The 131,862-nt window shown below is 43.4% G+C and overlaps 3 protein-coding genes across 3 annotated transcripts in view; 1 reads left to right on the top strand and 2 right to left on the bottom strand.

Annotated features, from left to right (window-relative positions):
• LOC121626564 (dachshund homolog 2-like) overlaps positions 1-11,609 on the top strand; it is an 80,763-nt gene extending 69,154 nt beyond the window's left edge. Inside the window, exons 8-12 of the mRNA XM_041965144.1 lie at positions 1,693-1,793; positions 2,450-2,597; positions 2,784-2,954; positions 4,969-5,034; positions 10,001-11,609. Of these exons, the coding sequence (XP_041821078.1) occupies positions 1,693-1,793; positions 2,450-2,597; positions 2,784-2,954; positions 4,969-5,034; positions 10,001-10,038 (524 nt within the window). The 3' untranslated portion in view covers positions 10,039-11,609. The remainder of the gene's footprint in view (positions 1-1,692; positions 1,794-2,449; positions 2,598-2,783; positions 2,955-4,968; positions 5,035-10,000) is intronic.
• Positions 11,610-31,280: 19,671 nt separating this feature from the next.
• cnpy3 (canopy FGF signaling regulator 3) lies at positions 31,281-36,500 on the bottom strand. The gene is made up of 6 exons (XM_041965228.1): positions 36,267-36,500; positions 35,360-35,486; positions 34,405-34,501; positions 33,405-33,527; positions 32,917-33,034; positions 31,281-32,812 (listed from the first exon to the last, which is right to left on the bottom strand). Exons 1-6 carry the CDS (start codon positions 36,370-36,372, stop codon positions 32,511-32,513), a joined length of 873 nt encoding a protein of 290 aa, XP_041821162.1. The 5' UTR covers positions 36,373-36,500; the 3' UTR covers positions 31,281-32,510.
• Positions 36,501-48,043: 11,543 nt separating this feature from the next.
• trpc5a (transient receptor potential cation channel, subfamily C, member 5a) lies at positions 48,044-116,741 on the bottom strand. The gene is made up of 17 exons (XM_041965734.1): positions 116,709-116,741; positions 115,612-115,714; positions 115,058-115,308; positions 110,487-110,603; positions 110,326-110,388; positions 110,066-110,203; positions 109,257-109,463; positions 81,505-81,642; positions 78,315-78,513; positions 75,729-75,868; positions 72,360-72,560; positions 71,278-71,399; positions 62,788-62,983; positions 61,003-61,212; positions 55,079-55,120; positions 52,409-52,498; positions 48,044-49,072 (listed from the first exon to the last, which is right to left on the bottom strand). Exons 1-17 carry the CDS (start codon positions 116,739-116,741, stop codon positions 48,044-48,046), a joined length of 3,279 nt encoding a protein of 1,092 aa, XP_041821668.1.
• Positions 116,742-131,862: the final 15,121 nt, after the last annotated feature.

Raw genomic sequence — 131,862 nt, forward strand, 5'->3', positions numbered from 1 at the left:
CAAACATGCTGCACTTAAACAATTTGACGGCTGAGTAAAAACATGCAGGTTTTGAAGCTGATAACTAGAAAACTTTAAAAAAAAGAGTTTGCTTCTCGTCTCAGGGGGGAATAACAGCCTTCCTCCATCTGGAAGGTGGAGCAATTACTGCAGCTGAATGACACAATAAACCAGACCTGTGTTTGTGATAGAACGTGAGCTTCCTGTCGGTCACATCCGTCATCAGTTTATGTGTTGCTTCCTTTAAGCGACCGACTGTTTCCACATTGTGTTGTGTTCACAGACTGTAAGCTTCCAAAGTTAATCACATATTGAGGTTTTTTAGTGATTGGTGTGAACTACAATAAGAAATTCAGTAGTTTTTTTTTTTTTTTTTAAATACTGACTCATTAAACTGATTAATTAGTGCGAAGCACAAACACACTAAACGTCTGCCGAGTTTGTGAGTGTGATTTGTTTCAGCGTACGATGTATTGAAGTTACTGTAAAACTTGATTAACGCAGGGCCAGTGCTTTTCCCCTCTGCTCCTCTTTCAAAATAAAAGCACCTGCTTAATGAAAGATTGCTATGACACTGAACCCTTTCAGAATAGTGAGAAGCTGAAGACCTTTTACATACATTTTCTGATTTTGGGCGAGAAAAACAAAACTGACTTTAAGAAAAAGCATTCCTTCTCCTCCTCTTCTTCTTCTTTTAGGTAAATTCAGCTGTGAATTAGCAGAAAAATAGGGAAAGGAAGTAATGAAGAAGAAGGGGAAAAGAAAAAGGGACTTGGGAAGGAGAAAGAAGGAAAAGAATGAGTGACAGAGAACGAAGAAGATGAAGATGAGGGAGAAACATGTGTGGAAGTGGAGAGTAGGTGATGAAGAAAGATATGAGAGAGTAAGAGAGGAAAGGTAGAGTAAAAGGATGTAAGGATGAAGTTGCCGATAGGGGATAGCGTGTGTGTGTGTGTGTGTGTGTGTGTGTGTGAGAGAGAGTTAGAGTGCATCTTAATCTGCGTTAATTTCACAGCAGAGTTAACCCAGTTGTCAGTGTGTTAGGCATTAAGGGCTGATCAGACACTGTGACGCACTCGCAATGAACACACACACACACACACACACACACAAATCAAGACTGTCTTTAATCCTTGCCAATTAGTACCCCACATGATTGTCTGAATACTAACGACCCCTGTGTGTGTGTGTGTGTGTGTGTAATTGATTTCTCTGATGCTGCTTCGCTGCCTTTTATACCTTCGTAAACATCAACATTTCATAAACTTCACTCCAAACTCGCGACATTGTACCGCTGATGGAAAACACTTTTTCACGCTTCTTCTTCATGAGAAAATTGACGCCACTCTCTCTTCTGGTCAGCGTAGCTTAGCATAAAGACTGGAAATAGGTGGATTTCTTTTTTTAATGCTAAGCTAACCTTTGATGCACAAGTTCATGAATGACTGAGCAGTAATAAAAACTTTCATTTGTAGATCACTTTCAGTAAAGACTTGCAGAAGCATTTAATTATTACCATGAAATATTCTGTTTCTCATTAACCAACTCGTTAACTTTCTTTAACCAATTAGCGACAGTGAAGAAGGTTCTGCTTTAATAAGCTGTAGATAATTTAAAAAGAGAAAGGATTTATGATATAAAAAGATGAGGCTGAGGACTGTGAGTATTTAAAGCGTCTGTTCTTCCTCACAGAAGAGTCTTCGCTGGGACAAGCCCTGCCCCCTGGCTTCCCTGCTCCGTTCCTATTCGCTGACGGCCTGTCGTCAGTGGAGACCCTGCTCACCAACATACAGGTCAGACCCTGATTTTATTGTTTCTATTTCTAAAAACTGTTAATTTCAGGCTGGAAAAGGATCGATGGGTATCTGTGACGTATTACATTATTGATAAGGATTACAGAAGAGACAATAAAGATATTAAAAGACATTCTTTATTGATTTAATTTGATTATATTGGTGATATGATAGCATTACGAATTGAAAAATTTGTATGTTTAAGGATGAGAAGTCATGCAAAAAAAACCCAGCAAAACATGAAAAGTTATGGAAAAAAATTGCATTTGATATTAATTCAAACAATAAAAAGTACACACAGAATTATACTTTATATTTATAGCATATACATTACTTTACAAAGTAATCCACTGTTCTTAAATTAGCTAAATGTTATTAAATAACTATATTACTACAAGCAACTGCAGACGTGCAGCTAATTCCAGTAAATCTCTTTCAGTTGTTTAACTGTGGAATAAAAATCATTATTGACTGTTGTTACTGGGCTCCAGAAGACCGGAAACTTTTAAACAGATGTTTAATCCCTGATTTAAGAAAATAAAATCTCAGCTTTAGTTCAAACACTGAAAATCAACATCTTCATATTGTTTAAAATGCTGGACCTGATGAGGGATATTTTTCTGTAACGAGTCTTCCGACCAAACGTCTCGTCTCAGGGCCTGCTGAAGGTGGCGGTGGAGAACGCCCGGGTGCAGGACAAACAGATCCAGGCGGAGAAGCGAGAGCTGAAGATGGAGCTCTATCGAGAAAGAGAGATGAGAGAGAGTCTGGAACGACAGCTCACCTCCGAACTACAGAGCAGAGGTCTGCCGAACACGCACACAGCCTTTTCACACGCTCTTTAAACAATGATACAGGGAGAAATCTGATGCTTTACAGTCTGTACAAGTTGTTGAAAGGCATTCTGGGTAACGTAGGAACTAGAAGTAGCTGAAGCAGGTCAACAGAATGTTAACCCTTCATGTGGTCCTCCTCGTCTTTCTCCCTCAGCCTCCATCCAGAAGCGTCTGAAGAAGGAGAAGAAGGCCAAGAGGAAGCTGCAGGAGGCGCTGGAGTTTGAGTCGAAGAGGAGGGAGCGAGTGGAGGACGCTCTGAAACACTCGTCTTCGTCCTCCCCCTCTCCTGAGCCGCTGCACGCCGCCAACAACAACACCAAGAACGGTACGGCGGGATGTTTGCTGCTCTGCTCTCTGTCTGCTGCCTTGGATGTTACAGCCGATCTGTTCTCTTTAAAGCTGTTTCATTGCTCGCTTGCTTGCCTTCTTCAATTTTCGTTGTTCAGAGTCTTTCTAAAAAGTTTTTCTTCTTCTTGTTTTCGTTGTTTCAGCTTGAATTCAAATTTTTGCTCATCTGTGATTCTGGTTCTCCTTTTTCTGTCTGTGTTTAATTTTCTCGGAGACTTTAGCTTCTTTGTTTGATGACATGTCTCTTATCTTGGTCCTTTTTGTCTCGATCTTGCTCTTTCTGACTGTCTTTAATTTGAGTGCTGTGGGTAGTTTTCTCCCTCTGTCTTTCTGATGCGATTCTCCACGCTTGTGTTTATCTTTCCATAGAAAGTGAGTGTAATCACCAGCAGCAGTAAATCTGTCTGTGTAGCTTCACTGCAACATTTGCAGCGGTGGTAAATGGAGTATTTCCATTTCATGCTACTTTATGCTACTCTACAATTCACGCTAATGTTGTACTTTTTACCTTAACAGCTTTAGTTAGCAGTGACTTTATGGGAAAAGGGGGAAAAGTATATATTCATAAGTAGTTAATTTAAACACAAGATACTTGTGCTCAAAAAGAGGATTCATTGTCAGTGAAGAACCTTGGAGCTCTAATCTGCCTCTATACCTGCCAAAGAGCAGTGATTCCTAACACGTCTCTGGGGGTCATCAGGTGGAAACCTCCCTTCAATGGTGTTTCGCCTACTTAGTCCCACTACACCTCCAGGAGACTAGGCAGTGAGTCACCCCCCCCCCCCCCACACACACACTGGCCACTACCCAGAGATGCTCCAGGTAGTGGCCAGTACCGATGCTACCATTTAACTATTGCTAATGCTAACCACTAAGAAGAACAGAAGAAGACAATACAGTTCCGATGCTACCATTTAGCTAATGTTACGTGCTAACCGCTACCTGCTAGGAGGAACAGAAGAAGACAATAAAGCTAGATTCACCTATACTGTTAATGTTAACTGCTAACTAACTGCTAAGATACTATCATACTCTCACCGCTTTAGCTATTGTTAGCTGCCACAATGCTACCACAGGCCTAGATGCCACATGTAACTGCCGATTGCCACACTACCATCATCTACCCCTGCCTCTCACCAACTGCACCAATAAAAGCGGGGTGGGAATACAGACCCTTGTTCGGGTAGGGGGTAGAAAATTTAGAGGGTGCTGAAGGTGGAGGCCTAAACCACAGACTAGGTTTAACAGCCTCTTCTAACATTTCCTTCAAGAAGCAAACAAAGCAGGAAAACAAACCCTAACATAAGTAAAACAAATCCAAACTGATCAAAGTCTGAAATGATCAGATGATTATAAAAATTGTCGACCACTCACTTTCTAATTTTTGATTAATTTATTCATCATTTAACTAATTTATCAGACCAAAAGAGCCAATTATTTGCTCCTCGGATGTAAGGATTGAATGCTAATGCTAGTAAATTGACAATATTTGTGTTTTGGACAGAACGAGCAGTTTGAGGACGTGATCTCGCCTCTGGGAAAGTGCTGTTGGCAGATTGAGCCGAATGAAAATAATAAGCTGCATCTAGAAAAATACAAACATTTTAAAGCCTTTGTTCAAAGCTGCAGAGATCAGCGTCACGCCGTGTGTTTTTAAATCTTATCAGTCTGTACTGGTAACTGATAGCAAGTGCAGCAATAATAACAGCCCTTATGTGTCCACACAGCTCTCTGGCACAGTGACGGATCTGAAGCAGCCAAATGTTTATTCTTCTCTAATATCAAAACATTGTTTGGAGAGCAGCTGCTTTGACAATTAAAATCAAGAGAGGAAAATGAAATAACATCCAAAAATATAACTCTCTGGACAAACGGTCGTGTTTGTGGCTCGGTTTTCTTTGTTGTTGACCTGCACGCAGTTACAACGCGCTGCTTGTGTTTTTATTGGCCGACCCACTGAGACTCTGTCTTGTCTTTGTGTTTCATACCAGACGCTGCTGTAGCCGAGGATAAACCTGAACTTAATGGAAACCAGCAAGACAACGGCGCTGTACAAGGTACCTGAACAAACACACACACACACAGACACACACACACAAACAATAAAAAAAATCATAAAACACACACAGGCACGCAGTCGGATACACACTCGTGCATGCAGAGTCATGCTGATACGCACACACATGCCACATATTAACAGGTATGACACTGTACACAAGCGTGTTCAAAGGCAGACACACACACACACACACACACACACACACACGTGGTAGGCACATGTGTGTGTTGGGGCCCAGGCTAGATTAGTGGAGACATTAAGCAGACACAGAGACACTGCGGCCTCCCTTTGATGTGCACCTTATCAGACACACATGTGAGTGTGTGTGTTTGGAGCGTACGTCAGTGTGTTTGAGTGTGGATGTTTGTGTGTCAACATGTTTTTTTAAGCGTTTGTGCTGAGGACCTCGAGGGTGAAGACGTTTGTTAAAAACAGGACATTTTTGGCTCCAGGATCTTTTTAAGAGCGAGGACAGTTTATGGAAAGCGAGGACACTTTGGAAAAACACTGTGTGGGGACTCAGGAGTGCAGTTCAGAATACAGTCACATTTTGAATAGTGGGAAAATTTTGGGGCATTTTTGGAGAATGAGGACATGTTCTGGAAAGTGCAGAAATTTTGTAAAGCAAGGTCATATTTGCAAAGTGAGGACGGTTTGAAAACGTTATTTTAGGAAAGTGGGGACGTCGTGGAGAATGAGGACATTCTTGGAAAGTGAAGACATGTCTGGTCCCCACTTCCTGAAAAGCCCGTTAGAGGGTTAAGACTCAGAATTAGCCTTATGCTAGAGTTATGAACTGGGGAATGCATTATGCCAATGAGGGTCCTCACAAGTACTGTACCGACGTGTGTGTGTTAGTATGCATGTGTCGTCCTCTTTCCACCAGCTGTGCTCAGTCCTCCCTGACATTGAAAACCTTCACTTGAAACTCTGCGTGTGTATAAATGAATATCTACAGGCACACACTCACACACTCCTTGTGTGTGTGTGTGTGTGTGTGCACTCTGTACCTGTAGTTGTGCATTTTAGTGTGTGTGTGTGTTTGATCCACACTCTGGTGAGACAGGGAACTCTAATTAGCTCTCTCTCCTCTTTAGACCCCTTTTAGATCCCCTCTCTTCTGCAAGCCAAGCAGTCCAACACACACACACACACAGACCCACCTGATTTCATTAATGTTGATTGGCCCAGTAGGACCCCTTTTGCTGCCTTGCTCACACACACGCACACATTGACAAACACACTCATCCCTCCTGCCATAAAAGCATTTTGCACCTACAGTGGTTTACTTACACACACGCACACACACACACACACACCTCTCCCCTGCCTCTCTCACCTTCCACACTCTTAATTAACGAGTGAGGAGAAAACTGCTGAATACAAAGAAAGACATCGCATTACAATCAGAAAGAGAGGGAGAGAGGAAAAAAATGAGAAGCAAGGGAGAGAGTGAGAGACAGAGCGAGAGGAAGGAGAAGAAAAGGAGAGGGTGGTGGGGGGGTTAAAAAAAAAGAAAGAAAAGGAGTAAGGTCGGTTTCCCTCAGTTGTTTAAAGCCGACCAAACTAATTGGCCATACAAAATACAGAAGAGATGGAGGAAGATGAGGGGAGAGGGAAGAAAGTGAGCAGGAAGAGAGGGCAGAGGAGATGAGGAGTAGGTCAGGCTGGAGGAAGGGGAGGTGGAGAAAGGATGGAGGATAGACCAAGTGACTGAAACTGGAGGTAGGATAAGGAGGAGCAGAAGGAGAAAAGAGGAGAAAATAAGGAGGAGTATGGATAATCAGGAGAGAGAGAGGGAGCAGAGGAGGCCAGAAATGTATGGAGAAAAAGATGGAGAGGTTATGAGAGGAAAGAACAGGTGGATGGCAGGAAGGATGGAAGTGGGGAAGAAAGGAATGTGGAAACGTGAAAGAAATAATGAGGAGGGAAGAAGAAAGGAGAGAAAAGGGAAGTGAGATGAAGTTGGAGGAGAACAGGTGGAGGAGAGGAAAGATGGAGAGCAGGTGGAAAAGATGGGATGAAACGAGAGAGGGGGAAAGAGGAGGAGATGAGAAGGAAGGGAAGTGGGTGAATGAAGAGGGGAAGAGGAACTGTGGGGTGTCACAGAGTGATGCTATGAGGAGAAGAAGAAAATGGGAAGGAGGAGATCTTGAGAAAAAGATGACGAGAAAAGAGAGAAAGAAAACTAAAAAGGGAAAGAGGAAAGAATAAAATGGTTTGAAAGGGATGTAAGTGGGGGAAGGAAGAACAGGTGGAGGAAAGATAAGATGGAAGAGGAGCAAGTGGGAATGGGGAGAGCACAAGAGACTGCAAAGGGAGAAGAAAGGGATGAGGAGGAAATATGAGAGGAAAAAGAAGAGGAAGAGAATAATGGTGGGGAAGAAAGGGAGAAATGAGGAGGAGAGAGGATAGAAGAGGAGAGAAAGACCAGAGGAAAGGAAGAGGAAAGGATAAAGAGGATGTATGGGATAAGAGGAGGGAAAGGAGGACAGGAGAAAGAGGGAGGAGGAGGAGGAGTGTGCAGATTCCTCCAGAGGAAGTTGAAAAATGTGACCTTGTTCCAAGACCTGGTGACATTTCCTCCACCCAGCTGATAGACTTTTAACAAGGCAGGTCAGTGTCATTTTTAACCAGGACACACACACACACACACACACACACACACAGGAGGAGTGTTTTATAGTGACAGATAAAGGTGAGAGCAGTAGGAAACAGGGTTGCCGGGTCAAAATAATGAAAAGGTAAAGAAAAGGTAGAGAAGAAGAAAACAGGAAAGATGAGCAGAATCAAAGCATTAAATTAAAAAGAAAATAAAGCTAATGAGCTAATTTTTTCCAGCTTTTCTTGATGTTAAACGTAACAGGGCTGTAACAAAACATTTTTTAAATTCAAGGTTTTTTCTTAATCATTTTTTTCAATGTCTCTTCATATTTCACGACACCATCACCTTTAAAACATAAATAAATAAATAAAATCCTTGAACAAAATATTCAGTTTTGGATCTGGATCACACGAGTGGAAAACAATCCTGCGCAACAACATCTAATTCTACAAACAGTATGATGCTAATAATACGAGTGGAGCCTGATCTTCACCTGCAGCTGTGCACAAATACAGACTGAACAGACATTAGACAATAAAAACATCATGAATGAACCCTAAAATTTACTGTTTTTGACTGCCGGTCAGCCAGAACAAGATAGTTAATACATCAACTGAATGAATCCAGCCACAGACAACGTACGACGTCCACCATGACGTGAAATTGCGAAGCTACAGATTGAAGTTTAAAGGACGGTGGTGGGGCCATCAAAGCCGCAAGTTTTTAAGTTGCAGGACAGTTTTTAAAACACCGGGCCAAACCTGCTGCCTAAAGGAGAAAAAGAAAGGACAGGAGAGGACAGAGAGAAGAATGGGTCGGGATAAAAATAATATGAGAGTAACAGATAGAGGACAGGAGGGAGCAGAGGGGAGGTGAGGAGGAGGAGGGGATGCATGTAGAATAGAGGGATGAAAGAGGAGGAGAGGAGGGGGTTTGAGTGGATCGTGGAGTGATAAAAATAGGGAAGGGCAGGAGATGAGAGGGATGAAAAGGAGGGAAGTCAGGGAATATGAAGGAGGAAACGAGGGGCGAGCGCAAGATGAAAGAGAAAATTTAAGAAAGTTTTTTTTTTATTATTCCAACACGGAGACCTCGAACCTGTTTCATAGCTTAAAAAAACAAAGAATGATGAATAGAGGACAAAACGAGAGGGTGAGATGACGACAAAGAGCCGAGGAAGACGAGCAAAGAAGCGGTGGAGGGCAGGAGAAAGGTGCAGGATGGAAAGAGGAGAGAGAAGAGGGAGGGCAGGTTTATGGTTGCTGTTATGCAGAAATGTAAACACTTTGCAACGTTCGCAGAAAACAATGACACCGCAGGGAGAGGAAGGCGTGCATGTGAGTGTGTTTGTTATATGCATGTGTGTGTGCGCACGTGTGGGTGGGTGCAGCAACAGCACTACGGGGAGCGGAAGGAGAACGACGGAGGTGAAATGAGAGTGAAAGAAAGAGAGGGAGAGCCGACACCGGCAAAATTGGAGATATGAGATTTGTATCATAAATGGATGCTGCATCAAGACGCAAACCAGCGTCCTGCTTCAGCCATCGCGAGCCCGGCGCGAAGCTCCGGCACAAATACGGCTTGTTAGACTTACACTTAGCAGAGTCTGCGGGCTGGTAGCAACAAGAGTGTGAAATGTGGTGATTTCGGCAGTGATTTCTTACAGCGGGGACGAGCTGACGATGTCGGTGTGAGGCCTCTAGCTTCGCGGTGCTGTAGTACAGCAGCACATGCGGGTGAAAACGCCGGTGACCGTGCGTGCAAAGCTGAAGGTAACGAGGCTAAAAACGTGGGGCTAATTTAAAATAGCGAGCAGCAGCATTATATAACGAGCCTGATCTCACTTTAACAGAACTTTGAGATGCGTAAAATTTCACAACACCACCGGGAACAAACAAGCCGCAGACAAACAGACGTTTACCTACAGCTCCGGACTGAAATCTGACGAGAAAGATGAGGAAATCCTCCTTCCTCTTCACTTTCATACCCCTCTTCTTCTCTTTCTTCCACATATTTTCTCTCTGTACATTAACAGTTACCATGAGAACCACCTGCTGCTGACAGAAATCTGTCAAATCCTAAAACTGGTTTGATGCATCAGTTGATCAACAGCAATTTTACCTGCAAAAAATCTAATAATTGACAAATTCTCTTTAGTTTTTTTCCAAAAACAAACTTGTTTGAGCTTCTCAAATGTGAATATTTGCCTGTTTCTGTAGATGTTTATGCCAACTTTTATCCTAATTGATAAAGAAAATAACTGCTATTAGCAGCCAGAGTTAGCTACAATCCCCCAGAGATTTTATTATCACTTTGTTGATTGACTGATTCCTTTGTGTGTCTCATTTTTTTTACCCAGAATCCCGGCCGTTTCTGAAGACCCCCATGATGTTCTAGGATGAAGGACTCCGCCTCCAGGAACCCCGCCCATTCCCACCTTCCCCCCTCCCCCTGCACAGAAGAACTCCACCATCCCAGTCAAGCGACCTCCCCAGGCGGGAGTCCATCTTTGCTTCACGCAAACGTTTTGATGTTGCTATGAAACAGTGAGACTACTATGAGGCGCGGCCCTGATCTGGACTCACGGGGGCCGCCTCTACTTCTTTCTTCTCTCTCTCTCTTTTTAGACAAACTTCACTCCATTCATTCCTCGTTTCCCCTCCCTGCACCGGGACTGCTCTCATCCCTCGTTTGTTTCAGAAACTGAAAAATAAAAATCATTCCTGAGCAAAGTCACCACGAAGCGACCGGAGTGACAACAACGAGTCGTCACGAATCGAGTTACGTCGGCCATCATGTGGGAACAGCGGGGGTCATTTTGACTGGACAATTCAAAAGACTTCAAGTCAACGTGTTTCTGGCTGCTGCCGACAGGAACGCTGTGATGAAAGGACGAAACTTTCTAATTTACAAAATAAAATAGGAGTTTAAAACCCCCTCTGGATTTGACGTGACTTCGGTCAGCCTCACTGGCTGGCTGTCAACACCCTCTGATTGGATGGTAATCAGCCAATCGGAGGAGCTCAGGACCGGAGGAAGAGGGGTTAAGAAAAAGAAGTGGAAAAAATATTGGAAAGGGGAAAAAAACAGAAGAAAAAAGGAGGAAAACAGCTTGGGAGGCTATTTCTGTCTCTCATGTTTCATTCATTTTTGTTTTCCGTACAGGGACTGAAAAAAATGCATGGGAACTTTTATTACGTTGTCATTTGGCTTATTTTATCCTCCGAACACTCCAAGTCTTCTTCTCCCTCTTACACTCCTCTTTTATTCTTCATTCCTCTCTATAGTTTCTCTTCTCTATAAGTCGGCGCCTCTTCCTCTTATATCTCCTCACTTTTTGCTCGACTCCTCCCCTTTTCCTCGCTTCTTCTAGACCTCTTTTCCTTTATTTTCTCTTTCTCTCGCTCTGTAAGGAGGCAGTACTCTGAACATGTTGGATGCAGCTTTTCAATGTATGAAGTATTTTCTATCACCCTTAACCTGTGAAATCAGTTTCTCGACTGATGCAGAAGTTAAACAAGAAAAACCCTTTTTTTATTACAATGGAGTGATTTTTAGGCACGATATTATATCCTAAAGGTACGTTGAATTCTCTTCCTCGTCTTTGGACCTTTTCACCTTTTGACCCCCATTCCCTGCGACCAGGAAGTAGTAGTGAAGTTTCTGGAGTTTGTCAAAATAAAGATGAGGAGCGCTTGATTTAAATGTTTTTCTATAATAACTTTAACTTAAATTCAATTTTATTCATTTTTAGTTGAATTTAAGAATTTATCCCTGATCGCCCCCCTTGAAGTGACAAAGAGCGTTTCAGGTGTAGAAATCAAGCGCTCCTCAGCAACAACAAACACCAGAAGCTTTTTATTCCCCTGACTTTCTGACCTACTAAGAGTGCAGACTGTTGTGTTGCAGTTTTGTTTATTCCACTGCGTGTTTTATTTGTTTGTTTATTTGTTGATTACTATTTGAAATGTGTACGGGAGGGATGAGGGAGGGTGGGGCTGGGGTGGGTGGGGTTAAAGGGATATTCCGTGTAGATAGAAACAACATTCAGCGTTTTCTTGTTTTTTTTTTAGTTATTTTTTTCTCCTGATGATCTCTCAGTCTGTCACTGTTCTCTGGGTTTGAGCTGACTGCAAATATACAGTATTATAATGACTGCTGTCTAGTGGTGTTTTACACACACACGAACACGCACACACACACCCCATTTGAGTCTTTCACATTATTCTGATGGAATATACGGTTTTGCTTGTAGAAAAAAAATCACGCTGAAAATTGCGTTCAATTCCTAAAAAACCCATTGCTAGCATCTTATCAGGTCAGAAATACAAACTGTTGATGCTCAAAGCAGTTTGTCAAAGCCATTTTAAAAAAAACAGCACTGCATGCTGACACACCTCAGAGATCTTAATCAAGGACTCTCATAGCCCTTTCTGACCAGCTCCATAATCTATGAAACCAACTCAGTTACAACTCAGTGAAGACCGAGCTGATTAGACTGAAGATATTAATCAAAAAAACTTTTTTTTTACAGGAAGAAACAACAACAACTCAGTGATTCAGCTGAGGCTGATGGGAATGTCACTGTTTTGCAGGTATTAAGTCATAAAGGTGCTGCACGAAGAGTCGGGATCACCAAAATTTTGACTATTCATCCTGGGTGTGTTCTGCTGAGTAACTGCTGAGACATTTCACGCAAAACCACAAAGTCAGCCTGACGTGGTGCTAGCTGAAAAGTCGATAGGTCACCAAAGTCAGAGCATCCTCTCTGGATCAGGGTTTGTAGATAATTTCATGACACCCCACTTATAAATTGTTGAGGTATGTCAGTCTGAACCAAAGCAGTGTGCAGACAGATCGACACTACACTCATGAAAGCCACGCCCCTAACATGGCGATACACACCAATGAGTCACACTGTTGCCCTGGTGACATGTTCCTTCATTACCATGAACTCACACACACACTGTAGTTTACTCTGGTTCACCCCCACAAACACTCACTGGAGCACCAAATCTGTATTAGTCCGCCTCTTAAAATAGTCCCAACAACAAACGACAGAGGCCAGTTGTTTTAGGAAATTACTGAGATTTAAAAAATAAATAAAAAAGCCGACAGCCACCAAACAGTCACAGGGAAGATTTACATTAGAAATAAGAAAGATGTAGAAAAACATGCCGTCAAACTCACAGAAGTTAAGGTTTGTCATATGTATTCAACTGAGCTGATAGCACAATTCTTTCTCCATGATGTTGAATTATTTCCTGGGATTGTAATACGCTCACACACGTACGCACTGTGGTATTTCAGAAGATATTCTCACACACACACACAATACAAATAGAGATAGGCACTCGGGTATTCTGGTAGTGTATTTTGTGGACACACACACTCACACAGAAGCCTGGGAGTAAACACACACACACGGCGTCTATGTTCCATTTAGACTGTATATTTACTCTGCATTACGAGGTTAATGAGGTGAAGCCTTTCCCTCTTTCTCACTCTCTCTCTCTTTAATGGATCTCTACCTCTCTCGCCCCCTCTTCCTCATACTTCTGCCTTTAATTCTCTCACCTCTGTCACTCTCGTCTTCCTCTTCTCTTGTTTTCCTTTTCTCTCTTTCACAATCAGTCCTAATGTCACTCTTTTGATCTTTGCTTTCCATTTTTCTATCCTCTGCTTCATCCTCTCTGTCATTCCCTCTCTCTCTCCATCTCTCTCCGTTTACCAAATAGCTGATGTCACTTTTTCCATTTCCCCCTAATGGAGGCAGAAACACAGAGCGATGGACGGAGAGGAAAAATAGCCAGAGATGAAGAAGGATGGATGGAAGGCGAAGGAGGCAACGAGGAAGGATGAAAAGGTGACAGCGCGGGGAAAAGAGATTGAAGGATCCGAGAGGCGACGTGGGAGAAAATGAAAGCACAAGGAAGGTGGAGAGGAGGAGTGAAAAGGGAGGTGGTGGAGATGATGGGGGAGAAAGAGGTGTAACATGATGAAATGATGTGCGTTTAAAGAAGGAAGATGGAGAGAGGGGCAGAGGATGATGGGTAATGAAAAGATAAAAAGTGAGAAACATGTCTGGGACAAACAGTGACCCGTCATGAAAAAGGTTTATTATTGATTTTTAAAGGGGAAACCCACCAGAAAACACCGTTATTGGTCCAAATTCAAGACAAAAAAAAAGCATCATGTCCTGCGTTCCAGGTTTTTTTTTTTTTTTTTTTTTTTTACAGTGGAGAAACGCAGTAAAGCAGATAAGAGGAAAAAAAAACTCATAGCGCTTCGTGTAGCTTGACGGGTACGTTGGTGCATGCAGTGTTTGTGAGTTATTGTTGTTTAGGATGGTTACAGCTAATTACACGGTCGGCAACAGTCGTGATGGTAATCTCCCTCAGCTCGACCCAGTAACACCTCGCATATCTGAACTGGATGCTGCAGCAGCTCAGGGTTAAATACGAACAGTGAGAGATCACGCTTTGTTCGCTCTATTAACCCTTTCAGTCCCGGGCCGAGAATTGGTCATTTCCTTCGTCCTGTTTCGTGTCTCTCAAAAGTTTCTCATTAGCTTCAAATGTTTTTAGAATAACTTGGACCATACAGTACACATGAAAGTCAAGCTATCAGAATTGTGAAGATGTCACACACTGTATGATAGCTCGTTAAAAAACGCAACACAACTAATCAGTGAGGCCTGATGATCAGTAGGAGATATAAGGGGAAAGCTATACCCCTTCTTTAAGCTGCCATGTGGTCTAGTGGACTCTCAGTCTGGTCTTCCTGACTCATTGATCCTTTATCTAACTGAGGTTTGTGCAGGTTAGACTCTATGAGCCCGACCACGGCTCTGAAATATTAGTAGTCTAACTGTGCTGCGTATTGATAAATCCATGGTGCTGTCCGTGGTGCTGAAGCAGCAGACTATAGTCAAAGTAGCAAAATGTCTCACAGAGGAGTGACAGGATCATAGAGACACACTGTTGCGGCAACAGTGTGTCTCTATGATCTTGTGTGTCTCTATGACAGTGTTGCCTGTAGTATTTCTACAATATTCCTTTTAGATATTTCTATGATCATTCAGTAGCTGAAAATACACCTGGGACCAAACATTCTAGAGGAGACATGTCTGCAGATAGAGCTGAAATAACAGGGTTAGTATTAAGTTGGATTCAGGTTTGGGTCATCCCCCTATATTAAAAACCAATAAATCACACAACAACATATAAGCAATATTTACTCTAACTGAAGTTTTAGTCCAATCAAATCATTTCACTGATCTTTCTGCCTTGAATGTGAGTAGTTCACTAAAACTAAAGCGTCATAACCAACAAACGACTCGGATCCCTACAATAACATGGAAAGACGAGTTACAACCAAGTGTGACATTCTGTTCATAACTACCAGGGCGACTGATATGTTGAATACAAGAAGACAAAAACAGAGAGAAAAAAGAACAAATAGGTTGAAAAGATGAAGGGCAAAAACAGGAAACATGAAAGGGAAGACAGAGGAAATAAAAGAGGGAGGAAACAAAAAAGGGTGATGGAAATAAAGAGCTGAATGAAATGATGGAGGGAAGAAGAGACGAGGAGAGAACAGAGACATTCCCAGACAGAACACACACACACACACACACACACACACACACACACACACACACACACACCTCGCTCTGTCATTAGTCTTCATTAGAGTCTTTATGAGGAAAATTAGAAAGGGAGTTTCCTCCCAAACTGAGCCCTGGGGTCCAACCTGCTGGTGTGTGTGTGTGTGTGTGTGTGTGTGTGTGTGTGTGTGTGTGTGTGGTTAATTTCTACATGGTGTTCAAGGGATGTGTGTGTATGTGTGGGAAGTTGTGGTCTAAAAACTATGACACATACATGCACACAATCAGGATGAACCTGAGGAGAAAAGGGTGGACGGTGATTAGAAATTAAGAATAACTGGCAGAGAGTGAAAGGAAGAGGGAGAACCACAGAACATCAGAGCTCCTCTCTATATCTCCACCCAATCGTGTGGCAGGAGCCCCGCTCCTCTCGAAGCCTCTCGCAGCTGGCGGGTGGAGGTGCTCGAGGAAATGGAGATTGTCCAGCAAAGTTAGCCAAAGACCGAAGATGGAAAGATGCTGGACCAAAGAAGAGGTGAGAGAGAAATGACACAAATCAGAGAGGAAGAAGAAGGTCCATTATTGGACGACATGGCACAGAAAACTTCAGTGCTACATTCTGCAAAGCTGTTCCTGTCACTGCACGAGTAAAAAACAGACCACAGCTGAAAGTTTACAGCTTGCTCTCTCATGTAGGCCAGCAGGTGTAGTCGGCTGGGACCCACAGAGGTTACGATGGATCCTGATGCTGAGCGAGTTAAAACACCTGGGGCCAGATGCATGAGCATTGTGTGCGCACAGAAACTCTGCGTACGCCTTTTCCCACACACGAAGTGACGTTTAACTGGAAAATATCACTTTAAGAACTTCATTGCTGATCACTTTTTACTGACTTCCAGCCATCATCTCCCTGTTTATGAGGTTTTCATTTGATCCTGAACTGCTAAGCACTGTGTAAAGCCTGTTTCAATATGATCTCTTTGGATTAATCACTGATCATCCTTCTGATGTTTAATAATGATGACTGAGAAATTACTGATGGCGGTTTTATAATGCATTTGACAAATTAGTGGCACGGGCGCTATAAATAGCCACAGGCGTGCGCAATGACAGCTGTTCTAGTGCTGCTGGAGAACCTTGCCGGTGCAACACAATTCATTTAAATTGCACTTTTCCTTCCCTGCCATTCTTCTCATTCACAGGTCTAATCAGTGGTCGGGCAGGCACAAGTATCGACATGCAAACAGGTGTTTAAGGACGTTTCTACATCCACTCATGGTAAACGAAGCTGGTGCACGTGTGGCCTGTTCCACAACGACAACCTCTGCTCAAGAGCTTCTCACACCAGCTCATGATGTTCCAAGCCTCTGATCTGATGTTCAGTAGGAAGGAAGCAGCAGTATGAGATAGAAGTAGCAGAACACCTGAGCGTTTGGGACAACCTGAACATACAGTGAGACAGAGGACTGTTCTCTGCTCTCAGGGACTCACAGTCCTTCACAATCCTGCTGCCTGCTGGTCCTTATGCTGTCCGTTTAACTGAGGACTCCCACTGATGATGTGCTCATGTAAATCAGATGTCACAGGCTGCTTCTGACAGACTGGAACACCGAACAACCGAGTCTCCACAAACAGCTTCATCCTCGGACTTTCCAGGACTCGACATCTGAGGCAGAAACAAGTTCACAAAACCTCTGTGATGTGGGACAGGGGGAGCAGGACAGACTGTGTGTGTGTGTGTGTGTGTGTGCACATGCATTAGTCTTACACAGTGTGTGTGTGTTTCTCCTAGTGTGCAAATGTCATGTGCATTTGTTTGTGTAACCGTGATGTGTGTCCTGTAATCGTGCTGCTGACAGCTTCTCATTATCCACCGACAGCTGGAGGAGGTCATCACTACCCGTCACCGCACACACACACGCACACGCACGCACACGCACACACACACACACGCACACACACACTTATGAGGACCCTTGCTGACATAAGGCATTCTTCCTAACTTCCTAACCTGTCCTCACTTTCACAAATTAGCTTACAAAAAAATGTGCACTGACTTCACTCTTTCCACAAAGTCCTCGTCTTCAAAATTCTTGTTTTGTCTGACCAACAGTCTAAAACCCCGAAGATATTTATTTTACAATCATAGAAGACTCAAACGCAGCAAATACACACATCTGAGAAGCTGCAACAAGATAATTTGGGCATCTTTTCTTTTAAAAAATGACTTGAAACGATTAATTGATTATCAAAATTGATCAAATACTAACTAGTCATTGTTGCTCTGTAGTCATAACAACAGTGAAGGGAGGTCTGAGAAGAATCTGCTGCTTTTCCTGACATGATCGTAGCATTAATGGCAGCGCTGGGACAAAATATCAATATGGGGATATATCATATTACTTCCTCTTACAATACGTTACGCAGTCTGTGTGTGTGTGTGTTTCATGGAAGTTCTTCTTCGAGGGTATTTTTTGCTCTTCAGTTACACAGACATTGCAGCACCGTGATAAAATATTTTGGCCATATGATCCACGGTATCTTGCGTGACGTACTGAGTGATTTCCATAAATAATCGTAAGAGTAACCTCTTTCAGCGTTGCCAAGTTAGAGTTTAGTTTGTGTAAAATCTGAAGTTGTCAGAGCAGATATTCTGGTGCCAGACATCTAGTGGATATACCTTTTATCCTCCAGGACAGCTGGTAAAAACCAAGTATATCATGAGGCTAATGAGGATTGAGTGGTTGAGTTGGTCATCTTGGAAATATTTACATTGCATGCTCACTGAGCGGGATAATAAGGGTGTGTGTGTGTGTGTGTGTGTGTGTGTGTGTGTCCGCCTACTGAACTGGTAAAACAATAAACACCACCCGATTCTCCATCTCTCACACACTCATTTGCTTTGTCCTTCTCTCTCACCCACACACACTCCCAAACACATACATACAGGCAAAAATGCATACACAAAAGCACACATACACATATACCTCCATCTCCTTCTCTCGCACGTGCACGCACACAGCGAAACACACACACACACACACACACACACACACACACACAATAAACACTTGTCATTGGTCGGCATCAGTCGTTTATTCTTGCCAGAGCGAGGGATTTGTTTTTGTTCTTCCTGTCATTCGCCCATTTGATTTGATGGATGGTGGGTGGTGACGCAAAACACCTGCCACACACACACACACACACTAAAGCATAACATACAACAAGTAATGTTTTTGCATATGTGCAAATACCTCATCTGAAAAAAAATAAGCAAACATGAACAACATTTAAGGTCATACAAGCAAACGTATTTACATGTGGACACAAAGCATGTGTGTACACACACACACACACACACACACACACACACACACACACACACACACACACACAGTTTCAGTTAGCAATATTCATTCCTTAACACTAACCTAACTCTCAACTAATTTCTTGGAAAAATGACAAGCAGCAAAATCAAATTAGGTTTTTCTTTTTTCTATTCTTGTGAGGACCAAATGAAGAAACACACACACACACACACACATACACACACACACGCAGTTCACACCATCAGGGTGCACAGACAGATTCCTCTTGCTATGGTTGACTTCCTATGTGGCCTGCAGTGTAAACAACAGTTTATCTCCATAGAGGACAAATGGACAGCAGCAGCACAGAGAACATGAGGAGCAGAGGAGGATGTGACCCTCAGGCCGCGGTTCAAATCCCGCCAAGAGCTGGGAAATGTGAGCACTACTCTCCTCAACAGCTACCAACCAAAAAACCCTTGAGCAAGTAACTGACGAGCAGCTAGCCAGCAAAATGTTTCTTCTCATGAGCTGGTGGAGACCAGACCAGAGCTTAAAACGAACATTCAAATAACACAAACCCAAATTAATGATAATGCTGTTCTGTGTCTGCTGTAGGGTTCGCTACACACGTCAGTCTTACTCAGCTAACGGCTTTGTTTAGCCTGGAGCTAACAGCTCACTTAGCCTGGAGCTAAGAGCAGTGCGAAAAGGTGAAAAATGAGGCACGCTAAACGAAGCTCGGTGTGGAAACATTTCCTCCAGAAAGGCGGACAAGTCACTGGCACTGTGATGCACCATATTAAGAACAAGCACCCGGCTGCTGTGTCAGAGGATGGCTCGCAGTCAAAGTCAACATCACCGCTAGCTGGGGGGGAGAAAGTGTGATGCGTGCCAGTCCGAGGCCAATCACCCAGCTGGTGTGCCGAATGATTAAGGCCGATATGCTGCCAGTCAGTGTGGCAGAGGGCGAGGGATTCAAGAGCTAGGCCGGTACCTCGAGCCCGAGTACATCATGTCATCGAGAGCTACTGTGACCAGACGCACTGAAAAACATTCAAGCTGGCCAGGGCAGACGAGCTCTGAGCACTGACGACACAAACGACAGCTACCAGTCACTTCATCAGATGCAGTCCAGTGGGCCCCCCAGCTCATTTTGATCCACCAGTGGCCTAAATATGAATCACTCCAAGAAAAGGAGCACCCTTTCTGCATAGTCCAGTGACACTGGACACACAAGACATCTATGGCCGCAACAAACGATTGTACTCATTGCTGATTAATCTGCTGATAACTGTTTTGATTAATCAATTAACTGTTTCGCTAAGTGTGAAAAATACAGAAGCTCATATATTTAAATGACTCATTTTGTCTGATCAAAACATCACTAACTGAATATTTTTATTACAAAATGCATCAAAAAACAGGAAAAAGCTACAATTTACTATTAATTTACTTCGGCACAATGTGTCTTTGAGCTAAATGCTAATGTCAGCATGCTAACAGACTCAACAATCATAACATGCTGATGTTCAGCAGGCGTAATGTTCACCATCTTTAGTTTAGCAGGTTAACCTTTGCAAACTTTCATGGCAATGAATCCAGTATTTGTTGAGATATTTCAGTCTAAACCAGAGAGGTGGGCCAACTGATATAGCCATCCATAGAGCCAAGAGTTAAGCATGGATAGAAATTAATTAAACACATAATCTGCTATCAAAACTCTTATTTCAAAGCAGCCTAAGGAATCCTGAAAATGACAAAAGGTTTGCAGACTTTAGTCTTTAGATAAATGGAGTTAAAACTGAAGCATTAATGCAGGTTTTAGTCCAACATCAAGGCTTTTTTCTGTCAATTTACAATGTTTAAGTGCAATTAAATAATTTTGGCGATGGATGGATAAATAACGATGGTGCAGATCATTTTTAAACCATCACAGAGAGAGAAGAGACAGATAAGCACTGACACTGATGTAAACACGGACAACAGGATGTGAATATCATCAGCCAAAACGTCGGAACAACTATTTCTGTCAGTTGAGATTCTAGGGGTGGGAACATGGTGTGTGTGTGTGTGTGTGTGTGTGGCCTAAATGGTATCATGGGAATAAAATGAGAAAGCCACACACACATTCTCACACAGGGTAATGACAAAACTGGACTCTTCAGATTGATACCAAATTAGAAACAGGTTTTTTTTTTTTTGTTGCTGTTGTTTTTTTCAGGCCGAGAGGAGCTTGGCAGGCGGGATGAGCACTTGACGAGGGGAGAGAGAGGTAGAGAGAGGTAGAGGCAAAGAGAGAGGGATGGGCGGAGGGGGGGTAGAGAGAGGTGGAGAGAGAGAGAACGTGAGAAAGAGAAAGAGAAAGGATGGATGGAGGAATTAAAATAACTGTAAAACTGGAATGAGGGCGGGTGAGGTGGAAATGGATCCATGGGGACCCGGAGTGTGTGTGTGTGTGTGTGTGTGTGTGTGTGTGTGTGTGTGTGTGTGTGTTGTTTTAGCTGGGCGGCCTTGGATTCCTTGTTGACCTTTACAAAGATAGCAGCTGGTCGTCTCGCAGTTTCAAGTTTGGTTTGTGTTCTGGTTCGACCACAACGATGTGAAAAGCAGATGGAGGGAGACGGAGAGCCGAGACGGAGAAGAAACTCTCCTGTCGTCTGTCGACCTCTCTGGACGGAAAGGGACCGAGAGGAAGACCGAAACGGCTCGACTGAACTGAGAGAAACCAATCTGGCAAATATTTGTTTTTTGTTCCGATAGTCTTTCGTCCAAATAAAGCTTTCACTTCGACTGAGGAAGAAAGAGAAAAGTAAACGGAGTTTGGCTGAGCTGCTTTCTTTCAACTTCCGTGCCAAGAAAAAACACTTTGAATTCAGTTGAAAGGAAGAGTTTTCACAGAAAGTTAAAGCTGGTCGACTCTGGACAAAAACTTCTTGCACATGTCTAATTATTTCGGGTAGATCTCATCAAGTGGCTGCCATCATGGCCACAAGCTGAAGCCTTAAAGAGCGACTGAGTAACCCATTTCAGCTTGAGCGTGCTGTTTTTACATAACATGATGGTGGATATTAGGCGGATCAGGGGGAACGCAACACCACCTTGTAGTTCAGGGATGTGAGGTAAAAGGCAACATCACAGATCCTTGACTGTACAGACCTCGTTTATTTACTGAAGCCAAGAATCAACAGATGAGCGTCTGTGTCTGGAGTCCATGAACCTGTGCAACACAGTCTATTAAATATCCAAATACAGAGGCCTGGAGGTGCCAAAATAATTACATTGTGCAAACAGTTTAATAATTTGTGCTCTCAAATTAATAATTAGTGCACTAGCATTGCTAATTCATGCTCTCATATCATGTGTTTTGCCTACTACACCGCAGAAGAACATACAAGATGGCAAATGCCTCCGGTGCTGCGCTTTCATTCAGTCAGTCATTTGAAGAGGTCGGCGAGGAAGACTTTCTTCAGGGTTGCCATGTTTGTCAAAATGAGGGAAAGTCACAGAGCCAGTCCTCCATGAAAAATATACAACAGCTGTGCAGGTCAACAAGGCTTCCTCCACGCGCGTTCCCGGTATGCGAGGAATCAGTACGACAAACTAAAGCAAAACGGCCTGACGTTGATTTCAATCCAAGATGTCATTAATGCTGCTTTTCACGGAATGATTAAAGAATATAGAGCTGCAGCTAATTATAATGTCTGCTGTAAGATTATCTGTAGGTTATATACCAACCATTTTTTTAACGTCTAAAGTAATGAGCTAATGTTTTCAGTACTAATGAATTACTTTGGTTCCTATGGTAATACACTGCATGGAACATTTTTAAAAGACAGTTGTTGAAAGGTTAAAGGCTGCTGCTTTCTTATGACCAAACTGCTCAACAGACGACAGTGACGCAAGACTAACAAACAGACATGAACGTCTCCGCAGGGAGGGAACGATGGACAAATAGATGATGGAGGGATGAGTCAGAGAGAGACGGAGGGGTGAAGCAACGGGACATGGAGGAGAGTGTGATATGCCGTCCTCAGGTCTGCTTTACTATCATTTCACAGCCTAAACGTGCAAAGGTCAGCTGTTATTAATGGCAGGCCCTGAGGAGTGTGTGAGCGTGTGTGTGTGTGTATGCAAATGTGCGTGAGGCAGACAGACAGTGAGTGTGAAGGCTTGCATGTCACACCTTTCTGCTCTAAATGCCATGTAGCCTGCCATTAGTGTCGTTGCTGCATCATCCCCATGGGGCTGGGGGCTCAGGGTGCGTCTGGAAATCCGACCTGACGCTCTCTTTACTGCTTCCATCTACAGCCTGAGCGCTTTTATCTTTCTGTTAGGAGCTCCAACCTGCTCCGGAGGAACCGTATGTTGTCTGATTTCCACCTGACATGTTTATCTTCTGCTTTTCTACAAAGTTTAAAATCATTCTTATCAGAGTTATATCATCCACTTTAATCAAAACACATCATAACACAAATAAAATGTTCTGTAATAATAATAATAAATTTAATTTCTAGTGCACTTTTCATCAGCAGGATCTCAAAGTGCTACAAAGTTAAAAAGTAAAAAAAAAAAATTAAAGCAATCCTCAATGAAAACAATAAACTAATCAACATTCATTGGCCTTTCTGAATAAAAAAGTTTTCAGGCCTGATTTAAAAGAGTCTAGGCTCTGAATAGCCCTCAGCTGTTCCAGAGGCGTGGTGTGGCCGAGCAAAAGGCTCGGTGTCCCTCGGTGGAGAGCCTGGTGCTCGGGGTGTTAGTGGATCTGAGAGTGCGGGTGGTGGACTGTAGGGTCATGAGTTCTTGGAGGTGTGTGGGTGCAAGTCCATGGATGCATTTATAGGTGAGCAGCAAGATTTCATAATTGATCCGGGATGAAACAGGGAGCCAGTGCAGTGATTTAAGGATGGGGGTGATGTGCTCGTATTTACGGGCTCTCATCAGGACCCTGGCAGCGCTGTTTTGGATGTGCTGCAGCTTCTGGATGGTTTTGCCAGGTATCCCGATGAAGAGCCCGTTACAGTAGTCCAGCCAAAATGTTCTGTGATCAAAACTACCTTAAAGGATAACTTTCGTTTTTTACAACCTGGACCTTATTTGTAGCATTAAATACGCCCATTTACTCCCCCAGACAACTTTGGTGGCATTTGGAGTTGTTTTGAAGAAATTAGCCCCAGAGGAGCGGCGCGTATATCCGTATAATGCGAGTACTCGGGGCATCCATGCGCAGCCTCTATATAACGCATAATCTGCAGAAACTCGTTCATATTCCAATATTTAGTTCTGATATGCTGGTGCTATTCCCCTCTGAGCCCGTGGTGGCATGTTATCAATATACAGCGTCTTGAGGAAACTACCTCTGACGTGGATGATGTCATTTTTGAGCGGCGTGCGCTGCGAGCAACCAGCCACAACACATGACATCATCCGCGTCAGAGGTAGTTTCCTCAAGACGCTGTATATTGATAACATGCCACCACGGGCTCAGAGGGGAATAGCACCAGCATATCATAACTAAATATTGGAATATGAACGAGTTTCGCCGCAGATTATGCGTTATATAGAGGCATGCGCATGGATGCCCCGAGTACTCGCATTATACGGATATACGCGCCGCTCCTCTGGGGCTAATTTCTTCAAAACGACTCCAAATGCCACCAAAGTTGTCTGGGTGAGTAAATGGTCGTATTTAATGCTACAAATAAGGTCCAGGTTGTAAAAAACGAAAGTTATCCTTTAACACAGTTATATTCATGTTTTTCATCTTTCCTTCAGTAATGCTTATTGTTACATGGGTGAAAACATATAATCTATTATTTACATTTAAAGCTTAATTTAGTCAGTGTCCCCACAGTGTTGCATGAAAGTAAAACACTGTTGAAACCATTTTTCCACTGAATCCTTCAATTTGAATTTGTTTTCCAGCCCAGAAAAACACAAGTGACCCACGATCATTATTGAACCACACTGGTGCAACTGAGCTCTAAATATTTTGGGAACCTGTTTTTCTTTGGGCCCCTGCGGTCCACTCAGAGTGAATGAGTTTAAACGTTGATTTATCAGTCTGATATTCAAACTGTGCTCGCCCCAGACTAACCCTCTGTTTGCAACCCTGCAGAACTTGCCCATTATCAACAGTATCACTGCTGTTCGTGGCTGTTCGTTAAATGGATGGATATAGAAGCAACCGGCCCAGCCGTGAGCTGAGGAACTGCTGATGACAGACTGCAGGAATCTGATTGTGAACCAGCACACCTCCAACACATCACCAACATAAACAATTCATTCTACCATTCACAGCATGCCACCGCAGCTTAAATGGTCACAGCTGCTCACAGCAGTATCCTCACTCCTACCGAAAAACCACATTAGATTTTATTTAGAGTTAACAAAATGTTCAAACTTCCAACTACACGACACTACGTGAAGTCAAGGGTTTAATATTACAAAGGTTAGCTGCACTCCGCCTTAATGATCTCACTAATTGGTTGAATTGGATGGCGATGCGTCCGTCAGTCCGGGAAATGTTCGGGATAAACTTTCTCTCAGTTGAAATAAGAAGGAGCTGGACGGGTCATCAGCTCTGCTACACATGTGGACGGACACAATAATTCAGCACCATACTCTACAAAATGTCACCTCGTTCCGGTCTTTTGCTTCTTCCAAAAGGACAACAAATGCAGCGTAAATGCAGAACGAATGCGGTGCAAATGCATGCAGTGTAGCTGCTCCGCCCCACCTGATGTATTTTTGGCCGTGGCTGTGTCCCAGTTGTGTGCGGCTCCTTGGTGTTAGGAGGCAGGTGAAGGGTGTCTGGTGACAAAATGCCTGGTGTGTAGCCTATTTTCCGGGTTTTGACCTTCCCTGAACACACCGCTGTGAGGAGAACGAAGATGAATTGGAGCACTGAGGCTGTCCACTCAGAGACAGCAGAGAAGACTAACTGATGGATATTAAGTGTTTGTCTCATTTTCTCTTTCTATTTGCCTGTTTCTCTGCCTTCCTTGCGCCGTTTCATTTTTTCCGTCCATCTCTTTCTCTCCGTCTCCGGATCAGAGTAATGGAGTGTTTGAGGTCAATTCAAGGTTCGCTGTGAGGTTTTGGACAAACAGCAGTGCAGATTGGCTGTTGTTTAACCTGCGCGACACGGAAACACGCCACACCACCGCCAAACAAAAGAGGAAAATGGATTACAGTTAATGCAGAAGCAGAGAAAGATTTAATCTTGACCTCTGCAGCTCCAGACATGATGGTGTTTGGCTTTCCAGGTCATCAAGAGTTAGAAATCTCCTCTTTTCCTCCTCGTATCTTCTTCTTCCTCATTTTACTATCTCACTCTTATGTTTTCCTGATCTCTTGTGATTTCCATCATTTTTTTCCTTCATGGTCTTCTTGCTCTGTGTCACGTTCAGGTCAGATCAGAAGAAGCTGGGAAGCAGGATGACATTTTGTTGCTACAGCCTGAAGGTGTTGATGTGACTAACGTTGAAGTAGCTGGCTCATCAACATCCAAGATAATGGTTTGGACGGAGCTTTTCAGAGAATGGACTATTATTGTTGACTGGGCACCTGTCTTAAAGAAACTTAACTTCAATCATTGACAATTTCACAGGATGCAAAAATCTGATTTTTTTAAATCTACATATTTCTGCCGTATTTGGTGTTATTTAACATTTCTGGCACGAAACTGGACACACCAGCAGCCCCCTGCTGTCATTTAAAGAACACTTGTTTGCCTTGTACAACTCAAGAACTCTACAAACATTAGCAAGCTTGTCTATCACTTGGTGGGTTTTCATCCACCGGTTTTTAAGCACTTTTTTTTTCCCATTTGCACAGAAAAAAACTGACTGAAAATGCAGGAAATAAAATGATAAAATGCACATGGCCAAGAAAAGTTGGTCCATCATATGTGGAGACACAGTAGGTTTGCAGCAATTTATATTTGTGTATAATTTGCTAGTTACTAGTTCCATGAGACAATCATTTCAGAAGGTGTGTGAGACAGAAAGAAAGGTGAGTGTTTACACACACACACACACACGCACACACACGCACAGGTGGGATGGATAATACCAGATGAAGATTGAAATGGGAGAAGAATCAATATTTCCATTCAAACGTCTGTTTCATTTTCCCCAGATTAGAGAAGACTGTTTCACTCCCTGCTGTATTACCAACGTGTGTGTGTGTGTGTGTGTGTGTGTGTCTGACTTTCTTTAAAGGGACATATTTCAGACTAAAGACCGGTTAACTGAAGAGATATCTTGTCTAGGTTAGGGTCTGGGAAGAGGTGGTTATGGTTTGTCTCCAGGAAATGAATGTAACTCTGTGTAATGTACCACGGCACGGTTGCTACATAACGCGAAATTAGCGGGGAACCTAGAACAGACACACCACGCCCACCAGAGCCCGCCTAAAGTGATTTCATGTCAATTAAATCTAAGGTCTTAACACACCAAACACGACTCATTCAGCCCAGGAATCATTTATCTTGGCTGAAGTAACGGACAGTTGGGGCATGCCCTCTTCAGGAGAAGAAGATGCTGGTGTCGAAGAAGCCCTTGGCCTTTTGAACACAGTGCGGCTGTCTACTGCCATGCTTGATGAGGTGATTTGTCATGTCACCCATATTACCAGTTTTCCTGCAATAATTCTTCCACGGACATGTTACGGCCATATTTCAAACGTTTTGATGGCATCTCGGCACACTGAACTCCCAACTCCGTCAAATACGCCGAGCTCGACTACACCGCGCCACAGACTGTGTGGGCTGTAGCTGCTGCAGCAGTGGGCCAATCACACGTTTCATTATATCGAAGAACGCGTGCCGTGATTGGCTGAGAGCAAAATGGTACAAAATCATCTTTTTTTTTGTTGATCTGGATGCAGACAGGATTAAATGCAGGTAACGTTTGACTGGAGAAGTTTGATGCTACTTGGTACTGGGTTATTTTGGTTGATACCTCAAAGGTATGAAGTACTAATACCCTGCCGGGAATCCAGCATCCTCACAGGGGTGGAAAAAGATGAAGGTATGCGACATACGAGGCGTCTCTATAGGTAACATAAATGTGTGTCTGTGTGCGAATGCTTGTACACAGTTGGTACATTCCATTTCCACCGTCCACAGTGTCCAAATAAACTGTCAACCCTGGAATGGCTGATAAAGAGAGGATGTGTGTACATGTGTGTGCACGCGTGTGTGTGTTGTGTGTGTCACAATATTTGTCCTGTGTTATTGGAGCTCTGAGGCCACAGAGTCTTCTATAAACACCCAGCTGTGAATTATTCAATAAAAAAAAACACCTCACACATACTGTATTTGTGCTCATACACACACACACACAGACAAACAAGCAACATGCATACACACATATTCAGAAAAGGTACACATTTTAAAGACGGCCAGATGTTAATTCAACTCACACATACACACAAAGCGACACACAAATCTGTCAAGAGATAACTGGTATCTCAGTCCAACCGTGTCCACAAACACACACACACACACCGAAAAGTATATGAATTTGATTGTTGAAAGGAGAAAAAGACTGATGGATTGAATTCATTTCTCTCACACACACGCACACACACACACACACACACACACACACACACACACACACACACACACACACACACACACACAAACACACTCACACAAACACACACACACACTCACAGGCCATTTCATTTTGTCTCAGCTTAAGTGGATTTGGCTGTTGGTCAGTTCAGTGGAAGGTGAAACTAAAACATAGCTGTTACATTCAATGCTGGGGTGACACCTACAGGTTTACTGAGGTACTGCACTGAAATATGTAGTCTCAGATTGTCGAGGTGTGTGTGCTACATCACCATCACCATAATCATTGGGCATTAAAGATTTTGGTTTCTGTTCATTCATACAGACAAATTATTATTCAAAGAGAACAAATTACAGAAGAAAGGAGGGAAGAGAGAGGAAGAAGCAGCTAATTCAAGAGGAAGAGGAAGAGAGCAGCACCAATATACTGGCTCGGTCCACTAAGTGGCTCAAGTTAGAGAGTAAAGGTAAATGCCTACATCCATGGCAGTCAATAACCTCCAGGAGGGCGGCCCCAAGCATAGGACCCCAAAACCATTAAATCTAGCCCTGTTTAACAGCCTGACACAGGGGCCAAATAACAACAAACTCAAACACACAGGTGCAGAAAGATCAATACATCCAGTGCAGTCAGGATCACAGACACATCAGGACAAAATGTGTCACAGACACATCAGGACAAAATTCAACAACATCCATATCAAGTCTACCGGGGGGGTACTATCATTGTCAATTCATCTGATGATTAATTTTCATTTAATTTAAAAAAATATGTTAATGTTAAAAAAATATCTAAATAAGAGTCACACAATTCTCCCAGAGTCCAAAGTGTCATCTTCAGTTGCACTGTCTGTCTGCCTAACTGACCGAAACACAAAAATATTCAATTTACAACATAAAAACAGAGAAAAACAGCAAAGTGTCACATTTGAGAAGCCAGAACCAGAAAAATGTAAGTATTTCAGCTTGGTAAAGACTTTGAATCATCACAAAAGTTTAGAAATAATTTTCTGTTGATCAGTTATTAAACTAACACAGTTGTGGAACATAACCGAGTACACTTAGTCAAGTACTGTACTTAAGCACAATTTCAAGGTACTTGTACTTTACTTGGGTATTTCAATTGTATGCTACTTAATACTTCTACTCCACAACACCTTGGAAGCGAACAGTGTTCGTAGCAAAAGCTCATAACTTCAGATAGTTGGCAGATTCAGACTGTTTCAATATATAATCAACTACTAAATACTTTTGTTATATCTTAATAAGTTTATAAAGTTGCTTAAATTCGCCCACCTTTACCATTTGTCTGAAATGAGCCATTTTGATTAATGAGTCATTTTTAACTAACATTTCATTGGGCAACCCTGGCAGTAAATTGATAAATAAAATAGCTTGATTATTTGGTTCTTTAAGTATATTTGATGGTAATTCTTGTGCACTTTTACTTAATATTCAAAGTACAAGACAGCATCAGTTCAGTATCTTTAAATCTAAAGTGTAGTATTACATATTTCACTTATGTAAAAGTCTAAATATTTCTTCCACCTCTAACAATTCACTTCAGTCTAATGCCAATAAAGAAAGCCTGGCCCCAAAGCAGCGTTAACAGCTTACCTTTGATGACTTGTCTTCAGTACGTGTCACCTGTCCTGTCGCCAGGTTAGAGAAGAGCCCTCAGGACACCATCCATCTTCAGAAAACCAGTATGTTTATGTCACTGGGGCAGATGTCCAGTACTTCAGCAAGCGATGGAAAGTCCCTCTTTTGTGATCCGTTAATAAACCATCACAGTCGTACAAACACTGCATCGTTATGTTCTGTATCTTCGGTAATGGGTGGTGGCGGCGGCAGGTTGTTTTAGGGCTAATTGGCAGCCAAGTTAGCTAGCTAGCTAGCTAGTTAACCATTTCGGAACAAACCCGCAGCAGTTGGTGTCTTTGAGAATGAAGGCAGAACTTGAACTCGTCTTCTCCTCCTTGCAACAGAATTTTGTGACAAACTAAGTAAAAGTTTTGTTATGTAGCTAAACTTAAGTTCCACTAGTAGCAACTAAGTTAGCTTTGTGCTAACATGCCTCTCGGCGCCGGGCGATCACCGAACGACTCGTGGACTGCGGGCAGACTAAGTGCTGACCTTTCACCAAGCTCCGCCCCCTTAGTTACAGTTGCTATGCACGCCTAGCTTTTATTGGGATCGTATAATTATACAGTCAACAGTGGTGATTCACCACTAAAAAAATTCACAATTGATTATTTTAAAATATAATGAGATCTTTATTCTAGATATGAGTAGATAAAAGCAGTTTGGGCTTACTTTTTCCACTGCCAGTTTAAGATTTTATCAGCTGTACCTAGCTAGCTAGCATTAGTGAATGATTAGCTTGGCTTAGTATGAAGACTGGAAGCAGAGGAGAAACAGCTGGCCTGGCTCTGTCAAAACACAACACTAACCTCCAACAGCTGACTTGTATCTGGTTTTATTAATCCATAGACAAAGTAAAACGTAAAAATCACTATTTGTGGGGGGGGGGGGGGGTTGCATGCTGGAGCTATTTCTTAGTAAACAACAGCTGGGCGGAGGTTGTCAGGCATCTCCCTCTGCACCCGAAATCTGGGTAATTATAAACTTTATAATTATCCTCATTGATAGCTACAGCCCTTAGTGATGTCCATTCAGTCACACTTTCTGGGCTCTGTACAAAGCTGTAAAGTCAGGGTGTAAAATAACATAAGCTGCTACATTTCTATCATTAAAAGCTTCTTATTATAAGCTTGTTAAAAGTCTGTTCAAACTTTCGGCAAATATTATACACTCATTAAAATGAATAAAATGCCTTCCTCACTAGAACTGTTATTATGGCTAGAAATAAACTGTCCTGTGTAGACCTCTGCCTCCCTCTAGTGGTCAAAAGTGTACATGTCACCCACAGAGTTGGTGATGATTGCAGATACACCACTGGACCATTTCCTGTTGTTAATTGATAGTTTTGATAATGTGGATGTTGTGAGGCACTTTGAGTCTGTAGGAGAGATTTAAACTGTGAAATAAATGCGACTAAACTGTTGATTGTGACTAATTTCAAATGACACATTAAACCTGGAGTTGATCAGTCAAATGCGATACATTTAGAGTTTTCAAACCTGTGTTTATTGATCCACTGATGTGTCTGCTCATGGTTTCAAAAAGCAACTCGAATACAACACAGCCAGCATTTCACATCAGAATAAAAATCTGTAAAAACACACACACACAAAACTGCAAAAAACACACATACACACGCTAACCTTCATCGTAAGCTCAGGGGTCACCAAGCGCACACAAACACGCTCGCCTTAAATAGCAGCTTTTGTACAGCACAAACACAAACACACACACACACATTCACGAGGCAAAACAATGAATGAAAAATTATAATCATCAAATAATTAAAGAAACACTAAAAAGGTAGCTCCTGTTGTATTTACTCATTAAAGGGGAATTTTACTGAATCTGAGACTTCACAGAGGACACGAAGCAATGATCTGCTCCGCATCGCTCGCGACGGTTAAAATCCAGGACAGACACTTTACAATAAAAGGAAACGCTTTTCTCTGTTCGAGTCTCAACCTTCTCGGGCGACGCAATGTGAGCGTTTCCAGAAAATGAAACCAAAACAAATGATTAAAAAGTACCAGAAATGTGAAGAAACATACAAATTCACATTGTGAGGAGACGCAGTATGAAAGCTGCAGATCTGCATCGACATTCAACTGAAAGAGAGAAAATTCCCCTTACAGCCCTGGAGCTCTGTTCTCCAGAGTCGTCTAAATACTGCGATACTGACACAGGTTTGAACGGCATGTTGGCGTACGTACATCAACAGGCAGAGGAATCCAGTGTGGCTGTACATAATGACTTTTCAATTAACTGATGGACCATTTCATTGACTTCAAGGTGACGTCTTCAGATTGCTTTTGTTGTCAGACCAACACACCAAAACTCCACGATATTAAACTTACAATCATATAATCCAGTGAAGTACAGCTCATTATTTTTGTGTTCAGCACTACTGTTTTATAGTAATTAACGACAGAAACGTGAAGATAACACCTCGGTGTTGTAATGAACTGGAATGAACTCTTCAGCGAAGTTGTTCAGGGTTCTTGCGGGTTGTATCAAGACCATCAAATTAAAAAAAAAAAAACACGTTCCAGACCAGCAGACTCTGAAATGAAGACTTTAAAAACCAAATGTAACAGTTCAGGATCGGACTCGAGGCTTTGAACCTCGGTGATGACGAGCTGCAGATGTTTGAAGAAGCTGCTTTTACTAAGAGTTTACTGTACTTAGAGCTGATCCAGGTCCAGACAGAAACCAGGGCTCACAGCTCCGTCTTCTGCCCGGACAGAGGCACTTGTGGCTGGATCTCCTCATCTGACGACACCCCTCCATCCATCTTCTCCAGCGGAGCTTTGCCCTTTTTCTTCTTCTTCACCTTCTTCTCTTTCTTCTTCTTGGTCGCCTTCTCTCCCTCCGAGCCGCCGTCCTTTCCCTCCTCGCCCTCCTCGCTCTTTCCCTTTCCCTTCTTCCCTCCCTTCTTCTTTTTCTTCTTCTTCTTGTCCTCCGCAATGGCTGCCTGGTCTCCCTTCTTTGTCTCCTTTGACCAGGCCTCACTCAGGCAGGCTGCGCAGAGAAATAAAAGAGGTGATGATTAAAAACATAAAAACCAGAAAAAAGGGGGATAACGAGGAAAAGTGATGGAGGAGAGCTCTGTGTGTGTGTGTTACCTGTGTCCTGTCCTTTGAGAACATGTTTCTCACACAGATACGTGGTCAGGTCTTCCTCCTGGTTTCCTTTGTACCAGTCCTCAATCACGTCCTCATACTGCTCCACCATCACGTCACACTGACACACACACACACACACACACACACACACACACACACACACAGTGTCTATTCTATTATTCTGTAACCTTTTTTATGGACTCTTTTGGTCTTCCCATGTCTTTTACTGTTTACTGCATGTAACAGTTTAATTTCCCTGCCGTGAGATTAATAGTTTTTATCTTATCTTATCTTAAAAGCAAAGATTTGTGTTTGTAGGTTCTGATCTTTAAATCTTGTTTTGAAATATTTGTTTTGCTCAGTTCTTCTTTGTAATTGTGTGTTTGTGTGAAGTACTTATAAAAATGATGATTTATTAAATTGAATTTAATTTAATTTAAGATGAAAAAAGTGAGGACATAAAAAACTCCCAGGGATCTTTTGGTCACCTGCTTTTTAAGGTCGGCCACCTCTGCTGAAGTCTCGTTCCACAGCTCGAAGGGAATATCCATCACCACGTTCACTCCTTTATTCACCAGGCCATGAAGGGTGGAGAAGGTCTCCGACATGCCCTGCAGACACGGAGAGGCCGTTAAACAGGACGCCAACTTTAGCAAAGCTTCTACCATGAAGCATCTACAGGAAAAACAAATTGTTTCCAAAAAAAGCAAAAAACACAGCGTCCATCAAAATGATGCATAAAATAACAGACAAAAACTCGAAGTAAATGCATGACGACAGCTGTGAGAGGAGGGCTGGGTCAGTCTGCTGGCTCAGTCTGGTGTACGAGCTTAAACCGGTTTGAATTCATGTTAATCAGAGGCTGCGTTCCTGACCTGTTGACCAATCAGATCAATCAAATAACATTTTTACAGAGAGAGATTTGATTTGTAGATCACTTTTTAATATTTTCTCAGGTTGCACAAGACCGAAGTCTTTTGATTTTATTTATTATTCTGATGTTAAACTTCAGCAGGAGTAAAGTTAAGATGAACTGTGAGATTTGATTGTTGTGAGAAATAAGAGACATAAAAAACAACACTCTCATTCATGGGCTCTCATTATGTTCCACTCAGGGGCAGCTGAGTCACAAGTGACACCTAGTGGTCAAATCTGATAATTCCAGTTTGACTGTCGGCTTAACATCAAACCTGAACTTTTTTACATGATCCAAACATAAAAACTGCTTATTTTACATTTTGCGATCATGTTAGAAATAAGAGTCATCATGTTGGATTCAGTTTTATAAAACCAAGAATAAATTAAATCCATTTAAACTGAACAGTGACGACATCTTTTAAAATGACTCGATGTCAAACTGCAGCTACACAACATGCACACAAAATAACAGCAATAAAAGCGTGTGTGCGCGCACACGCACACACACACGCACACACACACACACACACACACACACACACACACACACACACACACAGACACACTGACCTTGGCAAAGCGGTTACTCCCGGTCCTCTCTTTGTGCAGACTGTATTCCAGCAGCCTCTGACACACATTTTCTATGACCTCGATGAATCTGAGGTCTCTGTGGGGGGGGGGGGGGGAAGAGAAGCGGAGACGTGTCAGGATATCTGCAGGCTTCACATTTTAAACTGCTGCTGCACCTTTTAGACTGAAACACATTTGGATATTTTCACCCATGTGATCTTTGTGTTAGCTATCCCATCCCTCTGCTCCTCAGAGCTTCAGCCGCTTCAGGGATCACGACAGTGTGGTCGGTGGATGTCGTTACTGCCAACCTTCTTTCATAATGTTTTTCAAGTGAAAGTGTGTCAGTTGAATGATTTGCATGTTAGAAGTAGCTGTCGCCACAGTGACGGCCAGAAAACTGAGATACAAGCCAGGTGCATACACACCTGTACAATAAAACCTGCAGGTCAATAAAACCTGTTTGTTTCCTGTATCGCAGCCACAGCGAAGTCTGTCTGCAATGAAACGTGACGCTTCATCACTTTTGGGAAGTGAGTAACTCTACTAAAAAAGCAGAATATCCGAGAAATGAATTTGAGACCGATTAAAAACAGGAACAGGAAATTTAAGAGAATGTAATGATTTTGTTGCTGCATTAGTCCTGAGTTTCAGGCTGAAAGACGACGTTTTATCACACATCCACCTGCACCATCGGTTCAGCAGCTTCACTGTTCTATAATAAGTTCCTCCACAGGAACTGAGACCTGACCAAGTTCCTGTCCCCTGCTGCCTCTGTGCCAGAGACAGAAAGATCCAGATCCAGACTCACTGCAGCAAACTGTTCCACAGACAGCAGGGGTGCAGGTTTAGTTCCTACTGCGACATGTGGATTACACGTCACACACACACACACACACACACACACACACACACACACACACACACACACACACACACACACACACACACTTACGAGTAGATGTATTTGGTTGGCTTCGCCCCCTTGTTGTCTATGAAGTGGTAGTTCATGCCGATGACTTCCTTGGTCTTCCCCGTCTCCTCGAACGCCATCTTCATCTCGATGGTGACAAACTTACACACTGCAGACGGAGGCAGATGTTACCAGCTGTTTTGGAGTTATTGCAGATGTGCCAGGAAATAAATCAATTACAGCACAGAAATGTCAAAAATGTACAATTTAGAAAATGAGGCACTGTCACAAAGCAATAAGAATGTATTTATGCGTGTTTAAGTATTCATATTAAAAAACAAATATCAGCTGATACATCATTATCTTAAAATCAGTCAAGGCCTAATTATCACTACTACTACATCTATACTGTAAATTACTGTCATTAGGTTTTTTCTTTTCATTTCTGTCCATCACACACATCCGATTTTTTAGATTTAATTAATCAAATTAACAATTTAATATTAAAAATTAAAAAATACAGCTTCACAAATGTTGTTGTTTGCTTTCTTTGTTGCCTATAACCTGAAATTTACTCATTTAGACTTGTTCTCTGCTTGTTCAACAACATTAGCCATGAATAAGACACAGTAATTCAAACATCATTCATTTTCAACAATTTCCAGAGCAAAATGAACATAAAATTAACTCAAAACAACAACTTATTACATGAAAACATTTGCTCTGGAGCTTTTGAGTGGAGGTTTTTGACATGAATGATTAGGCCGAATGTAAACAGTGGTTATTGTGGTTAACAGTGATACCCTAACAAACCTCAGGCCTTTTCTCAAACTGAGCCCCCACACAGTGAAACTACAGCGACATTTATCCATGGCTCATCCTGCTGCGGGCCTCTGGAGGTCCTCGGACCCTGTTTTCAGACCCAAACGCTGATAACAGCCACAGTTACCTTCACATTTGTTAGGAAGATGAACCCACTCATCGTCCCCTCCTTCCTTAGCTGCTCCGACCCACGAAATTACGAAGAAAATCGCAAAGTATCCCGCTAAAATCATATCGTCGGCTCTGTCTGACTCTCTATCTTCTTATAAACGTCGTTATGTACTTAAAAGGCGTGTAAAGGACCGTTAAATTTCGCTTTCCGCATCCTTCCCTGCTTCATCACAGAGCTGCGAAAGCTTGGAGTAATCACTTCCGCTTTGGCGCGGCGCACGCTGAGCTCCGAGCCAATCAGAGAGGTAGAAGTGGCAGCAGCTGGACCAATGACAGGCAGAGGAGTGCCAGAGAGATGAAAAATGGATAAGAGGTATCACTCTGCGCCTATTTAACGATACAACCAAACAGGGAGTTGATTTTCACTACAGACCTATCGTTACCTTATTAAATAATAATAATAACAATAATAATAATAATAATAATAATAATAATAATAATAGTAATAATAATAATAATAATAATAGTAATAATAATAATTAAAAGGATCCCCTCCCACCCCCACTCGCTCCCTCATGAAAAGTCATGAGGGAGCGAGTGGGGGTGGAAAAGTGACAGGATCGTGTAAATTAAATCTGTAATTTGGTGGCTATGTGACATTGACTGTGCCATGAATATTTTAATGTTTACATTTGAGTTCACCATCTTAAATTCTTTATGTACTTTTGTTAATGATGAGATATATTGTCGCAGCTCAATACTATAATTTTGTGATATTGTGGGGAGGGTCCAAAGATAACATTAACTCTGCTGTGGAAGGCCCTGATTGTTCATGAAAGTAAAACATTCTGTTTAGTTATTCGTCCATTAAGTTTTATTTTTCTCTGTTTTCCCTGAATACGATACAACAGGAAACCTAAAAGGCACATTTTCATCTGCAGTCCACAGACAGTCTGCAGTTTTTCCACAACCTGACCTACAGCAGACTAAAGGTGCCAAGGCCTTTCAGTAATGAGTGACTCCTCTCTTTGTAAAATATCTTTGGCTCCAGCTGTTTTGCAATTTTCAATATTATCCAACAGAGGGCGCCATGCACACACCTAAAGCACAGTGACTACTCATTGATTATGTAACATTGATTTCAAGAGAAACTCTCTCTCTCTCTGTCTCTCTCTCTCTCTCTCTCCCTCTCTCTCTCTCTCTCTCTCTCTCTGTGTGTGTGTGTGTGTGTGTGTGTGTGTGTGCTGCTGTGTCAGCATGACCAGCCATTCAGACGAGACACATACACTTACCAGAGTTGTGATATGTCAATGCTGGTTTGTTGTCTCCAGGCATTTGATTGGTTTGGGGACAGTGGACATAATTGTTTAGCCACTAGTCTTCATCAGCTGCACATGCAAATAGGTGTTTGTGTGTGTGTGTGTGTGTGTGTGTGTGTGTGTGTGTGTGTGAGAGAGAGAGAGAGAGAGTATTTGTATGTGGGGGGAAAAAGCCCCCTCCACATACAGTACATTGTATAAAACACAAAACGCTTGTTTCAATCAACAATGCCATGAATCATTAATGCTTCATAGATTAGTCACGCACTGCACACAGCAGTGAAACTCTCCAGTCGTTCCATCCCTGAGAAGAACACAACAGAATAAACAGTGATTACATGAAAAACAGATCAAGTGTCCAGTCACATGTTTAATCTTCTTTAATCTGTTGTGGCACACGGTCTATTAGAGTGCACGTACCATAACCATAGCAACAATGATACAAGTGCTTTCAGTGCACCTGAGTTCATCCATCGTCCTCATCTTCATCTAAAATAAGTTCTGATTTTCTTCATTTTTGTTCTTGTTTCGCTCAAATCGCTAAATGAAAATATTACAAATCCAATTTCAATCAGTTCAATTAGCTCCGCCTCTCTGCTGTTATCCAGCTACTTCTCTGGGATCTTTAACCCTAGACTCCCTCTCCGTCGCTGCAGCCTTCAACGCTTCATTTGTCAAGAATCCTGAGAGGAGATCTTTGATTGATCAACTCCACAAATAAATCTGATTGAAAGGGTCCATTTCAAAATCTTTTTATTAAATAAAGCATCAAGTGGTTCCTGATTGAATGCGACGTGTTAATACTAAACTCTGTAGAAGTAAACCAACCACAGAGGACCTCAGTATGTTCCCTGAGGAACTCCTTCACACATGTCCTCGATGCTCCTGCAGGAGTCTCACAGATTCTCCTCTGAAGAGCAGCGACACGTGTGTGTTTGTGCACATGCATCCTCTGATATGTTGTGATTGTGTGCGTTTGAATGTGTTTGACTGCATTTTGTGTGTGTGAGAGAGAAGGGGAAAAAAAGCAGCGAGATAAGAGTGTTTCTCAGCAGTTCAATAATAGTCCAGCTTCTCTGAGAGGTGCTTCAGTATACTGCTGCCTGCCAAAAGGACAGCCAGCTTCTCATTCCACAGCACACACACACGCACACACACACAGATCGCTGTGTGTCTCATAGCAGAACTTGACACTGAGTTGGTGGAGGGGAGGTTGATGTAGAGAAAGAGAAAGAGAGAGAGATGAAAGCCGGTTTTTATTCAGCAGTGCAGCCCACACAACGGGCGAGCGAGGGCTTTGTTAAAAAACTCTCATCTCTCTACATCTCTCCCTCGGCCGTGCTCTCCTTTTCAGCTGTTCCTTGAATAAAATAATAATAATAATGCATTCAGATTATATAGCAGGTTGTTGAAAAGCTCTCTCGACGCATACAGTATGAAAAGAGGCAGCTTTTAACGCTTTAAACCAGTACGCACTCAAACACAAACACTAAACTGAAGCGGTGAAACCGACGCGATCGCTAAAAGCATCGCAGACAACAGAGAGAGAATAGACGGACTGAGATTAAAGGCTTTGTGTTAGAACAAAAAGATGTTTTCATCGAGACCTGGCCGCAAGAATCTGTCTGCTCTTCTTCTCTGGTCATTGCTCGGCTTTCAAAAGGCCCTGAAACAAGTCTGCAGCGGCGTGGTCGTCTGGAATTTACCGCACATTATCTCACGTTCACACCTGTGAGGTGTGAACAGCCACGTTTCCGCCAAAATGTAGAGCAAATTTTTTGCAGCATTTCCAGAAAATTGGCAAAAGAAAATGCGAATGAGTGTGTGTTTCCATCCACTACTGTTATTGCTAGTCATATTAGGCCGTCTCCAGGTTTTGGTTGGGTTGAAACAGACCAGCAGATAATTGATTTCCCTCTCAGAATCTACAATCACGTTTTAAAAGAACGGGTTTTCAACGAAGGCAGGATTCTTATTTATAGCCGATGATTTTCTTGGCTTATATGGCGACTGACTAATTAACAGAGTTTCCTGTTAAAATGCTCTCCTGCTGACGTTATGATGAGTCCGGCTGACTCATTTTGAATCGAGACTCTTGTAAAAGGTTTTAAAGATTCACATGATTTCATGCTAAAGACTGGGCTAATAGATCATTGTGTGCTTCCATACTAAGATTGCCTAACCCGAACAATAAAAACCAGCCCTTGATGTGGCTGTCCACATAATTTTGGCCACGTAGTGCACCATTAATTATGCAAAATCAAAGAAAGAAGCTTGCATCAGGAAACTCACTGCACTTGACCTGATTTACATGGACGCAGCTTCAGAAAGCACATCCTCGTCGCTGCACTCGCTCCGTCAGAGGAGACAGACGTCTCAGAGTGAGTCCTCGTCTCTCAGCGGGTCTAAAAATAAGCTGCAGAGCACAAAGCAAGCCCTTCCCGTTAGAAGTGACTTTTGTCGGCGGTAATTTGAATTCGTAGCCGCTCTTCAAAGACTCGCAGCAGGTGTTCGGGTCCTGACACGTGGGAGCAGCTCAGCAGTTCACCTCCGCAGCTGAACGAGGGCTCGCCTCAGGAACCAAAAACAGCTGCACTCCTCCTCTCTGACGTGTTTGTGTCGGCTAACAGAACAGGATCGACCACCTGAACTCACCACGACTTCACACCAAGCTCTTCATCGTCCTCTGCAGCAGCATGAATTCTGATGTTTCTCACAGCGGCAAATAACTTCTGACGTAAAGTTCTGCAGAGTAACGAGACGCGTTCGTGTTCGTCCAGCACTGCCACGAAGGCCGTTTAATGAGGAATCAGTTTAAATGATAAAAAGCGCAGCAGCAGTTCAGTCAGGATGCAACAGGCTCGAAGAGCAGATGCAAGAACCGGAGTTCCTGTTGGAGAACATTTCTAAGGTTTGTAAAACGTCTGAGCAAAAGTTGCAGTTCACAGCCTCTTTTATAAAGATCAGCAGCCAATTAACCAAAATCAACGGCTGTCAAAGCTGTAAAATATCATGAAACCTGCTGAGACGTCAGCAGGCTGCAGTCACAGATCACATGACCTCCCTACGGCAGAGACAGGAAAGGACGGGAGTCAATGAACAGTCCGAGCACAGCCCCGTTTTCTAAGGATGCCTTTATTAAAGAGTCAACAACGTGCGCTAGCCGTCCGCTTCTAGAAAAATAACACAGTCATACATTCATCCATGTGGAAATCCAAAAAAAAAAACAAAAAAAAAAAACTAAGAAAAACAAGGACAGGTTTTCATTTTAAAGCTCATAATCCCTTTAGAAGGTGAGAGGGGAACCTGAATGATGTCATACATGTGTAATGTGTGTGTGTGTGTGTGTGTGTGATGAGTAGCCAAGCCAAAGTATCTCTTACATCAGATTTTTTGTGATAAATTACCATGATGCATGCTGGGATGTGATTATTGATCAACACTGATAACTGAAACATGACTCCACCAGAATGATTCCAGTATTTTAAATTTCACAAACGAAGGCACCCAGGAGGCGGCCTTATCAGAGCCTGAACCACCTCAACTGGAGCAGCGGCGGCTCCGCTCCGAGCCCCCAGCGGGAGTCCAAGCTCCTTAGCTTATCTCTAAAGGTGACGCCCTGCGGAGGAAACTCGCTCCGGCTGCTTGTATCCGCGATATCATCCTGGACTCGTGAGGGCTGATGGATCGACCGGTGAACACCTGCCTCACTGCTGACGACACGCCTGTCGACGAACTACAGGCGCGGGACAGCCCGCCACCCCCGAGTCCACGTCTGTGAAGCAGGTCTGAGGGCTAACGCTGCTGAGATACGCTTGGTTTCCAGACTTGACAGAATCGATGGAGTCGAGTTTGGATGAATGTTACTTGTGACCCCCCCCCCCAGAAGAAAACCCTGTTCTGTTGCACACGAGCTGGTTTGTGAAACCTTCACTGTGTGTCTTCAGTTCAGGTATGATAGTAGCACTTTAAAGCACCTCACACACAACATTTGTGCTGTGTGTGAGGTGCTTTATGTGTGTATCTGTGCACACACACACACACACACACACACACAAACACACACACACACACACACACACAGCCGCCTGCTGCAGCCGCCTCGAACAATTTACGGTCAAACCTGCAGCTGGTCAGTGGTTGTGTGTGTGTGTGTGTGTGTGTGTGTGTGTGTGTGTGTGAATAATGCATGAGATGAACCTTGTGTCTTTCCTTCCTCATGCCTATTGCAAACAAAGTGTGTACTCTGTGTGTGTGTGTGTGTGTAATCCCATCTGTCCCTTCAGAAGACGTATTGTCTTCAGTGATACGTTTCTCTTTTGCACACACACACACACACACTCACACACACACACGCACACACACTCACACACAGATCTTGCCTTCTTTCTTTTCCTTCCATTCAGCTCTCGATCCTCAGATATGATTACTGTGACATTAATCAATCCTCTAATATACACACACGGTGTCTTAATAGATACCTCAATCAACAGAATTTAATTATGGATTCTGACTGGATCAATAATCCCTGGACGACACACACACACACACACAAACACACAAATCCTGCAGCAGGTTAAAGAGGACCAGGCATTATCAATATTGATCCATCAGAGTGATTGACTATTAGTCCCATGTGTGTGTTTCTCTGCGTCTGTGCTGCCTAATAGCATGAGCACCCCCCGCCCCCGCTCAAAGACCTGCGTGCGTGTGTGTGTATGTTTGGTGTTAATAAAGCCTTAGCGACAGCACACACAAGGCTACTGCAGCATCAGTCAAACTGTCCTCTCCGTCCCGCAGCGGCCGGGAGCATCTGTCTCTTTAAAATCACTCTCAGCGAATGAAAGCGAAGAAAATAACATCCTGAGCTTTGGACGGTGGAAACTCTAAGACGTCATCAACAACCGGAACCAGAAGTAAACGTTAGCGAAGAGGCTAGCGGCTAAAAGCTAGCTTATTTAAATCACCAAGCAACAACAAAAAGGCAAACTAGGACAAAACATTGCAATCAGGTGATAACTAAACAAACTCTACAGCTTATGCAAAACACAACAGTGACACCTGGTGGTGAAACATCAACTACCATTTAAGGAAATATAATGGTAAACAATTATTGTGCAGATGACGTCGTAACATTATAACAAAGACATGATGATAGCTGACTCTAGCAAACTGTTAGCAATTAGTAGCTGTTAATTACAAAGCTGCCGACACTGTAAAGCTAGTTTCTAATGTCAAATTGAGTCAAGTTGCCAGCTTTGCTCGTCTATAATTTAGTGTAACGCGATGCTGATGTTAGTTTGTGTACTGTTACAGTGTAAAATTTAAGTTGAGATTTAAGTTTTTAGGTGGTGCAGCTCTTAAAACGTGAGTAGCATTTAAAATACGTCCTATGTTAGCATGAACAACTGGTGTAGCCCCCTGCAGGGCTTCTTTTCCCCTGATTGTCAGCTTCTGTTTTTGAGACACTGAGCTGGTCAATACTCTTCCGTCTGGGTCTCTGAGTTAATTTTCCGTTTTTTCAAAATAAAAGTCTCAGTTCGATGGAACAATAAAAACACTGTCGGTTTAATTTTGAGAGAAAGCGCCCTTTAAAATCTCAACCATCCCATAGCGTCATGCTGTCACAGCGACTGACGAAGCGTGACTGATTGCCAAACCCCGCGGCTCGGTGGCTGCGTGGCACTGTGCGGCCCTGATTATGGGGTGGTGACGCGCAGGCTGGTTGTCATGGTAACCAGGAGAATACAGGCCCTTTTTTTTCTGCTCTCTGGTTTATGTATGTGCAGTCTTGCTGAGGTGAACGGTATTAGATTAGAACAGCGGCACTGCGTTCCAGCAGGAGAAATGTGAGCTTTGTTTGTTTTAATGCAGCAGGACGCGTCACTTTTACTGTTAAACTGTGCTGTGTCGAGTCCACCTCACCACCTGGACTCTCCGTCCTGTCTTGGTTCACCTTCTCCGTCAGACACAATCAGTCTCCTGAAGCGGCACTTTGTTCCTTCTGTGGCTTCGACCTTTGCTGCCCGAACATTAGTGCTTTAATCGAGATCTATAATCCAAGGCTCGCTATTAAGAGAATTCCTTCACTTATAAATTGTCAGTGATGCTGATTACGTGTGATTTCTCATTAAGAACGAGTTTTCAGAAACCAGTGAACTCCCCAAACTGCACCTGGTCAATGTGAGACTGAGCTGACAGATCAAACTATTGATTTATTTAATACCTGAAGCAGCAGCAGATCATTTAAATGTGAATTCACATTTTCTAGTATCCCAGTGCATTAAAGCTGGCTTTAATTTTCTAGTTTTTGCGTAACAAGCTGAAAATGCTGTTGGGAGATGTTCGCCTTCGGGGCTTTCTGCCAGAAGGGTTGCTTTAGGAAGTCGGGTGATGTAGCATAAAGAGGACAAAGTACTTTCACCTAAGAAGGACAAGGTTTGAGTCCCATCGGAAAGCAAAACTTAATGTTATTAAGTGTTATTAAATGTTATTTTTTTACTTACTTTACTTACTATCGTAAATTTTTTAAAATTCTTTTTTCAGTCGTCAGACACAGTTTGGTTCGGGTTAGGTTAGTTTAGGTTTGGGTTAAAGTAGACCCAGTCAGAAAACTCTGAAGGCGAACACTGACACATAACCACATTCTAACATTGTTTTGGGTGAAGTTTAGCAGACAGTTGCCTGTTTAATATTTAATATAATTCAATAATTACTCTCCTTTGTGCTCAGTTTTGGTCTCAGAGAGAAACGTGTCGCTGTAGCTGCGAGTGCTAGTCGCTAACGTGTCCTGTCTGCTAACGGCAAACATGGTTGATGTGTGTGTGGACAAAACAAACAGCTAAAAGAGGCTAAAAAGGCTCCATCGAGCTGAGGAGGACCGCAGGTTTAAAAGCAAACGACTGTTTGATCCAAAGGTCAAAAAAAAAATCTCTATGATGTTAAATATTCTTCACTAAATGCTCAAAAACATTTAAAGTAAGAAAAAAACAGTAGATATTATTTATTAAGAGTTTAACTGTGAAAAGCTGCCCTGATTTAACTTCTTTAATATAAATAATATTGATGCACAACTTTAAAACTCTGATGTCCTGAAACTGTTCTTTTCTCTTAAATTCCTTTAAAATTGTAAATCCTGTCCAATAATTGTTTTCGAACTGAAACCAAATATCCATCTTGTATTTTTGTCATCCAATCATCTGCCCTCTGTGTGGTGGACCATGATGACGTGAAACAGTGTGAAATGAACACACGGTCAGGTAACAGGTGAGCCAGTCCTCGTGTTTCGCTGAGTAAAGCATCTTTGGTTCACAGCAGGTTTGTTTGGTTAGACACAAACAACAAGTAGTTTTTGTTTTGTTTCAGAGTTGGTCAGATTATTGATCATGGTCGCCGTCAGCGGTCGTATCGTTGAAGTTACCCGTTTGCTGGCTAACCCTGAGCTGCTCCCTGAGGGCTCCTCCAGGTGACTATTGGTCATTTTATGCTTTGAAAAACAATGCGCTGCCACATGGGTCTTTCTGTGCTGTTGGTGTGATGTAAAATGACATAAAACAGCTTTAAAATACAAAAGAGACACCCCCAGATGTCCCACATTGTCCCTTTTTGTGGTCAGTCTCAACAAATATCTATAAAACACTAAGAGGTCCTTGTTTTCAACACTCACTGCCTCATTGTTCTGGTCTTCACCACAATTAAAATCATAATTACACTTGTTTTCAGTGCTTACAGGGACGCTTATCGTCTCCTGTCCCACTCATTATTACCTAACCCAGTAAACAATGAATGCGACTCTGATTCGTCTGCATGTGTGTCAATCCATCAGTGGCTCATTGTGAAGGCTGCTGCCTGCCTGTGAATCACAGAGCCTGTCAGCATGCTAACAGCTAGCTGTCATGAAAACACTGCGTTCATTGTTGAAAGGTGCTTTCGTTGGTGTGTGTAATAACTGTCCCCCATCCTGATGTTAATGCCTGTGGTGCATGCACGAAGGTGTGGTTCACCTCAGGGTCCTGGTTTGGTCGCCCTGCCCCCCCACCGCTGCCAGCACCAGGATGCCCGGCGGCGCATGACTCCGCTGAGCAGAGCAGCTTTCAGGCTCTGGATGTGACACTACGACTACAGGATGTTGAGAGGGGCCGATCTGGTCTCCATGGTTACACCGTGACATTTTGGGATGTGGATTTATCGACGGGTTTTTATCGCCGTCGTTGCCAAGACAGCTGGCGGTGAGGTCACAGCGTCTGCCGGAGGGGTGAGTGTGTGTGTGTGTGTGTGTGCGGAAAGGTAAAGAGGGAAAAAATCTAAATGGGTAAAACAATCAAGAGAAAGGGAGAGGATGTAAAATGCTGATGTCATCTGGACTCTGGAGAGATCTCACAAAGGGCAAAACATTTGGCCAGAAGCTACTCATCACACTGGCTGATATTTCCAGTGTGTGTGTGTGTGTGTGTGTGTTGCAGGTAACAGTGTTTTTTTTTAATCAAACATGCACAATTTCTCTACTTCATCGGTGACAGTCGTATATTAAGCAGAGTAAAATTCGAACAGCCTCTGCTCATGCCAACCTTTTGAAGCCGCCGAGCTGAGCGACTCCAAGAAAAAAAAAAAAAAAAAAATCATGATGAAAGTCTGGTGAAATTTCCCTTTAAAACAGATTTCCCAGATAGAAAGGCAAACTCATCTATACTTTGTCCATCTGTTCCTCACGCTCTCTTATTCTCTCTCTCCCTTACCTCCCTTCCTTTCCTCCCATTACTCCTCCCTCCTTTGTCCACTCTTTCGCCACTTCATTTGCTTTCATCTCCTTCATTCTCCACGCAGAAAAGGTTCACGTCCGTTCCTCTTTCCCTGCCTCCCTCCTTCCCTTCCTCCTTCCCGCCCATTCACACATCCATCATCCTTCCTCCTCACAATAAATACTGTATCACCGTATATTTTTATTCATCAGGTTAAAGTGTACTTATTAAGGAAGAGCTGAACGAGAAGCCGGGATATCATAGGCAACTCAAGTAGAAGCAAAGACAAGTCTTTAGAAACCAGAATAGTCCTCATTACTATTATTAGAAGTCTCTTATTATTATTATCGTTATTATTATTACTAGTATAACTGTTATTAGGATAAAATAAAGTTCCTTGGCCCTTGTTGATGCAGAGAGAGAGGGTGCAGGCTATCAACAGCGGAGCAATGGTTCCATCCCGTTCCCTTTCATCCCGGTGATTCGGTCGCAGTTAAATCCATCAAATTCCACAGTTAAAGGGGAGGTTATTCCACTTGTCCCGTTAAATTTTTGCATTTTTAGTCACATCTCATTTGGAAGTGGGATTCAGTCCTTTCCATCTGGCTGAAGGTCAAATGAATTTAAGGACAGTTCCATTTAAATTCCAGCGGTTCGATTCCATTTTTTAATCCGTTTCTGATTTGAAGTTTGGTTAAAGGGAAAGAGAACATCACGCGTTGAAAACCAAACAGCGCCTTTTAACGATTTTTCCCTTCTGAAGAGTCACTTTGGCTACTTGTAATTCCGTGATAGTCATACGTGTTTGAATCTCCGAGAGGAAAGAAGAAAAAATTGTACTCTCCTTTAAAAAAGAAAAATGGCAGACGTGTGCAAAGACAGGTTGGCCATGAAAAGATGCCTGTTGACTTGACCTGACTGTGAATATAGCATACGGAGAGATGCATTAGAACAAAAATCCTCCAAAACTCAATAACGTTTTCCCCATAGACCTTGATTAAAAAGGCGATAGGATAGGCGCTGAACTTTTGAACTATGAAGGTTCTAATACTAGAGACTAGAAAAGCTGTTTCTATGTGTGTGATATTATTGCCACGTCTAGCCTACAGTGGGAAAGGCTCAGGGATGAGCATATGCACTGGACCTCACAATGTGGAAGCTAATTTTAATTGTTTCAAAGTCCAGTTTTTACAACAAAATGCAGCCATGCAATCTACGGACGTCACGACCCTCATAGTATCGGTGAAACTAGAGACAGTCTTGCACTGAGTGACTTGAAAACTGCCCTTACGTTACATCGCTAACTATTTAGCTAACTCACAGGTGTTACTTTGGTGGCTCCATCACTTTTTAGCTAGTTAGCTCATTCCAAGCAGATTAGCTTGGTAGCTTGCTCGCTAGGTGCCAAGCTTGCGAGTTAAGAGTGGATTCATGGGAACTCTTGGTGAATTCCCTGAGTAATCCCAGACAACCAGATCATGTCAAACTGTCTTGATGAACATCTGCCATTTCAGGACCCCCTCTGTCCTCGTAAGGGGTCGCCAGAACCATCAGTGAACCTGCTCCGTTCTTTGAAAATGTTGCCTTCTGGAATTCGGGAATCCATCCTGCTGAGTTCCAGAACAGATTCCGCTGGATTCCCGTCCCTCCACCTCTCTCTCTCTGTCTCTCTCCCTCTGAATGTGTTCAGCCATTTGCAAACAAACAAAGAAAAACAGTTTGGTTGTCTGTCCCTCCTATAGCTGTGTGGTGACAGAGTCCTCTATGACCTCACAGCTGTCCTCTATGACATCATCGCATGGTCCAACCCACCCGCCCATCACCATCATCCCTCCTCTTTGCCCTCCTCCATCCGCTCTGCCCTCGCCCGCTCCTCCCACGCCTCCGCCCTGGAAAACGTCTTCGCTGGAGTCCAGCAGGCGCGAGCTGGACTCGGACATGTTGGAAGCACAGTGCAGGGATTGGCAGGGACACGGGGGAGGGAGGGGCAGCGTCAGGAGCGAGTCCCGCCCGTTCGTTCTCCGCGGGGATAACGAGGGGTTATTGATGTCGACTGAGCGGCCCACCTCGTTCAGGTGAGTCTCGCTTCTGGTCACGTCACTGAGTACGAAGTCGGAGTGGCTGTGGCTCCCCAGGGGGCGGAGCAACCCATCGGAGATGGTGTAGGAGGGCGGGGACTGTAAAGGGAGAGGCATGGGCGGGGCTCTGCGTTTGGAGCGTGAGAACAGGTAGGAGAGGCGCTTGAAAGAGTCCGTCTTAGCTCCCGGAGCCGAGAGACGCTGCAGGCGGCTCTTCGTACGAGCGAGCGATGAGGAGAACGACGAGGAGAACGATGAAGACGGGGAGGGCAGGACGGTGGTGGAGGATGGAGAGATGACGGTGGTCTTCAGCCCGTTGCTCTTTGGTTTCCCCTCCTCGTCCTCCTCCTCTTCCCCCCATCCAATGCCCTCCTCCAGCTCCCTCTCATCACCCTCTCCTCCTCTTTCTATCTGGGTCATTCCAGAAATGGATCGCACCAAGGCGGACACGCCCAGCGTCGGTGACGGCCTCATGTCGTCCTCCAGCGGGGTCGTGAAGGTCACGCCCTTCGACCTCTGGCCTCCACCTCCGCAACCGTCACCCGATTCGCTGTCATCCTCCGAGGCCATGGCGCCATCCTCTTTCGCTGTTTCGCTGGAGGAGGAGTAATTTCGTCTTGGAGGACGCCGGTTCCCGAGGAGATCCAGGACCTCGTAGCGGAAACTGGAGATGTCCTGCTTCAACTCCTGGAAAAAGACAGAGAGAGAACTGTTATGAATTAAATGTAAAATGTAATTATGGGTAAAATAATGCTGTTATTTGAAAGCATTTCACACGAGGATAAAAGGAGAAGAGCGATTAAAGAGTTGAAAAAGGAAGAAAAAAGTAAATATATAACTGGAACACAGTTTGGCTCGAGCTAGAGGCCTGATTTCCTTTTGAAATAAAATTTTCCCGTTGAGCCAAGAATTTTAATTTTAATTATTTTTTTTTATCAGGAAGTTTATTCTAAAGCTTTAAATGGAGTGAATATCTGATCTTCAGGGGAAAAAAACAGAGCAGAAGAAGAGGGTGAGGAGGGGAAGTGGAAGAGAAGAGACTGACTGAGAGAGGGGAGGTGAAACATCAATTTGTAGAGGCAGAGGGTGAAGAGGAGGGTAAGGACTCAGGAGGATGGTGGTGAAGAGGGGGAGAGCGAGAGAGCGAGTGAAATGTGTGACTGGAGAGAGAGAGAGGAGTCGGCCGGGGGAGAGATTCCAGTAAACTCACTATAACTAAATAAATGGCTTCAGTCACTGATCATGAAACAGGATCTAATTGTGTGTGTGGTGTTGTTTCAATGACACTGTCGAAAAAAGGTGAATAATAATCAATGAAAGTCCATTAATAAACTAATCAGGTGCATTTAGCCAACACAGCTCATGCTGGGACATCATCATAATTCAATGTCAATTCTCACCATCCATCCTCATTTAAAGTAATTTTATGATTAGTGCAGAAAACAATTAGGATATTAACTGATTTGTCTATAATTCTCCTGCCTCTGTCTGTCTTATATAACCGTAACTTGAATAAACAGCTTGTCTGTTGGTTTGGACAAAACAAGCAACATGAACCAGATCAGCATGGTCAGCTGACTTTAGCTTAGCACAGAAGTTGATATGTCAGTATGCCCAGAAACATGACTACAGAAAGGTGGAAGATCTGTTTGAGGTAATTTGGAAACAGCGTGTCTTTAAATAATTCGTCCACCAGAGAGCACCGATACGTTTATTCCTCAGCTGCCCCACTCGGTGCATATCTTGATCACGCTTCCTTAAAGGGAACTTAACCAACTTTACACATCAAAGGCTGTTTACAGGTGTTGGGGGGTGAGCTATATATGTGAAAATGCTGAATAATGGCTTTTGTGTCTCCAGAGGGAGCTCTGTGTGAAGTCTGATAAATTGCCTCAAGTGATGTCATTTGAGTCAGCCCAGAGAAGGGAAAATAGTTGAAGAGATAAAGTTATGGTAGAGATCTTGAGTCAGGTGAACCAGCAAAAGGTAGAAGTTATATTTAAACAATTGTGAATAATTCTTATAAATATTTTAAGTTTTCTTCAAACATCTTAAACAGCAGGTTTGAAAGGAGATAGACCGAGCTGCAGCCACTTCATTTTCTGAACATTCAATTTATAACCCGAAATCCGCCCAAACTCCTTCAGCAAAGCTGTCACTCGAGGGATAGATCTGTTCAGGTCAGAGATGAAGAGTCACAGGTCGTCAGCGTATAAAGATATAATCAAATCTTTTTAATGAGTAAAACAAGCAGGACCACGTGGTCAAATCCCGTCTTGCCGTCCACTGAAATCACCAAGTCTGGGGTATCAGCTGATGAGGGTGAATATAATAAATTGAACAGCCGTCTGTTGTTATGATGATTGTCGATCCTTAACGAACACACCCACATATCTGACTGAACTGTCGCCGGTTGAGCTGCATTGTGGGTAATGCAACTTCCATCGTGAGTCCAACAGTTTTATAGGACATGCTAAATCCGTGGAGTACTCTTCCAATGAACTAATGATCAAAAATCTGTCTTTCTGTTGTCAGTTTATGTTAAAGGATTATTCCAACATGACGTTATTGATCTTTTTCAGTTTTAAAAACTAAATGCTGAAAATCAATGCAGCAGAGGTGGATTGTTGTGGTTTACATAATATCAGGGTTATTTTCTCAGACTTCAGGAAGCTCCTTGAGAGCCTCAGAGGATGCCATAGAACTGTGGTGTTCCCCAAGCTGATGTATTGATGACTGACATAGGTATTGATATGATTTTCTTTTCTAAAGACCAATATTAGTATTAACCTCAACCGAAAAACAGTCAGCTTGTACTATTTTGTGACGTTTTATAAACAAGAAGAATCAGTAACTCTCATGCAACTCTCACGTTGCATGAACGTAAACAATGCGGTCATGTGACCTGTCATCGATCCATCACCATCTCATCTTTATCTTCCTCACAGGAAAACACGTATCTGAAGATGGCCTTTAACCAAACGAGTTCAGTTTGTTATTTAAGTCCACACACAACCTGAATTTAGCCCGTAGCTTCTACAGAGAATTAACATAAATGCCTACATAAACGTTCACTGCTTACACGTCCTGTAACGCTTTGCTTCTCTCTTTCTATCCCTCTCTCTCTCTCACACACACACACACACACACACACACACACAGCTACAAGCTGTGATCCAAATAACTCAATAAACTTGAATCCTGTCGTTTTGAAAATACGATCACATCTATTCCATCATTTTCTTTTCGCTCGCCATATGGGGTCCAACTGCGACGCACACGGCTTTACTCCTCAGAGAATGAAACACTGATTTGCTTCAACATGCACCTGATGTTAGTTACACACTTTACTCGCACAAACACAAACTCCTGACTATTGTGACCACTCATCTCTCACATAAATGCACACACACACACACACACACACACACACACACAAACACACTCGGGGTGTGAAAGTGATTCAGCTCGATGTGCACCTGATGTTGTTTTTGCATTGAAAAGAACTTTCCACTTCAAAGCCCAGGCTGGGCTCCAGAGGCATCATGGGAAACAGGCTCTGGAGCTAAAAGAGCCCAGAATAACACTCGGCTCAGAGGGTTTGCAGAAAGTAAAGAGTCTCTCCTCGGGGTTTATCCACGGAGAACTGTTGGGATCGATCAGAGCTGCAGATTCTGGAGAGCAGGTGGCCGTTATTAAAAGTCTTTTAATCTTGTAATAAATCTTTGCAGGCACAGCTCTGCCTTTGGTATCAATAAAAGCTGCACTCTTTGTTGCAATGCAAACACAAATAACCAGCCACTGTGCACCTGATGTCTCTGCAGACTGAGCTCTGCAGGGCGTCCAGCTACAGACTGACAGGACTTACTGTAAAACAATAGACAGGTTTATGTTCTACCTATTGTTTATTCTATATATTAGTTTGAGCACAGACAGAAACAGACCAAAACAACAATGCTGTCACGTCTAAACCTCCTCTCACTTTCTGTGTTTGGCTCATTTTTTATTTATTAAAGCACCCACCTTAAAGTTCTCCTCCGTCAGTCCCTCGTCCGTCTTGGCGCTGCGTATCATGGCCGCCACGTACCTCTTCACCAGGTTGCGGATCACTTCCTGTTGGGGACATGTCGCCGTGGTTACTTAACATGCTCGCTTCCTGTTATTTTATTGCTTTATCCAACAGTTTCCAATTTTGCTCAGCTTTCAAAAAAATAAAATTTGAGATATTTTGTGAAAATCAAAATAAAGTGCAGATTAAACATAAATCTAATCCTGAATCGTATGTCACAGCTCTATTATCTAGATTCAAACATATTTAGGTGGAAAATTAGTCCCAGTTTTTTTGTATTGTTCATATTGTGACGATTTAAGAGGGGATTTTACTTAAAATGCTTCAACAAAAAACCCTGAAATATTCTGCTGTACAGATGATCAAGACGGGTTATTTTCATTGTGCTCAAGTTAAACAGACTTTGTTTCAAAAGAAGAAAGTCAAAGAAGAAAACTCGGATGGTTTAACTAGTGTTTACTCTGATTTCTCCATTATTACATGTTTTTGTCAGTGATTTATGAATTTTGTTTTACACACAAAATCTGAAAATATGAAACTATTCACATTGTTTTTCTTTATTTTTTGGACTTTTGATGGTATTGTTTGAAGCTGTATATACATCTTATATACAGCTGGCTTACATGCATTTAGTTAGTTAGTTAGTTAGTTAGTTTATTTCAGTCATATACACTTCAAAGCATCAAAAGAAAAAAAGAACCACAAAAAAAAAACTATTTTGACTGAAAAAGGCTCAGGCAGAAGCAAAGCTTATTAATGCTACACAATTCATGGTATCAAGTGGAAAGAATAAACAATATATATATATATATATATATATAAATACATACATACATACGTACATACATACTCATGCACATACATATCTCTTTTCCCCTTTTTTCAATTACAGCCATAACTCCTAAATATAAATCCACATAATGATTTTTTGAACATAACAAAAGAAGTACATTGCTTAAGTTTGAGATCAGCACTATTCCACAGCTGAATTTACATGCTGTTGGGCATAGTTGTATAAAATAATAGTAAAGACCAGGAAAGTTTTACGGACATTTAAGGGAAGTTAGCGCCACTGTATGTCGCAGCTTAAAAAACACTCCGGGGAACATTTTACATTCAGTGTTTTTAAAGTTCATGAATAAAACCTTGTTCATTTTGTGACAAGGTGCAGAATAATTCCAGGTAACTGAGAGATTATTGTCTCATTAGGTAATCAGCCAATCAGGCAGGTGACCCTTATTGATTTAAAGAGCACAGACAAATTCCACCAGCATTTGGTGCTCAGTGGGTGGCAATTCAAACCCTGACACACTGCGACAGCACACACACACACTAACACACACACACACACACTGCATCCTCCCACAGTCAACACCTGTGACTGCCAAACGGGATGGTCTGGCATGCTGTCACTCTCCGCCTCTGCCAAAACACACCACACACTCCACTGAAGGGCAGATTCCTACAACAATCCTTAAAATCGTGGACGCAAATCAAAGCAGCAATCAGCGCTGCCAAATACAAAGTACTGGCGTCCCTGCGTCCGTGGTCGCTGCCAGTGCTGAGGTGTCAAAACACAAGAGCTCCGTCTCGCTTGAGTCGCTGCACAAATTCTTACAAAAATCCACGAAAAACTGGACGTCAGATACTGTGTTTGTGAAGAGTTTAAAAAAAGGTGCTCGCTCTCACTTCTACTTATATTAGAGGACACTTTTGGAAAAACTCTAAAAATACAAATTTGCATGGATACGCAGTCGAGCATGACATCAAATCTAATGCTGTTGCTGCTTTTGTTGTTGCAGTGTGAGGTCGGGGATAGATATGTTTTCAGGAGGAACAGCTGGCTAAACACACACACAGTTTGTGGACCACAGGGAGCTGGTTTTAGTTTGTTTTATAGTTTAGTTTTAGCGTAAGACGCACCCTGAGGTGAACTTCGACCCCACTGCAGCAAGGTGAGAAGTTAAACCATTGGAGATCAGCAACAACAAGATTTTCAGCTGCTCTGTTAGCAACATTTTCAATAGTTAGATGAGAACATCAATAATGCTCTCATAGCTATCAAGATAACTTGATAATTTTTTGTTTAATTTGCACAAAAACTGATGTAAAAATGACAAATTGTGCTTTCACAGGGGGTCATGTGATGATCTATTTCTCGGCTGTGGACAGTTGCTTCCTAGAATATGTTTGAAGCCAAGATAGCTGTTTCCCTCTGTTTCCAGTCTTCATGCTAAGCTAAGCTAACAGTCTCCTTGACCGTACAGACAGGAGAGCAGTATTGATCTTCTCATCTAACTCTTGGCAAGAAAAAAAAAAGTGCCTATTTCCAAAAATGTCAATGTCATTGCTTTAAGTTGGATCCAGCCTGGAACGGCAGCCAGACAGTTCAGGTTGGATCAGGGTCTGGATTGTTGGGGGCGGGGGGGCTGTGTTCTTGTGATGACCTCCAGCACACACACACACAAACACACACACACACACATTATGGGGACCATTTCGTCCCCATAAGAAAGGCGAGTCCCCGCAGCGTGACCGTACAAACAGAACTATGTCCCCATCACGTCAGTAATACACGTTCACACACAAGTAAACAAACATGAGGCTGTGACGGGTGTACAGACCTGATAATGCTGATTCTGTATCAGACTGTCAGCGTGGCGTTCCTGCAGAGACAGAAGGAGATCATGTTAAATGTTGCTGCATGCCACATCCTTTCATTCTGATACACACAAACAGACGCACACTTCACTCCGAACTGAAACATCCACAGTTCAGAACAGTGAAAAAGGATTAAGAGCACCAGAGTAGAACAAAAGAGAGCCGGGAACAAATTGCCTTTGGCTGACAGAAAGACACTTTCACAGCCTGGATCCTCCATATTGGAGAGGCGCCGAGTAATGAACTCCAGTTAATCATTTTTTCTCCACTCAAAATGGATATATGACATTTTGGAGAGAGAAGTTCTGCTCCTCATTTACATTTCAGGCCTGTAGCTGATGCTTTAATCCAGAATCACAGTCATCTAGGTGACACATGTGCAAAAATGTGAGTTTCTTCTCTTTAAAGCGCTCTTCTCACCTCATCAAATGATGGAACCAACGGGATCAAGTGTACTGAGAGCGATTCAGGTTATTTTTAGAGAGCTACAGCATCAATCCAGACCTATATAATTCAGTGTTTTCACTCTGCGGCGGATGCTGCAGTCTTTGGCAGAGCATTCGTGCAGCTTTTTGTGACGAAATGCTTTACAAAGGAAGACGATAGAGAAAAAATAAGAGAAACAGACACCATATGGCCTTTAGGAGTTTATTTTAAGCCACCATTAGAGCATGCAGGAGCTTTAGACGTTGTCTTTTCAAAGGGGTTTGAAGTTTGGCCTCATGGTGTTAATGTACGTTTGTGTTTGTCTTTTTTGTCTGATGTACTCCTACAACCCTGTCAGATGAGCTCAAGTTACTTAAAGGTCTTAAAAGTTAATTAAATGCAAGATCTAGTGGCATCTAGTGGTGAGGTTGCAGATCACAACTGACTGAATACCCCTCACCTCACACCTCCCTTTCCCCAGCCTGCAGGAGAAGCTACGGTGGCTACGAAACTAGCAAAAAACATGAAAGCTCCTCTGTAGAGTCAGTGTTTGGTTTGTCCGTTCTGGGCTACTGTAGAAACATGGCGGTGCAACATGGCGGACTCTGTGGAGGAGGAGCTGCTCCCTCTGTAGATTTAAAGAGCTCATTCTCAGCTAATGAAAACACAATGATTCTTATTTCTAGGCGATTATAGATGGATGAAAACACACACATCTCCGCAAATAGATCCATCTAAATCCTCCACACTGGACCTTTAACGCCACCCATCAATGTTGAAGCGATGTTAAACCGCTAGTTATATAATAATTAATTAATTAGTCATATAATACCACATCGTCGATGTACATTTGCACTGCTGCCACTTGGACGGGAAAAAGCTTTACCTCAGCTCGTTTCCACGCAGCATGTGGTGTTGAGGTGTTACAACTGATGATAAATATTATAAAGACCAGCCTCACACCACTTTCTAATCTCATTTTTGTCTTTATTTTCCTCCTAAACCCAAGCGTGTGTGGACATGAATGTATTTACCCAATCACGAACGAGCTGAGTGACTGCGCCTTGTGCACGAACCCCCTGTCCAGTGCAGCAACGTGCTGTTCCTCCAGGTGTACATGCACCCTGGGAACCCCTGGATCAAGGGATCTATTATGTGTTATTGAGGTTTCTGCCTCTCCTACACTGTGGATGGTGCTCTGTAAAATGATGACACCTCTCTTCAGTCAGAGGCTGGTCAGCCTGAGGAATGAAATGACAGACTGAGGCCATGTTATTGAGGTTTTTGAGGGCTGCTGAAGAGCTTCTGAAGGCGGTTTAAGATGCATCTTAATAGTCAAGACTGATCTGTTTGTCTGAGGCAGAGGCAGGAGCTGTTGCTCAAGGACACTTCATCAGTACAGTCTGTCTCATCGTCGCTGTCTTACTTGACGTCACTCATCAAATCGAGTAACGGCGTTCAGGTGCTACAGGTGGATCCAAACAGGGACCAATAATGTCTGGTTTTCACTGAAAATATCCAGGAGTTTGTCTTATTTTTAATATTAATAATAACGAGGAAATAACATTTTAGAAAACCAATCACACGAAACAATTAAGATGAAGATCTGATTAAAGGACATTTGCAGTACAGAGCACGCTGCATTTACCAGGTTTTATTTTCCACTTTCTATAACGCAGCTGCTCGGCTTTTAATGAGCACTAACAGAGATGATCCTATCAGTGCTGTTGTAGCTTCTCTTCACTCGTTAGCAGTGAGTTTTACAGCTTATGAGGAAAACGATAAACAAACTTTATTATTATAGTAAGCAGATGATTTTTTTCATATGAGAACCATTTGGTGTAATTTTAGATTAATGTCTTCTTGCAACGACTAAGAGCAAAGTTTGGGTGCGTGAGCTTTAAAACTGTGTGAACTGGTTCACACCAATCTGCTCCATTCAAGTGGAGGCCAGTTTATTTATCAGGTATCATCTGGATCAATAAAGTCTTTATTTATAACAACACGTCATAAAACAGTTGTTCATTATCTTTATTTTTTTTTATGTGACTTTTTCCCTCTGAACTGTGGTGGAGCTCAACCAGTATACTCAAGTACCTACAGTACTCGAGTAAATGTACTTAGTTACTTTTCACCACTGGTCTGTGGTATTTCAGTGTGCAGCAGCCTCCACATCATCATCCTCATCTCTTCCTCTGTTGTTTTGTCCCATAGTCAGCGTTTCACCTCTCCGTCTCCACTTCCCTTTCATCATTTCACACTCGTCTTACTCCATCCACACTTCTAATTTCACTCTGTCCCTGCTGTCCGCTAACACGCACGCACGCATGCACGCACACACACACACACGCACACAAACCTGCATTCATCCTCCAGTCATCTTCTTCTAACAATCTAACTCCCTCCCTCTTCAGAGCTATCATTGCCTCCCATATCTCATGCTGTTTTTCTGCTTACACTGTCAACACACACACACACACACACACGCCGGCTCTCTCTCTTGATCAGATCTCTGCAGTGCTGTGTGGCTCGGTGAACCTATGTGGGCTGGTGGGCTTATATAACTCATCTGACTTCAGCTGAGGTGAACATGGCAGCTGCATTCTGTGTGTGTGTGTGTGTGCGTGTGTGTGTGTGTGTGCTACCATTCTGCACTGCTTGCTCACAGTCTCTCTCCAGATGACTGAGCTGTTAAACGTGTTTTTCCGCCGATGTTCGTTCTGCGCTTGCAGACGCAGCTGATCTCTGCGCTGCAGGTTTGTGTTCCAGTGAAATGATATTCTGTCTGTTACTCTGATGAGTCCTTCTGCTCTGATTGATCGCAGGCTCTGAATTTCTTTATTTTCCACGCTCGACTACATTTCTTTAAAAGCTACCGTTGCCACGACAGATGTTGTTTTTATTTTGCTCTGTCCCCGTCTCCAGACACTTCTCACTTCCCACCACGTATTTCATAGGAAATGTTGTGAACTCTCCAGACTCGCCGTTCTCCACCTGTCCACCAGATGTCCTGACTCCCACATCCACCTGCTCAGCTGTTTCCAACAGCCCCTCAGCTGCCAGATTGTGAGCCTTTTCCAGCCCGTCCTCACCAAAAAAAAAAAAAAAAAAAAAAAAACAGCCACACAGGATGAAGTAATTATGACGGGAGAAAAGGAGGAAGTCAGGTGATGTAGTATAAAAAGCAAGAAAGGACTCAGGACTCAGGACTTCCACTAAACTATCATCTTTGCCTAAACCTAACTAAGCAGTTTTGGTGCCTAAACCCGACTGTTTCACACCGTTAATCATGTGACTACAAAGATTCGGTGTGCTTGACGCTGATTCTCTCCGATGGTCATACATTGTTTTGGGATTCATTGACAATCGACCTGTTCAGTCGTTTAGCTACGAGGACGTGTTGGTTCTTTCACACCTGCCTCATGTGGTCCACACTTTTGGACTTCACCAAAATCAGAGATGTGAAATCTCTCCTGGACCAAAGCCCGGACCACTCAGCCAAACCTGGGTCCACTCTGCCAGACGGTTTTCACACTGTCAGGAAGTCCTTTTGGTGAATTCATACTAGTCGTGAGTCGTAGTTGAGTGTTAAAGTGCTGCTGGTCGGATGCCATAATGTTGTTATTATCGTGGCAATGAAAGTAATCTGTTCTGTACTTGTTTTGTGAGGTCAAAGTGACCTTTGACCGCCAAAATCTAATGTGTTCATTCAGTCAATATTTGTGCCATATTTGAATAAATCGCCTCGAGGCTTCCCTGACGGACAGATGGAGGGACGACCCACAAACAATGCCTCCGGCCACGGCTGACGCGGGCTCGGAGGCATTAAAAGGTGTGAAAAAGCCTGATGTTGCTTTCCAGCCTCTGAGCCCTGCAGCCTGTAACCTGCTCCAGTCCTGCTAACATGTGGGCTCTTAGCTCCTTCTGTTTGCACCTTCAACGTCTCCCTGCAAGCTTATGTTTCATCGTCTTTACCAATAAAACTGTTCCAGACCGCCTGGTTGTCTGCATTCAAATCCTTTTCTGGCTTCCTCCTACTCACCTGCCTGACAGTTTGTGTTCACATTTACTGTTCCTATACACACATAGTATGCTGCACCGTTATACATTAAACTACTGAGCAGTATCTAAAGCAGCTGCTCTAAACAATCACTCCACAGGGTCTATTTAGTAGCTGCTCTGGAGCTTTTAGCTGTCTTCACTCTCAATCTCAGTCTAATTTTAGCAAAACCAACCAGTTTGCGGTCAAATAATCTGTAAACTCAGTGACAGAACAGACCGTTTTATTCTAAATCCTTCAGGTAAAACACTTCACAATCTGTCATAATCTGAGCTTCTCGTGTTTCTGTTGGACTCAAGATGACAAAAATAAAACTGAATTATTAGATAAATTATTCCTGAAGAGGAAGCACATCCTGTCAGCTCCTGTAGCTGCTTCAAGCTCACAGGTCAGAGCAACCAGACCTCCGTTTGCATGTGAAGCCTGCGAATCCTCCAGTGACTTGTTACCATGAATATCAGCATATGGCCTTTTAGCCCGGCTGCAGCTTGTTTGCACGAGCCTTCAGTGTTCGGCATATGGCCACGCCAGCATATTAGGTCATGCATGAATAAATCAACATTTGCACGTTTTTTATTCCTCTGATATTCCAGAGTTTCGTGTGAATCGTACGTTGACTGACTGTCCCGTAGCTGCAGCGTTCGCTGGGCTGATTCGGACAGCTGCGTCCCGTCTTGTCACAATCAATCGAATTCAACGTTTATCGCCCTTTTTCACAAACGGATGACTGAAATGTCGTTCCTCTCTGGGGCTGAAGAGCGGAAAGTGAAACATGACTGACACAAACAATAAATGCAAAGAAACGACTGAGAGAGCCAGTCCCGGAGAGGCCTGCCGATACGAACAGTGGAGGCTCAGCTGGACATGAAAACCCCTGTGCCAGATGTTCACCACCCCTGGACCACACGCTGGCACTGGAAAACCTGGTACCATACAGCGAGGAAAACATATGACTGTGCAAAAACAGTGATTAATTATACAACGTTCAAGGCTATTCTTGCAGGAACTACCTTGAACTTGGCAAATCGCTCCTGAAATGACCACAGCGACATTTAATTTAAACACAGGTCATCAGTACACGAAGCAAACAGATCTTCATCAGCACAGCGCTGCTGCAACAAACAGAACAAACACAGGTTTGTCTTTCTGTTTGGCTTCAGTTTCATGGCTGGTCGCTCTCTCACGTCTCTCTTCCTCTTCCTGATTGTATCAGGACTTGTGTTTTTGGAGGATAAAGAGAGAGAAGAACACCTGATTTGTGAACCTGCAGACCGATTGAGACCACTGAACATACATGAGCTTTAAGTGATGAAACAACAGCAAAATAAATAAATGAAAATCATGATTCTGAACAGCAGATGGTGTGGGGATGGTGAAGGTTTTTGCCGTTTCTTCGCTCACCGTGAACTCTCGGAGGTTTTCACATTTGTGCGTGTCCTCCCCGGGCGGCTGGCCTCTCCTGCACAGTTTGTTGTGGAGCCACATGAGCAGGTACCAGATGGACTTGGGGCTGGGGATGATGTTGAACGGAGGCGGCAGCGTGCCGCCCTCGTCGAAGTAGCTCATCCACAGCTTGGTGCGGGCGAACTTCCACTCGATGTCGGCGTGGTCCTGCAGGATGAGAAGAAGACGGCGAAGCTGTTGAAGCTACGAGGTCACGGAACCGCCTGAGAGGTGAACTTGGTGAAACCATTAAAGAGACATAATTCTACCAAAATCCTGAGATATCCTGAGGTAGAACAAAGCTCAACAGTGGTTTTTGTTTTCTCTGAGGTCTCCTCTTATTCACAAATACTGGACTGCACACTGACAGCAAAAACTCAAGCTTGCTACTGTTTTTCCAAAATTAAAACCCTACAAATGAAGTGATAATCTCTATAAACACCTATCTGCATATTAATGCACAATCTGTAGGCAAGGGACAAGGTTTGGGTGTTGGAAGCGTTCTGGTTTCCATCTGGAGTCCAAGTAGCGTCGACCAGTTGAGCGGCTTTGGTTGCCTGCAGGTGAACAGTCCGTTTGGAGAGCAAACACGTGAAATGTAATCTCAGAATTTATTGGCTATGGCCTGACAGTAACTGCGTTTCCATTACAGTTGTTCGCAAAATAAAAGCGATATTTCTGAAATTTCGGCAAAGTTCGAATGCGGCTTGCAGGTGTTTCCTTTGAACAGTGTTTTGCGAACCAGCCGAAATTCTCGTAAGTTCTCGACGCATGCTCCTGCCTTGTAGGATTGCGCTCTAATGCACAAATGCTGAAGATGAAATAAAGAAATGATCTGTTGACTTAGAGTGATCTCTGATTTTTGATGGCCTATTATATTTGTTATCACGCGAGGCTCGCTCTGACAGCGTCAGCTCGCGCTGGCGGAGCAGCAGCAGAATACAGGACTGAATTACTGAAGTGTCCTTTGAACATATTTTCTATCAGCAATTATGTGTAAATATTAAAGTTAATGGCGTGCACGCGTGTCTCCCACATAGCTGATGTGCACACACTCATCACAATCGCAAACATCGTGCTGTACATTTGTGCGCACGTGTGTCTTTAAAGTTCATCTCACGATTAATGAAAACGGAATGATTAGATTTTGAAGTGACACAGGACGAGATCACAGCTGTCAGATTGTTTTTAACAGATCAGCTGATCAGCGTGACAGCTGGAACAGCTGGAGTGTTTTTGTCTGCTACTTATTGAGATCCAGAAAACATACAAACACTACAAAATTGACGACATTATATCTGACTGCATGCGGCCGGCCCGAAACGGGGAGTCCGCTGACCTCGGAGACGTGTAAATGCGAAAAAAGTGTTTCCATGACACTTTTGCGATACACCTAAATATCGACACGTCTGAAAAACCACCTCATGAGAGCGTAAAAATGTTTTTGCGATAATTGAGAGGATTTTCGAAATTTAGGTGTTTCCATTACTGTTTTCAATTGCGATATTTAGGATTTGCGCATTTCTAGGGGCAATGGAAACGCAGCTAATGATTTTTATTGGCTTGTTTTTGTGAGACAACCTGGTCTTAATCTGGACTCCACTTCCCACAATCAGACAAAAGCTCATGATAAGAGAAAAAACTCCAACAGGATTAAGACTGTCATCATATTTATAACTAAACTAGCTAAACTCTTTGTCGATTGATGAATCATTTCAGCTGATGTCTAATGTCGCGACTTACAGCGATGAGTTGGTAGGAGTTGTTCATCATGGCGATGAGCATGTTGAGCAGAACCACCAGCGAGATGACGTTGTACGTCCCGAACATGGTCGCCCCGATGAACTCGGTGAACTCGTGCCGGGCCTTCACGTTGGTGACGTACAGGTTTAACAGCCCGAATATGGACCAGAACAGAGACTGAAGAGTCTCAAATAACCTGAGGACAGAGCAGAGACGCAGCTTCAGCCAGACATGAATAAATCTAAATTTTCTCTAAGACCTTTTAATAAACTGAGCTGCTTGGAGTGATTTTAAGATCCTCAGAAACAACCGCCTTTCTCAGGGTCTCCATAAGCAAACCACAAACACAACAGAAGAAGAAGAAGAGGAAGAAAATGCACATCCAAAGCACTGCAGATAAAAGCTAGCAGAGTATTTCCATTTTATGATACTTTATACTTCAACTCCACTATAATTCAGAGTAATTCTGCTTTTTACTGCAGTTTATCCAGATAAAGATGCGTCGTCATCAGAAAGTGATCGGACCTGCCGGACCTGACCACATCTGGAGGTGGTCCAGATCTGCAGCGTGTTGTGTTTGGATGTTAGGTAGATGCTACTGCAATTTGTGCAACGTGCTAGCATCCGTTAGCATAACACTGATCCAGATATTTGTTTCTAGCTGACGTAAAATATAAGTAGTTATTCAAATTTTGAGCAGGTCAGAAGGCTGAAAGAGACAGGCCTTTATTTACAGATTATACGTGTATTCTGTGCCATGAAAGCACCAAAAGATGCTTTATTCAACAAAGGAAGGAAAAACTTAATGTGTTACATTTGCCGAATTAACAAAAGGGGACAAATAATTAAGAATTTGTAGTAGATGTTGTTTTGCAAAGACTATAAAGTCTCTCCTAACTCAACAACTCACAAAACTGTGTGATTTTTTAAGGGAGTCTGGGGCTGGGCAAAGCCAAAACGGGATAGTTAGCATTCCAGATAACATCAACACATCTTTGTTTTTCCTTCCACTGACACCGACAACCTCCTTTCTGTTTCTCCATCTCCTCCCTCCCTCCGTTCACCTCCATCGGGCTGCCGCTTGTGCGCCGGTCGCAGTTACAGCGGAGGTTATTGAATTTTTGATGAAGCAACAATTGGCAGAGGCCGACATCACAACACAGTGAGGTTTCGTCTGCGGGGTGTTATTTATATTCCTGCTGCATAAAATATTCAACGCTCACACAACATTTATTGTCATTGCAGTGTGTGGTAGGAGTGTGTGCTGCTAAAAGGTGTGTGGCTGTGAATGATCGCTGTATCAGTGCAACGGGGGTGTGTGTGTGTGTGTGTGTGTGCGTGTGTGTGTGTGTGGAAATGAAGAAAGAGAGAGAGGGAATTTAATCAGTGATGAATGAAGCAGCCGAGCGTGATATTGTGTCGGAGTTATGAAACGAGAAAGAGGAAGAGAGAGAGAGAGCTTTAAAACAAGTGAATACATCACTCTCTCTCTTTTTCTAACCTTCCTCATCAAGCACGCTTTCATTCATCTCTGGTGTCCATTATCTCTCCTTCTTCACCTCCTCTTCTTCTTGCCTCTTTTTCCTTCTACTCTCCTCTTATCTTGTATTCTTCTTCTCCTCTTTCTTTATTTTTTGGCACATACAGCAAACTACTACTAACTACTCTTATCTCCTTTCCTCTCTCTTCCATTGTCTCCTAGTTTCCTGTCCATCTCTTGTCCTTGTTTCCTCTCCTCTCTCTCGTCCTCTGCTTGCTTCCTCTCCTCTCCTGTCGTCTCCTTGTTACTTTCCTCTCTCATGCTTGTTTCCTTTCTCTCCTCCTCTCCTTGTTTCCTCTCCTCTCTCATTCTTGTTTCCTCTCTCTCCTCCTCTCCTTGTTTCCTCTCCTCTCTTGTCCTTGTTCCCTCTTTCTCCTCCTCTCCTTGTTTCCTTCCCTCTCTCGTCCTTGTTTCCTCTCTCTCCTCCTCTCCTTGTTTCCTCTTCTCTCTCATCCTTGTTTCCTCTCTCTCCTCCTCTCCTTTTTTCTCTCCTCTCTCATCTTTGTTTCCTCTCTCTCTCCTTCTCTCCTTGATTCCTCTCCTCTCTCATCCTTGTTTTCTTTCTCTCCTCCTCTCCTTGTTTCCTCTCCTCTCTCATCCTTGTTTCCTCTCCTCTCTCATCTTTGTTTCCTCTCTCTCTCCTCCTCTCCTTGTTTCCTCTCCTCTCTCGTCCTTGTTTCCTCTCTCTCTCCTCCTCTCCTTGTTTCCTCTCCTCTCTCGTCCTTGTTTCCTCTCTCTCTCCTCCTCTCCTTGTTTTCTCTCCTCTCTCGTCCTTGTTTCCTCTCTCTCCTCCTCTCCTTGTTTCCTCTCCTCTCTCATCCTTGTTTCCTCTCTCTCCTCCTCTCCTTGTTTCCTTTCCTCTCTCATCCTTGTTTCCTCTCTCTCCTCTTCTCCTTGTTTTCTCTTCTCTCTCGTCCTTCTTTCCTCTCTCTCCTCCTCTCCTTGTTTCCTCTCCTCTCTCATCCTTGTTTCCTCTCTCTCTCCTCCCCTCCTTGTTCCCCTCCTCTCTCATCCTTGTATCCTCTCTCTCCTCCTCTCCTTGTTTCCTCTCTCATCCTTGTTTCCTCTCTCTCCTCCTCTCCTTGTTTCCTCTCCTCTCTCATCCTTGTTTCCTCTCCTCTCTCATCTTTGTTTCCTCTCTCTCTCCTCCTCTCCTTGTTTCCTCTCCTCTCTCGTCCTTGTTTCCTCTCTCTCTCCTCCTCTCCTTGTTTTCTCTCCTCTCTCGTCCTTGTTTCCTCTCTCTCCTCCTCTCCTTGTTTCCTCTCCTCTCTCATCCTTGTTTCCTCTCTCTCCTCCTCTCCTTGTTTCCTCTCCTCTCTCGTCCTTCTTTCCTCTCTCTCCTCCTCTCCTTGTTTCCTCTCCTCTCTCATCCTTGTTTCCTCTCTCTCTCCTCCCCTCCTTGTTCCCCTCCTCTCTCATCCTTGTATCCTCTCTCTCCTCCTCTCCTTGTTTCCTCTCTTCTCTCATCCTTGTTTCCTCTCTCTCTCCTCCTCTCCTCCCCTCCTTGTTCCCCTCCTCTCTCATTCTTGTTTCCTCTCTCTCCTCCTCTCCTTGTTTCCCCTCCTCTCTCATCCTTGTTTCCTCTCTCTCCTCCCTCCTCTGTCTTTCCACTGAGTCGAGTCATGAACTGCTGCAGCTGATCCTCGCGGCCTCTCCGTCTTTTCACTGTTACACCTCTACAGTTGTGTGGGCGGCAGAGTGTGTGTTAGTGTGTGTTGTTGTGGGACACAGAAACATCGTACGCAGTGTTTCTGTGTGAGAAAACAAGGCGTGTTTAGAATTGGCAGCTCGACAGCGTGCAATTAAATCATTGCTGTAGTGCTTCTCCTGCTCATGAATACGTTTCTGTGTGTGTGTGTGTGTGTGTGTGTGTGCTGGCATTAGCGTACAGTTCAATCACTGCAGCCTGCTGTGGTTATGACCCCCTGCAGACCCTTCATCAGCCTTACAGTGGAACCTGCTGGACACATCTCAGAAGTGGAGCTTCTTCCCTTCAGCAGCCTCCTTTGTGACGCAGCTCTGAGCTGTTTTGCTGACATTTTTTTGCGTCTTACAGGCATAAACACTCATTTGCGGCTGATTCAGACGTAGCAACAGCAGCTTTTTCTGCTCCGCTATATGAAAACCTTTTGTTGCTCATTTTAAATGTCAATATATTCGATGTCTCGGCACAGCTGCTGCCAATAAACTGTGTTTTTGTTTGCTTGATCCTAAAATAATAATGTTACCTGCAGCTCGGCAGCTTGGTGTTGACAAGTAATCATGAAATGAGGTCAAACTTCTCCTCATGTTGCATGTCAATGAGAACGACTGTATGGTGAGTTCAGGTGCATTAAAAACACAGTAAAAGTGATGACAGAGACAAGCCGCCTCCTTCCATCCCTCAGTTCTCTCCTCCTGCTCACTAACACTAACTGCAGGAGCTGAATCCTGTTTAGGCGTTGGAACGCACCGGATCACTGAAGCTCCGGCTGGACGGTGACGTAGAGACGAGCTGTGTGGTAGTTTGGGCTCGCCAGTTTTCCAACATGGAGGCCGGGTCACAAACTTTCTCAAATTATAGCTACACGGTAACATAAAATACATTTCTGAAAACATTTTAGGCCTGATGGGCGACGCAGTAAGAGTCTTGATTCATATTTTAGCAAATTAAGAGAGCGAGCAAGCGAGAAGGCTGAAAGAGACAGGCCACTAATCACTGATTATACGTAGATTCTGTGCCATGAAAGCACCAAAAGTTTCATTATTCAACAGAATTGTGTGAAAAATAAAGCAACACAGGAGGAAGTTAATGATAAACAGTAAGAAATAACTGTGTGTGTGTGTGTGTGACATCTGTGCAGCTGATCTGCTGTTAACAAGGCAGATAATTCATCCAATCACTGTGCAGCTTCCACACTGGCACTGCAACACAGCAGGACAACCTGACACAACATTTTTTTACGCAAACGGAATAACTTAATGTGTCACCTTTGCAGAATTCACAAGAGGGAACAAATAATTAAGAATTTGTCGAAGACGTTGTTTCACTAAGTTTATAAAGTTTCCCCAAACTGAGCAACTCCCAAAACAGTGCGATTCTTTAAGGGAGTCTGGGGCTGATGACTTCAATTACGCACTTGCAGAGATCTGATCTCAGTGGTGACAATGAGAACGCATTAAAAACACCAGGCGCAGATGCAAAGGCAGGATCTGATGGTTTATAATCCGGATAACGTATCCGGATACAGATCCCACTTTATTACCAGCTGTAAATGAGGCGATAGAGACGGTGTGTAAATCACAGAGGGGTTTGTAGAGTGTGAAAGAAAGTGAGCATTCGACAGGGTTTGTGTGAAAGTGAAGAAAAAAAGGGAGGGAGGACGAGACAAACAGTGACACGCACACACACACACACACACACAGGCTGCAAGGTGTAAAACAATCTAACACATTAACGGTGATAAGTGTGTGTGAAGTACAGATGAGCGAGAAGAGGAGGGAGGAGACGCAGAGGGGAGACACCTGAGCAGAAACAGGAAATGATCTCGCCAAGTAACTCGTAAATGTTGACAAGTGTGTGTGAATTACGAGCGGGATGCAAAGCTCTCTCTCACACACACACACACACACACAGAGGAAATAACCCTTGCATTGTAAACTCATGCATGCTGATGCAGCCCGGGTTGCTCTGCGGCGCTCCGCTCGCTCATTTAGCTCTGGCGCGAGGCGGATTTCTTTGCTACACGCTCTGATCCGGCAGCAGCGTGTCAGGGTCGGATGAGAAGCCCTGACGTGATCAACACATTTTTTTTACTCTCTCTGCTTATTCGAGGTTTGCTGAGTGTGTTTGAACACGTTAGCGAAGAGGTCGAGGTGCTGCTCGCCTCGTATTGATACGTGGATGTCACTTTAAACTTAATGCTACTGCTACACCTTTACTTACTGGTACCGTACATACACACTCTGCTGCACTGGCTCCACCTGTTTACCTGATTACTCACCTGACTGCCTCCTTTGCAGTGAACATATTACCATACAGCCATTATGAAAACCTTCTTGACATGCTGATATAATAATGTAAATGTGCTTTTTGTTAATTAATGTGAATCACTGAAAACAAACAGTTGATTTTTGTGAGGTCTGTGCAATGAGGGATTTACTGCAGATGTCTTACTTATTGTCTACTTGCAAAAATTTCCTGATAAGATCTGAAATCCAGACATCAAATGCAGCATTTTGTTCAGGTTCTGAGGAAAAACTTTCTGTCTATTCAGCGTTAAAGGATAACTTTCATTTTTTACAACCTGGACCTTATTTGTAGCATTAAATACGACCATTTACTCACCCAGACAACTTTGCTTTGAAGAAATTAGCCCCAGAGGAGCGGCGCGTATATCCGTATAATGCGAGTACTCGGGGCATCCATGCGCAGCCTCTATATAACGCATAATCTGCAGCGAAACTCGTTCATATTCCAATATTTAGTTATGATATGCTGGTGCTATTCCCCTCTGAGCCTGTGGTGGCATGTTATCAACATGCGGCGTCTCTAGACAACTACCTCTGACGTGGATGATGTCATTACCGAACGTCGCGCGCTGCGAGCAGCCAGCCACAACACGGCTGACTCTGTGGCGGTCGGCTACGAATACGCAATAACGAACCATAGCTGTGCCAGACTACAGCTAAACTAGCCGACCGCCGGCTCAGAGGGGAATAGCACCAGCATATCATAACTAAATATTGGAATATGAACGAGTTTCGCAGCAGATTATGTGTTATATAGAGGCTGCGCATGGATGCCCCGAGTACTCGCATTATACGGATATACGCGCCGCTCCTCTGGGGCTAATTTCTTCAAAACGACTCCAAATGCCATCAAAGTTGTCTGGGTGAGTAAATGGTCGTATTTAATGCTAGAAATGAGGTCCAGGTGGTAAAAAAAGTTATCCTTTAAAGCCACAGACACGCTTCACCTGCATGATAATCTGTTGATGATTACATGGATGTAAAAACTTTTTAATGAAAACAAAGTCAGGAGTGTGATCTGCTGTTTGGGCTTCCACTCCCCTCGCTGTCCTATCGCTGTCCGAGGTGCTTTACTGAAATGGAATCGATCACAAATCAATACAGCTATTATCTAAAACAAACCACGAGCCTCATCAATATTCGGCCCACTGACTCGGCTTGGCTCTCATTCTGCCTCCCTCAGCAAAGATACACTGGATCTGCTGTGTGTGTGTGTGTGTGTGTGTCGCCATATTTCAAAACGTCTGCGAAATTTTGGCGTCTCACGTGAAAAATAACAGCACGTTAATATTCCTCAGGTCTGCTGAGCGAGCCCGAGCTCCCACTCGACTCGATCGTCTCCATATCACTATCTGGTGCAACGACGCATGAGAACAATAACTTTCAATTATTGTCGATGCAGCGCCTCCACACACACACACACACACACACTGCAGGACTTCATCGTCAGGGCGATGTGTGTGATCAGATATTCAGTGATCGATACAGACAGCATTTAAATGAACGTTTGCATCGCTGCTGGCTGATATTATCACAGCCTTTTTTTAGCACAAACCAAAAACGAGCAGAAAACTTCCTCAGAGTTTATTCAGCATCCAGAGACAAAAGAGCCCCCGGCCGGCAGTGCTTTAATAAAATCCAGACTCTTAAGACCATTTTGAATTTTGACAAATATATGTGAATAACTAATAGACAAGATTACTGCCTGTTATGCTAGCAGCACTGAGGCTCTACTCATGGTGCTGGTTAAGGGCTAAATGCTAACATCAGCATGCTCAGCACTGACAGCACAAACACACATGTTTGATGTGTTAGCATGCTAACATTTGCTAATTAGCACAAAGGACAAAGCACAGCTGGGGCTGATGGGAACGTCGTTCGTTCTGCAGCTATTTGGTCTTAAATAAAAGTGCTGGACAAATGAAAAGTTTGATCTGATCATGGTGCTAAAGGGAAAGTTGCAAAAGGGTTCGTCACAGGGATCACAGTCCATCCCGTGGGGGACACGAACATCTGCACCAAATTTCACGGAAACAGCTGTGTAGGTAAATCACTGAGAACATTTGCGGAGTGGCACATGAGGTGAAGTCAGGAAATCACCAAAGTCAGAAGGATTCATCCTCAGAAGACCTTGAATGTCTGCATCAAAGTCTGCTGACATGGCAGAAAAAAATACAGTTTCCGCTGTGAAACTGCTGAAAGGTGGAAAATCTGAACCATCTAAAACAAACAGCGACACCAGGTGAAGCGTTACAGCAGAGTCAGCTGTTAAACATACGAGATATACGATTATATAACATAAAGATTAAACAGGAAGTAGAAACACATGCACGCTAATGTGAACAGCTGCAGATCCCAGTTAATGTTTCTCTAATTGCACTTTATTAGAGCCTGACCGGCTCTAAGAGGAAAGTTTGGGGCTGATGTTGATATCCATATTTAAAAAATGACAATAACCACAAACTTTACTGTCATCAGTACAGTTGATGACATCAGTGCAGTCAAACAGTGAACTGGGAATTTAAGAATTACAGACTAGGCCAAACATCTGTTTTTGCATTATGTCGTGTAAAACAAGCCGTTTTCATAGTGGAGCATGTTGGACAACATACGATGATACTGAAACATCTGTGAAATATTGGCTCCACATTTTGTACGCTTTAAAGTCATTTTTAGACCTGAAGGTTGAAAAGCAAATATTTTAGGGATTTTTTTATGGTTGCAAAAATTACTGAACTGAGTATCACTAATATGTTCTTCAAGGTTCAAAACCTGCAAATACTACATCTTTTCCCTTTGTTATAAAGTCTTCACAAGCGTCCACGTTACTCAAACAGCATGTCTGTGTATCGGCCTGCTGCGGTTTCAGCCTTGTTGTTGTGTCTCAGATCATCAAAGCCACAGGTGGACAGACAGTGGGTCTTACGGATGGTACTCACGTTGAGAAGGCGTTGTTCTGCCTCTCACAGCGGATGCCCTTGCAGTTGTTGAGTTCCTCTGAGGCCTTGGTCTCATAGTAGAAATACAGCTGGTTCAGGCCGTTAGCAAACGCCAGCAGGACCTGCACAGGAACGTACTCAGCATCACTTTAAGGATGACAAAGTTCACTTATATGACAGAATAATGAGAGATCAGCACTCATATGAGCATTGTGAAATGAAGCTGTCCACTCATTCTGGACCTCACGGTGCATTATGTTACAGGGACTGACCCTCAGCTCCTGCGGGGCGTCTCAAACAGGAAACCAGCACCGCTGTCTTACATAACGCATGAAGCAATGTGGCTGATGTGCCTCAGGCTCACTGGGATTGATTTTAGGACCACGGGGAGCTGAGCAGTTCTCATGTGGATTGTGTTGTAGGTTACAAGTTCCCTTGAGAAGGAATTAATGACTCCTGAATGTAATGAAATAGGCCTTCAATGTCCTTCGACCATCCGCGAAGGAGACAGCGTGATGAGGATGTCCTCGCTCTCATCATCAACGAGGTGGTTTGAACATCGAGTGAAACATCTTTAAAGTTTTTGGTGTTTTGTTGATGTATTTCATGCAGATATTCATTATGCGGCAATGCTGCAAAATGCTAACACGTTAGCATGCTTAAATGCAAAATGTTACCATGCAATATTAAATATGCAAGAAAATACGAAAAAATAGGAACACGGTAAAGGCCAGCTTGCTAACATCCACGAGTTGTTTAACGTGGATGTAACATGCTAATTGCAGAAAAGTTAACCGTTAGCATGCTAATATGCTGAAACTGAGCCTGACAAGTCTAAAAAGGCCTCTGACCTCAGTGCTGGTACAATTCAAGAAGTTATTACTTCCATTTAATGCACAATAATGAGCATTGCAGCCGTACACTGACGCTAGCTTGCTAAACAACAGAAGCAGCAGAGACGGCCCAGGACAAAACAAAGAGTTTTAAAAACAAATGCTAAGCAAGCACACACACATGGTATTTATACACACATACAAACTGAATCTTCAAGCTAGTATGAATAGATTCACATCACTTCTTACCAGACAGTAAATGAAGAGAAACTTGAGGATGTCCAGCAGCATCCTCCCCAGTGAGATCTGCAGTGGCCCCAGGTGGGAGTTGGCGGTGAAGAGGGAGATGAGTCTGAGGGAGCTGAAGATGTTGGCGATGGCGAACAGAGCCTCGGCGATCAGGGTGGGGTGCCACATCTCCCACTCCTCCCTGGGACGAGAGGAGTTATACTGGAGGAAGGAGACGCATGGAGGGAGAAGAGAAGGAGGCAGGAGAGCATGAGGAGGATGAAACACCAGATGTGGTCGTCTGCACAGTTTATTGCTAGCAAACCTAAGAGACTGAAGCGACGTGTTTCTATCAGACTGTGGCAGCACAAGAACTTGTGATGTATATTCTGATATACATTTTATCTCTATGCTTTCAGCAGAGCGACTAGCCTAGCTTAGCACAAATAATGGAAGCAGGTGGGAAACAGCTGGCCTCCACCAATAGAGGAAAGATGCATCTCTACACAGCTGAGATAAGATATAGCGTGTAAATGAAACAGTATTTTGCTAATATTTATGCTAAGCTAGGCTAAAAGCCTTCAGGGCCAATATGAACCCGCTGAGATAAGATGAGTCAAACAACCTGCAGTAAAGTTTCCATACGTATTTAACATTTTAAACAAATTTCCAGAAAATCTGCAAAATCAAATGAATCAAAAATAAACAGCTGGAGGCGCTAATTCTCCACTGCAGAAGGCGAGGACACAACAAAAACAAGTTGTAAGCACTGTCATACTTTTCCATTTCAGCCACCAAATCTTTTGTGCAAGATTTCAACCTATTGTCAAATTTCCTGCACATCCACTCACTAACATCAAAAGCAACACCCAACCAAAGCGCACTGTGGTCATGAACACCCACCAGTAACATCCCAGTGTTCCCATCACTGGAGCCCAGTCCCCAAACACAACATTTTCTTACCCTTTAAAGGCTGACCCTTTATAATCGATGGATTGGACGGTTACGTCAATAAAGCGTCGTGACATTAACCGGGAGACCACTCATACCTCCTCTGTTCTGACCGTGATGCTTCCTCAACTTTGAGCGGTTTTTGATTCCCAAAGAAAACCTTGAAAGACTTCATAAATGGCCTGAATTCATGGTTTCCTCTTCCAGCCTCCCTCTCAATCCTGTTTCATCCCACATTACACGACTTCCTCTCTCTTTCTGTCTTTTGTGTTTCTCCGACTCTTTCTGTCCTCCCATTGATCAACTGTCTTCCAAGCTCTCATTTTATAGACCCATCACCCTCTTTTTTTCCCAGCATTCTCTGTTTCTGGGATGTTTTTTTTTTTTGCTTTATTCATGCATCTGTCTCGCTCTCCATCCCGCTCCACCATCTTTCTCCACATCTCTCTCGGTTGTCTCACGCTTGGCTTCTTCCTCATTCCAAATTCAGCCATTACACTTCCACAGGACGTCTGTCTTGTTAACTCTGCCTCTATTAGCATTCGCCGTACACACACACACACACACACACACACACACACACACACACACACACACACACACACAGGGGAACAGCCAGAAACAGAAACATGCACACACAGATGCACACTCACTAATTTATAGACTCTCTCTCACCTTCTCTCGGATGCACTCGCTCTGTCTGTCTGTCTGTCTGACTGTCTCACTCTCATCTCACACACACACACACACACACACACACACACACACACACACACACACAATGACAGAGCAAAATTTTGCAGGGGGTTGTCAGCTCTCCAGAGCTTTTTAAATGTAGATAAATATTTAAAGTAAAAGACAAAAAAGTAAAATATATCGTGCCAACAGCTGCTTCCGTCTGCTTCAGTGTGTGTGTTTGAGTGTTTGTGCCGCCTCGCCTGTGGACTTGTGTTTGCATGTAAGGGCCCAGTTGTGTGTATGTGCACACTTTATATCTGAATCTATATGCATGTGCTTATAAAACTGTTTATATATGTGTGTGTGTGTGTGTGTGTGTGTGTGTGTGTGTGTGTGTGTGTGTAGGGCCTGTGTAGGAGGACCACCCGCCACCATCACTGACTCACAGCTGCTGCAGATGGCCTGGCCGTCTGGTGTGTGTGTGTGTGTGTGTGTGTGTATGATTTCACCATTCGCTCTTAATAAACATAAATCTTGTATGCATGCAGAGTGTGCGGCAAAGTATCATTAAAGCTAAGAGCTGTGGTGTGAAGCGAGAAAATTATTGCCTGAAAGTGGAGCTCACTGTTGAATAATGTGGCCCTCAAACACTCCAGTGTGTTGTTTTAAAGGTTAAAGGTCACACCTAATGTTTACAGTTCATAGCAATGGACAAAATCCGGCGAAATGCTACGTTTCTCAAGTCATCTCAGCTCTCTGATGTAGTTTCTTGGTGATGTGTTGAAAGTTATTATCACAGTGTCAAGGCAAAAAAATGGACACGGGCAGTTTCCATCATGCAGACAGATTCCAAATAAATTTAACTTGAGCTCAATCTGAAAAGACAAACACTTTAAAACATGATAACTTGAACACAGCGTCTCTTTTTGCCTGTGGTAAGAACCCATGACCAAAGAGCCACTCTGAGGTTTGGTGCTGTTCAAACGGCTGCTCATCAGGACATCTCAAGTCACTTAATAACATTACTGTCAACTGATTCTTGGTGCAGATTTATCATTATTATGATATTGTCTGACTTCAGTCACTGCGGTTGTATGTGTGTTTTTGTTTCAGCCAAACTGTAGTAACATACATGTGCAACATGACTTCAGCATTAATGTAGCATATGCGAACCGTGCAAGTCACGTAATTTTCCACAACATGTTCCTGCAAATGTTTACAGAAAGAAAGGGCTTTTAATTTGAAACCATACTGGAAGTGTATTAAAAGCAAAATGCAGTAACTTTAACAGGACAAAAGGGGGTGTATCACAAAACTGAGAGGCTTATAATATTCTAATCAAACAGAGGGAATTAGAAATAAAGGCCTGTCTCTAATTATAAGCCTGCTTCATATAAAGGCCTGATGCTCCCTGCAGTTGAGGTAAATAAAGGCCCCGGCCACTATTTGAGGAAATACGCTTTGTTTCCTCCAGTGTGGATGAGATCCCACTTATAAAAACAATGCTACATAGCACCCCCAGTGGTTAAATCTCTACAGGTCACATTTCATATGTATGACAATTACCTTGCTCCTCCCTCATTCAGTATTGTTTGCCAACAAAGACTCAGTTATATGGGATAAAATAAATAATAAGATGGCTGATATACTGTTACAATCACCTTCAGAAAAACTGCGCCCACCTCACACACACACACACACACACGCACACACACACACACACACACACACACACGCACACACACACCTAGTGATCTTTACCTTAACGTAGGCCACTATCTTCAGTGACATGGTGGCCAGGTAGAGTGAGTTCATGGCGAAGTCCATCAGGTTCCACCAGTCGTGGATGTACTCTGTGAATCCCCCGTCCCACATCTCCTTAATCTCTGCCCAGATGAAGCCTGAAACACACACACACACACACACACACACACACACACACACACACACACTGAAGTTAAACTGAACTGTTATTTACATGGTGCAGCATGCATGTGTGAACGTCATCCATCAGTGGTTTGTGTTTGCTTGGTTTCTGCTCTGTGACCGAACTTTTGTCGAGTGTTTTCTTTGGGCAGCAGCCTCGGCTGGCGAGCCAACACATTTGTTCCGTACGACTGACTTCAGACTTCAGAATTCATTTTAATCTCTTCTCTTCTCTCTAAAATATCCTTTTCTGAGTTTTTATGAATATATTCAGACAAATAACACACATGATCAAAGTTTGGGAAGAATTGTGGCTTGGCTAAATATTAAAAAGATCGAAATCAGACATGAAACATCAACCTGGCACCGTGCTGGCTGGCCTCACAGTAAGAGGGGTCCTGGTTTAACCCCCCCTTGATTCAAGACTTCAAGGCTACCGTGTCCGCACAATAATGTATAATGAAACCACTATAATGTTCATTTCCACAGCAATAATTTCATTAAAACAACAGCTTTCATGTCAGACTCAACACTTTGCTGCTCTGACTTTCTCTGCTGAACAATAATAATGTTTATTATTACATAAAAATTACAACAGAATAAAATAATAAAACATGGCAAAATAAGTACCACTAAAGGAAGAAATTAACAGGAAAACTAAATGTACATACAGTAAAGTTCTTTTACTGTAAACACATTTATATGTGAACATTTTAACTAGAAGGAACGATCGTTTCACAGTAAACAACAGAACCAGCTAACGTTCTTGTTTCTTTTTATCCGAAACGTTCTGGAGTCGAGTTCTTCGAAGAGAAGAAGAGAGGAAGAGCCGGCGACGGAGAACAGATGGTTTTGTATTTTTCCAAGTGATCGTAGTTATGATTTGGAAATGATTGGTGTCAGCTCTGAGAGAATATGGAGATGCAATCACTCATTTTCACACCCACCCACCCACCCACCCACAAAACCACCTCCTCCACACACTCGCAAGCATCTGACCACACACACCCGCATCCCGGCATACACACTCTCACACACACACACATTCAGTCCTCTTGATGAACAGCAATCAAAGTGAAAAAGAAGTTTTTTTGTTTTTTTTAGATTACTTTTAAAGCTGGTTGTTTTTTACTGTCTGGACGAGACGTTTCTTCATCAGACTACGACTGCTTCCTGTTCCTGGACCGTGACTCAATCAGGTCTGCAGTGCACGTAAATATGAGTTATGAGTCATTTATTAATCAAAAGTCTGGATTAAAAACACAAAGGAAATACAGATGAAACTGCAACACGATGCCGTACGTTAAAAAAAAAACTTCCAGAACGACTCAGCTGTTTAAAGTGAGGTTAAGGTGGTGTCTTCATAAGGAACTCCAACACATCCCTCCACCATGACCTGCTCCATCTGACCTTTCCTGACTTCCTTAGTCCTAATCCTTATATATTATGTCCCCAAAAAACACTTATCTGTCAGGACCAAGCGGACAATGACAGGCCATTAACATATGTGGTGTCTGGGTGTCGGGGAGCAGTGTAAAACTGCCTCAGGTGATGTCACTTGAGTCAGCGTCAGTTGCAGTTTACAAGTTTAAAAATCTGGAGGTGTCGAGTCAGAAAGAAGCGAGCTGACCAGACCGCCGCAGCTGAAGCTAACGGCGCTACTGGCGTGACACACCCAGAGCTCCACCCGAATAGTTTGGGGTTGAACTGCACCGTCAGCAGTTGTAGCTCTGGTTTTGATGCTTTACGGCATCAGTTCAAGAATAAAGAAAAACACAATGTGGCTGCAAGACCCGTACCATGATAGTAGATCTGTTTCAGGGGGTGTGAAAGGCATTCTGGGAATTGTAGGAGCCCAGTGAAGTAGACGCAGACGGACACTTGATTAGGAAAACTTTTAGCCCGGATTTAAAGCCTTTCTTCATTTTTTTTGACTGCTAATTAAACATTTGTTTTATTTTATTCAGTTATTTCATATATTTTCATTAGTTTGATTAAAACTTTTTAAATTGTGTATTTCATCTACAACCCCATTTCCAAAAATATAGATAAAAAACAGAAATAAAACAGACTGTGATCACCTGCTGATCCTTTCTGACATAAACTCACCTGAAAACAGCACAAAGACAATATATTTAATGTTTGACCTCATCAGCTTCATTTATTTTTGTAAATATCTGCTGATTCTGAATCTGATGCAGCAACACGTTTCAAACACGTTGTGACAGGAGCAACTAAAGACTGGGAAAGATGTGGAACGCTCCAAAAACACCTGTTTGGATCATTCCACAGGTGAACAGGTTGATTGGTGACAGGTGATTGAAGGGCTCAGCGGTTCACAGCGAGGATGGAGCGAGGTTCAACAGAATACATGAGACTCGACGGACTGAAGCCTGTAAGGTTTTGTAGTCTTGTACGTACCCAGCACCCAGGGGAGGATCATCCACTCCACGATGGTGGGTGGGGGTCCCTGCATGTGCAGGTTGGTGCGGGCGATGTGCTGCGAGGCCAGCAGCAGGAGGAAGAGGAAGGTCAGGTAGGACGCCGTGTGGCAGATGAACTTGATGAAGGGCTTCTTGATGAAGTTTCCCAGAGCGCTCTTTGGAGCCAACAGGTAGATCTGAGGAGGAGGGAGGAGGAGACAGAGGGAGTTCAAACAGGGAGCGAAGAGGAGGAGAGGGATGAAGATCCAGAAAGGATGAGAGAGGAAGGCAGAAACGTCTCTTTAAGATACACAACAAAGCAGCAAGAAGCAAAGCCGAGCTGTTACGTAACCTCTAATGAAGAAGACTTTTTGTTATTTCTGGACGAGGTGAGAAAGGAAGTGACAGACTCAAAACGATTACTGTTACATCATCGTTTGCTTCCTTAACTTCTGCTCGAAGCCGGCGGCGGGAGCCACGCGACACCTCGCGCTGCCCGACAGCTTCGCCTGTCCGAGCCGTCACAGTTATTGCTGCTATGACGCTTGTTTACATGCTCTGCTCATCTACTCGCTCCTGGCAACCTGAGCTTACTCTGAGTCATACAGGGAGGCTTCAACGGGACAGAGAGAGAGAGAGAGGATCAGAAACAATGAGGAGAGAGAGAGAGAGAGCGAAAGAGGATCAGAAACAATAAGGAAGAGAGAGAGAGAGAGAGAGCGAGAGAGGATCAGAAACAATAAGGAGAGAGAGAGAGAGCGAGAGAGGATCAGAAACAATGAGGAGAGAGAGAGAGAGAGCGAAAGAGGATCAGAAACAATAAGGAAGAGAGAGAGAGAGAGAGAGAGAGAGAGAGAGAGAGGATCAGATACAATAAGGAAGAGAGAGAGAGAGAGAGAGGATCAGAAACAATAAGGAGAGAGAGAGAGAGAGAGGATCAGATACAATAAGGAAGAGAGAGAGAGAGCGAGAGAGGATCAGAAACAATAAGGAGAGAGAGAGCGAGAGACGTGCGTTATTAAAACATTAATAATTTAATCACATTAAGGAAACACTGATTGTTGCAATGTGAAGACTTTAAGTGAATTATCTCACATCAAATTAAGACCTGACTACTTTTTCTTACCATTTACTCTTTATATTGTATTTTATATTTTATTGTCTGTATTTCCTTTCCCGAGTCCTTGAACGCACCACAGACTGCACACTTTAACTGAGGTTTGCACAGAAAGGGAGCTAAACAATAAAAAAAAAATCCTCTCTGTCTTTTTGCACTGCATTAACTGAATATTAGTCTGGAAAATACAAATATTTTAGTGCAAAAATGATAATTTGTAAGAAAATCCTCACTGTGAAATGGATGTAACAGATTTAAATGTGTCCTGAAAATGCAGCCATGCAGTAAACATTTAGACGTAGTTCAGCTTCATGCTATAAACGGTTGTATGTGGAGGTAAATAAGCCGACATTAGTGTGGTGGCGTCTCTCGTCTAAATCACTGCATGATTTTAATTTTAATTTCCTTTTTTAAATAGAAATATCCAACCTGTTACATGTTGAAAACACAACCATCAAATGCAAATAAAAGAAACAGATTAAATAATAAAAAATGTATTATTATTATTATTATTACAATTATTATAAAATACTATATTTAAATAATAATAATTAAAAAAAACTTTTTGTCACAAATTTTTCTTTTAACCAATGAATCGATTTGTTTAAAGTCACACTTGAGCAGCCTGCTGGCATGAACTGTAGCTCAGTACATTTACTCAAGAACTGGATTTAAGTACAAATTTGAGGTATTTGTACTTCACTTGAATATTTTCCTTTAATTAAACTTTTCTAATTCTACTCTCAAACATTTCAGAGGAAACGTTGAACTCTTTGTCCAAGAGCTTCAGTTAACAGTTACTTTATAAATTAAGATTTTTGAAAAGGTACGAGCTGGAACGATCAATCAGTTGATTAATCGATTGACAGCAATTTCATTGGCGACTATTTTAATAATCGTTTCATTCGTCATGTAAAATCATTCTCTGAGTTCATCTTCTCAGGATTTGCTGCTTTTCCTTTTAATTACTGAGTTTCATTGTTTTATCTTTGATAATTTAGAGGTTTGGTTGGACAATAGAAAGGATGAAATGATGAAATAATAAACAGTTTAATCGATAATGAAAATAACAAACAGTTGAGCTTCACCTCATCCAACAGTGAAATCCTTCCATTCAAACCTCATGTACAGTCCTGCTTCCTCCTCAAAATAACAACCAAAGTTTCTGCTTTCACTGTTTGATTTTAGGTCGGATGTTGCTGTCAAGCCGATGTTTCCCGGCAACAGCTCCTCCAGCCAATAAGCAAAGAGTTTGGCTCGATTGCTGCCTGGCAACCAATTTACGTTAAGAAGAAACAGTTTAGTTGCAGGAGTCGTCCTTTCTTCCTTCTTCCCTCCATCCATCTCCTGTTCTTTCCTTATTCACTCCTTTCCATCATTTTTTCCTTCGTCTCTCCTCCTTCCTTTCTCTATATTTATCTTTTCTTTTATCATTATTCTTCTACTCATTCACTCTCACTCTCGTCTCCGCTGAATTCTTCTTCATTTTTCCTCTTTAGATTCCATGTCGTCCTTTCCTCTTCCTCTTTTTCTCCTCCCTCAACGCTCTTCTTACTCCCTCCTTTTTGTCCTCCCTCACCTCCTTTCCTCTTCCCATCCTTCCTCACTTCCTTTAAACTTTCCTCAACGGCCTCCTTCCTTGCGCACTTCCTCTTGTCTTCCTAAAGTCTTTCGTGCCCAGTATTTCTGCTCTTCGTTCCCTTTTTCCTTTACCTCTATATTGTAATAACAATAAACTTTATTTATAAAGCAGTTTAACAATGTTACAAAGCGCTTTACGAAATAAAACCAGTTGAGGCAGATAAAATGATGAAAAGGCCAAAGGACGTGAGCACAGAGGAAATAAATATCATAGTTTAGGATTATATAGTTTCTCCCTCTTCATCCCTCCCTCCTGTCCTTCCTTATGGTGAGTTCAGACCAAACTCAAGGCACATTTTTTGCACATGTGCCTGTTAATGTGCTGATATTCTCCTTGTTTCAGGTGAATAAACACGAGTAACGAGGGGTGAAAACTCACTTTTCCCGTTTGGTCTGAACACCGCTACACCCCCACCTCCCCCCTCCGTACCAGCGAGAAGACGGGAAACAGGAGTCCGATGATGAAGCAGGTGACCAGTTTGACCGCCCAGTGTCGTCTCCTCCAGCCCGGGAAGCCGTCGTACCACAGCGTGGCCAGCAGCTGCTGGCAGTTCGGCTGGGCCACGAACTGGAGACAGAGACAGACCGTTAGTTCTGTGTGTCCTTTCCTTGAAATAAATGAGGGCGTACATTGTTATCAGAGGTGGAAAAAAGGTGCAAATAAAAACCTGAAACCACGACATCCATCTTCTGCCGTGACTAAAGCAGTTTTAAATGAGGCTCATTTATAATTCAGAGGACTTTTTTTGGGGTGTGAAGCTGCTGATAAGAAACTGAGTAACCTTCAAAACACAGAACAAGATTTTGTGGAGCTCACAGTGCTTCACCTTCAGGTGCGTTCAGGTTAAACATCAAACTGTTTCTGAGTCTGGTCTGTCAGCTGATGGTTTTATGAGCAAAACGTTCTCTTTTCCTTCGTGTTTTTCACTTTTTCAGCTTGAAATGAAATTAACGGATCCTTTTCGCGTACTAAAACATCCTCTCATGCTTGTCAGTGTAAAGGGATTCAAACCTTCCCGTGTTGCTTATGTACACAGTAGTTTTAGATGATACCTGGCTGCTAATGCTGCACAATGTTCTCTAAATTTAATATTTTCAAAATAATTTCATTTTCTTTCTTATAAACATTCTTTCTCGGTCATTTGCCTGCTGCTAAACACTTTTACTGTGAAGCACTTTTTAAGTTGTTTGACCTTTCTCTGGATGCAGATCTGAATCAGATCAGCATGCTGTAAGTGCAGCAGCTGATGGAAAACAATGCAAACACGTTAAAATGTTTTTGTAAAGAAATTCTCGATTTGCACCAAAAACAAAAAACTTGTTTTTTCAGCAGGTCCCTGAACTGCTCACCTGGTTATCAGAAGTAAAGAACAGTTTCAGTTGTTGATGTTTCATGATAAGAACCATCAAGAGCAACGATACAAACACATTTATTCCCATTAAACAAACCTCTTCATGTGTAAAATAAAAGTGGACTCAGGTGGTTTTAATCTTCCCTGTTTGGACGCAGGGTGTAATCTACAAAATAAGACAAGAAGCAGCGATGTTTGTTCTACAGATCAGATACAGACCCACAGAAACATGAAAACACGTCTTTTATTATGTTTGTGTTGATGTTAAACTCATCTTGTGAACCGACAGAAACGTCAGTGCAGCTCGTACACATCGGAGCAGGAAAATCCTCCTGCATTCGAATGCACCAGACGGAGCCTCGCTCAGCTAAACCTGCCGGTTTTTACCTTCCTCCGTGCGCTGCTATGACAAACCAAAGGTTAGTACAGCCGCTCTGTTCTCAGGTCGCTTCCATTTACATTTCATTACAGCTCGTGCACTAATACTGTTGGCGTAGCACCAGAGGTTTGTCCCCGTCAGCCCTTCAGCTGCCCTCTGAGTCACCAAGAACCAGCTGAGTCCTGATTCCTTTTGTCTTCCACTTCCCTCTTTTCTTCTCTGCTATTGTGTCCCTCCATTTCTCCTTCCCTCCAGCCTTCTTTTCTCCTCTGATCCCTCCTTTCTTTTCTCTCGCCGCTGCTCTCTGCCATTTAATCTCTTGCCGTCTTGCCAAGTTTGTCTCTTTCAGTCTTGGTTCCTCCTTTCGTGTCTGTTTTTGGTTGATTAGTTTGGTCTTGTGGATCAGTCTCATACTCTAAAAAAGACTCAGGAGACATTAGCTTATCTGTCACATCTTCTGTGTGTGTGTGTGAGGAGGTAGAAAGTGTGTTTTCCTCTTAAACAAACAGCCTATTAAATAAATGGGCTAAATAAAACGTGCGGCTCACTTCTGCACATCCACCCTCACACAAGGACACACAGACTGCTACCAACCAAACATTCAGCTGAAAGCTTCAAGAGGCGACCTGCCAAAAAAACGTTCAGGTCAGCAACTGAAGCTGTCGATCAAACGCTGCGCTCGGCTCCTTCTCCGAGCAGCTGAAAGCTCGCCGGCGGCTGCAGGTTTCTCGCAGGTGTTTCGTAAATAATCGATGCCGCCGCCTTTGATTTGCACGGCGTGTAGCTGACACCTGCATGGGTGAAGTCTGGACTCCTGGTAAAGACACGAACTCCTGTTTCCTGTGACTCGTTACACGTGTGGCGACTAACCTCCACACCTGTACCTCCCCTCTGGCTCACACAGGTCACGACCTCCTGCGCTGGTACCAAACGCTGCCTTTGGATGTAAATTTTTTACGTTTTTGTCTTTTATACTTATTGTTGATGTACGATCGCGAGTCCCTACAGGAGACTTCAGACACAACTTAACCAGCTGCCACCTCCAGAAGTTCTCCGATGATACAGCCATCGTTAGATGTGTATCGCAGGGGAACGATTTGGAATACAGGGAAGTCATCACTAACTTTGTCGACTGGTGTGGACTGAACCACCTGCATATCAACAAACAAGACCAAGGAGATGGTGATTGACTTGTGCAGGAAAGCACCACAGACTACACCGGTGTGCATCCACGGATTTGACATTGAGATCGTGGAGGAGTACATATACCTGGGGGTGCACCGAAACAATGAACTGGACTGGTCCATGAACACTGATGCCGTGTACAGGAAGGGCCAAAGTCGTCTTCATCTCCTGAGGTCCTTTGGAGTGTGTAGGACATTACTGAGGACTTTCTATGACCCTGTGGTGGCATCTGCAGTCTTTTACGCAGTGGTTTGCTGGGGCTGTCCTCGACTGCCCTCTGGACACCACTGAGGATGTAGGTGAGAGGAGGATGTTAGCCAAGCTGACATCGATCATGGACAACCCCTCCCACCCCCTGCATGACACAGTGGGGGCCCTCAGCAGCTCCTTTAGTAACAGACTGCTGCATCCAGTGTGTAAGAAGGAACGCTGCCGCAGGTCCTTCATTCCATCAGCTGTCAGATTATTCAACTCCAGCATCACTTAACATAACACTGTGTTGATGTTGTTTGACAAATTAAGCTCATATCCACACAGTTTGTGCAGTATTACATATAATTTACTGTTTTGTATATTTTATTCTTCTGTGCAGTAGTAACACTATTTATTATTATTTTTAATCTGAAGGCAGCTTACATTGTTCTTTTTTCCACAGATATTGAGGCATTAAAAACTTTTTACATATTTTTTATGCATTTATTCTGGGGATAAATAAAGTTTTATCTTATCTTATCTTACATCATTTTGAAATGTTTCCAGATTCTCTACATTATTCCTGTGTCTGACTTCCTGTCTGTCTGCTACCAAACCGTAACCAGGTGGGAATTAGGGGAAATGGTCTGCGAAGGTCTCGTGTGTGAGGTCTAAAAAACGTCCAAATCAGTTTTGAGTCGTGTCAGATGTTTGAATATTTATGATGAAAATAGATTTAAAACAATACAGGAACCAGGAGGAGAGAAAGAAGACGAGGAGGAGGAGGAGTGAATGCAAGGCAGGACGAAGGAAATAAGGAGACCAGGAGGAGAGGAGTGTGTGTGTGTGTGTGTGTGTGCGTGTTTGAGGATTTCTGCTCTCAATTTAATCATTTTATGTCGCCTCGCACCTCTGACACCCAACAAGCTTAGAGAGCAGCCGATATGACCTCAATACACACACACACACACACACACACGCACGCACGCACACACATAACCAGATAAGAGGTTGAACAACTTGCTCTGTAGCTGACATGACAGGTTTATCTGTGTGTGTGTGTGTGTGTGTGTGTGTGTGTGTGTGTGTGTGTGTGACAAACAGAGAGAGGATATTGGATAACGAGAGGATTTAATTATATAGATGAAACGATAGAAGCAGAAAAAAAGGAGAAAAGAGGAGAAAGATAAAATATTAGAAGTCAAACCAAGGTGGCCGCTCCCTCCTCCTCTTTCCCTCCCTCCTTCTCCTCTTCATTCTTTAATTTTCCACCCCTCCTCTTCTTGTTTGTTGTCTTTTCTCCTCCTCTCTTCTGTCACTAATCCTCCTCTTCCTCAGTGCTCCTCCTCTTCTTCTTTCTCCTGCCTCCCCTCTTCTTCTTGTCTCCCCATCTCCTCCTCCTTCTCCTCTTCATCATCCTATTTTTCTCTCATTCCCTTCCACTCCTCTCCTCCTGGTCTCCTTATTTCCTTCGTCCTGCCTTGCCTTCACTCCTCCTCCGCTCTCTCCTCCTTTCATCTTTGCCTCTTCCTCCTCCATCTGTCACCTCCTCTCTCCCTTCCTAATTTTTCCTCTTTCTCTCTTCTTCCTTTCCCCTCTCCTGTCAGACACACTCCTCTCCGTCTTTGCCCTCCTTCCTCTCCTCCATCTCGCTCGGCTCCAGTTTGGTTTCCTGTTGCTATGGCAGCAATATGCTAATGAGGGAGTTGATCTCCGGGCTCCTGTAAACGACAGCAGTCTGCTCCTTCCTCCTTTTCTGTTTCAGTCTCGAGCTTCAGTTGGCGAACATCTTCGTCGTAGTTGACTATACAGACAAAAACACTTTATGTTGATCCAGCTCTCTGATTGGTCAGGGGACCAATCAGAGAGCCCGATCAGATACGGTAGGAGGAACCAGAACCCCCGGTGGGAGCAGAGAGAACCGATCTGAGACGTAATACTGTGTTTAGGAGCGTGAGATGTCCTCGGTGTAACATACATAGATTATTGAGCCGACCTTTTAAACTGACAACCCATGAATCAGCTGAAATTACATAACACACAAGTGAGAGCTGCCAGCCTCGGCAGGAGTATCCGGATAATCATAATGAATGTGCGGTGGGCGATGAAGGAGGTCAGTCATCAGTCATCCTCCTGTCTGAACCTGAGCTCGGCATTAGAGGGATGGGCGACCAATGGAAGGAGGAAACATGAATAAAGGAGCAGAGAAACACAGAAAGTGCTTCCAGACAGGCCTAAAAAATGATGGAATTGATATATTTCTGTTATGTTTAATTTAATTTGCTGGCTAATAGCACCGGGGCCGCGCATTTCAAGCAAAATGCTAATTTACAGTACCTGTTCAAAGACAAAAAAAGCTAAGAAACGAAAATAAAAGTACAACAAAGGTATAAAAATACAATAAAAATGCAGGTGTACGTTTCTCTTTTAGCCATAATTAAACACCAGTGTTCATATAAAACATCAAACATTTTAGTTCCAAAGTTTTTGGTCGCGGTTATCGTGTATTCAGGCCTGTGGACTCTTCGCACTCTGCTGGAACGCTGCTGTCTTGCAACAAACTGAGCATTAGCATTTAGCTGTGCTTCAGAGATGCTAGCATTGCTAACGCGTTGTATTTAAATGGCTTGTCCCATTGCTCGCCTTATGATCACACCAGATGAATGGAAGCTGTTTGATTTATCATGTTAGATATTTGTATTGGTTTATTTGATCATCCGAATTTGTGGATCCAAATCTGAATCAAAATGTTTCCATGCCTGAACATGATCTGAGTTCTGGAGGATCTCGTTGATGTGGTGCACATGTAAACATCACATCCTGGTGTTCGGAAACCTGGATAAGCCCCTCTCCTGGTTTTGAGGGATGATTCTGGAAGTGCTCTCACAGAAACCAGGACACGCGTAAACACCTGATGCAGGTTTCTGAGCATCCATTGCATTCGAAACTGGGATACTAATGCACATGCAAACACGCAATAGATACACACTCGTCAGATAAGCACCATGCAAAACACCTGTTGACACCCTGATATTCCACCCACATGCTATTTTTTATCAAGTAACTTTACACGTGCAGTTCTTATTTACTCTCAGTATCTTTCCTTCATGTCTTCATACATGTGTTTCTGCGTCTCCCTCCCTCCTCTTCATGTGCCTCGTTTCCCCCCCTGAACGCTGCAAAAGAGCCGCTGAACCACCAAGATAAATTTCCAGTCCGCCTTAAATTGATTACCACGGTCTGTCTCTGCCTCCCTCAACAGGACCAGGTCAGTGATGTGAAAACTGCAGAGGATAAAGTCTTAAACTTAATCTCAGAGTGCCCGCAGCACACAAAACACAATATTTCATGCTAATCCAAACGCAGCTTTACATAACACACGCACACACACACACACACACACACACACACACACACACACACACACACACACACACACTAGCATCACAGCTAGTAGTGATGTGCTGGGTGGGGGGAAGAGATGTCTGAAAACACCTTGAAGGAGGGAGAACAAGGATGTTTCTTGTACAGTAACACAACATTAGACACAGGAGATCATCTGAAGTCTGCTAACTCACCCTTTAATAATAGGAAACATTTAGCTGAGAAGCTAAACAGATAAATCAACTTTTAAAGTTAAAGAAAAAGTTTCGGGAAAAACGCTGTTATTTGTTATCTGTCTGAAAACACAATAAGAAAATGGTCGATGTATTTTTGGACTTTGGAAAAAGCAAATAATATTGGCAATTAACTTTGGACTGAGTCAGGCTAGCTGTTTCCCCCTGCTTCCTGGCGTTATGCTAAGCTAGGCTAACCACCACTTGATTCCAGCTCTGTTTTTAACAAACAGACATGAAAGTGGTATTTTCCCATCTTACTCTAGTAAAAACAAAGCAGATGAGCATGTTTTTAATCTGTGAGATTAATGAAGTGTATTTTATTGAACTATTCAACTATTTAACAGTAAAGAGGTTTAGAGCTACAGATATAACACTGACAAACACAATGAGCTTTGCTCCTTCTTCAACAGCATTTTTATAGTGATCAATTACAGTCAATCAATAAAGCGACAGATTCAGTGGAACACCTGTTACACACCTTTAAACTAACTGTCAGTCAATTAAAGCAATAACAAACGTTAAAGAAGGAGAAGGCAACACACTGATAAATGAAACAAATTAGCAGGAACAATCAAAACTGAAATTCAAAAGCTTTTTTAAGCTTTGATTCTTAATTTAAAGACAGAAAAAGGAAATATTATAGTGCATTTCACAGTATTATGAATAAATTTAGTCTTATAAATATCAAAGAGCCACATTAAATCTACTTTGATTAAATGTTGAATATTTACAGGCATTGAAACAGTCACTTAAATGACTGTTTTAGATTATTTTAGCATCTTTAAAGGCAAAATTTCAAAGCAAAACTCATTGTTTCTTTATGATTATGTATTATTTTATTATAATTAAATTCAGGCGGCATAAGATTGTTAGTCGAGACTTCACTTCTGCTGTTCTTTCATGAAACGGTCCAGAAAGCATAAAAAAACTCGACTCCCGCCCACGCAGTGACACGCGCACCCACAATAACAGCAACGAGAACAAGATATACCATGAAGCCTGCGCTGCTGGCAGCCCACCGAGCCTCGAGTGACATTTAAAAATCAATCAGCAAACATACAGGGATGAATCAGAGGGGAAAGTATTCGCCGTGGATTACAGCTGAGGGAGGGGAGGCATCGACGCCGGCCGGCAGACGCTCACTCGCATCAGAAAACGCTTCTTCCGTCTTTGTTCACGCTCGACTGTGAGAGCTGCAGACACGAGGAAGTATTTTTAATCTCTGATAAACGCACCCGGCCATCCGGCAGAAGCTCTGGGGGGCTGGAACAGACAGGGAAATTAGCCGAGTGGAACACCCGACTCTCCAAAAAGGGCCCAAACCCCCTTTTATTAAGCTCCTGATGGAGAGGATTTCTGCTGAGTCATGTTAACCTGCTGAATGAAGCTGCAGCATCGTTCAGGCAGATGTGGAACACCAGAGAAAATCATGTGAAATCCTCAGAAATGCCATCAGCACCTGCTTCTTTACAGTTTTCACTCTTTGGATGATGAAAAAGGGACTTCTCTGAAAAGTAGTTAAACTACTTCACCTATTAGTGCATATAAAAGTAATTAGTTACTAAGGAAAGCAACTTTTACTTTAACTATCTGCTTCATTTCTCTCTAATACACACATAACGATGTGATTTTAGCGTGACGTCGGGTGACGTTTCATCATTAACTAGTCTGAACAGTCAGTAAATGTAATTGCGTTACTCAATTTGAAGAAGAGAGTATTTATATTTCTAGTTACCATCAAAAGTAGTGGAATTGCTTTGAATACTGTCGAGGACCATCGTAGTGAGGACATCCCTGCACTGTGAGGAGTTTCTGGTCTGTTTGCAGGTTCAGACTAATAAAACACCTCTAAGAGTGGCTTATAAAACCTTTAAAGGAAGCTGGTCCGGCTTCAGGGGTGACCCCAGGCTCTCCTCTTCAGTATGGTCCTCCAGGTGGAGACCAGGTTCAGCCCTGCTCAGCTTTCAACACTAGGTCTTGTTTACTTGCTCGTAAGCTAACGGCCCCATGAGATAAATATGTAAAACGGTACCATTAGAGGAGGTTTAAAACGACCCGGCATTGCATTAAAAGCATTATGACAATAAGGGTCCTCACAAGCGAAGGCAAACGTGTGTGTGAGTGTAGCGGCCTGATGTGTTCTCGCATGTCTGTGCATGCAAACGGGATCCTGACCAAGGTCATGATTCCATGGCTGGAGGGCTCAACAAGCATCGTGGTCTTTGTTGTGGTTTCTGGGGAATCGCAGGGCTGGACTGTGGTTTTGGTCTGTTTGCTGAACAACCTGCTGATACTCCTCAGTCCCTCAACTCTAAAACTGTAAAAAACAAAACAGATGAAGCTTCGTTTGCGCCATAGCTACGGTAACTACCGCCTCCTCACACCATAACTATGCATCAGGGCTGCAGCGGCTGCAGAGGCGCTGCGATTGGTCAGTGTTCTGCTTGTTTTCCCTGCAGTCCTGATGCCAGTGGAGACCGTTCAGAGCGAACCTGAAACAGGCTGAAAAAAAGGCTCATTTATCTTCACCTTCTCAGCAACACGCACCGACCAGCAGGAGGAACCAGGTGCAGAAGTGTAACTGAGCAGCGAGGCTGTAAGCACCTGCTGCAGGACTCTGCTGACCCTTTGTGTCAACTGTAAATCCGCCTTCAGACTTCAGTGATCTGATCTGATCTGATCTGTGTGTGGTCGGTTTTCAGTTTGAGAAAACGAGTATTTCCTCTAATCGTCCATAGAAACGTCTACAGTCCAAAGACGAGCTGCACTCTGTCCCAAAACATAAATCCACTGCACCTTTTTCATGAAGGCTGTGGCTGTCAGTGCTCTGCTCATGCCTGCTGCCACACCACCCACCTGAAAGCTCCACCAGCACCCACCTGTAGGCTCTGAGCTCGACTCGGAGGGCTTGATATCGCCCCTGCTGTGCTGAGCTCGGTGTTAGCTCGCAGGGGGGGGTTGAGGTCGGAGCGTCCACCCTAAACATCGAGATGGCAGCCTTCAACCTGTCAGGTAACCTGCCCAGTTCGGCTTCCTGCCTGGTGCATGCTGGGAAATGTCTCGGCTAATGCAAAGGAAGCTGAGTGAACCAGTTCGGGTCAGTCCACTTCATCTGCTACTCAAAGCTTCTTTCCAGCTAATTCAATTTCTGGGCAATCTGCCTCGATCACTCAACTAAGAAATATGCTAACCGCGGCTACGCTACGCAGCGCCGGGTAATCCAATTCCTCTGCGGTCTGATGTAATCTCCCCTCGCCGCTAAACAAAGCAATAAGCTAACCCAAAGCTACGCTAACACTAATTCAATCTGGCTGTGCACACTCTTATGATTTATATGCAAATATTGAAAATGCGTGTGTGTGTGTGTGTGTGTGTGTCTGTGTGTGCTCTTATATTCACTCTCTCACTGATTCATATTTGATCTGTCTGTTAACCGTCTCTGTCGGCTGCTCTCAGAAACACTCCGTCACACTCTTCAGTTTTCGTCTCTTTTGTCTTTTTGCCTCTCGTTCCTCTCCACCCACTCCCACCGTTCCTCCATCACTGTCACTCTCCAACCTCTCAGTTCAGTTTCATTCAGTTCAGCACAACACTGAAGCATACTGCCATGATGTTTTGATAATAAAAACATGCTTCCATACCATGTATATATATATATATACATACATATACACACACACACACACATATATATACATATATAGATATAGATATAAAGTAAAGTCATAAAGTACTACAACAGCATCTCTGCTTATACAGTGTCGCATCAGTATTAAAAACCTAATAATGTCAGATATAATAATATATGAGCCACAGGGAACATTTTACTTTGACTTTAATACTTAATATTTTAATATTTAATATGTTTGTTAATGTTTTGCTGATGGTACTTGTGTAATGTTACTTGAGTCGGAGTTTTTGCCTGTTAGAGTGTTTTTAAATTGCTGTATTGGTCCTTTCACTGAAGTAAAGCATCTTTGGAGCTCCTTCCACCACTGCTGTGCTGAGGCATTGACATAAAGTGTATGAAGATGGGCGTCCACATACTTTTGGCCATATGGAGCACACGTCACACTGAATAAACCGATTACGGATTCAGTTAAATGTCTTGAAATGAAAAAAGTGAATCAAAATAAAATAACAAACTGAGCCTGTTTCTGACTTTATTTGTGAGCAGCAGGTGGAAACATGACGATCGGACTGTACGGAGTGTGTGTGTGTGTGTGTGTGTGTGTGTGTGTGTGTGTGTGTGTGTGTGTGTTAGAGTTTGTGAACCGCTCTAATTGAGAACACGATTTGATAGATTAATTAAAGCAATAATTCATTTGGATGTGGTGAATAAAACATGAACGAAGGTAAATATATTATTCAGCTGCTGCGGAGTACTGAACCACACACACACACACACACACACACGCATGCACATACACACAAATGCAAACAAATACGGTCGCACACTTGAGTAGACACATGTCGGCGAACAAACACACACACACAAGCCATTTATTATTGAGACGACTGTTGATGTATAATTTAGCAGGACTGCAGGTATCAAAGGCCCCGCAGACAAAAAAAGACGTTTAAATGATTCAAACACACAAACACACAGTACACACACTCCTCTTCCTCTCACGCACACACATGAATGTTTCAGGGGTTTTGGAGTGGGTTAAACGGAGGTTAAATGGCGAAAACGAGCGAAGGCTTTTTGCTAAATTTCCCTTTTAATCTGCAGGTCGACCAGGGAGGAGAGACGGATCGAAGCGAGGGCAAGAAGAAACGAGGAGAGGCCGAACGAGAAGGAACCGGAGGAGGAAAAAAGACGGATAAATGTCAACGTGACGCTCTTTCTTTAGCTGTCAGAGGCCGGACGATGAACAGAAAACCACTACAGGCGAGGAAGTCCAGTAAAGAAATGACTTTTTCTTTGACTTTTCTTTGAAGTTTTATTCATTTATTTTCAGGTATCTGTCTGGACCCCGGCACAGGAGGCGAAAGGACTTCTGAAGAATCAGAAAAGTGATTTTAAAAAGACGAATAACGTGGTCACCATGAGGGCTTTGCAAAAACACCTGACCAGGTGTGAAACAAGGAGGATTTCAGGCCTCAAATTCACACCTCAGACACGTGAATATATGAGGATCAGATTATTCAGGGGTCCTAAAAGTAAACATAAATGACTACATATGCAAAGTACCAGTCCATTTAATCTGATCAAATTTAAAGAAAACACTAGACATCTCGGATTGTTATTCACTTCCTTGCTGAGAGTTAGATAAGCAGAGTGATGCTAACGTAGATATGAAGCTAACGGTAGCAGATGGCTAACTTATCTTAGCATGAAAACTGGAAACAGCGAGTCTGGCTTTGTCCAAAAGGGAACAAAATCCACCTGACAGGAAGTGTAAAAACAACAGAAGCGACCGTGTGGTGGACTCTTTCAGAAATAATTCCCCCGTGAAACCGATTAAATTAAACACACGAGATAAAACGTGGTAACTGGTGAGCTTTGGAGGTGCTGCGGGTGGATTTTTCTAGCTTTGCTCAGGCTTTGTGTTTCCCTGTTTCCTGTCTTTGTGCTAAGCTAAGCTAAGCTGCTGGATTCAGACGTCACATTAAGATTCATCTCATCGAACTCTCAGCACAAAGCAAACAAGCACAAACTGGCGAACTGACACGTGCAGGGTGGAAACTTTTTCCCTTTGCTTTGTATTTTCTATTTATTTCTGTCATTTCCTCTTTTTTGTTTTGTTTTTTCCTCTTTTAATTCCACTGTCTTCTCCCTCGCTTTCTCTCTCTGATTGCCGTCGTTTATCAAAATCTCCAAACTTCCTGTTTGTTCCTCTTCCTCCTCCGTTCGTCTGCACGGCGCTCTTCTTCCTCTGTGCAGGTTAGCGATGTATTCCACCCCCCCCGCTGTGTGTGACTCACTCGTTCTATCTGCTGACTCTATTCCTGAGTTGGTTTCCTCCGTTCCACCTCTCCACCTCGCTCTGGTTGTGTTTCTTCTCTCGCTCCACCTGCCGCGGCAGCTCCGTAACCGGCGGTCTGTCTGTCGCCGCGTCCCTCTTTCATCCTCGCCTCCTGCTCTCTCCTACGGGTTTCATCATCTGTTTCCTGCTGCGTCCCATCAAATGAGACCTTGTAAACATTTAAAATGTCGCAGATGTGTTCCAGTCGAGCTTCCTCAGTGTCAGAAATAAACACGTCAGAGAGGAAGACGAGTGTTTCCACAAAACTGAGCTGTTGGTTCTTTGTTGTATTTTAGTGTCAGAATTTCTGTTTTTCTCACAGACAAAAACAAATAAAAAACTTCTATGAAACATTGTGGAGACTTAAAGAAAAAGATAGCATGTTTGACTTTTATACCATCATTAACTTTCATTAATGCACAACGCTACTTAATATATTAAATATTTTCAGCAGATTTTCAATATCTTTATGTAATTTTCCTGATAACAAACACACAAACACAAACCTGCATCACTGTTATTTATATTAACATTTGCTCATATACGGATGCAAACATCTTCTCTAATATAACCGTATTTTTTATGGTTATACGTATCTTTTTCTACTGTATAATAGTACAAAACAGTGTATTTATTATCCATATCTGACTCACGTCCATGTTAATGTGGCAATAATTATTATTCGTATACTCATGTATATAATGTACATATATATGTTCATTTTTATTCTGTGTTCTTTCAGTTTCCCTGGTGTGGGATCAATACAGTTTTATCAGATTTTATGTGTCAAATTAATCAGAATTTTTGAACTTGCATGATGTAAAAAATCATCATGAAAATAAAGCTGAAGAACATGCACCAAAAGATTATTTGTGGTCAAAAGTACGTACGTACGGACACCGTAAAACATGAATAAAACTGAATGTGATACTTATTGCTACACAAAGTCAATATATTTCATGTTTTTCCTCATCAGCTTCATTGATTTCTGTAAATATCTGCTGATTCTGCACATGAACAAATGTTAAAGTTCAGTCTTGTTGCATTTTGCAGGAAAAAAAAGAGATTCAAATCAAAAACTGCCTCTGAAATTGAAATCATCATTTCACCCTGAACCGCCGCCGTGTTGATCAGTGTGATTGATTACACGTTTCTGCTTATTGATTTACAAGCTGCACAGAAATGAAGAAGTTCACAAATCCATAACCTATAATCTACAACACAGCGGCGAGGTGTGCAGAGTGTTCTCGGTTTGCAGTAAAAGTCTAAAATGTGATGAATGAATATGACTGTGTGATCTTTACGTGTTTGATCAATCAGTTAAAATCAATCACTCTTTATCTGATCGTTCTGTTTCCACCTGTGTTCAACTGCATGATTAAATCATTCAGCGCTGCAGTGTTAGTGGAGTTTTATCTGTTTTGTGCTTCACTGTTTTATATCTGGAAACTCACACACACACACACACACACACACACACACACACTTAACAGAGCCAAGCTACACAGTGAGGAAAAGCTGATTTATGGTTTGTTATTCAGCCACAGCTTGCTCTCTCTCTCTCCACCTCTTCCTCTCCTCCATCCCTCCGTCACTCTCTGGATCTGCCTCCATCAGTTCACCTCTTCCACCTGCCTCCCCCCTTTTCTTCCTTTACTTCCTTCCCTTTACTCACCTCTTCCTCCTCCAGCAGGTGTATAACATAATAAGTGTAATGAGGTGAAGAAAGCTCTGATTCTTATTTGATGATAACGTGCAGAAAGTTTAAACAAACACATGCAAAGCTTTTAGCGATGAAGAGGAGGGATATTTATGGGACTCACAGAAGTAAAATGTAAACGCAAACTTTAGCGGCTCAGTGTGTTTACACGATGTAAATGATTCAATCCATATTTCTTGTGCCTCGAATGTAAATATCACTGCCAAACATTAACTGCTCCCATAAAGTTATCTTAATATTAATATTTCAACGTCAGCATTAATATTTAAATTATACTGCACACACACACACACACACACACACACACACACACACACACACACAATCATGCAACTGAATCAGCCGACAATAAAATATTCCTTTGGATCAGGATCAGGCCAGATCAGCATCAGAACAGGATGAAGGTAGTGTTCAGGACTGGGCTAGGGTCAGATTTCCACGTGGCCGAGATTGGGACAGGATCAGGTCAGGATCAGGCCAGAACTGGATCTGAGTCAGGCTGTAATAAACCGGTTCAGCTTGTGCAGTTTTATTAAACTCTTCACTCTCAGATCTTTTTCCTGACATCTCTGCTCTCGCCTCTCCGTCTCCTCCACCTCTCTGTCTCCCCTTCATCCGTCCATCCTTCATTACAACAGCTGCCGTCACCTCTCCGTCACCTCCGACCTCTGCTGCTCCCTCCTCTCCCTCCTCCTCTCCCTCCTCTCTCAGCAGGCATCCGCCGCATGTTTCGATACAGCTGATCATTAGAGCGTCAGACCCTGGAGCAACTGTGCTGCAGCGTGTGTGTGTGTGTGTGTGTGTGTGTGTGTGTGTGTGTGTGTGTGTGTAGAATTAAAAGCAGGTCATGTGTTTACCTCAGGGGTTTCAGTTTCACTCAATAAAAATGCATTTAGTTTGTGTTTGTGTGTGTGTATTTGTATCTGGTCGTGTGTGTGTGTGTGTGTGTGCACCGGCGCGTGTTGAATGCATGTGTTTATCTTGACTCAGCGCTAACAAACGCCAATGATCCATGCAGACAGAGTTCCCATTTAAACGGCAGCTGTAGTTGTAGGAAGGTGTGTGACGGTGCCGGCGGGGCGTTAAAGGATCAGTACGTATAATCTCTGCGTGAATAACACAGCGTGGCCTCAACGTGGGACTGGGCTCCATTTCAGAAGGTAGAAACTTAGACCGATACACAGGATCTGTGAGCAGGGGTCGACCCCAGAACCACACTGATGACTGAGATCTGAGACCTGAACCTGAATCCACTTCAGTGTTTGCTTCCTTTAAAGGTTTTCACAAATCTGGATATGTGGAAAAAACACATGAAGAAGAACCACATAAACTGCTATCAGCACTCGATCCTCTCCTTTTCCTCAAACTCTCAGGAGGAAGAGCCCCGAAGCAAATCCCGATATAGTGACATCATGGCGGCAGGAAAACAGGAAGTCAGGTGACTTCATCGTGAAGCAACAAGGAGGTCGTGGTTGATGGATGGTGAACTACACCTCAGACTTCTGTTCATTTCCTGTTTCCAGCTGTGAGTCAGCGTTCCATAACCTGAACCACGTGGTTATTGGTGTAACCATGGCAACAAATGACCGTAACCTTAAAGAAGCAGTCACTTCCCAACTAGCTAAAGCCAAGTTGGCTGAACCTGACGAGACCTGGACGAACAACGTGGGACAGTACCACCATCACAGACCACAAAGTGAAGTGGAGCAGACCCCTTTCTGGTTTTAGTCCTCCATTATTGGCTATCGAGTACTTATTAGAGAATAATTATTTTTTTAATTATAATTTGTTTTCATTCTGCAACAGTTTAAATATTTGCATTTTAACAAAACTTAGATTAACACACTTTTCTTTTACTGTGATTTAACAGTAAATGCTTTGAATTTTTACTTTTTATAAAAATGTTTCCATTAATTTTAAAGCTTTACTGTAAAAAAAAGAAGTTGCCTTATCTTCACGTTTAGCAGTTTAACATAATTACCATATAATGTAATTGAACATTTAGGACAATTAAGCACTCGAATAATGCTGCTAATAATTTCTCATTATATTAACTATTTATGCTGTGTTTGTATTTATTTTTTTACTGTGTTATATATTTTCTACTGTGCAATAGTCCAAAAACACTGTATTCTATTATTCATATTTAATCATGTGAAATGCAAGGTTTTTCATTGAGAAACTGAGGCATCCTTCTCAAGGCAATATTATTTTTATACACTTTTTGTATATATTGTACTATAACTACTACTATTGTAACTATATATCTATAGTTGATAAATTATTACTCTTGTATTATTTACTAAAGTATATTACAGTAAGTAACATCAGAGCTGAAAGGCTGCTGCTCCTCTTTTACTGACTACCTGCTGACTACTTCCTGTTTTTCTCCCACCGTCCTCCTTCCTCTCCTCTGCTCCCTCCCTCTTTACTCAATCCAGTCCTCTTCCTCTCTGGGTGTCTGAACCTTTTCCCACCTCTGTGTGTCAAACAGCCAATCAGAGAGTTTATTTCGGGTTTAAAGGCATGATGGGCAACCTGTGTGTGTGTGTGTGTGTGCGCGCACAATTTACCCATGAAGTAGGAAGCACTGAGTTGAAACCCAGAGTTACTTTGGCGTTACATAACTCCTCACACTTCAAAACCTTAACTCACTCCTCTCCCCCTCGTTTCTCCTCCCCCCCGCTCTCTCCGTCTCTTTCTGTTCAGATTATCAGAGGAAAGGTTGAACGCTGGATCAATAACCATGACCACATCTACAGGGAGAGCAGAGGAGAGGAGAGGGGAAAGGGGGGAAGGAGGAGACGAGAGGAGAGAAAACCAGGAGGAACAAGAAAGGAAAGGAAACAAGAGGGGAGATGAAAGGAAATGAAGGAGATGGGAGGAGAAGAGATGAAGGGGGAAGAGAGGAGAGGAAAAGAAATGAGAAAGAAGACAAGAGAGTAGAGGAAAGGAAATAAGAGGAGAAGAGAAAGGAGGGAAGGAAACCAGAGGAGAGAGGAGAGGAAATGAAGCAGAAGGCAGGAGAGAAGAGAGGAGGAACGAAGAGGAAAAGAGAGGGGGAAATGAGGACAAAAAAGACAAAAAAAAAAGCGGAGAGGAAATAACAGAAGAGAGAGGAAATGAAAGAAAGGAGAAGAGAAAAGAAAAGAAAAGAAAAGAAGAGAAAACCAGGAGGAACAAAAAAGGAAAGGAAGTGAAGAGGGGAGGAGAAGAGAAGAGATGAGAGGGGGAGAGAGGAGAGGAAAGGAGACAAGAGGAGAAAACAAGAGAGGGGAGAAGAGGAAGTGAGGAAATGAGGAGAGGAGAGGAAGAAGAAAGAAAATTAAGGAGAGGAGATTAGAGAAGATAAGAAACATGAGGGAAGGAGATGAAGGAGAGGAAATAATAGGAGAGGGGAGAAAAGAGGTGGGGAAAGGAAATGGAGGAGAGGAAATGAGAAAAGAAAGCAAAAAGAGAGGAGGAGGAGTCAAAACAAGAACAGAGGAGAGGAAAAAGGAGAAGGAAGGAATCCAGAGGGGAGGAGGGAAAAAGGAAAAGAGAGGAAACAAAAAAAGGCAGGAGAGGAGTCAAGAGAAGAGGAAGCAGGTGGGTTAGAAGGACACAAGGAGAGGAATGAGGAGGGGGAGGAGGAGGAGGAGAAATAATGAGATGAAGGAATTACAGAATGGAGGACAAGTCGAACGGATGACCAGGTTTCCCAGGAGACGGAGACACAAGGTTAAAAAGGCGGGATGGCGAGAGGATGATGAAGGGAGGAGAAAGAGGAGTGTGTGGAATGCTGAGCTGGACTGTCAGAGCTGTGTGTGTGCGTGTGTGTGTGCGTGTGTGTGTGTGTGTGTGTCCGCCAGCATGTATTGATCCCACAGAGACATGCAGAGTGTATTGGAGATGTAATTTGCATTGATCACATTGGAGAATGCTGACAAGGATGAGCTTACACTCACACTCACACTCACACACACACACACACACACACTCACACTCACACACACACACTGTATATTCCCTCAACAACAAGTGTGTGTGTCGCAGCCTGTTGTGTTTCAGTTCCGTCTCGCTTGGTTGTTGCGTATTTAGCCCTCATTAGCAGACAGCTAAAGGCTAACGCTAATGCTCAGACAGCTTTGACAGGACACGCTGGACACAAACGGGACCTTCTGTTTGAAAGGACCGTCTGTAATCCGGGTCCAACAGGAAGAGGAACAGCTCATTCTTCAGCTAGCTAGACTGAGAATGAACAGCGATGCTAGCTGCTCTGTGAGGCTGCAGCAACGCTTTAAACTTAGCGCTAATGTTAGCATGCTAACGTGCATCCAATGCAGCATGCAGGCGTTTAGCTGTGACATCACTCCGTATTCCAAAGCTGTTTACATGGCTAACAAGAAGAATATTCCATTAATGTTTACATGCAACCTTCAGGTCGGACACATCCAAAACCTGTTGATATCCAAGCTTGGCAAGAGGATGAGACGCATTTTCTGCACACGTGTCCAAAGAACTCTCCTAAATCCTGAATAATATCAGAATATCCATCATGTCTCAATCTGAGACTGTTCCATTCAGACTAATTCAGAAAATCCAGCTGGAATATTCTGTTTGCATGAGCCTGGTGATACTCTGGATCATAGTTTCATATTAGTGTGCATGCACACGCAGTCAGCGTCCACCATCGCACAGCATGTCCCAAACCTAAAGCACACACGAGCGCTAAGTTTGGTTTGAGTGTGTTCAAAGTGGAAGAGGGGCTAAATAAAGTCCAGTGGAGCTACTAGACTGAATGAATACTCCACTCTCCCACAGCGCAGCGCACAAAGGAAGCGGAGGAGCTGCTCTCCGCTCCATCAATTAGAATAAATGGTGGGTGGAGGCAGCGCCACTCCAGGAATATCCGCGAGGATGGAAAAAATGCTAAATCTCATGAAAAGCATTTCAGGGTCTATTTGTTTGTAATTTATTTCTTTAAATTTCCTTCTTTAAATTCTAGTTTAAAAACAGTGCATGACTGTTAGTGTGTGCTATCGATTCAGGACGCAGCCTGTAGCTTAGCATCTGAGCATGCTAACATTTGCTATTAGCACTAAAGTCAACGTGCAGCTGGGGCTGATGGGAATGCCATTAGCTCTGCACGTGTTTGGTCATAAACCAAAGTTAAATTTAGACTTGAATGAATTACTTTAAGACATTTGCGGGAAAATATATTTCAGTCTTTGAAGACTAAAAAGCTCAACACTGAACTACGGAAACTAAAAATCTATCATCAATTCACATATTTGACTTTAAAATGAACTTTGCAACTTCAGACGAAGCAAAAGAATATATTTATTTATTATTTGTGTGTGTGTTTCTGTATGTGTGTGTGTGTGTGAAGCAGGTTTCCCACCACAAACACACACACACAAACACACACGGTCACAGCATTATGTAATTTGCTCTAAAAGCCTGGTGCTGGTGAAACAGTGGGTGACACCTCGACCTCCATCATGCAGAACACACACACACACACACACACGCACACACACACACGCACACACATTTACATGCAAATGGAGGATGAACACAAACGCTACAAAGAACAAATAAAGCAACAAAGCGGAGAGTTAAAAGGAAGTTATCCAGAGAAAACACAAGAAACAAGAGAGAGCAGAGAAGAAGAAGAAGAAGAAGAAGAGAGACAGAGAGAGAGAGAACGCAAGAAGGAAAAGATGAAAGGAAAGAGACACGAGATGAGAGGAAGAAGGTGTAATATGAAGTAATGAGAAATGGGAGAAAGAGAGATGAAGGAGAGAGAGGGTGACAGCGAAGGTAAAGGATGTGAGAGAGAGAGAGAGAGAGAGAGAGAGAGGAGGGAAAGAGGCTGGAGTACGTGGAGGGCTTACATAAGTGTCCTGACAGTGTTCGTCAACTGTCTCCTGAGACACACACACACACACACACACACACACACACACACACACACGCAAGATTAAACTTCACAAACGCAAGACGAAAGGACAACTAACACACACACACACACACACTCAAAGGGCATCTGGAGAGGCTAATGTGGCATGTTTGTTTGTCAACATCTGTCGTTGTCATGGCGTCCAGGGGCCAATGTTCCTGCCTGAATCCTCTACGTCCACACGTCCCTCACGGCATCATCAGCGTCTCGCTTCCTCGGCCCTTAAGTCTCTCGCGAGGGCCACAAACCGCCTCCGTCTTCATTGCGTTTCCATATAAAGACAATTATTTCTGCACGTTCTGTTTTATTTATGTTTTAAACAGCGTCTCGAGGGTTTTAGATGAAATACTCAAATTTTAAGGTTGTAAACAAACGTACGGATAAAATAAATTAATAGAATAAAACAGTCTGAAAATGAAGCGGATCAGGATTCAAAAGTTTTTCTTATCAAGTGTTCACCGGCTCCTTCGCTGTGTTCCTACATTTCCCAGAATGCCTTTCAAACCTCCAGAGTTTGTGTTTAAGCTGCAGGATCAGTTGATTTTCGTCCTCGTTGCTTCGTCTGCGCAGGTTTGGGTTAAAAATCTGAAAATGTTGACACTTCTGATGCATAACTAACTGCGATCGAATCATTTTAAACGTCTGATATTGAAAAAGAATCAATGTGACATTTGATAACCTTCAGTTAAAGGAAAGTTTCTCTGTTGCTTCGTCTCTTTCCTGCCTTTTGTCCTCCTCTTCTTCATCTCCTCATCCTCCCTCGTTTTCCTGCCTTTTACCCACACGTCTCTCTCTCTTTGCCGTCACTCCACCTCTCTCTCTCCTCCAGAACAACCCGTCTCACCCTCACCACCCCGTCTTGCTCCACCCATCGTTCCCTCTCTCTCACTTCGGATGGCTGATTTTTGCAGACAGCTGTCTCTCTCTCTCTCTCTCTCTCTCTCTCTCTCTCCTTCTCTCCATTTTCTTTCCCTCCTCCGTCTCCTGTTGACTTTTTCTGTCGTGGAGGCTTTTGAGACAGTTCTGCCGAACAGGATCAACATTCGTCGGAGCATCTGCGGCCTGCAGACGTTAAGACTCTGTGAGAGGCTTTCGTGTGTTTACATACGACGGTCGCTCGCTTTGCAACAGAATCGCCACAGATTGAATTCAAAGCTGATTCAAGTGCTGGAATCTCACTGAGTACATTCACTGAAGTACTTGTACAGTGTTTGAGTATTTCTCCGCTCTGCTTGCACTTCACACTACCTTTATTTGATCATTTCAGTACTCTGCAGATTCAGATTAATAACACCGTCATTAATCTATAAATAAACTATGTGAGTCATTATCAGTTCAGAAAGGACTTTATTGATTGATTCATCAGCTACCCTGCAGTTAAAAAGCAATTAAAATTACTTTATTGATGCAATATTAATGCATCAATAATCATCTTTCACGTTTGAATGCAGGACTTTTACTTCTAAGTATGTGAATATTTTTTAAATTGTGGTATTAGTACTTTGATTCAAGTCAAAGATATGAGTACTTCATCCACATCTGGTTCTACTAAAAGACAAATGGCTGCATTTGAAAAGAAAAAACCTGCAGAAAATGGCGAAAAAACATGACCAGATACTTTAATACTACAATAAATACCGACTGCACAGTTCAGGCAAATATCTGGTTTGAATATATATTATATTCCAATACAAAAAAGATCGTTTACTTCTTGGACCAGATTATTTACACAATGATGAGCGAGAGAGGTTTGCTTTATTTTGTAAAACGCAGTAAAAGTAGTTGTATATACTGCTGCTGCTGTCAGAGTATAGTACCAGTGCTGGTACTGCATCGCGCTGGCACTCAGTAAATAATCAGGCTGGATTATCCCGCCGTGACACTGCAGGAATAATAATGTTTCCAGCATGAGGAACATGGAGTATCTCAGCCCCCACCGTCTGCTTCTCCCACACATGTCTGCCTCAGAGGAAGATGCTTTCTGTAACAGCCCTCTTCCTCTTCATCACTTCAGCAAACCCTCCATCTCCTCTCACTCCTCAACGACGTCTTATTAAGCGCCGACAGCTCTCTCTTCCTCTCCGCTTCCTTTTCGGTCGCTTTCGAACTCCTTAAATCTTCTCATCGCGCCCGTTATTTCCTCCTCCTCCTCCTCTCCCCTCGGCCTGAATTTGAGAATACGTCTTATTTTAGGACTGAGAGTCGCTCCTGCAGCCTCCAGAGCGCCGCGGGATGTTTCGAGAAATCTGATTTTCTACTTTCTGTATGAGTCTTGCTCAAAGGGCTGCTCCGCCGGAGCTGCAGCCAATTACACCTCCCAGCAAGGTGGAGCTGACGGCAGGCCGGCTCAGAGCAGGCAGACGACTGCAGCCGAGCTCTTCGAGTCATATTACGAGAAAACATGACGGTTATTAAATCAGTCTGCTGCTGTTTTAGCTGCTAAACAGCGAGGGGAAAATGAACTTATGGCTGATTGTTGTGGTGATGTTGAGATGAGAGGATCATCAGGGTTTGTTCAGTAAAATCCAAGCACTTTCAAGGTAGCTAAACCAAAACTTTCCAGACTCTCTCGCCTTTATCGTCACATCTAAATCGTTCCTACAAATGCAATTACAGAATTATTTTACCAGCTGCTCACATTAACTTTCACTGTGTGTTTTCATCGCAGTGGTCTGATAATGTCGATGCCACGAGTCAACAAATACGACTTTTTGCTGGTTTACATGAGTGAAACACCTGATTATGCTGAAAATCAAGCATTTTTTCCAGGACTGCATTCAGATTCAAGGACAATCAAATGATTTTCCCAATATTTCACAGAAGACCTACTAAACTTCGTACGTACTATGCATCTGTTTATCTTGTGGTGGGAAACATAGCTGCTCACAGGCAACATTTTTCCAAGAGGCGAACGAGCTACGTGTTTTCTCCACATGCTGCTTGCAGGAAGGCGGCCGGGGCGGATGGAGTGTTTGACACCAGAGATCAGGAGTTCTGCAAACGGTCAAGACCTTCGTTAAGGATACGGAAACAGTCGTGGTTTAACTTACATTTTACGGCTCGACGGATAAATTTAATTAATGTTTCCACATCATGTTGATTGGATTAAAATTCAGGTATTTGCTGCTGTAAATCAGCAGTATGTAGGAAGCAGTCTTTCCTGTTAACACCTTGACATCCCAAAGCTCAAATCCGTAATGTTTTTATCGAACAAAACCCTTCATGGGTCCAGCTGTGCAGTGAATAATCCTAAAACACACAAAGCAGCACACTAGCTGCGTTTCCATTACAGTTGTTCACAAAATAAAAGCGATATTTCTGAAGTTTTGGCAAAGTTCGAATGCGACTTGCAGGTGTTTCCATTGAACGGTGTTTTGCGAACCAGCTGAAATTCTCGTAAGTTCTCGGACGTCCCGCGAGATGTGTGTGCGTGCTGTGCGTCGGTAAAACACAAAGCCTTATAATTAAAAAGCACATGCTGAAGGTGAAATAAAGAAATGATCTGTTGACTTAGAGTGATCACTGATTTTAATGGCCTATTATTGATCACTTTGTTATTCCGCGAGGCTCGCTCTGACGGCGTCAGCTTGCTCTGACAGCGTCAGCTCGCGCCGGCGGAGCAGCAGCAGAATACAGGACTGTGAATTACTGAAGTGTCCTTTGAACATATTTTCTATCAGCAATTATGTGTAAATATTAAAGTTAATGGCGTGCACGCGTGTCTCCCACATAGCTGAGGTGCACACACTCATCACAAGTTCATCTCACGATTAATGAAAACGGAATGATTAGATTTTGCAAAGTGCGCACAGGACGAGATCACAGATTGTCTTTAACAGATCAGCCAGCGTGACAGCTGGAACAGCTGCAGTGTTTTTGTCTGCTACTTATTGAGATCCAGAAAACATACAAACACTACAAAACTGACAAGACGTTATCTGACTACATGCGGCCGGTGAACAAAACAAGCAATTTAATTAAAATAATTAAAATGAAAAGCAGCAAGTCGTCACGTTTAAGAAGCTGGAGCCATGCAGTGCTTTTGCTTGAATAATAAAAATGACTGCTGACTAGCTTGCTGTCCTCTTGTGTGTTTTTGTTTGCAAAAATCTTAATTTGTAAAATAATTAAAAAGCAAGCTGTCTAATTAAAGGTGGAGGAAAGTATAAGAGTTGCATGAGATTAAAGTAAACTTTAAGCACCTCAAATTTGTACTAGCAGAACTACTACGTACACTGTAGATCTACCTAAAATGCAGACCATAATAAATAAAGGTATGCAAGCCGGTGGGTGCGGGTGTTTCAGCACTGCTCACCGTTCACCAGCTGTGAGCAGTAATAGAAAATGTTCTGGTCAATGAGAGGTTGATGTTTAAGCTGCACATTGAATTCTCCATTAACAGCTTCTTCTTCTTCTTTTTTTTTTTAAGTTCTCAATTTATATGCTAATTTCTTCAGTCATCTCTCGCTCGGCCTCTTTACTGAGCCGCGTTATGTATTAAATCATCGCCTCTGCCTCGACTACACAAGGGCAAGTAAGCAGTTTTTGTGCTTCTCTTCATCGTTTTAACTCATCCCGTTCACCTCCGTGCTCTCCGCCACAGCTATTCAGCACAGACGGCCTTTAGCGCTCCATCTATCCTTCGCTTTCCCTCCTCCCTTCACCCTCCGCCAGACCAGGGATGTAAACTTCCTCCTAAATCTTCACCCGTGTCATCACTTCACCTTTCTGTCCATCCATCCATCCCTCCATCCTCCTAAATCCCGGAGCCTGGAAAAGCACTTCACTTCCACCTGTCCTGCCCGTTATCCATCCCTCCATCGCCTTTGCCTTTTGCTGCATCATCACACCTTCACAGGTGAAAAAGTCGGTAATTCTTTCTGTTTTATGAACTTCTGTATATCTGTCCATCCTCTGAACAGCCTTAAAAACTTTTTTTTAACATGATCAGATGTTTGTTTCATAAAGTCATTAGCCAAGTTTCTTGTATGGCTACTTAACATGAACACAGTTAGCATAATAACGACTAGCATGCTACCCTGCTAACTGATATATCCATGTACCATTCAAACGTTGGTATTTCATCATGTACACAGTTAGCACGTTAACACGATCACAGCTAGCATGTGACACAAAATGTGCATGCGATGTATAGCATGTGATTCAGCATGTTAGCATGTGAACACATACACAGTTAACATCAAAATTAGGATTTTGACTGTGCCAATATTTGGTATGTTGGCTTATTAGCATGTAATGTTACACATATTATGTTGCTGATGTTAAAATGCCAACAGTTAGAATGTTAACATAACAAAAATCAGCAGGTTAACATGTGAACATACAAAGTTAACATTCTTTGCTCAAAATTAGGATGTTAATGTGCCAATATTAAGTTTGTTGGCTTATTAGCATGTAACGTCATACATACTAACCAATGTTAAAATACTACGCGCTAGCATCTTAACATGCCAACAATTAGTAGGCTACGTGATGCTTAAAATGCTAGCTTTTTAGCACGTTATATTCAGAACACTAGCATGTGAACATACACAGTTAATGCTAGCTTGTTAGCATGCAACATTCAACATGCTAGCAGAAGTTATGGATGATTTTGTTTTAATAATTAATATTAGAGAAGCCGATTGTGCTCTAAGTGTAGCCTTGGGTCTCTTTATTTAGTAGTTTTTGTTTGCACTTAAAAAAATGTGTACCTGTAAAAAAGTTTCTGCATCTGACTTAAATCTTTATTTTGCTCTTCGCCGTCCGGGGCAGAGACAACATGTTACCAGTCATTCCAGCACTCCTTCAATTTATCTCCCCTCGTCAGATCTTTACCTGCATCACCTCACCTCTCCAGAGACAGGAAGCACTCCACTTCCTGCTCTCATCCCCCTGCCTCCCTCAATCCCATCCTCATATCATCCGGTGGCTGCTGTCATCCCTCCTCTCCTCCACTCGCTCCATCCTTTCACATCCGTCTGGCAGCAGCCGTCCGCCGCAGAGAGCTGGAAACAGCGGGAAGAGACAGGCGGCGGGCGGAGGGGGGCGGAGACCGCCTTGGGGCTTTATAACTCTGTTTCTTCCTCTATCGCCATCCCATCAACTCTCCATCTCCTTCTTACTCGTGTGCTTTCCTGATCCCTCTAGCTCTCTATTCTTCTTTCTGTCCCATTAAATCTCTCTTTCATGTTTGCTCGCTTCGTATCCGCTCGCGGCTCGTTATCTCACCCCGTCCGACGCCTCGTTCATCCTCCCTCGTCTTTGCCCGTTAACTCACCCGCTCACCTGCTCTCCCTCTGTTTTCCACGCTCCTCTGTCTCTACTGTCTTCATCCTCTTGTATTCTCACTCTGTTCTGACAAGTCCCATGAGGACAGCGACAAAGTCCCTGAATTCCTCAAAGACAAAGAAGTGTACGGCACGATTGGATGATTTAATAGATGCAACTAGGACAGAAGGTTCTAGTCCTTTACTGTCAAAAGGCCCCATATGGAAAGATAACATTTAGGCATGTATGTCCTTTTACCACGAGATGGAAATATGTTATAAACACATATAAATGTGATGGCATACACATTATGTTGCCCACATATGTGTCAAACATAAATGTCACATCATGCTGCTGAGATTATTTGAATGTGCTGGTACATAAAAGTGTAATAAACAACGTTTATGTACAGCACATAAATGTCACCTGTGTGGAAATCACATGTTTGTTCTCGTGTAAATTTATGTGAATATATTATGTGAACATGGCATTCTAGTATTTATCAAATATATGTGATAAGAATATTTTACATATATTACATGCATGAGATTTGCATTAATGCAAACGAATGTGCTAAAATTAGTAACTGTAAACTTAACAGTTAGCTTAAAAACATGCATGTAACAGTTATTGCATGATATTGACATTTAGCATGCTAGCCAGGTACACCCATACAGTCTATCTGCAAACTTGCAGCGCATAATGTTTAGCATGTTAGCAGTTGGCATGTACTGTTCAGCATATTGGCATGTGAACATGACAGTTAGTATAAAATGTGAAATTTTGTATGTAATTTACACAACGTAGCATTCTACATATGTGTGAAAATGCGTCCATTAACATGTTAGCAAAAGATGTTGAAATGCAATGTTTAATAATGCAATATTTAGCATGTTAGTTAACTAGCGTGCGATTAGCATGTCATTTTGTTACCATGCTTGCAGTTAGTATGGAAAGCATAGCATGCTAGCTTCTTTGCACAACTTTGCAACATTCATCATATTTGCATGTGAACATGTGTTAGCATGTTAGCACATTATTATTCCATTGATACATGTGTAATGTTTAGCATGTTTGCTCATTAGTATGTACAGATGTCTAGCTAACATGCAAAGTCTGGGCATCACTGAGGTCTACAAGCATTTACCCTGAATGTTCTGTCATTAAATGTCTAAACTCCTGACGGTTCAACGTCTGCTGAAAGTGTGGTTGGAAATAAATATAACCTAAAGAAGTTCTGCTGGTATTTGAGAACCAACCTTGACACCAGTAAAGGAGCACATATATAGTTAATATAAACTATACACACACACACACACACACACACATTTTCAAACACAACATGTCAGGTCAGGTGGACGATCTTGCCTCTTAAAAATGTCAGCGTCTCAGTAACTGAGGAAAACACGGTTCTTTTAGCTGGATGGATGATTCAGTCTCGTCTAAAGTGGGTTTGAGAGATTTTTAAGAGCCACAAAGAAATCAACCTTGCATCCAACTGGCTCCCCCCTCTGGAGGAAGAGGTCACTGTCCAGGTCGAGTCCCTACCTCTTTTTGGTGGTACTTGATGGCCAGTTTGAGCTTGGCCAGGTCGTGGCACTGCTTGGGGTCCAGCTCCTCGCTCTGGTCGTTGTCTCTGTGGTTCAGGATGGTTTCCAGCTCTCTGGAGCTCCTGGCCTGGTCCAGAAGGTCTTTGGCGAACCGTTTGCATTGCTGCGACAGCTCCTCGTACTCCTGACGGAACTCGTTCTCCACCTGAGGGTGAGAGTGGAAGGAAACTTGATTCAGGTGTTTATAATGGGTTTTTTTTGCCATCTATAACTGGTTTAATGCTTTCTGAAAATGTTGCTCTGCTGCAGCAGCCTGGAATACTTCTAATAAAAGTATTCCAGGGTATCAAAGGCACAAAAATGCTTTTGAAGCCTTTATCATGCACTGGAGGAGAAGAATTTCTGCTCGCGCTACCCGAGATAAAACCTGAAGGAGTCGCTACAGAGATTATGATCAGCTGTGAAGCTTTCTGTGATTACAGCTGCAGAACTTTTAGCAAAATATCGAATAAATTAAATGTAAGATGGGCCGAGTGAAGGACTCACTCGAGACAAACAAGCAACATAAACAGAATGGATGCTGCTGCTTCCACAGAGGCTTTAACAGATCATCAAGTTTGGATGTGGCTTCCCTCCAGTCGAGTTCACTTGGGTCTTTAGAGAATCGATGCCAAGGCGGAGCTCTGGAGGCTCCTGGTGGACCAGTTTTTTATCGTCACACTTAAAGTTGGCGTCTCATTTAATTTGATTTGATGGCAGACTCCTCTTCAGGCAAACACACGATCGAAAAGGCATCGACATCCGTACCTTGCTGAGCTCTTTGAGTTCCCAGCCCAGCCTGAAGGCCGTGAGGATGGGGTCTTCACTGGACAGAGCGATGAGGGACGGCGAGGCCAGGGCCTTGTAGATGTTGAGTCGAGACCGCGAATGCCGAAGGCTGTCGACCTGCAGAAGCAGAGCGATGAACAAGAGGAGGAAGAGCCACGTGCCAGTTTTAAAGGTGAAAACCAGCCACGTCGCACCTCTTTGGTTATTTACCGTCCATGAGCAGAGAAACGGTCACTTACCTCTGAGCTGGAAACACACTCCACACAGTCACATCGTATCTGGTGTGGTCTGGGAATGGTGACCTACGCACAACAACAGATCAATCATCACAGCTGACGTCAAATCAGTGAAATACCCGATTCAGCATTCAGCGACTCAAACGTTTGACTGGTGTAATCACCTTCCGCTGGACGAGGAGCTTGATGATCTCGTAGTTGTTGGTGTGAGCAGCGAGCATGATGGGAGTTATGTCTGGGGTGAACTCTGAAAACTGACTGTCCATCATCAGTGAGGGAACCTGGAGAGGGACAAAAAGGCGTCAATAGGGAACCAATCAATGACTCGCTGATATCTGATGTTGGTTTGATTTGATTTAGGTGAAATTCTTCTTGTTTGACAGCAGCTAAACATAGAAAACAACAAAAAACGCTAATGAGCTTTTATTATGCAATTAAAAAGCCATGAGTCAGCGCTGTTACGTAAGAGCAACAGCTCAAATTAGCCAGACGAGGAATCAAATTAAACTCCTTTGAATCAAATTAAAACAAATTGAGTTTGTGTGATGCATTCGACAGAAGAAGTTTCCTGCTGGTCAACGGCACTCGGGGACGTTTATTTAAAGTCACATCCTCTCCAGAACTCATTCCAGCCTCACCGAGGCCACTGTGAGCTGCTGCAGTGACAAAAGAGTGAAGGTTTTATCACCAGGTGAGGACCAGGTGAGCACCAGGTGGTGGTTTCTGATCCTTTCTCAGCAGCCATTAGTTCCCATTAATTTCCACACAATATTAAAATCTATTAGCGCAGTCTTGACACGTGTTACAGTATTTAATCCATACTCCAATTAATGGAAATCAACATGCAGACAAACAATGCTTTTGATTGATTATAGTAACATTATATAATATTAATAATATTTCCCCAAAAAATGAACAAAAAATACAGAAAATTAACAGGAGGAATAAACAGGAGGACCTAAAGTGTTAACAAAGGAAGAATAAAAGAAGTGTTTGCATGTCGCAAAACAAAAGGCATCAAAATCTTATGACACACACACACACACACACACGCACTCCTCGACATCAGAAGGAGTGCGAGGAGCAGACCTGAGGAAGAGGAGGGAGGAGTGCAGTGGACACGTGTGGACTCTCTTTCATCTCTCAGAGGGAGAACGAAGCAGAGTGCCTCTCTTCGTCTTATCTTCCCTCTCCGTCTCTCGCCTCCTTCTCCACCTCCCTGTCTCCCACATTCTTCCGTTCCCCCTCCACTCTTCCCGCCTCCTCCTCTCCCTCCTCCCTCCTCCGCTCTCTTCCATCGGTCTGGTCGTCTGACCTCCTGCCATCTTTGTTTTTCTGCCTGCTTCACCTCCTCATCTCTCTCCCAGCCTTTTTCTCCCATCTGACCTCCTCCTTCGCTCCCCCTCGCTCTTTTTTCTCCTCCCGGTGTGATCAGGAGCGTGAGACCAGCTGCCACGGGCCGGGCATCACACGCTGATTAAAGAGACGGCGCTCGGGTAAAAAGGAACGAGCTCGCGGTGAAACGCACTCCAGCGCTCGCCGAAATCATCTGCATGTTGTGATTTTTCCTGCATTAAATATTCGTCTGCTTCCTGCTGCTGCCGCTTAGAATTTGTACAAATTAAACAAACAAACATACAACATGTTAATTAGGGAGCTTTAGCTGTGCTAGCAGGTACGTTTTGTTCACCTTGTGCAGAGCAAGGCTAGCAGTTTCCCCTTGTTTACAGTCTTTATGCTAAGCTAAGCTAAGTGCACACAAGGTGAAAGTTAGATACAAAACACTGTTTCTGCAGCTGAGTTCACTGCATCTTTGTACTAGAGGAAGTACTTCAGTAGAAGTATTAATACCACACAGTGAAAATACTCCACTATAAGTAAAAGCCCTCATCTTGTATGCTGCATTTTACTGCTGCAGATGTTTCAGGTTGAGCTCATTTCAACTACTTTATATCCTGTTGGCTGGTTTAATCTACAGCGATGCATCATATTCTATGAGATCATCATGTGTTTGCAGCCTGTCTGTCCTGTGAGAACCACGTATCTCAGAAAAACTGCCTGTTTTCAGCTCTGTGTCGATGCATTTTCAGCTGATCCAAGAGGCTTTTTAAACAGTTTATTTAGCTGAAGAAGGAGGAGAACTTTCTCAAGACATGAAGGAAAACTTCATCCTTCAGTTTATCACAAACATATGGAGATACGTGGTTTTCACTGGACAGGAAGGGCATAAAACTAAACTGAAACTGTCAGTTGAACGTAGTGGAGTAAAAGTAGAATATTTGCCTATAAGTATAAAGTTGCATTAAATGGAAATACTCAAGTAAATATTGCACTTGAGTCCAGTATTTACTCAGTAATTGTACTTAGTTACATTCCATCACTGAAACTTCTGACTCACTGTAACTGCAGATCAAGCAGCTCTTTGAAGTCAGAAAATAAATCAATAAACAGCAAAACTACAGAACGTTTGTGCTGAAAATGTTTTTCTCCATCTTTTTCTGTGTGACTGATTTTTATTTTTACAGTTTTAGACAAAATAGATGCGGAAAAACACAAATTAATGCCAAAATCAAACCTGACTGGAAACATTTGTGTCCTCACCGACGAGCTCACGCACAGATCAAAACAACCGAAAAATGATCCGCACACGCACGCACACACACACACACACACACACACACTTAATCTTTTCTTCACACACTTCACACATCAAAGGAAAGTGTGAGAGAGGCTGAAAAATCATCTGCATACCTCTCTCTCTCTCCGTAACTATTTCTCTCTCTTCCTCTCATTTCTGATTCCTTCCCTTTCTTTATGTCGGGATTTCCTCCATCCAGCTCCTCTTCCTCCCTCCCTCCCTCCCTCATCTCCTCATTGCACACTCAGGGAAAAACCTCCACATTTCCTCCTTCCCATGTTCTATCACTCCCTTCCTTCCCTCCTTCCTTCCTTCCTTTCCTGATGCTGCTGCCTCATTCCTTCCATTTCTAGAGAGCTGGTGATGGAGAAAGCCGCATTTGGTCGTAGTTAACCAGGGAGTGGGTGAGGAGAGGGAGGGAGGAGAGATGAAAAAGGGGAGTGAGGGGGAGAGGATGGAGAGAGGTAATAAAAGAGACTGAGTCAGATGGAGAGGGACGACGGAAAGGTCAACGGTTTCCTCGCCAAGAGAAGATAAAAGAGCAGTTAAAGCACACGCAGAGCATTTCTCCACGGAGGCAAACACACACATTAACTTTACGTCTAAATTTTATTCACTCATTTTCAGGTTTATGTCCTGATGAGTGAAATGAGTCTGTGGCGTTTTTGCTTGACTTGAAAAGGCCCGTAAAAAAAAAAACTCTGTGGCGTCACGTATGAAACACGTCTTTGATTTTGTTGACAAAAATTTTGCTGATTCGGTCATTTTTCCTTGACATTTGCGCTTCTATCGTAGCTAAATGTTGTCTTTTTCTGTCTGTTTTAATTGCGTTTATTTTTGCACAGGGGGTTTTATTTTGAAAATGTACCGTTCCTGTGTCTGACTTCCTGTCTGGCTCGATCTGCTCTGTGCAGATCATCCGTCAAAAATGGACGAGCAGCGGACGGAGCAGCGATTCGCTCCATCAGACATGTAGCTCGCTTGCTAAATAAGCTAGCGTTAGCGCCATGACTCGTTAATGTTCTCAGCTGATTCTTATTTTAAAACCAGAACGGCGGTTGTTCACCTCGGCTAAAGACGCTCTACGTGCTTCATGTTAACATGTATTTGTGTGTGCTAAGTAAATGCTGTCTCCACGTGAGAGTATAACGACGGCGCTCGGGTTTATCAATAACGTGTTTTTGAGCTTGTTTCATGTCGCTTCTTTGCATCCTGGAGTCCAGAGACGAGCCGACAGAGAAACAAACAGCGGCGGAAGAAAAAGGAGGAAGAGGAAAAAAAAAAAAGAGTAAGGCAGCGAGAGCAGATTTGTTTCCATCCTCGTCCAAATGAGAGGCGACCAAAACCTTCCCACAATCCTCCGCGCCGGCCAAGGGTTGGTTGCCATGGTGACGTGGAACCTCACAGCCTCCCGCGGTCCAGGAATTAATGCAGAAGAAGAAGTCTCCGTTTCTGCTCTCTTATCTGTGTTTGAAAATATCGCCGTGTTGCCTACTCTTCCTCTTTCTTTCTCCTCTTTTCTTTCCTCTCCTCTCTCACTCGCTCTTCATCCCTCCTCCTCCTCTTCATCTGTGCTCCCCTTCCTTCAAATCTCCTCCTCTCTGAATCTCTCCTCCTCATATCCCCCTTAACACCTACATCTTAAGCGAGCTGTGCAACATGTTCCTTTACTCCTTCTCACACACGCGCACACACACACACACACACACGCACACACACACAGAAACAGCAGCAGGCAGACAAATATACTGTCTGTCTGTAAATCCTATTTCACAGTGTGTCTATAAAACGAGCTGTTTAATTTTCCTCCTCTCAGCAGAATGTGGCGTGGAGCATTACAATGAACGGATGTGCTGCTCATTATCACACACTCACACACACACACACACACACACACACTCACACACACACACACACAGTATAAACAATGGAAAAACGCGCACACACTTTAACGGATGACTAAATGCAAACACGTGCGTGTGTGAATCCGCCTGGATGCAACAGATTAACATCCATGCAGGGAACGTTCTGTCTTTTGTTTAACCGCACACACACACACACACACACACACAACACACACACAACACACACACACACCTGTTTCTCGCCGCTGGGCCTCCGGTGTGACAGCAGCAGCTCCACGGCGCCCACCACCTCCTTCCTGATGGCGTAGAGCAGCGCGTCGCCCGTGTGGATGCCGTGGTCGAGCAGCAGCTCCATGATCTCCAGGTTCTCGTTCTCGATGGCGATGAGGAGCGCGCTGCGGCCCAGCGGGTCCAGGCAGTTCACGTCCATGTTGTAGTAGACCTCCGCCTCGCGAAGGGCATGTTTGACGCCCGCGTAGTCTCCTGCGGAGGCGGGGGGGAAGGTGGAGGGGTTGAGGGAGCAGACGGGTGCAAACCAATAACACAGAGTAAAAGTGCTTTTATTACATGTGAACGTACAGAGAGCTCACTGTACTTCAGAAAAACGTTAAAGTACTTCACATTATTAGATGAAGTAGGATAAAATGGAAATACTCAAGTAAAGTATCTCAAAATTCAAGTTCTTTTCCCCACTGGAGGATTTCCATCCTTATTGTTCATCGACACAGAAACAATCTCCTAATAACTGAACAATACTTCGTCGTATCAGCATGAGAGATGACGCACCTTTCTCCACAGCGGTGAGGTAGGCCCTCTCCTCGGCCGACAGCTCCACCTCAGCCCGGACGATCTGAAGCGGGATGCGGTCGCGGTACGGCGAGTAGGTCGCCTGAAACACCAACAGTGACGCACATGAAGTCACATCACACCAAAACACTCTCTGATTGGCCGTTCATGATCCGTTAATGACAGTTTTTAACGTGAACCTTCGCCGCTCAGCGTCACTGCCAGCACACACACCTGCACGCTGGAAATGTTTGGTGGCTTGTTGAGCTAATTATCCTTTTTTTAAACCGGAGTCAAACTCCTTGCGTGTGCACACACACTCGGCCAGCAAAGCCGATTCTGATTCTGTTCACATTACGATCATTTTACACGTGCATGTTTACTGTATGTGATAAAACCATCCTATAATGATCGTTAAAGCACAATTTGTTTTCATGCAAACTGAACTATTATAACGGCCGATCCATAACTACAGCAGACTTTCCTCTAACGTCAGTCATACAGACCGGATCCACACTGCGGACAGTCAGCGGCTGATGGACTGTGCAGTCTGGAGAGAAAACCGTTTGATGTGACTTGTACGATTCAGGTTAAGGGCTTTTAAGTGATGTCAGTTATCATTATAATGATTTATTATATCGAGCTTCTGGGAAAATGAGCAGAGGAGCTTCATCACACACGGCGTCCACACACTTAATGAGTGAGAAACGCAGCTGATGGCAAGACGAGATGCGTCAGGACGTGTGAGCGTCCGTCCATCAGATTTACTTCTGCTTCGTGGTTTTTAATTAATCCGAGCGGTGAGAAATTAAAGTTGCTGAAAGACGCTGCCGTCCCCTGAGCCATGTGGCTAAATCTCAATATTTGATTCCCGCTGTTCGGTTTAAACAGGCTCACGAGTCAAACAAATCAGCTGTTTGTTCGTTTGCTCGTTGAAATCCTCTGTTGTATTTGCAATCCCTCATAAGCTCCTCGTGCAGCCGGTGGATGTTTTATTTCACAAGCAAAACCTCCAAAGCAGAGTCAACAGGAGGCTGTGAGGGTTTGGATAAACCTGAAATCACAGCATTGTCCTAACAGATCTGTGCTTGACTCACCTTCTTGTAGTACAGCTGTGTCATGGGATTCATCTGGCCGGTCTGGAGGAGAGAGAGGAGCGAGAGTTACTACAGAAGCAAAGAAATATCAGCAGATCTGCACTAAACAGATGCGAATGAAGGCAAAAGGATGCTCTTTCGAAGTCAGAACCTGCTTGAGAATCATCACATTTTGAAGTCTTCTTCAGTATCAGAGCACTCCAGTGACAGTCCTCTGTACATCCGTGGCTACGCTACAGACCTGAAGTGCTAATAGCTAATTCTGCGTACTTTTCTAATGCCTGTTTGCTAAATCTAAACAAATACAGACAAAAGTTAAGGTCTCAAGTTGCAGCCTCGTGTTTTCAGCGCTGTGAGCACACAAACAAGCAGCAGCAGGTAGAAAACCCAGCAGCAAAGATCTAAATCAGCAAATAAACCCGAAACTGTCTGCAGGGCTCGGTGCTGTGGGGCGGAGTGAAGAGTTTAGGCTTTCTATTGTTCTATTAGTGAACTGTGAACCATCTGATCGTCACACAGAGGGACAGCTCAAGTCAAGCAACGTGATTGGTGGTTAGCCGACAACTCAGTTCTGCTCTGAAAACGTTACCTGGACAAACCAGTGAGCTAACAAACTGCTTCAGAAAGGAAACGTTTTAGACCAACTTCAACCTCCATGATGGCCAAACACCGAAAAGTTGGATCATCAGGGGTAAAAATCACCTGATGGACCTAAAGCAGTGTTTCCCAATCCTGGTCCTGGAGTCCAACACACCTGATTCAAATACTCAGCTCGTTACTGGGCTCTGCTGAGGCCTGATAACGAGCCATTCATTTGAATCAGGTGTGCTGGAGCAGGGAAACATCTAAAACATGCAGGGCTGTGGTACTCCAGGACCAGGTAGGTCAATTAAATTTTGCTCTGAGGAGCTGCGTTGGTCTCCGTGCTGGACTTCGCGGATCCATTAAGTCGGTCCCGGCGTCGCCTCAAAGACGCAGAGTTTACAGCCTCCAGAAACGGGCTTCAGTTTGCAAAACAGGCCTTCAACAAGCATTCAGGGTGTTCCTGTACGAACTGAAGTCATATTCAGTCAGTGTGGGCAGACTGAAATCTGAAAGTTGCACATTTTACTTGACCAAAGAGCTTTAAAACCCCACAACTTGGTCTAATTCTTTGTGACGTGTGGAGGCTTGTGGAGCAGCAGCAGACAGCAGGAGGGCAGCAGGTTTATTTCTAACACAGATAAAACCTGAACTCTGAAAGCGAGCTGACGCGGCGGGCGACAGTGATGGACGGGCAGACCGTCGAGGCGGCGCAGATTAGCGACTCTACATACATCCGGCACAATAAACGGCACGCAGACAGAGGATAAGCCTCGTCCCGCAGTATTAGCAGCTCGAGCCTTGTTAATGCATGTAATCCCCGTGAACCTCCGCCGCCTGCAGGAGGTTCAGAAGCTCGGCTCCTTTTTGCCACATTTCTATTTATTCCTGTGGGTTTCATCACGTCGATTGGTTGAACCACAGTTGCCCCACATTTGTTCATTTTTGGGAGCGAGCGTCTCAGACAGATGATGCATTTTGATTAGTTTTACAGTCTCCTACACAGTTAATTTTCCAGCAGCGGGGAACCATCGAAACGAGTCCAGAGGAAGAAGAACGAGAAAGAAAAGAAAGTTGTGGTGCGGGAAAGAACAGTGAGATGATCTGGGAGTGAAAAAGTAATTAAAGCTGCAGTGATCCACACCTGCTCAGAGTGAAACAGGAGGTTTCAAATTAAACCTGGACCTGGAAAAGTCCAGAACAAAAACTAAACCTGACGGCTTCTGGCAGGTTACAGAGACCGCAACTAACGATTATTGTCAGTTATTGATTTGTATGGGCTGGTCGATGTGACCCAAAAACATCATCTCAATATTTCCCCAGTTAGCAGACGATTAACGAGTTAGGAACCTGCTGTGTGGCTCGCGCTCCACATTTTACATTTTCTGCAAAAACAAGAATTAAAATGAATCAAATTAATGTCCCAGCTCTAAATATGAGTATTATTCTTCGCATGATCAATAGTTTGACGACGTGTTGTTTCATTTGTCCGACAGTTCAGAAGTTTATCATGAGATCAGAGAAAGAAAAGTGGATCAGCGTCGTGTTGTTAATGCTTGAAAACGATCAATCACAGTTTACAATTAACCCGCTCTCGATTGACGATCTGATTATTCTACTAAACGCTTCAGCTCTAGTCTTGATTTGAAAGCAAGAACAAGAAAAGCCGCTCTGGTTCTGGATGTTCAAGGAGGTCCAGGTGAGAAACACCTTCATCAACGAGTGACAAAAACACAACGATCAAAAGGTCCAAAACAAAAACCACAGCGGTGAAACCTCGCGCTCACGAAGCCGCTGAGCGCGACATGTGGAAGGTTAAACACCTCCTGACGAGCTGAAACATGACGCTTCTCATCACGGGGAAAATCTCTGAAGTCACAGATGTGTTCCAGACGTAAGCTGGACCCATTATTACAGCTGTGATTCAGGGCCGGGCGGGGGGGTCCACACAAAAACCACCAAATTCAGCCAAATCGCATCAACGCAGCCTGAAACCTCTGAACTAAACTGCAGCATTATTAGTTTCAGTCACAGGCTGCTGACAGATGAATACATTCGCAGTTAAAACAAACAAACCCATTCAAACAAATAAAAGAAAATAATTAAGAAACGATTTTAAAGATTTGACAAAGTATACGCAGGTTTCAGTTGTGTCCTTTCTTTATTTTACTGGTGAATGTGCTTCTCAGTTTACTTGTGTTTTATTTGTTTGAAGCACTTTTCCAAATGTGACACATGTTAAACATATTTTCTTCATTGCTTCTGCTGTCGGCCATTGAAATAACATTTTCAGCTAAAGATCGCGACTACGAACATCTGAAGAAATGATTAGACTTTGATGACGAGCGTCAGATTTCACACAGCCAAGGCTACACACTGAATGATATGGTTTAGACTGTTATATATGATATTTATATATATCATATATGGTGCTTTCTTACAGTCAAAGAGTTTTAACGATGCTGAAAACGAAACCTTCGGTGCTGACTCAGCAGAGCGCCGGCCACAAACACACTGCAGCTGAACACACTCGTCCTGTCGAGTTCGCCTCTGAGGAAGAGTGACGAAGCGCTGCAAGGGAGATGCCGGTCTGTTATCAGGGGTTATTTACAGTCACTGTGAGGCTGACAGTCGATCCCAAACTGTGTGACAACTTCCAGCGGTTGTATTTCAGCAGTAATGAAGCTGATTAAACTCTATTAGCCACAGAGGAGGAGGCAGGAGGAGGCACGGCGACCCCGGCCTCCCGTGTGAGTCCGACCTTTTCGTAACGAGCCGCAGTTCGCCGTTTTAATTTAGCTGATTTATTATTCGCATCCGGGGCGACATCAAGTGACCGGAACGGGACTCACTGGACTGGTTGGGACTGAAGTGAACTGAACAGAGCTGGGTTCTGAGGCTGCTCGTCCGTCATCTTTGTCGCTAAAATAACTTACACGTGTGTTACGTGAGTTAAGGTTAATGCAGACCTTGTGGGAGAAGTGGCAGAAAACAGCAAACATTGTGCATGCATGAATAAAAAGAGATTCATGTTTGTTGCATTTCATTTTGACTTGCTTTTAATTAGACATCTTAAATCTGACATAATCTTCAGCAGAGCCGTTTGAAATAAATCAGTCACATTCAAAACATCCAGAACAGCAACAATCATCCTGCTACAGTCAGTCCAACAACCTGCACAGAGCCAAGCTGAAGATCAAACCAGGCGCCGAGCACCGAGACAGAAACACTTCCTGGACCGGAGAGAGCTGAAAAACGACAGCATCACAGCAGCTGTTAGCATTCTGCTAACAGTAAATCCAGCTTTCACCGAAACAATTCAGACATGTTTTAAAGTAAAACTGTTTGTTCCTGCAAACATTTTCATTCACGTGCTGCATTTTCCTCGTTTCTCTTGCGGGCTGACGCATTAAAACACCTCAGGGCTGTTTCAGCTAAGCGGTGCAACAAATGTTTTCGTGCATCTCCGAGAATCCAGAAAACGCTGTTTATCTGCCCATCCTGGAAAAAGCAACACTTCCTGTTGAGACCAGCGGCTGAACCCAGATTTAAACCCTGCGATCAGTCCTGAAAGCTGCAGAACTCTTACTGCTCCGGTGCTCATTGAACGCAGAGGCTTGCACTGTGCAGCTCCTCCAAATAATAACTCGACTAAGCCTTCATGTATTGGAGGGGAAATCTTTGCTGAGGTATGAGCTTGTTTGCACTCGAGTGCAAATAAGTTACCTGTTCTTCCTTTTACTTCTTTTAATTTCACTTTCCTTATTTAAACACAATCAGGAGTTGAAAATCTTCTCAAACTGTGTGGAAAAATCAACTAAACACACTCTGCAGGTGGACTCCGGGGCTGATACAGATCTGCTCACACCTGCAGGTTAGCACCGGCGAGGGTCCGCCGGAGCCTAAGTTACGTGGACGAGATTAATCCTGCAGCGGCGTATGTGCAGTTGCTGGAATGCAGATGCGTTTAAGATATGCATAGCGAGGGAGAATTTATGCTGACGGCTTTACAATGCTCCACTGACTGTGGTACAGCAATGCAGATAAACTCCCAGCTCGCCTCCTATCTTACTCCACCGCCGCCTCCGTCCAGGTTCTTCACCACGCAGAGCTCATTCACTCAGCGTTCCCCGCCATTCGCCAGAAATTTCTCAAAAGTCTTTTCTTATTTTCCCGCATCCATCAGTAATTTCCTGTCTGTCCTGCTGTTTCTTTGCAGCTCTTACCTTCATTTCCCTCCAGCCTGAACACTGTGTCCCTTTTTAACTCACCCGATCTCCCCTCATCTGCTCTCTCCCGCCTGCTTTCACGCCTGCATGTAGTGTTTTGTACCCACTCTACACTCCTCCCTTTCTTCTCATCCTTCCTCTTCTGAAATCTCTCTCCAGCCTGAACGTCCTCATCTTTCACATTTTCTGCTCTATTTTCAGTGTTTAAAAAAAAACCTTGCTTCTCCTCATAATTCTCATCTTTCCGTCTCAATGCCTTTTCTTGCTGTAGAACCGATTCTCATCGTCTCCTCCCGCATGTTCCAAACAGCGGCTGTTCAGTGAGCGGAGCGTATCAGAATCATTGCAGGCAACCAACAAATGCTCAACATCACCTCAAATGAACAGGTTTCACAAAATCGCATCGTGTCCTGACATGTGATGATGGAGTCAGGGTGCAGCAGCCAGGATGAGCTGATGATGGTGTTGGACGGTGTTGATACTGAGGCCGCAGCAGCACCAGACGCTGCCGTTCAATGCGAGACAAGCCGCCAAACAGTCGTCCACCGGAATGGTTCAACTTTGACGTGTGGGAGCAAAGACCCAGAAAGACCAATCATCCGCAAGCGCAGCTGTTAGCAGCCGTTAGCACCAACTCAACCATGTAAAAGCAAATGTGGGAAATCATCATACTAACCAGCTTCCACGTTCAGTATGATAGATTAAACAAGGCAACAGGATTTGAACATGATGTGTTGATGGACTTTGCTCTGGTAATGAACTACCTCCTGGACGAAAATGGCGGGAACATGCACATAAACATACTAATACTGATTTTTTAGCATAATGAATAATAAAAGTCTTGTTTTCGCCTTCAAACCATCACATATGCAGCCAGCTGACAGACTGAAGACGCATCTAATTTGTCTGAGATCAAGACCTGTAGCAGTTCAATGAGACCCGACCCGACTCCTCAGGACCACGTGGACCCATGAAGACCTCTACCCTACAGAACCCTTTTGAAGCTACTTTATGCGAGTTTTATCGTTGCGTTTGCAGACCTCTCCTCTCTGATTGGCAGACGTTTAACGGCGAGATCCCGACTTCACATCAAACTTTCAATTCAAAGATCCGCAAAAAGTCCTCAAAGAGCAGAAGCTTACAAGTCAAATATTCTTCAACTGTCATCATCCGGATTGCAAACACTGAATCCTGATCATCTGTATGTATTTATGATGAATGCATATCGGCCGGATGATGCAGCTGCAGGAACAGAAAACACGCCGGTGCTGATTGGCAGTCCTTCATCGAGGAGATTTTACGATGCTTGTAGTAGCTGTTCAAGACTTTGATGGACTTGGCTCCAAGTGTGTTAACGACCTGCCGGACGCTCTGACTTCCTGCCAGACTCCCCTCAGATCCTTTGCTCTTTAAGCCAGAGCCTAAATCCAGGACTGAGTCCAACACAGTCAGCAGCACAAGATCAGGACTCGACTCCGTCAACGCATAATGATAAAAATCTGACAGTGAATGTACTTCAGCACTTTCCACCACTGCAATCTGAGTCACGCATGGACCTTAAAGGAGGTAAACTTGAGTTCCCATCACCTTTTTAATCAAACACATGTATCAGCAGCGGACACCAGATCCACGTCTGAGGGCCAAACAGCAGCAGGAAACGGTGGGATAAGCAGAAAGTGTCCCGTCGTCTTCTGCCACTCAGCAATAAAGCTGGAAGTGTGATGAGAGAAAGTGCTGCGAGCAGAACTTAAGAGCCAAGCGTTTACTGCTTTTTATTACATGTGGGTGGTTCTCTCTCTCGCTTTTCCTCCTCCTCTTAACTCCCTCCACCTCTTCTTCTGGACAGCCTCTGCAGCTCTTTCTAATGTCTCCCTCCAGTCTCTCTCCTCTTCCCCTTCATCTCGATACCTCTTCTTCCTGCTCTCGGCTGTCGCACTCCTCCTTTTATTTCCACCTCTTTCACATCTGTGCTGTGCAACTTTTGGGCCACGTGCAGCTTCTACAATAATCAAGCTACAACAGCATATCCACGAAAGCATAAATAACGGCTCCTCAGGTGCTCGGTGGCAGGTGAAACCTCTCTGGCTCAGAAACTCTGGGTGAATGTGGGGGGATTTAATCTGCCCGACATAAAGGAGGATTGCAGTATTTCCAAACTACAACAACAAACTACACAGTTTAACATAAGACGGAGCTGAACTGAGCGAGCAGCAGCTGCAGCACAAAGTAGAAACGAGTGCAAATATAAAATGTGCACAATGCCTGAAATATTAGCGGTGAGGATCGTTCTCGGTGCAATGCATACAGATACGTGTGAGGAGTGGAAGTGGTTTGCAACGGTTTAGCGAGGTTGGATCGCCCACACGCATGCTAGAGGTATCGTGCAGTTCATCTTCAAAGAGGACAAGCGTTTAGGAATGGCTTAAAGTGTGCAGGATCCAGAGGATCTACAGGCAGAAATGGAATATGATATTCAGAAGTATGTTTTCATCTCACAAGATTTTTCTTTCATTAGCTCAGAATGAGCTCTTTACATCTAGAGAGGGAGCAAGTCCTCTTCCATGTTTCAAGACTAGACCACAATGGACAAACCGAACACTGACTGGTCTTCAGTTGGTTGCAATCTCCAACTTCACCACTAGATGCTGCTAAATCCTGCACACTAGAGCTTCATTAATTAGCTAAAACTTTCAGCTGACTCTGGTTTATGAGGTCCGCAGTCCGGTTTGCACCTGAACAGCTTGGTGGATTTCACTCTCGGTGGTTCGAGCGCTGCAGCAGAGAAGCTTCATTTTTTATTTTTATTTTATTTTTTGCATTAATATTAACATTTAGCCGGTGATGTCGGACAATAGATTCATTCCATTATCATACACACAGACGACTGTAACGTGCTGCAAAATCCTGTTTTCTCTTTTTAATAAAAAGCTTCACACTCTCTCACAGTTCCAAACTGTTTCTCACAATTAGAAACTTTTTTTATTCAGCGTATCAGTGCCCTCCACAGGATAGAAAATGAATTACATCAGTCAGAGTTGATGTAAGAACGTGAAACTAACGCTCTCGTCTGTATTTACTGAACTGAAACTCTAACCATGAGTCTCCAGAGAGTCTCGCCTCGTGTTTTGTGTTGCTCTTCATGCGTTTTCCTTTTGGCTTGTACATATTTGCGTGCGGCGCCCTCTAGAGGCAGGTGTTTCAGATGTCTCTGGAGTCATATGTGGCAGTGGTTGATGTTAGGCACATGTACTGTTAGATCCTCTCTGCTCCACCCTTCGCTCATCCCTCTGCATCTTATCTGACATCCCTCACTCCATTAACTTCACCTTCTTTCTTATCTTTCTCCCCTCCGTCACCCTAAATATCAACTATCTGCCAGCTCGTCTTCTTCTGATCTTCACTCATGTTTTCGTCTCAGCTCCTCTCCCCTCTCCTCTTCGATCTCCTCTTCGTCCGCTACACTTTTACTATCTCTTCATTCGTCCCTGTAATATTCCCCCATTACTTTAGCCATTTATCTCGCCCTCTCTAACTCCACTCCATCACTCCCGGTGCCCTCTGGTGGTTTTTCTCCAACTGTCTCCCTCCATCTTTCCTCTACTTCATCAAACTCCCTCCTTCTATCTTTCACTCCCTCCTTCTCTCTCTCTCTGGTGAGTCTCATATATTTTCAGGTCTCTCTTTTCCTGTTTTTCCTCTGGTCACTGATGATTCTCTGTGTTTTCCCTCCACTCCATAAACTCCCCTGATCCTGGATTCTTCTCACAGCCTCAACCGTCTTCTTCTTCCTCTCTTTCTTCCTCTCTCCTCTTCCCTCCAGTCCCCCTGGACCTGCCGTCTTCCTCCCTCCCCCTCCCTCCATCTTGCCCTTTTCCTCTATAAAGAGATGCGTTTGCATAAAAGAGAGGGGGAAGGCAAACACACTCAAAGCAAAACATACTTTGGTGCAAGGTTGACAGGAAACATTTAAAGTTTCTGATGCGATTGTTGTTTCTACCTTTGAGATATTGAGATTTTACGTAATTATTGTTACAACACTGTTAAACTCCAGGTCATTACGCTGATGAATCCTGGTTTACTGCTAGAGGGAAAAAAAATCATTTAATAAAAGCTTTACAATCAAATATGTGGATGCAAAGAGGACAAGAAAACAGTAATCTGTGTTTCGCTCAAACCCAACATAATCAGAGTAAAAGGAGGGAAATGTTAATAACAGGGCCTCCAGAGCGCAGTCAGGTAAACATTACCTGAGATTTCAGAGCCTGCTGGGCTGCAGCTGCAGCGATGTAAAAACATCAAGCTAGCCATTTTTTGAATTAAAGGGTTTTCACAGCGGCGGAGGCCCTGCGGCAAACACACACCCCCTCAATCATTTCAGCGAGACCACAGGGTCTCGTCACTGAGAGCAGTTAAGCAGCACCACGCTGGTTCTGGGTGGAGATCCTGCGCCAGCGTCCTGCTGATTCTCCAGAAAGCTGCACCCTGTCTGCTGCGTCACGTGACGGATCCGGACGTTTGCTGCGGTGGTGATTCGGTGGTGAACGTCTCAACTCATCAGATCAATTTCTGGATGTTTGAAATCCACACAGCTGCAGCAAACCAGCCCTGTTTCCAGCCTTTAATTATTCCAGCGGTCTAAAAATGTTGCCGAGCTGACACGATCAGATTCATGGATTGATCGTCAGCCGGACGTTCTCTGGCTCGAGCTTCATTAATGTGAGGATCTTAACCCTCCTGTTGTCTTCGGGTCAATTTTGACCCGTTTTCAAGTGTTTGCATATCGTAACTATGGTTTTCTCTCATATAATTGCTTGAAAATGACATGGATGTAGTAAAGTAAAATTAATTATGACTATATTCTTTGAATTATGTGTGTTTTATTAAAATTTATAGCATCTGTGGTCAAATTTGACCAGGCCACAATAAGTGGTGTAATGGATCAAACTATTGTGCTTTCCAGTACAATAAACACACACACACACACACACACACACACACACACATTTATACTTCATGCTTTATAAACAGTCAAACCACACCGGGTCAATTTTGACCCGGGAGGACAACAGGTATGACTATTTGCTGCCATTAAAAAATTTTACATTATTTCAAATCACTGTCCGGACTAAACTTTGACACATGATAATACATCAATTTATGTGCATCAGATCATAACCAGTCAAAATAATCAGAATTTCTGTTTTTTTTTTATCAAAAATGAAGTGTAATTTTTTATAAATTACATCTATTATATCAAACATTACAAAAATAAGTGTAAAATATATGTTGATGTGTTGGAAACAAGTTGACTAAAAACGTTCAACACAGAATTTAATGATTATTTTATACTTCATGCTTTACAAGCAGTCAAACCAGACTGGGTCAAAGACAAAAGGTGCAGAGTAGATGGGAAGACAATACGAGGGTTAAACTGAACATCTGTAGAGTTCGAAATGAACAATAAGAAGACGTTTTATAATTCTAAAAATGGTCGACAGATTAAACGATAACGTGAGCAGTCGTTAGTTTGAGTCCTTTTCGCTCTGGTCACGTTGCTGCAGAGGCAACAGTGAGAAGCAGAATGTGGGAAAAAACCTGTAACATCATTTGCTGCTTATCTTCTGACAAACTTTTCTGACCGACGCAACAACAAGGTCACAAACCGTCTCCAGAACGGACTCGCTGCAGCATCGCGCCCCCACACAGGTGAGGCTGTGATGTCAGCGAAAAGCCGCCTCATTGATCCTCAGGCAGGAATAGTGTTTGCAAGGGCATCAGCCAACTCTACAGTGTTTATGTAAGACGAGACGAAATGAGCCGAGAGCTGCGTGAATGTGAGGTGGAAAGAGGTAGAGAGGATAAACAGGGAGGAAGAAGGAGAAGAGAAGGAGGTGGTGAGTCGCACTCGGCGACACAAACCTCAAAGTCTTTCAGCTCATTTGCATGTGTTTGTTTCTGCTCTGAAAGACTGAAGGATAGAGGAGGAGGAGGAGGAGGAGACGAAAGTGTTCATATAGAGATTCTCAGGAAAACAGAGGAGAAATGGGGGTAAAACAGAGCAGAGAGGAGGAACCGGGCGAGGAAGAGGAGGTGGATCTTAGCGAGCGTCCTCTCTTCACGCTCAGGGGAAGAAAAAGCTCTGCTCCGTCGTGTTGCGTTCAAGGACTGTGGTGCAGCTTTGATGAAAAAGGGCAAAAGGGGTCAAAGGCAGGGCAAAAGGGGTGACTGCAACCCTGCAAGTCCAACCTGAGGAGCCTGAATCTGCTCTGCTTTGGTGGAGGAGGGTGGAGGAGCATTCAGGGCACAGCCTGCAGGGTTTTCCTCCGGCTCACGGAGGGTTTAAGGTGTCGGGCGTTGGCAGCAGAGAGGTCGGGCTGGAACAGCGGGGGGATTCAACATGCGAACAGGTTCAAACGCCCAGTGGAGCGAACATTAGAGCGACGGGAAGTTTTCACTTTTGTTTTTTTGTTGGAGCTGGTTTGGGTCAGTGCACTCCGTCAGTGCACACGTGGACTGTGGAGAGACGGACTTGGAAGCAGTTTGTTATACGACAAACAACGAGGGCAAACGGGACAGAAATCAGCACATGTTCATGATCAAGAGGCCTCTGATTGGCTGAACTCAGAGTTTTTTCATTCACTGATGTTTGGAGATTTTTGGCGATTTTGCTTCCAGAACATGTTGTTTTTCAGACTGGTGGAAAGAAAATATTCGTAAAATATAATCTAAGCAATCAACTGGTCGAGTGTCATGGTTTATTTTTACCCCATGTTTTACTTTTTGTCTAAATAAATATAGAATTTTACAATCTGTAGCTAAAAACAAGGTAAAAATGGGATGTTTTCTGGGTGTTGACTGTTATTCAAACTTCCCTCTGCAAAAACCTTTGACTCTGACATTTCTGTTCTGCATTTGTTCATGCAAATTAGTGCATATTTAATTAGATATTGCATAATTTGCATATTTAACACAGAACTAAAACCAAAAAATAACTGTCTGATGATATTTACTTAAACATAGTGGGCGTGAACAACGTGATGACAGACGTCCTCCTGGAGCCACATTATGATGTTTATTCTATACTGATCTGCTCTGTGCACACATCTATTACGTGTCTGTGTTCCTGAGTCATTGGTGGACTTTCACCTGATCTGAGTGAAGGGTTTAAGGACCGAGGGGCTCGCATGCTGCAGACTGTGAAGCCCCCTCCAGGCAAACCTGTGATTTTGGGCTTTCGGGGTAAAACTCGAGAACTGAAAGCAGCTTGAGCACAAAAACACAACGGAGGCAAAAAGCGGCTCCTGGAAAGGCTTCGCCCGGCGCGTAAACAGCTTTCCTCATCGTTTAACCTTCATTTAACGGGCCGAGTTAATTCCAAACTTCGTTATTCACGGCGTCGGCGTGGCTCGAGGCACGAGGAGCCTCACCAGCACAAAAAGACACAACAGAGGAAATTCTGGCAAATAAAACGATGTTGGCAGATGATGCAACGCTTTGTTGTGTAACGCTCTAAATATAGAACCAAAAGGCATTCAGCATTTGGGGAGACGAGACCGCCGGCTGAACTGAAAATACCTCAACCCCGGCGCTACCTACAATCCTGGGGGAGCCTCTGCCTGCGTCTCCCTCCGCCTCTAATCCCTCTATCCCCTCTTTACTTCTTCATCCATCCCTCCTTTCCTGCCCGCTGCCTTTGGTTTCAGCTCGCCGTGACTAATTTCACCCTCCTTCACTTCTCCTTCAGCCCTTTCTCTTCTAATCCTGCTTCTGCTGTCTTCTTCTTCTTTCCCTCCCTCGCGCCATTTTTTTTTGCAATCTCTCTTTCCTCCAGTCCTTCAGAAGCACTTCACCTCGCTTCCAGTTCACCCATCCTTCCAGTCGGCTTCTCAGGCCATCCCATAATCCCTCTGGTGGCCCGCCACCAATCCCTCCACCAGTCCTCCCTCTTCTTTCCCCCCAAACTTTAATAACAGGAATTAGAGGTAAGATCGGGCCCAAAAAATCCAGCCCAACCCGACCCAGGCCCGCGAGCCCGGCCAATTAACGTGATTTGCAGGCCCGAGCCCGGCCAATTAACGTGATTTGCAGGCCCGAGCCCGAAGCAAACCCGAGATTTCATATTTTATTTGTGAGGACTCGGGAGGAGGAGGGGTGATTTATGATAACAAATTAAAGCCTGTCTTTTGTAACGAAATCTAAGTTAAACAAGACTGTATAAACATTTACATCTTTTATATTTCTGTGTCTGCAGAGGTTACATTAACCGACAATTTTCCATCATTGACAGATTTTTTTTAAGAGTTGACGGGAAATATTTAAGGCCGTCCGTCATTTTGACGGGTTGAAAATTGGGCCATAAACCACAGCAGCAGTACGTCCTTAAGAATTTAGCGCGGCACTTTAAGAGAGAGAGAGGCAGAGAGACAAAGAAGAACAATGACGGATGGATAATAGACAGAGACGCAAGTTTTATCGGCGCACGTTTCTGAAGCATTTTCAACAATCAGTTTGAAGCTTTTCCACACCTCACTCTTACCGGTGCATGTTTGCCTTTTCCATTCCCCTGTCTTTAGTTTATCCTTCACTTCTTGCTGCTCCATATCGGGGATACCAGCAGGTCAGATGCGGACTTGCGGAGGGGAAGAATTTTAAGAGGACGACGTTCACGTGCGCAGAGCATGCTCTGGCTCTGCGGCTCCTGTTTAGCCTTCTCTGTTTTATCCAAATTATTTATTTTATAACAAGTATTCCGTAGTTTAGTATCATTTTAGTATACATTTTTATAAACATATATTTATTAAAAAAAAAAAAAAAAAAAAGTCAGCGAGAGAGAAGCCCGACCCGACCCAACCCGGACGTAATGATTGACATTTTAGGCCCGACCCGACCCGAATTTCGGGTCGGGTCGGGCTTGGGCTTGGGCTTGGGCTTAAGATCTTACCTCTAACAGGAATGGAACTTTGTGGAACTCAAACTCATCATGGTATCACTAGCACTGGTGCTAACCTCGCTAACAGGACTTTGAACTTTGAGTTACTCTACTTTCAGTACACTGAGGAGCAGAGGCTCTGTTACACAATCCAACAAAGACTCTACCACCAACGTCGCCGGGTTTTGGATAGGACTGGGCAGGAAGCCTGCTGGTAATAGCGTTTTTTTTAGGGCTTTTGATTGGACTAAATGGCTTCAGGCCTTAGACAGGATTTTTTTTTTTTACGTCTAGAATGCACGAACATGACTGTAAACTTTCTGCAAGCTGAAATCTGTGAATAAAAGTCTGGTTTAACTCTTCGGCTGCTGAAGACGTTTCTCAACCCAGCTGCCAGAATAAATGTTGGGATCGTACGTTCCTGCAAACGACGACATGTTCAATCTTTACGCTTCAGATTCAGATTCAAAGCTTCAGTGCGACGGGTTTCGTTAGCTTTGCACCACGTGGTTCGGAAAAGATCATTTTTTGCTTAAAATACCTGCTTCAGGGTGAGGGTAATGGCGGCTCGCCGTCTCTCGTATGCGTGTGCACGTACCATTGATCTGAACTACGTCACGCTGATACCTGCTGGAGGTGTCGCTACGTCGCCGGGCTGCAGTTTCTGACGGATCGGGGATGTTAGTCAGTGTGTTGGAGTGAGACGTCTCGTCATCCTTCACCTCTCCCTCCGTCATCCATCCTGCCGTCATCCTCATTCATCTCCTCCGCCGTCCCCTTCTTCTCCTCATCCCTCCCTTTGACATTTATCTACCTCTTTTCCTCTTCCCCCTTCATAAATCCTTCATTCCTCCATCTTTCTCTTTCATCCCGGACTGTCATGTTTCATGATTTATCCCCTAAACCCTTGACTCATCCTCCGTCTCCCTCTGCTCTTCATCTTTTCTGTTCATCCTTTCAGCCTGTGTTTGATTAAATTAATGTTCCCCTCTTCTTCCTCCTCCTCCATTGTCCTCTCACCTCCCTCTTTTCTTACCTTTCATGCTTTGAGCAGAGTCGCAGACGTCTGGTTTTAATAAACAACCACCGGCCGCCGACAACAAAACCTTCCCTCTGACAAAAGACCGGAGCGACTCGTCGAATTCTGTCGCACTCGAGGAGACTTCGTCCGTCGTCGTGAGTAAGATTTAATTAAAACGCTGCTCATCTGTTAGCTCAGCGCTTCACGCCGTTCCTGATGTGACATATTTCTATTATTTTGGCTGCAGAAGTAAAAAAGGGAAATCTTGGCGGTTGAGTCTTTTTCAGTTGGCACCAAAGACAGAAAGTTGATTTTTAGATGCTGGAAGTGGAGCTGCAGACGAGCCACTTCCAGAGCTGCTCCGGTTAGAAAAAGGAGGATGGAACGGGGACG

This window comes from Chelmon rostratus, chromosome 23 (assembly GCF_017976325.1).
Source record: "Chelmon rostratus isolate fCheRos1 chromosome 23, fCheRos1.pri, whole genome shotgun sequence".
Classification (NCBI taxonomy): Eukaryota; Metazoa; Chordata; class Actinopteri; order Chaetodontiformes; family Chaetodontidae; genus Chelmon; species Chelmon rostratus.

What these genes read in the sequence shown, in the direction of transcription:
- cnpy3 (XM_041965228.1), bottom strand. Translation starts at nt 36,372, where the DNA reads ATGATTTTAGCGGGATACTTTGCGATTTTCTTCGTAATTTCGTGGGTC. An exon ending in TCTTCCTAACAAATGTGAAG is followed by an intron (nt 35,487 to 36,266) that starts GTAACTGTGGCT and finishes CTCCGTCTGCAG; the next exon opens with TGTGTAAGTTTGTCACCATC. An exon ending in GGAGTAACCGCTTTGCCAAG is followed by an intron (nt 33,528 to 34,404) that starts GTCAGTGTGTCT and finishes CCGTGTCTGCAG; the next exon opens with GGCATGTCGGAGACCTTCTC.
- trpc5a (XM_041965734.1), bottom strand. Translation starts at nt 116,741, where the DNA reads ATGAATCCCATGACACAGCTGTACTACAAGAAG. An exon ending in AACTCAAAGAGCTCAGCAAG is followed by an intron (nt 109,464 to 110,065) that starts GTACGGATGTCG and finishes TCTCACCCTCAG; the next exon opens with GTGGAGAACGAGTTCCGTCA. An exon ending in ACTCCTACCAACTCATCGCT is followed by an intron (nt 61,213 to 62,787) that starts GTAAGTCGCGAC and finishes CTCATCCTGCAG; the next exon opens with GACCACGCCGACATCGAGTG.